The sequence below is a fragment of the Rhipicephalus microplus genome, chromosome 8, assembly GCF_043290135.1.
Source record: "Rhipicephalus microplus isolate Deutch F79 chromosome 8, USDA_Rmic, whole genome shotgun sequence".
NCBI classification, from domain to species: Eukaryota; Metazoa; Arthropoda; class Arachnida; order Ixodida; family Ixodidae; genus Rhipicephalus; species Rhipicephalus microplus.
Window position 1 is genome coordinate 102,943,018 of NC_134707.1, and position 144,179 is coordinate 103,087,196.

At 45.8% G+C, this 144,179-nt stretch overlaps 1 protein-coding gene and 3 non-coding genes across 6 annotated transcripts; all 4 read right to left on the bottom strand.

Moving 5' to 3' along the window:
• Nucleotides 1-19,718: 19,718 nt before the first annotated feature.
• Nucleotides 19,719-95,427, bottom strand: LOC119165114 (uncharacterized). 3 transcript variants are annotated; one of them, XM_075872434.1, is made up of 15 exons: nucleotides 95,248-95,427; nucleotides 88,809-88,940; nucleotides 80,715-80,823; nucleotides 71,102-71,161; nucleotides 69,069-69,087; nucleotides 61,731-61,834; nucleotides 60,557-60,724; nucleotides 57,450-57,848; nucleotides 50,036-50,243; nucleotides 49,539-49,686; nucleotides 47,264-47,379; nucleotides 32,530-32,650; nucleotides 29,432-29,602; nucleotides 26,863-26,994; nucleotides 19,719-19,889 (listed from the first exon to the last, which is right to left on the bottom strand). In XM_075872434.1, the coding sequence occupies exons 3-15, from the start codon at nucleotides 80,716-80,718 to the stop codon at nucleotides 19,719-19,721; spliced, it is 1,821 nt and encodes a 606-aa protein (XP_075728549.1). In that variant the 5' UTR covers nucleotides 80,719-80,823; nucleotides 88,809-88,940; nucleotides 95,248-95,427. The 3 variants fall into 3 exon arrangements, with proteins under 3 accessions (XP_075728549.1, XP_075728547.1, XP_075728548.1); XM_075872432.1 differs by having other exon boundaries at nucleotides 57,450-57,851; XM_075872433.1 differs by lacking the exons at nucleotides 88,809-88,940; nucleotides 95,248-95,427 and having other exon boundaries at nucleotides 57,450-57,851; nucleotides 80,715-80,887.
• A 6,474-nt stretch (nucleotides 95,428-101,901) lies between these two features.
• On the bottom strand, nucleotides 101,902-101,974 carry TRNAT-UGU (transfer RNA threonine (anticodon UGU)). Its single transcript has one exon. It is a non-coding gene; the product is annotated as a tRNA-Thr (tRNA).
• Nucleotides 101,975-102,356: 382 nt separating this feature from the next.
• Nucleotides 102,357-102,429, bottom strand: TRNAT-GGU (transfer RNA threonine (anticodon GGU)). Its single transcript has one exon. It is a non-coding gene; the product is annotated as a tRNA-Thr (tRNA).
• Nucleotides 102,430-102,811: 382 nt separating this feature from the next.
• Nucleotides 102,812-102,884, bottom strand: TRNAT-CGU (transfer RNA threonine (anticodon CGU)). Its single transcript has one exon. It is a non-coding gene; the product is annotated as a tRNA-Thr (tRNA).
• Nucleotides 102,885-144,179: the final 41,295 nt, after the last annotated feature.

Genomic DNA, 144,179 nt, shown 5'->3' on the forward strand with positions numbered 1-144,179 from the left:
TCGTCACCGAAGCGGCCACAAGTGTTTCAGAAACAATGGAAAGGAAATCAAACATTTGAAATTCATCTCAACTCAGTTGCACGAAATGAAGTATAACTAAATAGAGGAGATGGGACTCTTCTATTAGGGCTATACTGGAATTTTCGTTGTTTTGTTTGGAAGTTTATAAGCCATTTTTAAGTGGTTTGCTTGCAACATAAAGAAGAAGTAGGCATGCAACACTAAGATTTCGGATTTCGGCAGTAGAAGCCGGCAGCACTGCCTCCACGATTCTTTTCGCCAGTGCCATTCTACTACACCACGTGGGCCACTAATGATTGAGAAGTACAATCACCGCCCTCCACGTTTTCGCCGACCAGCGGAGCACCTTTTCTTTCCTGAAGCAAGAAAACATTTCGCATAGCTTTAAAAGTAAGCCTCAGCTGAATATCGACAAAAAAGTAGCCACGTTCTCATGTTAGCATGCATCACAAAAACAACCTGCCCCCATTGATGTACTTGAAAACCGAGAACGTAATACACTTTTGCAATGTATCTTGATAGAGGCTAGTAGAAACACAAAAGAATCTTTGAGATACCACCACTGTAGCCAGTGTAGAGGGGGAGGTGTAAGACGACGTCGCGAAGGCAGCCGATGTGACTGTGTCATTTTCGCGACACGACCAGCGCATCGACGCCATAATTAAGAAGGCTACAAAGCAAGCTTTCGACCTACCGGTAACCACCTTCAATGCCAAGTTGTCACCTCTAGGGGTGCTCAACTCTTATCAGGAATTGAAGGAGGCACCTCTCATCAACCAATATACGCGACTTTCGCAGACGGTATCTGGGCGCTGCCTGTTAGGCCGCCTGTGCATCAAACACTACTGCATTCTGAGGAAACATGCAGACTTTCTGAGCTGCGGCGCCACAAGCTCTGGGTTCGTCCCCTTCCTCGAAACATGCACTCGCAGACATACGAAGGCATACAAGGGGCGCGTGCTCTGGCCCTCACACACCAATACGGATCTAAGCGGGGTGTATACTACGTAGATGTGGCAGGGCCGTCGCTCACTGGATTTTACACGGCCGCTGTAGTTCACCAAGACCAACGTGTTAACGGGCTCTCCTATCGGGCTTCCAACTCCGTACGTGCTGAGGTAGTAGCAATAGCGCTTGCCGCCTCGCACACGGATTCTAGAGTAATCATTAGGACTCACGCAGAGCCTGTAAAAATTATATAAATCTGGCGGGCGAGGTATGCTTTAGCCTACGATATTTTAAAGAAAGGTGTTAGGAATTCTGATCCCTCTCTCAAACGTATTGCTTGGACTCCAAGCTACCAGGGCCTTAGGCATAACGAGGCAGCGGATGCGGCCACCCACGCGCTTAACAAACGGCCACCTCACCCAGGCTTTTCCGGCTCAGAGACTAGCCAACAACTTCTGCGATTCGAAGAAATTTTGATGTACTATTGCGATTGACATCGCCTTTTTCCGGTGCCTGCTAAGGACCTGAGTAAGGCCGATGAACGAACCCTAAGGCGCCTGCAGACCAACAACTTGTGTGTCGCAATAGTAAAGCATTTTGACCCGAAAGTCGATGGGCGGTGCCCTCACTGGGGAAAAGTCTCGAATAACTTTCACATGGTGTGGGCATGTCAGATGAATCCTTCCCTTCCCCTAACCCTTCCTCCACCAGAGAGGCATGGGAGGCATCTCTACTCAATTTCTCAGGGCTGAAGGTCCAAAGAGCTCTAGTCCAGTGGGCACGGGTAGCGGCGTTGTCCAGCGGGGTACCGGAATAAGGACTCCCCGTGTATAAAGCGCACGTGTGGGCGTGCAAACTCTCCATAAATTATTGTTTTTCACACACACGAAACGCTCGAAGGCGCCGACTCATGCGGTCATCTAAACATCAGCTTCTGCTTGTTCACTTTTTTTCTGAGGAAATATATCTGTGTGTTTAATCCAGTCGATGCCTCTAGTCTTGATGACCATGTGGAAACAATTTTGTCGTGGTGGGTGTACGTTTTGCCGACTTTTGAAGATTTTTTTGCTTGACCAAGCCGTGGATTGCTAGGCCTAAGGTTAGGCTTAGCGCGCTTCAGCTATCCAAGATGGCTATGCAAGTCACTGTGCAAGGGGAGGACATTTTTTGCCAATAATTCCAGTGTTCTGGATGGACAACGGCGCTTCCTAAGCGTAATTAAACTAAAGAACGGGTGGCATGCGCTGAACTTGGAGGCCAACCATATGACAAGAATGGTGGCACCGAATCTCCCGCCAACGTAAAGAAACGCCTCGCCAACGCGTCAAGGCTATCTCATCTACCAAGAGAGTATTTTGGAATCATTGTTAGGCCCCGGGGAGGCCTGAACGTTAAGAATAGCAGTGACGTCCGAAATTCTCAAGCCCTCACGACAGCGGCGCGTCTCTCCGCTGCAGATATCACACAAGACATCATTTTTCTTAACGCTATGCAGAACATTGTTGTAATTAGCACGTAATTGCAAGCCAACGCCAAAGCCTACGCGCAATTTGAGGCCATCACCATTATTCACGCAGGGTAGAAAGTTAGCTCATACATTGCTGCGCCCAACAACACATGCAAGTGTGTCATCAGAAACATCAATATGAAAATTGACGATGAAGAAGAGCTAAGAAGACCTCTTATTCAGCCGAGAAATCCCGCTGTTCTCGGATTGCGGGGAATGAAGAGTTCTACCACAGTCGTTATGCTTTTCGGAAGACTTCCAGTCCCAAAGTACGTCATGTGTGGTGCCACCCTAGTCAATTGCACCATCTGCAGACGACAAACGGACGTCTGCTATGCGTGTGGTAGACTCGGCCACAGAGCTCACGTGCGTCCCACTCCAGGAAATACCATCGGCCCGGGTGCTGAATGACCTCCCATGGCGACCAGCATGTTTGCTCGCCGAAATGCGCCTTCTGTGCAGGGCCTCACCCAAACGACCAACATAACCTGTAGAGAAAGATTGGAGATGCCTTACATCGTCAGACAGCGAAAAAGGGAGATATGCGACTTGACAAGGACTTCTCACTGATACATGAGCCGCCCGAACCAGCCAGCAAGTCCAGGTCCAAGTTCAGAAGCTCGAGGTGGAGCTCCTGATACAGGAGTGGTACCCGATCCACAAGTCGTTCCCACTCCAGGAGCTGTTCACTATCAAGGGGCCCGGCCGTCAGCATTCAGGTGCATGCTGCCACTGCGACTGAGGGAGCTGACCGCGTCAAAGCATCCCAGAAACAGCTAACGGGGGGAATTCCACCAGAGCAGAAGAAGGAAAGAACAATTCAGCTGGAAAGAAAGAACGCTGCACCAAATGAGTTCATTGCAAAACATAGGGTCAAGATGGTCCCGTTTATGAATGCTAATAACGCAAAGAGTGAAGCTTTACAACCTCCTCAGGTCACTAGAGTCAAAACGCCCGTTGAAAGGCCTATGAAAACGACCGTAGAAACGCCCGTAGAAAACCCAACGGAAACTTCCGTGGAAACGCCGATGAAAGTGGAGTGTACTGCTCGTCCAACCGAAACGAGGGCTTTGACGAGGCCCGCACATGATGAGAAACTATATAGTTTTGAAACGGAGATGACAGAAATGTTCCAGTCGCTTAGCTAAACAGTCCCATCGCTTCATGTTAAAGTTGAAACATTGGCGGAGAAGTTCAGCGCGGGATGCTAAGGTCAATGCGTTGGAAGTGAACGTCTGTGCATTACACTCTAAGGTCAACGCACTTGAACGCGGGTGCATATCCTTCAAGCCTAATCATGGCGCATCCGCCTGAAGAGTTCAGTAATAGAGACGATAGTCCTTCTTGGGGACATTCCACGGAAAACGTTTGGTCTGTCAATCTGTACATTCATCTGTGGGTCTGCCCTTACGATACTTCAAATGTCATCAAACGGCTGACCCCATCCGCAGCGCCCACAAATATTGCTCAAGATTCAGCGTTTATACTTGTGTGATTATCAATTAAAAATGGCCTTGTATCTGCATGTAATCTGCAAATGTCGTCAAAAACGATAGTCTTGCGTGTTGAGAGAGTGAACAAAACATTTATTTGATGTTCTGCGCAAGAAAACCGGTGAATGGTATTTCGGAGGCGCTGCGTTAGAGATCTTCGAGCGTGTAGCGGAGGCGAACGAGCGCATCGAGACACGTCACACGTGAGACATGAGCGCCATCTGGCAGTTTCTTTTGGAAAACAAAGCACGTGGCCGCGCGCGCCCGTCTCAGAGGTGATAAGGTGTAGAACGTGAGGCGACGGGTAGGTGCCACCACCTTATCGTCATGGCCAAGCGTTGGAAATGCTCCCCGTTCCGTGCAGGCATTGCATGGTAAGCGCAGCGTGATAAGCGCGACGGTCCTTAAAATTACCTATGTATGCCTTTTCTAGTAAGAAATGCATATGCAGAATATATGCGTGTTGTTATGGTGCCCCAGACACGCGCAATAATTGCTTTTTATTTGATAATATCACAAGTATGAACGCTCAACCTTGAGCAACATTGGTGGTCGCTGTGGATGGGGCTGGCCGTTTCCCATACCCGGTGCCGATGAGAGTGGACAAACAGACAAATACACAGACAGACAGACAGACAGACAGACAGACAGACAGACACAGACAGACCAAACGTTTTGCGTCGAAGGTCCCCAAGAAACACAATCGTCTATAAAAGCAATCATTGTGCATATCTGAGGCACCATAACAACACGCCGATGTTTTGTATGTGTGCCTTTATACAAGTGAGGGCATACACAAGTAGCTTTAAGGACCGTAGCGTTTATCACGTTGCGCTGACAGCAGAACGCGATGCTCAAAGAGTTGAGTGTTTCCAACGCTTTGCTAAGAAGACACGGTGGTGGCACCTGCCCGTCGCTTTGAGTTTTACACCTTGTCACCTCCGAGACAGGCGCGCAGCTTTCTGCGCGGGCGCGCTCGCCTTCGTTTTTAAAGATCACTGCGAAATGGCGTTCGAGTCTAACGTGCCTTGATGTACTCGTTCGCCTCTGCTACACACTCGAGGCACTCTAACGCAGCGCCTACGCAATACCATTCACCGATTTTCTAGTGCACAGCATCAAATAAACGTTTTGTTCCCTCTCTCCAGACGCGACACAAGATTATCGTATTTGGACGATATTTGCAGTGTAACATGCAAACTCGGGGACAGTTTTTTTTTGCAGTGGAACTGCTGGGGATTCACCCGCAAGAAGGCGGTTCTTCAGCAGTTAATTCGTTCACAGTCTGAGTAGCCACACGTCATTTTGATTCAGGGGGTGCTTTCGGAGGCTGTCATTCTGCCAGGTTACCAATCTCACGCTCGTTATGGAGACGGACGAAGAGGCATTTGCACGCTCGTCTCTAAGAAATACACCTTTATTTCGCACAATCTTCCTATGGACACTGCTAAGGTGGAACACTCATAGGTCGAAATTTTTCCAGGGTGTCATTTCAAGTAGAGTTTTCAGTCTTCATATTTATAGTTCGCCAATTACTCGAGACAAAGGTTTGCGGCGCTCTTGAGTAGGGCTGCCGCCAGGGTTGGTATTTCCCCACTTGTGGTTGCGGGTGATTTCAACGCTTCTCATCAGGCTTGGGGTTATCTGCGGTCATCACGTAAAGGCGAGAATTTTGGGCAAGCAGCGGCGAACTTGAACCTCACCCTAGACACGGAGCCAGAATTTCTGACCAGGATGTGTAACTCCTGCACGAGGGACATCACGCCAGATGTTACATTTGTTACAAATGTTAAATCTGCTACGTGGCATAATATGCACCTGGATCCGGGGAGTGACCATACTTTCCTAGCTACCCATATCAGTGTGTAAATGGCAAGCCCGAAAGAAAGTTTAGTTTGATGAATTGGGATTACGTCCGGTATATTTGAAATGAACGCGCTCAAGCTGAAGACTCAACCCCAAGCCTGGATCAATGGGCCAAACAGCTCAAAAAATGACGTTAACGAGGCGGCGAAAAGATACACACAGGTTTAGAAACAGATAGAATGTACAGCCGCTTTACGCAGCTCCTAGAGGCCAAGAAATTATTACTCAATAGGTGGAAGAGGCAGAGGCTCAATCGTCGGCTCCGCAAGAAAATCGCAGAACTTAACCGATCAATCGAGAACCACCGCCAAACCCTCTCTAGGCGGCAGTGCGATAAGGTGTGCATTTCTGGTGGTGGCCACATTAGAATCGGAAGGGATTGTAATTTGCTAATACACCTTTTGAACAAGTCGAATTCGAAGAGTAATCAAAGGCAAACCACATAACTCTACGTGCAGCCAGACAGTCTGAATTTGAAGACGCTATGCTGAATGATGTGGCTCACAGATGTCTACCCATCGACTTCTCGAGCTGTTCAGACAACCCGTCCTACACTGGAAACCCTTGCACTGAGCTCAGAGAGCCCTTTAGCGTCAGCGACGTCTGAGAAGTTATTTGAAATCTTAATAGACGACCGGCTCTGGGGCCGGACGGCATCTCTAACAGGGTCCTCAGAAATCTGGAAGACAAATACATTATTCTTCTTACCAATGAGATTAATCACATATGGCGAGAAGGTTCTGTCCCAAAGTATTACAAAATGGCATCGGTTATCTTAATCCTCATGCTGGGCTGACCTCGAGATTTAGCCAATATTAGGCCCGTATCGTTAACGTGGTGTGAAGGCAAGGTGGCGGAGCATGTCATTCACAACCGTATCTCCAAGTACATCGAGAAGAAGGGTCGCTTTCCTTATAACATAGTTGGGTTGCATCCGTCTTTGTCCGCACAAGACAAAATGAAGGTACTCAAACATCAAGCTATAGGCGAGGACACAAGGAACGTAAAAGGCATCCGGAGTCTTGACTTGGAAAAAGCATTTGACAACATCTTTGACGCGTACATCTTAAACTCCATTTCAGAGCTTGGACTGGGCGAAGCCTTTCGTAGATACGTCAGCTCCTTTCTCGAATCTAGGAAGGCCACGCTCAATATCGGGGACCTCAAGTCCTCTTGCATAGCACTGGGCCCTGAAGGCACGCATCAAGGAGCGGTGATATCCTCACGTCTGTTTAACATCGCTATGTGCAAGTTGACCATATTGCTATCTAATGTGAAGGGCATCGGGCACACGCTTTTCCCTGATGATATTACCATCTTGTGTCGTGGAGGTAGTGAAGGGGAAGTCGAGAGTTCACTCCAGGAAGCCGTCAATCAGACGGAGCTCCTCCTCGATGGCACAGGGCTGACGTGCTCCTCGAGTAAATCGGAGCTGCTTTTACACAGGCCCAGGTAAAAAGGAGCCAAGCGAAAAAATGGGAAGCCTTTATCCGAGGTGGACATTGTGCTTCACACCAGACGTGGCGCCCGCCTTTCCTGAGTGAACGCGATTAGAGTGCTAGGCACATTACATAGTCGGATGGGTACAACTGCCAAACCATTGCTAAGATTTCAACCAAGACCGAGAACATGATCAGTTTAATTGATGGGGTTTTGAACAGAAGGGGGGGGGGGACTCGCGGAGGACAATCTACTGCGGCTCTTTTTCATGCATTCTTCATGAGTTGTATAACGTACGTAGCTTCCATGCCCTTTTGGTACGGATTCAAAAAGAAGCTGGAAAATATGATCCTAAGGAGCATAAAGAGGGTAATGGTCTTCCCCGTGCGGACAAGCACTGAACGGATTATACCACTAGAAGTTCATAACACCCTAGGTAAGATCATTGAAGCGCAAGAGACTGCACATCTGGTTCGCCTGTCGTCTATGCCAGCTGGTAGCCAGATTCTGTTCATCCTAGGTCCCACCCCTGCGCTCGTAGAGGATCACCGTCTTCTACTGCCAGGTGAACACCGTACTGCCATCCAGATCTCTCCCTTTCCGCGAAACGTCCATCCTCAGCGCAATGTAGGCAGGCACCGGGTCAGGCCATCACGGTTCTGAAGAACATCAATAACGATCCTGAGTCAAGGTGTTTTGTCGATGCCGCTCTGTACGGTTGCTCAGCTTGGTTTTTAGTTATTGCCGTTATTCATGAGGGTTCTATTATCGATTCTGCGTCAGTAAGAGACTTCACTTCATCAAGAGCTGAACAGTTGGTTGTAGTTCTTGCCCCTTTGGATGACAGTAGATCGCAAATCTTCGCTGACTCAAAGTCAACAATCAGGGCTTTTGCCTCTGGTTCCGTCTGTGCTGAAATATTTAAACTTCAAAATAAGACACTTTCCTCACATACCATTACATGGTTTCCTGCACATTTCGTACCCTGACTGGACTCTCTAATAAACCTGAACGACACTGCTCACTCCCGGTCACGCGCACTAACCCTCCGCGCTGGGAAGGACGTAGGTCAGCAGGTTGACAGTGATGTGTTTAGGGACGCCTTACTTACATTCAGTGAAGTAGCTAAACACTACCAGTTGAGTAGGCGGTCATTTGCTCCTCCGTACAGCAAGCTGTCTAGACGTCAGGCCATCACGTTTAGAATGTTCCTGACCAGATGCTATCCAAGTCTATCTTTCCTCAGCTTGGCCTCCTCCGAGGCTTTTGACTCTACTTGTCTCGATTGTGGTGACGTTGGTGACTTCGAGCATATGTCTGGTGATGCCCCTCGTTACGGGGCCCATGTCGGCTCACAGAAGACGATTGGGACTCTGCCTTACGAAGTTCAGTGCTACTACCACAACTACAGGTTGTCCAGATAGCCCACGGTTTGGCGGTGAGGCTAGGCCTTCCGTTCGTACGTGGGAGCGGCCCGCAATGTTCTGTCTGTGTGTCTGTCTGTCTGTGCGTCTGTCTGTTTGTTTGTCTGTGTGTCTGTATGTCTTTCTGTATGTCTGTCTGTTAGTCTGTCTGTCGGTCTGTCAACTCCATTGGCGTAGTGTCATGGGTGTAGACATGCAGTAGTATTTGGCATCGTCGCTGTTGTGACCGACGAGCCTGCGTTGTGGCCATGAGTCTGGTGGTTGCCGGCCTGTGACCAAGGCACCTGGGATGGTGGTTGTAAAACCCAGTAAGCGTCGGCTCTGCAAGAAAATCGAGTAGCACACCTATGCTTGTGAAACAACCTTTGGTTGTCCGCGCATGAGGATAGGTCTGTATAATGGATGGTTGTCTCCGTAGCAGGCGTGAGATGTGTAGTCAGCACTGAATTATGTGTATCAGGGATGTCGTCCTGTTTTAACTTCGGCTGCGCAAGACTTCGAGGGTAGAAGCAGTCGCTGCTGGCACGATGCGCTGAGCGTTAAGGTTGGTAGAGACACTCCTTCAGCAACGTCGACAGTGATGCCTTCATGATAGGGGGTGAGTAGCGTGCGTGACGATTTGTATGGTCGTGACAGGCTCCAGGGCGTGCGGTGAGGTATTCGTCGTAGAGTCTTGTGGCGCTGAGGTATCAGATGCCATCGATATAGTGGAGGACGGGAGGACGTGAAGATGGCAGGCATGTGCAATAAATCTTCGTACGTGGGTCTTAGGAGACGGACATCTCGGAGGGGAGATAAGTCGAAGTGGGAGCGTCTTCTACCTGGCCGTCGTAGTCAGGTGCAGGATACGATGTCCCTGTGAGTGAATCTGAGGTAGAAGGAGTCGTAGCCAGGCTAGTGAGGTTGTCTTCAATAAAGGGCTGTGGGCTGGTTGGTAGCACCTGCTGCGACGCGGTGGCAACCCCAAAGACGTGGGACCCCGGAAGCGGGCGTTACGTGAGTCCGTAGCAGGTGACCACCGCAGTGCAGAAGGTGTAATATAGCTGCGGGCTTATGTTTAATTTGGCAGCAAGGTGGCGAAACTCAAGTGGCAGCGTGTCGAAGAAAGTGGCATGCACGGGCGGCTGGTCCGCGACGCCATTCACAGGGAGAACAGCATCGAGCAGTATGAGCCATGCCTGGTGTTAGCTCAGCTGGAACGGCGGCACTGGCGGGCAGAGTGGCGGAAGCATGGCAGATGGTGGTTCATCGAAGGGCGTGTCCTTCAGGTCGCCAGTGTAGCGAGTTGGCGGGAGGAGAGAACTGAAACGACATAGGGAAGGCGGCGGATGTGGCCGTAGCAATCTCGCCAGTTTATTTCAGGGCTGAAGTGGAATGGAGGGGGCTGCCAGCATACAACACGCCAGGCACGTGAAGTCGTTTTAGTGCTCGCACAGCTCGAGCTATGCATGACTGCGTGGGAGGCATACTGCTGTTGCTAATAAATGATGAAGATAATGATGACGAACGACGATAATGATGACGCTACAACGATATACTCTTGTATTACGATAGTGCGCAGCCCGGTAGGCAGATGCTGTCTTGAAGAACAAGAATGATTAATTCGGTATTCACTGGAGGTATACTCCCTGTTCAATGAAATCATCCGTCAATTAGGGCTGTGAACGTATACGTTTTGACAAGTGGACTAGTCGAAACGTATAAAGACTAGAATTGATTACTCTAGTGTTAGTGTGTATATCGTCATGTATCTAAGAGAAACGGAAGGTCCTTTTGTTGAATGAAATTCATTACAGCAAACTTACGCTATCCGAATGAAAGAAGAATGACAAAAATTAAGCGGCAAAGAAGCAGTCGACAGAGGGGCGTGTGGGTGTGGGCGTTGGCAAAGAAGAGACGACTGCCTGGTTTGGAGGCGGCTTCTCGTCCGATAACACAGTTCTAGTGAAAAAACATCGAAGCTCTGTATCAAATCGGATAGCTTGGGTGGCTACAAAAAAAAGAATAGATGAACAGAAGCACTTTGCTTTCAACGTTGATTAGGCAAAGAGAAATGCCGTGAGGTGGCTGGAATTTCACAACTCAAAGAACACATTACAAAGCATTGCTCACGGCTGTACGCATCGTACCCGGAGCTAGATGTAAACGGAAAAAGTGCCTTCTTGTAGCAGGGATAGTATGGCCAACAATCGTGTTCCTCTGCATGCGAAAGTCTGCGAAACAAGTTCCCCTCTGTTTACGTCTACCCACTCCACGCTCGGGAAGCGGGTCATCCCGGTATCAGCGTTGAGGAGCACATTGTAGGGATCTTACCACCGTAAGGTACAGGACAGCTTTGTAAACCAAACGGAGAGAATAAATGAAGCAGAGTTTCTCTCTCACATGCTATACAAACTGGCGACAATGTTTCTGTGTAAGAAACGCACCAAAGCTGCAGAGAAAGACAAAGTACAGATGTGAACCACAGAGATTGCGGTTATCACTTATCTTTACGGCATCTCGCATCGCATAAAAGAAAAAATTGTGGGACATGTCGATGTTCTCATTGCTTTCAGCGCGCCGAACAAGCTCAGAGTCATGTTCCACTAAGTGAACTATCGTGAACACAAAACTCTGACGTGCACCAAGAAGCATATCGTGTTCTTCGTTGGGTGCCGAAAGAACGTCGTGCACGTGATCCCTCTGACGTGCAGACTGGTGTACGTTGGCCAAACGGGGCGGTGCCTCAACGATCGTCTAAGAAAACACAAAAGCACGTTGAAGTGTGGCACGGTAAGTAACTTCGCCCTCCATTGCAACAAGCAGTGCGCGTCAGGCCACTGCGCACCTGAACTTGAGAAGACGCGAGTACTAAAAAGGTGTAGAAGCAAGTGATAGAGGGAATTGTTTGAGGCGCATGTGATAAAAAAATTGGGCAGCAAACGCACTAGTAAATCATTCTGTAGCAAGATTTTATTGCGTAAGAATAATAAACGAATTTGACTTGGTTGACCTCTTTTCTTGTGAAGTGGACTATCTAGACAGTTAGAGCGGATGTTGTATTTATTTGGTTTTATCTTGTTTGACATTGTAACAGTGCTACAGGTATCACGTGATTTCTTGGCTTTAAATGTACCAATAACACAAAATAAAGCTTAGTTGCGAGTGCGCGTCTTTCCTGTCAAATACTACTTACAATTTTGTACGCAACGTGTGTTCCCATTATTGCAATGAAATACCAAATAGCCTGCATAGACACCCTTGTTAAGAGATAACATAAATATTTGAAAATATGTGCACAGCCTACTCTGGTGGCCCATGACAGGAACCACCAGCGGAGCTAGAGCTCGACGTCACTAAGTTTTGCTAGTAATGCCTAGGTATTGCTCGGGATCCCAAGAGTTTAATAGTAATACTGAGTATGACTAGCTATGGTTGCGTATTTCCCGTGAAAAGTTGCTACGCAGTGTTGGGATGTTAGTCACGTCTCTAGCTGTGGCGTGGCGCCATTGTTGTACGACTAGCGAAGTTCTGTGTTTTTGTCACGCTACTGAATTCCACGCGAATCATAGTCCCATTACGTGATTTCACGTGCTTTTTGGCAAAATTACTAGATATGACATGAAATACGGTATTTTAAGTGCCGTGACATTTGTTACGTGATGTTGCGTGATTTTAAATGAATGACTTGTTCTTGCGTGATGCAACTGGATATTAACGCGATGGCGTAGAAGAGCTTGTTTCGCAGAAAGGGTGGGATCAATGATTGATTTGTGGGGTTTAACGTCCCAAAACCACCATATGATTATGAGAGACGCCAGGGTGGGATCAATGTTGAAGTTGTTGGAACAGTAAAAAAGTAATTTTGTGCGTCACCAAAAATAAGGAAAATATGAAGCTAAAATAAGTAAAAAAGACTTTAGTACGGGGTAAGACTGAACATAGATCGTCTGCGTCACAAGCAAACGTACCACGGAGCCACATTGCCGAAAAATGTTTCGGAAAAATAATATATGAATTATCTAGCGGAATGACTCAATCAAAAACGACTAATTAAAAAAAAAACTTGTGTGATCATACAAGAACAGATACAATTGATATCTATTTATTCACAAATCTCCCCTATGTGGCACATATATTGTTAAAATTTTCCATATGGGAGTCTATCAGGGCCCCATTTCTTGAGTAAGGTTATAAAAAGTGGGCGTTCTAGGCTTCTGAGAACACGTGAGCATAATGTTATAGCGCATTGCGCGGCCTTAAAATAAGAATCATTTCTCAAAGTCACCTAAACATCGCCTTCTCTTATTTTGACAAATGACGCTATAGGCTCAAAATCATGGCGTCCTAGGCCAAGAGTAAGCCAATAGCCGATTAGAACTTGGCGCGCTCGGTCGTTACTGAGGCCGCCGCGTGATACCTGGGCTTGTCCACGCGTGCGCGCGCGATGCCATTGAAAGGCCGCGCATTTGAAAAATAAAATAAAACAGAGAGGAAGTACTCAAGATCACGAGGTGTGAGCGGAGTATTTTGTTCCCCTCTGTTTTCACTGCCTGCTTATCTTTAAGCGCTTACGCCAGGACGAGAGAAGAGAAAATGCAATTGCAGCGTGCAATAAATCTCCGTAACTCTGGTGGTACTTTGACGGGCTCCGAAAAAAAAACTAAGCGGCGGTGGTGGATTCGTAAAGCCAAAAGCTCCTTTAGTGAACACCTTCCAAGGATAGTTGAAAAACTGTTGCAGGGCCCCTACAACGCGCGTAATATTGCGCCGTAAAAAGCTTAAAATCTCTCCAGGCATCGAAAATTGTGAAGTGAGCCACGCTCTGGCGTTTTAAAGGCCATCAACTACAACGTGCTCGGACGTATTTTCTCAACATCATTAGCAGTGCAACAATCAAGAGAGTGAGCAGCTGCCTAGGTTACTGTATTGACTTATGGACGCACAGTAAGCAACTAGCTAATTTACAAAAGGAAAAGAAAAATATACTAGTTGGCAACGAAGTTTGCTTGCAGTAGGTATTTTCGGTTAGTTCAAAAAACGGCAAATCTTCCACGCAATGTCGATCATTCGCTTGCGGCGTGGTTACAGCTATGCCCTGAAAACCAAAACGACGCTAGCAATGCGAAGACTATGCGCAAGTGGCCCGATAACGCTGTTAGTCTTCCACTCTTGAAGGCGAAGCTCAAAGATCCTCCAAAATATTTGGTCATGTAACAAATACTCTTTCCACGCCACGCAATTCGGCTCAAGCTTCAAGCGAGTCAAGCATGGATGAAGAGGATGAAACGAGTATATACGGAATGGAGACGACGGTACTTGCTGCTCGTATCATCGGGCGTGACAAGCAGCCTAAAGAGCTCCACTAAGAAAACTACACGTTAATATACAGCGAATTTATTAGGCCTCACGCACAATAACAACAGAAAGAAACGGTGCTCATAAGGATTGAACTCTTAGGATAATGTTGCGTGGTGCATAGTTTCATATCCGCAATAGCGCTATCCGACTTTTATAGATATCATGATTAAAACAAGCAATCTAAAGCGTTTCGCATTTACTGCGCTCAGCACTAATTTAAATTAAGAATCGGCCGTCCACTGGAATGCTCATTTTTAATGTATCAGGCGCCGAGTGTGCGCCTGGACAATTATTTGCTAATATGTCTTCACCACACAAGACAATTACTTCCGAAAGATCTGTGCTTTTGCTCCAATTTTTACAGCTGGGACTTAGCGTGCTCATTCCGTATAGTATATTATTATTTTCGATAAGGCAAGTCCTGGTAGACGGGCGAATATTCTTTTTACCACAGCAAGTTGTGGTATACACCAAATAAAACACTGCTGTGACAGCACACACACTTAGCAGGACGGACGGACGGACAGACAGACAGACAGACAGACAGACAGACAGACAGACAGACAGACAGACAGACAGACAGACAGACAGACAGACAGACAGATAGATAGATAGATAGATAGATAGATAGATAGATAGATTGAGAGATAGATAGATCGACAGATAGACAGATAGATATGGATAGATAGATAGGTAGATAGATAGATATAAATAGATAGATAGATAGATAGATAGATAGATAGATAGATAGATAGATAGATAGATAGATAGATAGATAGATAGATAGATAGATAGATAGATAGATGTTTATTCCTTGGGACAGACGTCCGCAGCCTCCCAGTAGTCATGTGCTATAGAACTAGAAAAAGTAAAAAAACTTGGTGCTTCTCAACTACAAGACAAAGAACCCGCGAGCTAAATCCTGTGTGAAACTGGGAGAGATATAAGCAAAGACAAAGAAGGAATGAAAAAATAATTACAAAAATGGAGAAATAAATAATGTAAACGAAACAGAGAAGCAGAGCTGTAGTGAGGGAGCGACGTGTCACGCACGCACGGGTGGTGATATCATTCTGCTTTCTTTGGAATGCATTCCACAAATATATACAAGCACAGGAACACAATGTCGCCAGCCTAAACACTGAAACCAAAAATGCAGGAACTATGTCCAGGATACAACATTTCCTCGTGATCTTTTTTATTCCGTTAAGGTTTTAGTACGTTATTATAACCTAATCGCGTACCGTTTATATGTGCAAAAGGAAACACACAGCAGGAAATATACTTCAAAATATACACCAGATTATTTATATACATGCAAAAATATCATTAGTAGGACACACAGGTTTGCGTAGTATTCCATCCCCCCCCCCCCAAAAAAAAAGAGAACTGTGTTAAGTTATATTGCCTGGAACTGCGGTTTCCCCAAGAGCGTCCACATACCCTGGCAGTGGCGATATACCGCAGTGTGTCATTTTGTGACCAGAGAATTTAATCTCCTGAACTCCAAACGCACATTGAATGCTGACCTTCAAACCTGCGTCTTCAATACACTTCAATAATTCTTTAGGCGTTCCTCAGCCAATTTACCGAAAACAATGACATCATCATATAAAATTGTACGCCCACACAACTTCGGAGGATTCAATACACCATCTTGTAGTACGCAGCAGGTGCTCAGGCTGGCCCAAAACCAACGCGTTTGATCCGGTAGTGCCCTTCATGTCTAGTAAAAACTGTCAAGTCCCTACTCTGAAGATACCGGGGAACGTAACGGTAGGTGAAGGCTAAGTTCAGTTTTGAAAAGGGCGGGACAACTACTAAAGCAAGAAGCAATTCATCCACGTGAGGCAGCGGAAAGCTCTTCGTCCCGATGACTCTGTTAGGTTCGCGTAAATTTACACGAAGCCTGATACTTCCATATTTCTTTTCAATGATTACCACAGGGGACGTCAATTTTGACGTATGAAAATGCCCAACGATGTCCAAGTTTTCCAATCGCTGCAGTTCGGAAGAAACACGTGGTCATTCATACCTTCAAAAGAAGCCGGCGAAGCTTTGATGCTACTGGCTGAGCACGCGCACATGTCTCAATTCTGTGAACCAAACTGTCGCAAGGGCAAGCTCATTTGTGAATATTGAGCGAAAATGTTGATGAAGTGCTGATGGTAGCTGGATAAGTGGCTCTGTCGGATATTTCAAAGCTACTCCAGCAATCAGTACCATGCTCGTTTGAAAACACTGCAGCTGAGACCCTCTGATGCACAGCTTCAAGGTTTCCTGCCATATATCTTGGTCATATGCTTTGGCTGGCTCTGGCGCTGCTTCGCGTTACGTAGTTACAACGAAAATACTGAAGAACGATGGGACGCAGCTTTGCGCAGTACTACATTAGAGGAACAATACTGAACAGTCCAACGGGGTGGTGAAGCGTTTCAAAGGCTAGGTCTTTTGATGCCAACGTGGGAGCGGCCCGCTTCGGGCTAGCACACTAGCGAGACCTATTGGATCTTAATAAGATTTTTTTATCCATCCATCTACCCAGACAAATGGGAAAAGTGCCCTGTTCCACGACGTAAAAGAAGACTGGTGCGCGGTGATTCTCGAAAGTGACGTTGGAATAGAAGCAACTTCGAACTGAAATTGATCTCTTAGAAAACCTGCGGGCTTCCAGTGCTTTTGAGTTCTTTCCAGAGTTATGAGAGGCACTTATTTGCACTCTTTGGGACCCCAGGGTCCACGTGTCTTCAATACTCTGTCTTGTCTGCAGGCGCCCGAAAAGACCAAAGGAGTAGAAGAGACCATAGCTGCGCCCAACGTATACATCTCAACGGTGGCGACTCTGGTCAAGCACATCAATGCCACCTGCAACCTGGTCGTCAAACGACACTCACTTCACCCTCACATTCACTTCACCATCGCATACCAGGCCAGTCTATTAAAAAACACGTGACAACACTTACCGTGCTCTTCACGAAATGCGCATTTACTTCGCAAGTACGTCACCAGTAAGTTACTGCTGTGCCCTCGCATCGTATTCAGGAGCGTCTTCATTTAGAAGGGTCTTCACTTTTGTTCAACAGCCCCGCCGCGGTGGTCTAGTGGCTAAGGTACTCGGCTGCTGACCCTCAGGTCGCGGGTTCGAATCCCGGCTGCGGCGGCTGCATTTCCGATGGAGGCGGAAATGTTGTAGGCCCGTGTGCTCAGATTTGGGTGCACGTTAAAGAACCCCAGGTGGTCGAAATTTCCGGAGCCCTCCACTACGGCGTCTCTCATAATCATATGGTGGTTTTGGGGCGTTAAACCCCACATATCAATCACTTTTTTTCAACAAGGCAGTTGCTCTCGCGAGCGAAATTGAGCGTGCAGCAGAGGAAATGAAAGAATTTTTCCATTTCTTCGCAGCCAGCATCTGCGTAGTCTTGCGCAACAGGCAGTTCTTCGTTGCAGTCACTGCATTTGCGGCAGCATGCTCGCACTTTCAGTCAACGCAGTCATTAACCGTGTTGGAACCGCTCCTTATCTCGAGTGCACTGTTCGCTGAACCTGCATCTACGCGCAAGTTCTTCGCCTGCTTTATATATGATGATAAGTGGCATCGCACATCACGAAATTCTGTCCAGCTAAAGAAAAAAAAATCCAGGCCAGCGCCGAAGGTTCAGCAGAGTCACAGCGAGAGCTAGATGAGCCTTTCAGAGCTTTTTAAAAACACTCGTTGGGTAACTGCTGCAAGCACACTTGCCGGGTACCAACTATGGAAATAATAATAATAACAATTTCTGGGTAGTATGACGACATTTTCTATGCTATCCTTCGTCATTCTTCTCAGAAGTGCGGTATCCGCTAAACACTTGCAAAAAATTTTGTGCGAATAGTTCATGCAGTGGCTGACGACGATGAGGAATCATGCCTGAAATGGGCATGCGCCACAGTAAATAGGTAATCAAAGACAAGATTTTGTAATGGGTTGGAGCATTGGACGACCCACTCGTTACGCTAATCGCATTGTGTGATTCCTGGTTGTTCTTTTGCTGTTCTAAAACATTATTTACTAACATTAACGCAATTCCATTCCCAACATCAAGCTTGCTTAAGGCAAGTTTGCGAACAAGTCGCAAGCACTGGTGTGGCTCCGTGGTGGAATACTGAGCTAGCACGGAGCGGACCCAGGTTCGAGTCCCACTGTGATTGATTGATTGATATGTAGGGTTTAACGTCCCAAAACCCCTATATGATTATGAGAGACGCTGTAGTGAAGGGCTCCGGAAATTTCGACCACCTGGGGTTCTTTAACGTGCACCCAAATCTGAGCACACGGGCCTACAACATTTACGCCTACATCGGAAATGCAGCCGCCGCAGCCGGGATTCGAACCCGCGACCTACGGGTCGGCAGCCGAGTACCTTAGCCACTAGACCACCACAGCGGGGCAAGAGTCCCACTGTGTCCTTGGCACATTTGATTTCGTGCGAAGTGGTTACGGACACCGGCGGCGGACAACTACGACGCCACGCCTGACCCGAGTTTTGATCTCATAACAGCTTTCGCTGAATACGTTTGCAACCAGAAGCAGTTGCTAGCCGCTGTCTTTCGAGGTTTCAGTAGATATTGCCACATAGTTCCATGTGGGTGAACTACGTGTGAAAGAGGACGAAGAAGTTCGGCCTGAGCCACTTCTTGGCGTAGCTCAACGAGCAGTACAACGCAACGTTGACTGGAGCGTGACAATAACCCATCTTCGTCGCCATTGTAATGAGGGAGTGGCGTGAGACGCACGCACGAGTATCAAATTCATATTTATTTCTTGATTCGACCTTCCACAAAGATATATACAAGCACAAAGGCACGGTTTTACCAGCCTAAGCAATGAAACCGAAAGAGCAGGAACTATGTACAGCATACAAGAACGAGAAAAAACAAAGAAAAAGAGAAATGAATCAAGAAAAAAGCACAACGAGACATTGATGAACTGATCGGTTTTAAGAGCATGATGCAAATAGTCATGGCCAGCTTTCTACCGATGCAGACTATGCTTCGCAATGCGATGCTACCAGCACGACTGTCTAACAAGAAAAAAAGAAAGAAAGAAAGAAAGAAGGAAAAGAAAGAGAGAAGAAACAGTGCTCTTCGTGCACTAACCTGCAACATGGCTGCAAAGCGCGAGCCACCTGCTTTATATTCTTCCGAACTAGAGCAATCAGCGTCCTTCTCCCGTCCGAGACATTTTCGACACCTAATCTCGTTTTCTAGAAGCCTCCGCGATGAGGCATTGAAAGTTTTCCGCACCTGTACATCGCTCATTCCCGGCTCCGTGATCGGCCTACCTTCGAAAAAGTGGTGACTTTACGAGATGACGCACCAACATGACGTCACTGCGACGTCAGTGTGACGTCACGAATTCTGGTGATTCGTGGCGCCAGACGGTGAAGTCATCACAAGATGGCAAGTTTTCCATCGCTCGTGTTGACGCCACCGGCGCATATGGTCATTTTGCGCGTGATGAAAAGGCATCTAAGGTTCTCGCTTTAAAAACACTCGGGCAGGTTTTCTTACACAAAGATTCGCGGAGCCCACTCCCAAGAAATGGGAAGAACTAGCTAATTGCTCGCTAGTTCGTTTGCATGCAGGACACATTCAGTCAATGTGAAGCTCAACATGTTTAATTGACTAAAAGGCGGCTCAGTCTTGACACGTTTCATGTGAGATGCCTTTCAGGGAGTAACAAAACTGCCTGATGACTTCGAATGAATGATCGCCGCATTGGTTGCCGATGCCCACATTGTGCACGTTGTACAGGAGCCACGCCGTGCGTGCACGCAATTCTCCGAAGGTATGTGTCGCGTAGACGAGCTGCGAGTGACAGAATATGAGAGTTTGTGTTAGTCAGCTATTTTAACTAACAGAATATCTCGCAGGTTGATGGTTAAAAACAGACTCACATATTACGCATGGTTTTGAGCTACCTGGTTTGCTTTTCCTATGACTCAATGATTGTGCACCAATTTAGTGAAATCAAGACAAACACTGACCGCTGTATATGCAGTAACAAACCTCGTCTCTAAACGCTTGATCATAAAGATACTGCGCCAGTTGAACAAGACATCTAACTGGGCTATGCGGTTAACGTAAAAGGAATGCATGTGAGTGCGATCAAGGGAACAGTAAAATTATGATGAATCCATTTTTTAGATTTTTACGAACTCCTTCTCAACTCTTGCTTTCTTTAGTTGGCACCAGTGTATATCACTCTGCGCCGGTTTTAGCATGGAACCTTGCAGCGGCGACGTTTGTTTCAAAATAGTGCCAAAAAAGACATCTATGCGCTCGGTTTTTTACTTCACAATATGTGATGCATCTATGTTACATTTGTAAATCTGCAATTGGCATTGTACATGATCAATGTATTTTCGCAGTCAAGTTCGCAACTATGCTAACGCCACACTCTATGCGGTGAAGGTACGCCTGATATGCTCCGAAAAAATCCTAAGCAGTTTTGGAAAACAGTTAATCTTAATTATACGTCAATTGCCATTTTTTTGAACATTACACTACGAGACGAACAAAATGTTTCAATTCCTGAACACTTTACTGCGCAAGTATTGTATGAAACCTTCTGTTTTGTATTCACCATAGACCCGGACGGTGACCTTCATAAAGCTCACTTCATTAATGGGTGTAGATCACATTAAAACAAAAAAATTGAAGAACACTAAACTTGTAATAAGTGTGATTTTATCACACATTTTCAGCAATCACTCTCATCTAGAGTGGTGTCCCAAGAGTGGAAGGTAGGCAAGGTCATTCCAATCCGGAAGAAAGGTAACTCTCACTCACACAAAATTCATCACCTCAATTCGCTCACAAATGTATGCTCTAAAATAATGAAACACGTAATATATTCTCGCATAGTCAATCTCGAAGAAAGGTTACTCGTACTCACGCAAAAGTTATCATCCCATTTCGCTCACAAGTGTATATATGCTCTAAAATAATGGAACGCGTAATATATTCCCACAGAGTCACCTTCCTCGCAACTCTTCATTTTTTTCATTAAAACTAACATGGCTTTCAGAAAAGTGTTTATGTGACACTCAACTAGCTCTGTTTACTAACAATGTTACCCCTAGCATTGATGCAAAGATACCCGTACACGCACTCTTTTTAGGCTTTGAGAAAGCTTTTGACAAAGTTTCTCATAAACGCATATTCTTAAAAACTTTCTGTCTGAAACATGACCCATTAGTTTGACAGTGTATTTGCGACTTTTAAACTAATTAGCAGCAGTTAGTTTATGCTAATTATCTTTCTTCGTCTTTACACCCCATTATTTCAGGCGTGCTTCAAGGAACGGTTCTAGGACCTTCGCTTTTTCTCATATATATTAGCGACTTGCCGAGTAATATTTCCTCTAACATCTGACTTTTTGCCGATCATTCTGTCATTTATCGCCCAGTCAACAACACATGGGATGTTCATGAACATTAAACTGACCTTCATAAAATTGAAATCTGGTGCAAAACATGCTTGATGTTCTTTAATGCAAACAAAACGTCCTTAGCCTCTTTTCATCGCCGCCAGTACTACCTATCTCCCGCATATTTCATCAACAACACTCGAATTTTATGTGTAACTAAATACAAGTATCTAGGTGTCCATTTTCATTCTGATTTAACATGGTCTCTTCACATGACGCACATTACTAACGAAGCAAGTCGTGATCTTGGCTGCCTGCGCCGAAACCTTCCTCTAGCTCCTACTTCTGTCAAACTACTCGCTTATCTGACACTAATCACACCAAAGCTTGAATACACATGCGCTGTTTGGGACCCTCATCAGAGTAACAATACTTGAACACTTGAAACAGTGCAAAGCCGGGTGGCAAGATTCATCTTTTCAGATTATTCATATCAGTCAAGTGTAACCGAACCTAAATCTCGCGCTAACCTCGTCACCCTTTCGACACGCAGCTGTGTTGCTCGTTTGTGCCTGTTTTTGAAGTTCTATCATGAATCACTACGCACTCCCATCATCAAGTCAGCCCATTGTCATTCAGATCGCATAAATCACGGGAAAGCTGTTTACTCGCCAAGTGCTCACATCACTGCGCACCTTTAATCCTTTTTTTGTCAAGAGCGCACAAGCTTCGGATAGCCTTCCTCCTCACGTTGTGTTTAAAAAAACTGGTAAACTATTTAGAGTACCTGGTAATGCACTATTGGAGAGCACTAGGCCGTCTCGCTGCTGGTCACAGTAAACTTGAGACCTGAGAAGTTCACTATTTTTTACGCTACGTTGTACATTACTCTAGTATCATCAACTTCATAGCAGCGATGGAACATCTACTCCATTATTCCCAGCCCACCCCCTCATGTAAAACATCATCATTGGGGCCTTTGAGGTATTGCAAATAAAAAATAAATAAATAAAGAAATAGATAAAAAAGAGGTACACCGGCGCCTTCAACAACCTACTTTCTTTTTCTTGTTAGTAGAACGGCACGGTAAACGTTACGAATACTGACTTAAAATTATATGCGATAGTGATTGTAACGTGGATTCATTTGGTAACTCTACTTCTGACTTTTCTCCAATCAATCATCTCAATGGCCAGGAGCCGGTCACTCCAGTTCACGCCGCTCTTTCTGTGACAGTCATTTTAATGCGGCTGTTGCCATCATAGAGTTTTCTAAAATTAACTACAGGAGGCTCTGGCACCACGATCGTTCAGCGACGGTGGCAATGATGGGTAGCACCCGGATTTGCCTAGTCTTCGTAATTGCGGGCAGTGAATGGCGCTTGTGGCTTCGTTTATTACTGGTTTCAATTTCGCTTCGGAGGAAAAAACGGGCCCTTTTGAACTTCATGACTCGATTTCAAATAGTAAGCCTAAATAAATAAGGTGGTGAAGGGCAACCATTGAACATTTGTTGATTTTTGTTTTGTGAGAAAACAGCTCCAAGCCACAAGAACACACAGGGAGCCAGGAGTATAAAAATAGACGAATCAATGTACTACCCATCATTCCCAAGCTCACTGAAGCGCCATGCGTTGCAGTTTCTATAGACACTAGCACCCAAGTTCCCTCTAGTGTATATTTGGGAAACTCAATAATATGCCATCATCTGCTATTAATATATCACGTAATTGTTGGAATTGTACGTATCAAGACAATCATAATAAGATTACGCTCCCTGTGCCCGAGGGGTCCTGAACTTTCGCCCACCTGTGGCTGTTTGACATGCACGCATATTCAAGTACACGGCCTTCAAGTATATTCGCCTCCACCAAAAATCCGGCTGACATATTCCCTCTAGCGAACCATTAAGGCCAGCTTGTGTGTACTGAACTTGTGTTTACGAAGCTGATAGCCTCGCCAAAAAAAAAACACATTGTGGAACGCCGCCAGCGTGCGTCGACTGAACGCAAGGTAAACTTGGCTGCCAACAGCGTCTCTTGCGGTTGTGGTACCAAATACTCTTCTGGAATGAGCGTACGTTTCCGCTAATCATCAATAATAAACGAATCTTGATTTGAAGTTCTTACTAGTACGTCAAAATAGGCAATACTGGTTAGGCCCATAGTCACTGACTAATACAGTGTTCAAATAAATATGCATACAAACAATAGGGTTATTTTAACGAAGCGCATGTAAAAAGTACACTTTTTTGTATCTACAAAACTAATGTTTCAATGCTAAATTTATATTGCAATTGCTTTTGGTACGATTGAAATAAAATCATCAATGAAGGCGCTTTTCGTGTTTTACCGGAATGTGTTGAACTATCCGTCTAAAAAGGGCAGCGTTCTTTGGTGCGAACGCTATGACATTTTTTAACTTATCAAGCCACCGCGTATGTCACACGTTCCGTGTCTCGCAAAAAAGCTTTCACGACTTCCGCTTGTGGCGCACCACTGGAACCATCAAGCACGGCTGGAACCATTACGTGACTAGTTGTGATATGCTTCTGGCGGGACATGTTACGTGGTTAGCGTGAGAACAAGTCGAGTGATTTTAAGTGATCGTGATCACGTTTTTAGTTGTTACTTCATCATGTGACTGGTTGCCAAGCTTGGCAAGGATAGTGGAGTTCTGCCGGGTAGTTGATAGGCAAGGTCAAGTGACTTCACAGCAAGACTATTTCTTGTCAAGGCGACACGAGGGTTCACCTAGACGAAACAGCGCTGCTGTTAAAAACGGACATCTGTCTGGTGAGGCAAGACTTCAGGTAAGAGCTTCATTTTCCTACCTTATTCTTGGAAATGTCATTGCCAGAAGAGAGAAAACATTTATTCCGTAAAGCTTGTGAGTGAAGGTGGGAGGGTCCCTTAATGAAAGAACCCTCTGGCCTGAACTACCCGCCCGGCTGAATCGACAAGTTGACGATGGTCGACCTGATCCAGCTGAAAAATCGCAGCCTCCTTCTCTTCACTGAGGAGGTTTGAGTCTCCATCTGTTGGTGCAGCTTGTAGCTTTAAGGCACTTACTGTGCACTGCAGAAGGAGGGGCGCCAAAATGTCTGCCACATTGCTGTGTAGGCAGATGTAGCTGTCATCAAAGTTCGTTTTGAGCTTCTTTGCACTCACTCCCCTATTGATATTCATTCCTTTCCCGTGCGTTGCCTGATCATCTAGTATGGCGGCAGACGCGACAATAGAAAGGAGTCGCGTGTCTCAAGGGAGCATGGGCCTCAAGTCACAATCCGAACACTCTGGCTCTTGGTCTTCTTGGGCGAGGGAGTTGCAACCACTTCAGTCTCTTCCAGATAGCCTACAATTTTTCCGATGCTGACTCGAACACCTAAAAGGACAACCTGCGAATTGTCGCTGGTATTTCATATCAGTCTTCCTCTGCTTTCTTTTCGTACACATACTTCTAGTTGCGCAACGCGGAAAGCGGGAGAAGACGATTTAGCGCAGCTCAGGTCTGAGACCTCTGACAGCGCAAAGAAAGAAGAGAACTTCAGGTTGCGCATGCGCATGCTCCGAAGTAGACAATGCCCTGGCTCTTCACCATGCTCTTCTTTTAAGCTGCAATCGCTTCAGTCTATCACTTCAGCCATGCCGCCATATTGAAGTGGCCACAGCACGACGTCGTCATACGCCACTATGTCCAACTTCCTTCACTCACATTAGTACGGGTAAGTATTCTCTAGACAAAAAAAACGGAACCAACGATGTTAGTGGTAGCACTAGTGCAAAGCTTTGTTATATACATAAACCAGACAGGCTATAACTCCAGTGGCCTTCAGGAAATATAAAAGGTGAAGAGCGTAGTCTCTCATTGAGGGTGGTGCCCCTATTTCAGGGCCACACTGTTAAGAGTAATGCGTTTACATCTTTGAAAGAGTCGATGTTGATCTACCAGGGCTGGCTTAGACCACTGCGCCTCGAATTCGTTCTATGTGCCATTGGTGTCGTGCTCTTCGCGTGCTTTGCACTCTCCCACGTGACGTGAAAGAGTTTTGGATTGCCTGTACACCACGAGTATACGTCTTTACACGCTGTGGGATAGATCAGGTAAAGAGTGTACTGATTTATATGAGCGTCTGTCTGTAATCTTAGCGCGGTCAACTCCGCAACGGTGAGCTTGCCATGTGGAAGCAGACATAGCTGCGTAGTTGCCCTGTACTACCTAAAGATTGTTGCGTAACAAGCGTCCAGGGGCGTGGGATATTATAGTGCAGAGTGTGGAGTGGCTCAACGTTATTTAAAGCCTCGAGCCCTTCACTCGCACGCAGGTTCTCTCTAAATAAATCGACCCTCGACAAGAGAAGCAAAAGACGTTGCCATAGCACTCGCAATCGAAAAGGAATGGACGCGAAACGCTCCATTACCAATGAATAAAGATTCGCAAAAATCTTACAGAAACTCTTTAAAGGGCAACAATGCAGCAAAGCCTCTCCGGATAATGTTTGGGACAGAATGGGACCCCACAGTAAACTAAGTACAGAATATGACGTAGGCACCCGAGCAATGGTGTTGCTAATTCAGAAAATAAAGGGTACATCGTTAACACACCGCTGGTATTAAACTGCTTGCAATACGTATTTCATCATGTGCACACTTATATAAGGTATCGCTTTGTCTAATAAGTTGAATGCATCAAAACAACGAGGCTAATATCTCTGTATAGTCGGACAAGAATGGTATAGATAACAAGCGCCATCGGAGATAAGTGGCAGATTACTGTAGAAAATCTGTATAGCTGTATGGCACGAATGCAATTTGAAGGGCTCGTTTCTCCATTGATAGAAGTTTACTTAAACGAAAGTCAATGAAGCGAGGGAAGATATGAAAGATGATTGTTCCACAGCGTGTTCCACACACACCATTAAAAACGCGCACGGCTTTAAATACACTTTCAGGTTTGTATGCACAAGTATACACTACAAACTTGTACGAGCGGATGGTCACCGCCTTAGATCAAATTATCGAGCAACGATGCGTTACTTTACGGTCGCAGGTTCAGTTACATTAAACGACAACTGGTCCTTACCGCGACCTCCGTTCCTCCCCATATTTCTCATAGTTACTATAACACATCTATGTCACACTTGGAAAACTTTCAAGTCTCCTATATACTCCTCAGCTTAGTTATCAATTTGCCTTGATTATGGTTGTATTAACAACAACAAAACTGAAAAATAAGCCCTAAAATTCTTTGTTTTTGCTCAATTAAAGCGAGGCTCATCACATATGAGTTGATACGCACAACATCGTGCCGCACGATTCAACGAAACCTCATTTCGTAATTTTTTTGAAGTAGATTGCTTAGTTAAGTTCACACATGGAATGCTTACAGAAACATTGGACAAAGTACTTACCTTTATAGCCAATGTATCGTTCAGTTCTCCCATTGTAAGAACAATCGACGAATTCGATATAATCCCGTACGTAAACAGCGGATGGCCGATGTATTGCGCAATGCTCCCGGTGACATTCGTTGGCTCACATAGCTAGAAGAGATGCAAAATCAAATGCATCTTCACTACTATGACACCTACGCAGTAAACGTTTTTACATTCATAAGGGTTTAAAACAGCTGTTTCTCTGATTTACACCCTTCTCTAATTGTTTTAACACCTCTTTTTCTGCTTGTACACCCTAAAAGAAAGATGTAAGTGAAAAAAGGGTGTTAGGCTATACGAGAGGGTGTTAGTGGGAGAGCTCAAGGGTGTACAAGTATATTTGGAATAATAATTGTTCAGGTTAACGTCCGAAATTTGTCACATGATTATGAAAGACGCCGTACTGAAGGGCTCTGGAAATTTAGACCACCTGGGGTTTTTCAAGATGCACCTAAGTTTAACTACACAGGTCTCGAATAATTTCACCTCCACCAAAAATGCGGCAGCCCTGAACGGCTGGTATTTGATCCGGTGATTTGTGGGTCAAAAGTTGAGCACTAAAAGTACCAGACCACTGGAGCGGCTGGTACACGTGCAAGAATCGAGCTGCATCCATGCTTGCATATTAAAATCTCACGCATAGCGTAACGTGCCTCTTGTACTGCCTTTTCTAAGAATACAATGCCATAGGGGTCAGAAACCTCCAAGAAAGTGTCAGAAAACTTTAATGATGAAACAATTTTGAGGTACCATCAGTTGAAGTTTATTTTCAAACGAATAATGCACGCTATAAACCCCGTATTCAGAAACGCTTCTTGCATTGAACTTGACTTGCCGCCCCCTCAAATGGAGCCCAAACGTGCTTCAAACACGCTGCACTGAAGACCGTGGCAAGTCAAATACACGCAATGCAACGTTTGTGAATAAATGGTCAAGTGGTCCTCAGAATGATAAGCAGTAGTGCTGCTGAAATTATTTCCCACCGATTTCCTTACAACACCTCGGCCAGAGCTAATCACCGAAGCCACGTTTGTAACCATCATGGTCGGCCTGTACATTTAAAAGTTCCAGTAGCTCTGTCACCACAAGCTCTTTTCATTTCCTTATTCATCGCGTACTTACTTCCCCACACTTGCGCCCTGCTGATAATTGATTGGCTGGGTAGTATACGAAGCTATATAAGTCAAGACAAGCTATACTAACCCCCGTATTCACAAGTGCTCTTTGACTCAAATTTCATTTGCGCTTGACTGTATGGAGTACTGGGCCACTACTAGACTGAAAATGACGCTGCACTTCTGAGCTTCTCTGCTGATTGACGATAATATTTAGTGATTTCCTCTGCCGAGAAACGGCGCTTTCATGTACTTTCTCAAGTCAAGATGAAGAGTTGAGTGAAGGGTTGGTCTGGTATATTGGGGTAAGATAAATAAGTCACGTTATGTTAATACTAAGGTAATTAGGCCGTACCTCCCTGAGTCCAATCAGAGAAAGCCACGTAAAGCTAATAACAAGGTACTTAGGGCCATATAAAGCATAAGTGTTTAACAGTGTAGAAATTAGAGCCAAAATATTTTGAACCTCGCTCGCAAATATCAAGCTAATTTTAGCTGAATTGCAATAAAACATTGGTAAGTAAACCTGAAAAAATAATTCTGTGTGAATCAGAACAGTCCCATTTAAGATAAATCTACGCGATGTTTTGTTGAGGTTGCGGTAATTACACCGTCATAGTAGACGGCGTGATTAAGTAATTACGCCACCACTGCAGCGGCCGTGTCGCTGCGACGCGGACCGTGTGACGTTCATTTGCAGAAGAAATAGTGCAGCACTCAGGCTGGAGTTGTTGCGCTGTTGACGTGTTTGATAAGCGGAGGTACTGAATAGTTTGCGCGTGGTGTTCTTCACTCAAACATCTGCAAATGCCGCTCATGCAAACGGGACACCATGTGCGCATTCGTAGCAACTTTACGCAAACCTTCTTTCTCGCTCTCCACTTTCTTGTCAGGACAACGTGAGATAAACTCAGAGGAAACTAGGGCGATCTCGGATAGCACCCTCGTTTTGATAGACTACATGCATTTAGATAGTATGTGAGGAATAATTTATTGGTTACCAGTTCGCAATATAATCACATGCTCCGTGACATCAGCAGGAAGGAGCATTTAAAACTCACCGTCACGGATACTAGCGGCGACGGGTAACACTCCCAGGTTCAAATGGGCCTATTTAGCCCATAGAGTGGACGAGGAGACGGCGCTGCAGTTGCTCAGTTGGTGAAGTACCGAAGGCGTTATATCAAGGTCACTGGTTCTGTACCTGGCAGTGGCGAGTTATTTTCTCGCCCCATTACTTTGTTCACATATGCATTATATTTACTGCAAATATGATTCCCAATACTTTCACTTCTTTTATTCTCTCCAAGTTATGAATATGCTTCGTCGAACAAAGAAAATACAACACCTCAAATTCTCTTTCTCTCAGTTGAGTTCAGATGTAAACGTACTGTAAAACTGCAACACAATTGAATTGGAAAGACCCTTACCGCTTCTCGTTGTCTTTTCATGGACACGCAGGGCTGGTAAAGGCTTCTGGGGAGGGAAATTACGTGATCCTTCATGACATACTGAAGCGCGGACATTTCGAAGGAGAGTCCGGTAATTGTCGATGGTATCTTGTATGTGTTTCCCTGTGACACCGCGTACCAAGCATAGCCCTGAAAAGAGCTGCGAAATTGTACTCAAAAAACGATTGCGAATAAACGCGGCGGGAACACCACCGTATCAAAAATTTTATACTCGTACATTTGTACTGGACATTTCCAGCTAAACATGCTTCGCCTTAAGTTTCTTTTCCTTCTTCTTAATGACAGCATGAAGATCAATGCAAACAACTATTACTACACTCGGATACAACTAGTTCCCGAACTAAACATACCAAGCACTTAGCTGAATACAGGTTTCACAACGACATTTCCAGGCATGCTTTTTTCGCGCAAGCAATTCGAGATTGGAAAGGCCTAACAAACGATGCTTTCAATTGTACATCACTCGAAGCTTTTATCTCCAAGATATCAGGCGATGCTTTACAGTTATTATCTCCAAGCAAGATTTCTGCGTTACACAATAATATGTTTCACTTCTCAGTATATTTTTACTGCCGGGAAATTGCGCTACTCATGAATTCCGCAATTGCGCTACCATACACCAAAACAAACGCACTGAATTGTGAGCGTAAAACAAAGCCTTTCGGTTGATCTTCAACTCCTATTCCAGAACTTTGTTTATTAGTGAGCTTAGAGACAGAGCCGGTTTAATGACGGTGAAACTAAAAATGTAACATAATCGACTGATATTCTTTTTTTTTACATACTCAATGGACACTACAAGGTTCACCTAAAGGAACACATCGCACAACAGCCATTTACCACATCCAGAAAAAAACACTCGAAACATATAACACCACTTAGCTATACAACACATTTATTAAAGTATTCGTTTTTGGTTCGGAGCATCGATGACTGGAATCAATTACCTCAATACATAGTGGAACATTGCAATTTACAAAGGTTCGAAAAGGCTTTGTAACCGAATTGCTTTTGCCTTGTTGGCTGAATATGTTCAATGTACTATATCAATATGTTCAATATGTACTATATCACTTTAAATCTTTTTTCTCTTTTGGGTAACGTGTACGAGATGTATTAGAACATGCTTCGTTTATCCGTGACCTATGCGGGACGTATTCTGATATAGTTTGGCGTTTTTGTTTTCTTATTTCCATATAGTGTGCGTCTTGAGCGTACAGTGTGAAACTTGTTTCTATATATGTTCTTTGTACATGCCAGATATGTCACCCCAACTCCTGTCTTCGCACTAGGGCTGACAGTATGAATAAATAAAAATAAATAAAAATTATGTTGTACTTGTCGCGCCTTACACTGAGTGTGTTGGATGTCATATTGTCACTTTTGTAGCGATTGTATAATTTGTTGCCTAGTGCTTATGTACTGTCTAGTCGAACCTAACTTATATTAGTGCCTAGTTAAACTGTGTTCTTTTGATTATGTATCTCCATTGTAATATGCTGTTTATTACTGCCATCATTTAGTAGCCCTTGTATAGTTAATGTAGAGAACATATGCATTGTCTGATTCAACCTTACTTACGTAGAGGCCTACTTGAAGATACCCCCTTTCCTGTAACAGCCTCAGATTGAGGCTAGCAGTATCTTCAAATAAAATAAATAAATAAATAAACATCTTGCCATTTTAGCAACTTTTCATATCTTAGGCGTATTTGTCCAGTGCGTACTTGCGTCACCACTTTCCTTCGCGAACTATTGGGCAAAACTTGAGAAAAACAGGATTTGAGCTGGAATAATATACGTGAAATAGGGCTGTAAGTTGAGAATTATAGCGCTTAGACACGCGTGTGCTTCAGACCTCTTCGAAAACGCACCTTACATAGACACTATGTCAGGTAAGGAACCATATAAGAGGCCTAATTTTGTCGAGCGAAAGAGTACAATTATGTTTGTATTCGTGTGAATGGTTTAGTACTTCGAAATATTTCGAGGCATATCACAACTGTAATTGCACAACAAATGGCGAGTTGAAACTTCCTACGACTTACAAAGAGCTGGGCTGAAATTCTTAATCGTAATCCGCCGTAGTACTATAGACGAGAATTACCATGTGTATTTCGTGGATAACAAGGTTAAAGGTGTTAGATGTCTCCAGAAGAAGACCCCGTGGGCGAAGGGGAAGTCACCGAAAAAAACATGCGATGTACTTCAGCTTCTTGACCTGCTCCAGTATCTGCGAGGGTTTTTTTCAATCTCTGCTCACAAACAGTGCAATGCTTATGTCGCGACTTGGCACGGTCATAGAGGAAGAGAACTGCCGTCGGCCCTGTTTTTTCCTATGGCCTCGTAGACCCTATCTTGAAAGCAGTCTGCGAAGTGACAAGCTTCCATACACGTCCTTGCAGCGTTACTATTGCACCCGTGTTACAATAAAGGTTGCGTTGAATCTTTTGTTAGTTTCCACACACGCACTTACAGTGTTACTTGGCCGTGAATATGATGAACTTATGCAAACTAATTTACGGTGCGACGCTACTACGCCTGTTACGCAAAGTTCAAGCCATCTTATGCTTCAAGGATTATTGTCATCAGTGCATGAGAGCCGCTTATTGTCAGCATTTACAGTTATACAAGCGACGTGTTGTGGTTGCCGAATGACCCTCACTTCGAGACGGTCTGTTCCCGCCGCTACAGTATTGCATACTTTGAAGCTCATTTTCACTGCACTTAACTACAACCTAAGGTCCTCAATCAGAGACGCAGGGAGTAATGATTATTTTGCATGAAATATGGGGCCAGCGCAATGGTGAATAACGGCAACAGCACCAGCATCTCATAAACATTAAGATTTTATGGCGTATTTGGCAAACTAGACCCATTCTTCTATCACAGAGGTCATACATTGAGATCAACTTCTCTGATTGCTGGGTCTCTCAACCTGACACCTTACCGGATTTCTTAATGTACTGCAACACACAGCACAGACAGTGGTTTCACTCAACATAAAAATTAGGTGCGCGGAAAAGGCACACTCTTGTTTGTCACAAGACAACTCACCAAGTCGAAATAGCGTTGGTTAGCGGTGCTGACTGGGTTGGGTGGTGCGGCGATGCAGGCCCCCTGGGGGCTGATCCATCCCGCCGAAGATATTAACACGACGATGTTTGCACTCAAATCGCTGTGGCGAGAGAACAACGACCGCAAGTTGTAGCATCTTTCGTGGAAGTATCCTGTTCGCTTCAAATGAGTTTCGATTTTTATACCCTATGGGATGCATTTTCGTACCTGATGTCATTCCTCGTAAACAAAATGTCATTTATCTAGTTCCTTGTTCGGGTTATTTGTCTGAAATCGACGCAGGAGATTGCCTAAAGATCGACAAGCTGTCGCAATGTGTATGCTGCCAACAAGTCTTCCTTTCAGAGGCAGGGCGGCTGTGAGTACCATTTAAGCATGTTGTGCACTATCGTACTTTCTGACTGCAAATATGTGAGTAGAGGCCATGCACCCGCGCTTTTTTTTCCTTGAAGAAAGTTGTTTTTCTTAGTGCACTATCGCCCCGGGAAATCGAATGCCGTGGACGTGAATGCGGTTTTATTTGTGTTGGACCTGTTTCTGCACGACGTAGTAAAGAGCCTAATCACTACCGTAAATAGTCTGGTATGGGTCTTACAAACACACGCCAACCGTAAATATATGCTAGAGGCAGGTCTGTACTATGTAACAACTGAACTTATAAAATTTTCTTTAGAAGGACCCGCTTGTGGAAGGTTCTGACTAGTTGAAGAGTCACCTTGAGAGTTCATTATTTTCAGAATAACAATCATCCCAAACAAAATTTTTGAAACGGGAGGAGAAGGGGGGCGGTGCTACGGCTACTGACCTGACTGAAGTCATGGATAGATTTCTCTACAGTAGTACGGTTATTTCGAAGCATGGGAGAAAGTCGAAACGTCTGCATTTGTGTTCAAGAGAAAGTAAGAGCTATCTATGGCTACCATGTTGTGATTCCATCCTTAATCAACAAGGTGCGATGAGGTGCATTTACTGAATTTTTTTGTCACAATGATATGCAAAATTTAAGGCTGTTCACGCAAGAGCGCGTGCAAATTCATGCTTTAACCCAAGAAAATAACAAGAATTCGCTTAAAATCCACCCCTTGAAGCACGATAACTGAAGTTTTGTCTCAGGTGGGTGCTCTGCACTGCAGAGAAAAAAAAACTGGCTGACTGCCGCCATCATCTGCTGTAAATTAGATTTGCCGGCGCAAGGTTCAAAACTTTAGGCTGTATATTTTAGAATAGTTTGGTATGTTTTTCTCTCAGCAAACTCATCATGCAATTGTTCTGCAAGGGTATAATTATTTAACAATAAAACTATCTGACTTATTGTTCAAGCGAAATTCTTTACATGAGCTGCCATCAAGTTGATGCAGCCGGCATTTTGTGAGGTCTGGTAAATCTTGCGCCTGTGAATGCGGACCGCTATCATCTGTTTACGGCAGTGGGCTTTAAAGGCCGGTAATACTTGAATAGTGCAGTGGATAATGGCGTGATATCAGTGCAATGTGGAAGTAAATTAGTTGCGATTAAGGATCGCTAGTTATATTTTATTTTTGAAAGAGGCGGTTCAACGTCCATCCGTGAGATTATTTTAACCATTGCATTGATCATTCATCTAAAGATCAAAAAGTTTTTAAATTTTATTCTACTTTTTTCCGGCTTTCCAAATAATTGTTTGTGTAGTCGCTTCAATTAGAGCCACTGAATAACAACCATGAAGCAGTGGTCAGGGTTTTCTACAGGTGTTCTCAGCAGAAGATACCTGCCAAACCATTGAAGTAAGCTCAACACCTAGAAATGTAGAACAGTAAGTAAGATTATTCCCCAAGCCACGCTGCTGGGTGCATAGCTCAAACGGGACTTTCTGTAGACTGATTCGCATGATAGAGCATCTGGAACAAAGCTACGGGTTAACCATTTATTCGCTCCGGTTAACTTGCATGTCTTTTTTTATCAGTAAGATATGCTTTCAAATCTAACTACTGGAATGAGAAAAGAGCACTAGAGGCAAGTTGCAAAAAAAGAATGGTTGCAACGCCATATGTGCGTAATTATAGAAAGCAGCCAACGGCCGCCATTGTGTACGAGTAGCGTCGCACGTTTTGTGGACATGCACATCACTTGGGTCACGCAAAATGCTTAAATCAATACATGCTCATACTCCCTTCCACTACCTCGACCACCATGGTATTGCATGTTATTATCGATGTTTTCATGCTCAATATTGGCTCACCTATGCGTTGCTTAAACATGTCGGGGCTTTTAACTGTGCTGCTGGCATTTATGCAACTCGTCAATTTAATTGAGAGTTATGCTCAGCATCTCCTTGTGTGCCTGCCACCTTGTACAACACTCTCATTTTAGCTGCCATGCACTCACTACAGTATCTTACTGAATGGCGGTTCCTCCTAATTGCAATGAATGCTTTTTTCCAATAAGAATATCTTATTAGCAGTCGTTGTGCTAACAATGGATATGTGTGTATGTGTTTCGTTTGTAGGAACTCAAGAATACATGTGCTTATAAACAATAAAAAGTGTCATTACTGAACTGTGCCGCCTGCTTCTTAAAACAAGCAGGGTTAATTCAGCAACTTTTCTGTGTTTGCTGGAGGAGTAGCTGACTGTACTTTGCGCAGGTCAACATCTTAATGATATATCATTGTAATGACAATACCATTGTCATGGTATTGACAATGGTATTGTCGTTAATATGGTACAATACAATTCCAGTCTGCTGATAATACCATTGCCATTGTATTGTCAGCAGACTGCAGGTTCAAGGATAAACTGTTTTATTAGGCTGTCCTTGTGACCAGTGAATAGAAGGTGAGAATACAGCGACACACACTGGCAATAATAGTGGTGGAGAGAGCGTCGGAACTCGAATATTTGAGTGCTATGTTTTTCATTTCATACAGCATAACGACCCGAAGAGATATTTGACGTGAAAGGTCGTATTAAAAGTTAAGGCCAGGATTTGGACTTTAGGTGTTGAGTTCCATTTATTTCGCCAAAGGATTTCGAATATTTTGCTGGTATCATGCAACATTTAAATTATGGGGGTCAGCTGAGCCTATTTACAACTCTTCTTTAATGGAATTTGGTTGTATGAACTCTGACAACGCCGGTACCAATCTGTCTATATTTCAAGTACATTGACCAAAACGACAGCGACCCTGGCTCTGGAATTAGGCGTACAATATTGACACTCTGGTGTACTTGTTCATCGATTGGGTGAATTTATGCCTTATTCTATTGCCTTATTCTTCCTTATTCTATTATTCTAGTCAAGTGCTTGACTAGAAGTTCTTGTGGTACGTCCTACCAGACATGCTACGAGGATTCGTTTTAATGCCAATTCCGACTTGTAGGTTATCTATATTATTAACATTTCTTGCAGCGTCAATTCATTCATTCAAACAAGGCTTTTCTCAAAACACTGTTGTGTATACGATGGTATTGTCATGGTATTGTCAGCAGACTGCAGGTTCAAGGATAAACTGTTTTATTAGGCTGGCCTTGTGACCAGTAAATGGAAGGTGAGATTACAGCGACACACACTGGCAATAATAGTGGCGGAGAGAGCGTCGGCAGTCGAATACTAAAGTGCTATCCCCAGCGGCCACGTGAGTTCCAGAATAATCTGCAATGTCCACGTTGAGCGGGTAATTCACACAAAATAATCTACCACAGCCCCGAAGCTTCTCGAACACAGCAGGCATGACTTCTGCAGAAAATAACTTACTGTGTAATGGGGCGATAAGAATACTTGAGAGAAGATTGTGGCATGGCCTTCATAACAAAAAAGACGTCGTCTGAATCAGTCTTCAAAAAATGAAAGCACAATCAACAAGAGGCACTTGCAAGCAAATACAATAATAAATAAAAAGATACAGTCCTCATGTTCGCTAATGCGCATTGTGCGAATTGAGGTGCACTACATGGACAACTTCTAACCGTTGACGGCCCGTGAAGAGTTAGTCAAGCCATTGGGGACAACCTCCTAGTAGAGTGGGCTGAGACGTTGAATTACTCTGTTTGGTCCGAGGTATCATAGCAGAAGTTTTTCACTGAGTCTACGTCGGCGTAACAGTGTCCATACCAAAACACTGTCACTGGGTTGGTATACCACGAAGCTTTGCAGAAGATTGTAGTCGGGGCTATCGATTATCCGCTGATTCATGATGCGCAGGCAGGCGAGTTGATGAGTTTCTTCAGCGCGTTGAAGGTAGACAGTAACATCAACGTATTCTTCACTATCTGCGTTAAGTATCATGCCGTCCAGCGTCATGGCCGGGTTCTTTCTGTAGACGAACTTGTATGGCGATATCTGCGTTGTCTCCTGTGCGACCACGTTGTATGCGGAGGTCACGTACAGAAGGATGGTGTCGCATGTCTTGCGTTCGACGTCGACGTACATGGCCGGCAGGTCGGCGATGGTCTTATTCAGATGCTTGGTCAGGTCATTGGTGTGCGGGTGGTGTGTTGTTGTACGAGGGTCGCTTGGCTGGCTGTGTCTCAGGGTTGCCCGAGTCAGGTCAGCAGCGAATGCCGTACTTCACTCGGGCATTAGAGCCTTTTGGACGCCATGTCGAAGGACGATGTTTTGAACGAAAAGCTTGCTAACCTCCGTGGCACTGCCTTTCAGGTGGGCTCCTGTTTTGGCGTAGCTGGTGAGGTAGTCAGTGGCTACGACGACCTACATCTTCGCGCAAGTCAACATAGAAAATGGCCTCAGGAGGGCCATCCCGATCTGCTCGAATGATCGCCTGAGAAGGCAGGTTGGCTGGAAGAAGCTTTCTGTTCTTGTGGGCAGTGTCTTCACTCTCTGATAGTCTCGACATGTCCTCACGTAACGATTGACGTCGGTGGTAAGCCATGATCAGGAGTACCTGTCTTGTATCCTCGCCAGCGTTCGGGATACCACAAGGTGTCCCGCCATCGGATTGTCGTTCAGAGGCTGGAGAAGTTCTCGTCGTAGAGCTGAAGACACTACAAGAAGGTACTTGGCTCGAAGCGATGATGGTATGTGGGGTTTTACGTCCCAAAACCACCATATGATTATGACAGACGCCGTAGTGGGGGGCTCCGGAAATTTCGACCACTTGAGATTGTTTAACGTGCTAGCTTGAAGTGGCGAGAAAATATTTTGGTGAAGGCCGTTTCGCAGAAAAGACAATATAAGTACCCTCTTGTAGGTCCTGACCGGAAGGTATTTGATCCCACCGCTAAAATGGGGATCAGCTCGCTGTCATTCAGTGAAGTCGTTGGCCGTTATTGTTACCAAGAAGCAGTCATCATTTGGGTTGTCGGGCAGTGGTTGGTCAAAGGGGGCACGAGACAAGTAGTTGGCATTCGAGTGTTTTAAGCTGGATTGGTCAACATTGGTTATGTCATATTGCTACTGTGTGCCACAAATGAACATTATAGGAAAGAGGACAATGTTGAGGGCGAGCTTGTGAAGACTGGGCTTCATATTGTATGCGTGCCGGTTTACCTAAAGTAAAGGTTTTTTTTCAGATGCCTTCTCCTGTAACATTTTGGTGGAGAGTGCGTGTTTTCCCACAGTCAACAACCATGACGATTCTACGCAGCGGACGTTCCTTGGCTGCCTGTGCAATGCCTGATCAAAACGAGAACGAGGATTCGTCTGAAACTATCTCAACCGTGCTTCGACCAACTACGCAGCAACCAACAGCACCGCATCCAGCCGCTACTAACCACACCGTCGTCCTGACCTAACCGCGTGACCCAGGCACTTTTTCGGGCAGTGACAGTACTGATGTACTGATGTAGAGGAATGGCTTCAGCTGTACGAACGGATGAGCACTCTGTACAACTGGGATGTGACGCTCATGTTGGCCAATATTATTTTCTACCTTGATGGCACAGCTCAAGTTTGGTTTTCCAACGACGAGGAAGATATCACGAGTTGGGATATCTGTAAACAATACTCATCCATCTCTTCGGCAAGCCCATTGGGTGTCGTCGTGCAGCGCAGAAAGAACTAGGGTGCGGACTCCAGTCCTGCACTTTGTCATACGTTACATACATACAACATGTGCTCACCCTCTGCCGGAAGGTTGACGACGACAAGATGCCGGAATCTGAAAAGGTCGCGCACATCCTCAAAGGAATCGCCGATGACGCCTTCAATCTCCTTGTGTTTCGAAACTCGTCGACTGTAGACGACGTTATTAATGAATGCCGACGCTTCGAAGACGCGAAAAGTCGCCGTATCACTCCACACTTCACGCGTCTTCCTAACACGGCTGCAACATATACGTGCGAGGACGCCCGTTTGCCACCAGCACCTGCTGCTTTCAACAATATCGTGCGCATTGTGCGCCACGAATTGGAGGCACTGTCTCCCCTGTCCGACCAAGTCCGGGCCCCCGACGACTTTCGCGCCACGATTTCTTTGATCAGGAGTGTCGTTTGCCAGAAACTGGCCAACACCGGACTTCAGACGATATGCCCCGTTAACCGACCTGACTACCGGCTGCCCAGTACACCTAATTTGTACCGTGTACCAAACAACCGCCCACGTTACCGGAACTCGGCAGAATGGTGAACTTCCAATGACAGGCTGATCTGTTTCAATTGTGGACGAGTCGGCTATATTTCACGTCATTGCCGCATTTCCTGGGTTTGGCAGCCATGGTCGCATTATGCCAACACCCGATGCCCACCTGCTGGTTCTCGGATGCCGATCCACGCGGAACAAGACGATGCTTCGCCATCCAAGACCGCCCAACCGAACCACTCACCGTCGCCCTCTGGACGCATGTCCCGCTCAACTAACCGACGTTGCTCCCCCTCACCCTCCTACCGCCAGTCCTCGGAAAAATGACGGGCGCAGCTCCTAGAGGGGATCCGACCCGAAATTCCTCTACACACGATACCCGGACACAACAACTTGACGGTACTTCTGTGGCAGCACTCATTGACACCGGCGCTCACATATCAGTCATGAACTCCGGTCTTTAAGCTCGACTCAAGAAAGTGCTCACTCCTGCTCCGATCACTGTTGTCCGAGTAGCCGATGGTGTAACACCAGCGGCCACTGGGATGTGTACCGCCCGCGTTACTGTTGCTGGATGTTACTGTTGCTGGATGTTCTGTTTTACGTACTGGACCACTGCCCACATGACATCATTTTGGGACTCGAGTTTCTGTCAGAGCATTCCGCCCTAATTGACTGTTCTGCTGGTGTTGTTCAGCTCATCCTACCGCACGCCGTTGAGCCTCCTGATCCTGCACCGCCAAAGCTATGTTCCGCCAACTTTGTTCGCCTATCTTGTCGAGCTGTGACTTATATCGACATCTCTTCTTATCCACCTGTGGCTGAGGGCGACTATGTCATTTCACCTCGACAGAAACCTAAAATACTCTGATCATGTTATTCATTTGCGCAAAAAACTAGCATTTGGTGCCAGGATTCTAATCAGAGCACGTTACTACTTTAACATTTCAACTCTAATCAAGTTGTATTATGCTTTTATTCACAGCCATATAATTATTGCATCACCACTTGGGGAAATACATACCTCACCCACTTATCTCCCATTCAGCACATTCAAAACCAAGCCATCAGACTAATGACTTTCAGTTCATATCGTTCTAGTGCATCATCATTGCTTCGTAACTTCGAAATACTTTCTACTGTTAGTCTATTTAAATATCATCTCATTATCATGCTGTTCAAATCCTTGCACCATCTTGTCCCATCAAGCGTCTTTTATCCTAATGCTTTGTCTAACTTAAACCGTACTAGATTCGCTTCAAATGGAAATTTTCTACTTCCTACTATCCGCACTAATCTTGGTCGCCACACTGCATATTTCTCAGCATTATCATTATGGAATTCATTGCCATCTCACATCAAGCAATGCTCGACTATTGGCACATTTAAAAAACAATTGTATTCGTACTTAATAAACTACTAGATGTTTTTATCTTGTTATATTGTTTATTCCACTCTTCTTTTTACTTGTTTCTTAGTTAGTGTTGGTTTTATCAATTTACTCATCTCTCTGTGTTCATTGCTACTGCTAATTGAGTAAATTTTTTAATCCCATTTCGAACAGGAGGTCCCCCGGCAGCCTTGTGCTTTCGGACCTCCTCCTGTATATATACTTTGTATACTGTTCCTTTTTCTGTACTAATAACTGAAATAAACTGAAATAAATAAACCTAATCCTACCGTCCTGTGTTCGCTCAATGTTGCGTTCCCACATACCATCATCACAATGAAGGACAACGTGGCATGTCTCCCTATTTGAACTTTGGACTTTGCTCTGAAGTGCTGCCACGGGGGATATCCCTTGCAACACTTGCCCCGGCCGGCGACTATCACATATCCGCCTTAACAGAGGATACACCGTAGTCTGCCAGTATTCAGTCGGACAGTACACTATACTGCATAACTAAAATTATTGCCTGTGATCTCCCGGCCCAGCATAAGTCTGCGCTTCGGGGCCTGCTTGCGTCGTATCAAGAAGTCTTTGATCTCCACGACCGACCCCTAGGTCAAACGACCGTCGTAAAGCATCCGATCAACACCGGCGGTGCAAATCCAGTACACTGGCGACCCTATCGGGTTTCCTCACCCGAGCGCCACGTGATCCAGCAAGAAGTCGACAAGATGCTTGCCAGAGACATCATTGAACCTTCTTCAAGTCATTGGGCTTCGCCCGTTGTGCACGTGACAAAGAAGGATAACAGCTGGCGCTTCTGTGTCGACTACAGAAATCTTAACAAAGTTACAATAAAAAAGACGTGTATCCTCTACCACGGATACATGACGCTCTTGACTGCCTTAGTGGAGCAAATTTCTCTTCCATCGACCTTCGTTCCGGGTACTGGCAGATATCAGTTGATGATCTGGACCGTGAAAATACAGCATTTATAACTCCCGACAGGCAATATCAGTTCAAAGTAATGCCATTCGGTTTATGCAATGCCCCGGCTACATTCGAACGAATGATGAACGCTCTTCTCCAGAGTTTCAAGTGGTCAATCTGCCTATGCTACCTTGATGACGTCATTGTTTTTTCGCCAACTTTCGAAACTCACCTCGAGCTTCTCTCAACATTTCTTTCGGTTTTATGCAATGCAAGGCTTCAGCTAAACTCGTCAAGATGTCACATCGGCCGCCGGCAGCTGTCTTTGGACACCTTGTTGATTCTTCTGGTGTTCGTTTCGATCCTGAGAAGGTTCGCACCGTCAAAAATTTTTCTGTGCCAACCTCTGCGAATGACGTTCAAAGCTTTGTGGGCCTCTGTTCTTACTTTCGTAGATTTGTGAGGATTTTTGCTGACGTCGCACGCCCACTCACGGAACTACTAAAAAATGTGACTTTTGTGTGGGGACCTGGACAAGCCAGAGCATTCGTTGAACTGACCCTTAGACTTATGACGCCACCGATTCTCGGTCGTTGTGATATATGCGCTCCAACGGAAGTGCGTACCGACGCCAGTGGCCTCGGAATCAGAGCCGTTTTAGCACAACGACAGCATGACTGCGAGCGCGTTATTGCATACGCTAGCCGTCTTTTATCGCCAGCAGAGCAAACTTACTCTATCACAGATCGCGAATGCCTCGCGCTCGTCTGGGCAGTGGCTAATTTTCGGCCGTATTCGTATGGACGCCCGTTTACGATTGTCACTGATCACCACGCCTTCTGCTGGTTGTCGTCCTTAAATTATTCTAGTGGACGTCTCGGCCGGTGGGCTCTACGGCTACAGGAATATTCCTACATGGTTGTCTACAAATCAGGCCGCCACCATGAGGATGTTGATTGCTTGTCGCGTCATCCAGTAGACCCAGTAGACCTTTCGGAGAGCGATGAGTTTACTTGCGTTTCGGCACTTTCCGCGTTCAGCAACATCGCATGTCAGCAAAGCCGTGATCCTCACCTCAGAGATATAATCTTTAGGCTCGGTGGTCCCACAACTCCTCCGTCTCTCCGTATGTTACTATGGCGCTTCTCGGCAACTGCTTACTGATCAGGGTCGCTACTTTTTATCACAAGTTACCCAAGACATATTACACTACTGCGCTACAAAGCACAAGTTCACAACGGCGTATCATCCCAAAACCAATGGACTCACGGAAAGGCTAATTAGAACCATCATGGACATGCTCGCCATGGACGTTTCTTCCGACCATCGTGAGTGGGACTACGCGCTCCTATTTGTGACATTTGCCTCTAATACGTCCCGGCATAATACTGCAGGTTTTTCGCCATTTTTCCTTCTTTACGGACGATAACCTTCGTTGCCTTTTGACACGGTCCCTCTTGCCGTTAGCCATACATCAGAATACGCCCACGATGTGATCTCTAGAGCTCTACAAGCACGTGAGATTGCTCGCCTGCGTCTGAGCGATTCGCAAAAACGACAACGACTGGTCTGCAACGCGTGTCACCAAGATGTCTACTTCACTCAAGGTGACACAGAGCTTCTCTGGACGCCGTCACGGCGAGTTGGCCTGTGCGAAAAACTGACTTCGCTGTACTCGGGTTCGTACCATGTGGTGCGCCAAGTCACTGACGTGACATGTGAAATTAAACCTCTTAACGCCGCCAGCGCGCGATCGCGTTCTGACGTTCACGTCACCCGTGCTGAAGCGTTATTGCTCGGACCAACCAAGCACCGAGATAGTGCCTTTGCCGCCAGGGGTGATGCTATGGGGTGTCACAAATGAACGATATAGGAAAGAGAAGGATGTATAGGGCGAGCTAGTGCAAACGGCTCCATACTGTATGCCTGCCTGTTTACCTAAAGTTAAGGTAGTTTTCAGACGCCTTCTCCCCGTAACCATATTCTTGAAGTCTCAGGCTCTATCTTGGAAGATGACCGGACGGGTCTTTCAAGGTAGCTAGCTATCACAAGGTGTGGTATGCGCTTACAACTTTGACGCGCCTGCCATAGATGCCGAAGCGATACTTCGACATAGCCCAGATGATAACAGGGCACTCTTTTTCTGTTGTGGAATGATTCTCTTCAGCGTTGGATAGCGGCCAGCTAGCGTAACTACTAAAGATTTACAGCCCGTTAGTCTTCTGCACAAGAGTTGCGCGAGTCCTACACTGCTTGCGTCGGTGTGTTTTCTGTCTCGGTAATTGATTGATTGATATGTGGGGTTTAACGTCCCAAAACCACAATATGATTATGAGAGACGCCGTAGTGGAGGGCTCCAGAAATTTAGACCACCTGGGGTTCTTTAACGCGCACCCAAATCTGAGCACACGGGCCTACAACATTTCCGCCTCCATCGGAAATGCAGCCGCCGCAGCCGGGATGCGAACCCGCGCCCTGCGGGTCAGCAGCCGAGTACCATAGCCACTAGACCACCGCGGCGGGGCATCCTTCTGTCTCGGTAAATTCGTCAAAATGCGCAAGTAACAGATTAGTCGGTAGGAGCCGTTTCAGTTAAAGTTAAAGTTGAACTTGAACTTTATTCACCATTGAAGCATACATCTTTATCCAATAGTTTAATGGGAAGGGAGGGACGAAAAGGCAACTAAATGTATTGCGCCTTAAATTTGTGCAAGCCAGCCAGGGTCCTATGCACTTCGTGACCTGTCACTTGTTAATAACTGGTCAAAACTACGACTGTATTATTAAGGTTTCTTTTTAATGTGTAAAAAGTGCCTGTATAAGCGTCGTGAATTATCTTATCTCTTCTCCCTCTGCACTCTCTTTATTTTCGCTGCATCTTCTTTTCTTTCTTTTCTTCATCTTTTTTTCTTCGCTGTATTGAATTTGTGTTCATGCTCTAAAGATATACTGGGTGTTGTGCATTATTTTGGTCGGGGCGGGGATTGGCGCATTGTCTGGCATTTAGTTGCCTTTTCGCCCCTCCCTTCCCATTAAACCATTCAATAAAGATGTACGCTTCAATGATGAATAAACTTCAACTTCAACTTCACCTTCAACTTCCTGAAATGCCTCCTCTTGTTGCGTTTCTCTCTTGAACTCCTCGTAAGTCCTGGTAAGGTTAGTGAAGTGAGTGGCTCGGAAATGTGGGTGAAGTTTTTAACGAACTGCCCGTGATAGGCGCACAGGCGAAGAAATCGTCGTACTGCCTTCTTGTCGATGTGTGGCGAGAAGGTGGCAATGGCGGCTGTTTTCCATGGGTCGGTATGGAGTCAAGACTTATCAATCGCTTGTCCAATGATTAAGAGCTCGTCGTGCCCGAATAAGCACATTTCTGGCTTCAGAGTTAGCCCGCAGGTCTTGGTGGCTTGAAGTACTGTTTCAAGGCACCCGAGATGTTCATCGAAGCTTGAGGAAAAGAGGACAATATTTTATATGCACACAAGGCCAATATGCCACCTCAATCCTGCCAGTACATTATGCATAATACGTTGTAAGGTCGCAGGCATGGAGGAAAGCCAAAAAAGCACGACCTTGAACTCGAAGAGGCCGCCTATAGCTAGAAACGCGGTCTTCTCTCGGTTTCTCTCGTCGACTTAGATTTCGAAACTCTAAGCCACTCCTCAAGAACCAACCACAATAAGCATATACGGCTGCTAGAAATACCCAACAAAATTAATAACAACTATGTTTTTTCATCGTAAATAGCATGCTGAATTAATGTAGCATCTTGTGCGGTGAAGTGTGAAGCGTACAAACTTTTGATGGTAAAATTAATATTTTTTTCTAAAATACAAAATGTTCTCCCAGTACAATAGTATATTTTTGTGTAAGGTTTGTGTGCGCTCGAATGTGCTTTAGGACCGTATTGTTTAAACTCTTTTAACACGTCATCCAGTAGTGAAAGGTTTCCTTGAAAAGTGTTTGTCACTTTTGGCCACTATTGTAACCCTTTTGTGTTGTATGATCTCTCCTTCTTGTAGAGACAGTCTGCAGTATATTGAAATAACCATAAAATAACAAAAACAGCAATGTCCCACGTTTTTGTGTCACGAAAGCAAGCCATGAGTGATTTCCTCCTAGCATTCACATAAACATTCCCGACTACAGCTTAACTTTGCATAACACATATTCATATAGCGAGCTATTAGTTAGAGAGGAGAAATACGAACTTTTTTCTACACCTCATTTCCAAAATATTTATTACTCTTGCAAAAACAACTAAAATTGCAGTGCCACTACAATATCAGCTATAACAAGAAATACTTGGCTTGCATGAGGCCTAACACTTAAAAGGTAACGTAAAATTAAGTACTGAAAGACAACTCATAACAATATTTTCGTGTTCATATTTTTAAATATAATTCCAAAATTTTAAACTTTCATGAAAATCTGGCTGCACACTGCTTGAAATTTAAGTGAATGCACGCCTTTTTTGTCAAGCGAGCTTTGTTCGATTCGGCCCTCCACGTCTCCGTGTTCGGTCTAATTAGTTTGAAACGCGCCAAAGCGAAGGTTGTTGACGTAGGTTTGAATAGCTAAATAATTCGTTTTTCGATGTAGAACTTCGCGCGAGCCAGACTGCAAATTTATTATATAATTTTCTAACCTCTCAAGCTCCAACATATATTCGATAATTATCACGATCATTATAATCATCAATATTAGCCTGTTCTTTTGGACAAAGTCACCTTCCGATGATCTCCAGGTTATGGTATTCCGTGGAAGTGGATTCTTTTTTCATTCCTTCAAGATTCTTGATTTACCCAAGGCATTATTATGCGTTTGTCTTCTCTTCGTAACCATTCTGTGTCTCTTTCTCTCCTACCGTTGTCTGTACTACGCAATACGTAACAATCCTAGGACTGTTTCTTTCAATTTATGTCAAGTGACATATCTGCTACACTCCGGGTTGTTTTCTTATTCATTCTGCTGTCCTCTGATCTCTAACAGTTACTGCCTTCTTTTCTTGTTTCACATATTCTACGTGGTCCACAGCCTCTCTGGTCACTTTATGATGCTCTTTGTTTCAGCTTTATATCCTCTTTCGGTATTCAACGATTTGGTACTATTCATTTTATTAAAGTTGTCGATTTCTTGGCATTGCTTGGGAGTGTATCCTGATAGAGCTACAACCAATCGCAGCCTTCATTGAAATTTCTTTTCGCGACTAGCCAATCTTGTTAGTATTTACCTTAGGTATACATATTCTTGTAAACTCCTAAAGTAAAAGTGTCCGTGCAGCCACGTTCGATTGTACTTCCGTTCAAAGCGCGTGTCAGGAAAAAAAAACCATTTCATTCAATTTTCAAATAATTCATAATAGGCACACTCCAGCCTACCGGAAACTGGACGTTAATACATTTGCCCCTGCAAATCAAATGTTTTCCACTCTTCAAACATAGCGAACAGGGGACGCCTCAATTTTACACTGCCATGCCCTATATATATATCGAAATAACAGATCCAGTTTGTGCCCCTCTATTTGGAAGCGATAGATAAGGGGATACGTGAGCGCCCTACTGAGCCCCATGAATCTACTTTCGTGCAGTTAGCTTCTTAGCCCGCGTGATCTAGGATGTGCCTACCAATCTTCTTCTACCCCAAAATCCTCCTCAATGTCTTCCTTCCTTCTTTTTTCTAATACAATAAATATTTGGCTGTCTAGCACATTTTGACAAATTTTATGTACAAGAACCGCTGAACGTCTGTGAAGGTACTAACGCCATCACAATTACAAGCAAGTAGGCCTCCCCACGATCTCACCAAAATTTCACTTCGTCAAGGTGTGAAGCCTTCAATCAAGGCAAAGGAGAAAGGATGTACACTCGAATTACTTACTTTACCGCGTCACGGAAGACGTCTCTCATGTTTTTTTTATAAGTACCACCGAAATCATAGGAGCCAATAGCGAGGACAATCTTCGATGTCTCCTCGCGCTGTATCTCTTTCATTTTCTGGAACACCATAAAATGTAGAATTTATTAATTGTTATACATCCCCAAACCACGATGTGAGACACGCCATAGTGTAATGCTCAGTGAATTTCGACCACCTATGGACCTCTAACGCGCACCTAAATCTAAGCACACGTCTGGTAGCATGTTGAATCCTTCGAACAGCCGTCGGCGTGACATACAGTTTTGCGTTCGAGCAGTGTTCCCCAACGAAAACCACGGCAGATGCAAAATGATGGTAAGTAGGCCAGTATTTTCTTAGTTAATGGTGCCCATTTAAACATATAAATTTGGGCTTTTAGAAAGTATAAGAAGATTTATAAAAAATTGCGCAGAGACCACTGCGCTGTTATACAAGGGGCCATCGTAGTGCAATAAATTACATGCCATCATTCCTTTGTACGTTCCTCGGAAATTTTTTATTTGGCTGGTAATACCCCTTTATGCCAGCATTCTTTCACAGGTAAAGCAAATTGTACCAGTCTCATCGCAGCCCTGACGAAAGTTTTTTTTCTTTTTTGAGAGAGTAGTTTAACATTGTTGGCCCAGTAGTCATACAAAAAATTTTAAAAGCAACAACGACAATTCTAACTTTATCATCACGGGCTGCTCGTAGGGCTTAATATAGGTTTTTTCGATGTTGAAATCCACTTGCATAAGCTAATACGAGACCTCCTCCCCGCGGTGCCAATAAGTGATTTTAGGTGGCTTTAGGGTCTCCTGTGAGTGCATGCCAGTTTAGAGGCCCGCATTGTTCATTTATGAATCTCATCTCGCAGTGCCAGGCCACAAGTAAAGCGCTCAAAAATAAATAATATTGAGGCTATCATTGTTCGAAACCAGGCAAAAATGAACCAGAAAAGTATAACGTATACAACATATCTGACCCAGAAGTAGTTGCAATATTTTACTCAAGGTTCTTAAAAAAACATTCCGTAAACATGCGGGACTCTCCGGCACACCTCATGAGAGGTTACCACGACCAGTCTCAACAGATTTTTTCTCTCACCGGGTTTTTACGACAGTGCACTTGAAAAGGCAAACAATCTCACGAAAATCCCTCCACACGACACGTATCTCAGTTGCTGTAATGAGCAGAAAGTTGGTATTAAAGTTCAGCAAAAAAAGAAATGTAGCTGACATGTTCTGCACTGCACTTGTGAATCTCGCCAACAAGGTTCTACTCACGCTGGACAAAAGCAATAGGCTTGCTTGAGATCTTTTCGTCGACAGTTTACACGAAAGTGCATTGACTTTGCCAACTTCTCTTCCTGCCCTTGCTACGCTATTCCTTATGTCGCATGGCAGTGGAGCTGCATTTTTTCGTGTGTAGGAAGAATAAGCGGCGACGATGATTTGATATTTAGTGACGCCCAGCGCAAATAGTTGCTCAGTGGACGTTACATTTTTTTACCTTTATTACCCACAAATTATGACACGCACTTCGTCGCCGCCGTCCTGTACAAACAGTCTAACATAACAACATATACCGCATTTTACATTAAGTGACATGGCCCGCGTTCGTAATACCGAAGGAGCGCTGCGTCACTGATGTCGACGGGTAGAAATAGTATACGCGGTAGCAGCAACAATTATATGGGAACTCGTGGTTCACTTAGCAGTGGCCATAATGTGCTTTAAAAAATCCTAATTAAATCACCCCGCGCGCCCTAGAATTCACGTGGGAGAGAACGCTTGCAAAGGTTGCAGGGTTCTGTAGCTCAAGCAAACATAAAATGCACCAGCCGGCTCCGAGAGCAAAGAGCGAGTAAGGGGTGCCAGTGGAGAAGGAGCTGCGTTGCTCAGGCGACAATTGCAAATTTCGATCAAAATAGTGCCGTCGGGTCCATTTCTTCCACGAACTTCAGTGAACGTCTCGCACCATCGCCCGTTCTGTGCTCGCGCCGCACGCTTCGCGTAGAGGCGACAGAACACCCGAAATTCAGCTCACTCTACTATGTTTATTACGGATGGCATTTTAATAGACCTTACTCTATTTAACGCACACATTTCTGTCTGCCGCTCGCACTGCTTAACACTTGCGGAGAAGCTGTGACTTATTTTTTCTGATGTCTTGAAAAACGGAACACAATGAGCAGTACAACTACTGTACGTAACAATTCAAAAGTTTTGGGCACTCAAGTGCCGCAAACACGCACCTCAAGTACGTCCTTCGTGCTCCAAACGGTTTCCCGGAAGTTCATTTGAAACGAAAGCACAGTGAGGAGTCCATAGTGCCGCATGCCTTCCCTACGTAGTGCATCGAGGTCGCTGGAGGCATCGTCCAAACCATTTGGAGTTACATTTCTGCATTAAAAGTTCAAATTTTATTGCGTTGATTTTACAAGCCACCTCAACACAGCGGGTTTTTTACATCAAGATAAATGCTTGATTACTTGGTAATCATGAATCGGCTCATCTAAAGGATATGTATTATCACTAAAGAGCACTGCAGAAATTATGTAAGAGCAATATAGTCACCTTAACGAACATCGATTACTGTGTGTGTCCCTCTATAAAGAACGATAACTGCCTTTGACAAAAACACAAAGAGGTAATTTCCTGTTTCCAAGTGTTATCCTCTTCTTTACCAGAAAGGTGTCTCTTGTAACAGCATAAATACATATAAGTGGTACCTACAACGTATCTCACTTACTGAAAATCGAACGAAATTCCCAGCTGCACACGCCTGTACTTTGGGCCCCTCCTCTGGAAGACATTCCAACTGACGGGGTCCTTTTCCGCTTGAATGTGGCCGTTTGATGTGATCACGTTGGTATAGAAGACGTAGTCACAGTACTCGGCATCCGGGTACATGTCTTCTGAGGTGGCTGTCTCGCTTACGGTGCAGATTATCAGTTTCGCTGGGAATAGACAGCAACGAAACACAGCATGACTCTTCGGTGTCTACTAATTATATTCAAAATCAGGAGGAAAGCCATAGGTATGCGTCATCAAACACAAACTGAGCGTCGGCGTTGGAGGAGTCAACACTAGTATTGTGAAGGATACTCATCGCGTAAAAAAATTTGTCTTACGACACCATCATAACGCAAGATCACCGACACTTAGGACGTCATTATCACTTCAAATATTGAACATATTTGTGATGTTTTACCGATGCTAGCGTGATTACACCACCTCACATTTTCACTTGGCAAAAAAAGCGCGCCGTTCCCGAAGGTGCATCATTTGCCGAAAGCTGACAGTATGCCTATCTAGGAGACACAAAAGCCACAATAAGCGCTGAAAAACTTTCGATAGGAAAATTCACTTCCACTCCAGCAACAATTTTCCCTCCAGCAGCTTTGTAGCTGTGGCACTAAAACCCTATACACACGCAGTACGGTCGATGGGCTCAGCCACAACAAAGTGGCCCGTAATCTCAACTTTCTGGCTACTGAACCTATCATAGTACAGGCTATCAGTTTGACAACCACACGTTTATCATATCGAAACCCCAATATGCCTGTTTAAATATGGCATTGTAGTGGAAAGCTCCTGGAATTCCAACCATCTCATAATTTGATATGTGGGGTTTAGCGTCCGAAAACCTTCATATGATTTCGAGAGACGCATATAGAGGGCTCCAGAAAATTCGACCACCTGGGGTTCATTAACGTGCACCCGAATCAGAGCACACGGGCCTACAACATTTCCGCCTCCACCAGAAATGCAGCCGCCGCCACCAGGATTTGATTCCACAACCTGCGGGTCAGCAGCCGAGTACCTTAGCCACTAGACCACCACGGCGGGGCTTCAAACATATTGAGTTGTTAGCGTGCATCTAAGCGATAAAGCTAAACACATGAGCCTCAAGCATGTTAGATTTCACTAAATATAAGTTGTTTCAGTCTTCAAAAATGAAATCTTTTTAGCTTCGCGTGTGCGCATTCACTGCCTAATGCATGAGTGCCGAGAAAGCCAGAGAGTCCCCACACGCACCTCTACTATTCTCCGAGCTTTCTACATGCGATGCTAGCGAGATTACACCACGTCACATTTTCACTTGGCAAACAAAGCGCGCCGTTCCCGAAGGTGCATCATTTGCCGAAAGCTGACAGTATTCAGCACGAGAAAGTGGCCAGGAAAACTGATTTGCAATGCAACGAGCATGCGGCATTAAACATTGCCAACGTTGGCAACGGTTAACGCTAGAACCTTATCTAGTGAGGGAAGTCTTGTTGTACTATTCGAGGAGCTAGGGGGTGTTAAATGGGATATAATAGAGCTCAGTGAGGTTAGGAGGACTGATGAGTCCTATACGGTGCTACAGAATGGGCACGTCTTTTGCTATCGGGGCTTGACAGACAGAAGAGAACTGGAAGTGGGGTTCATAATTCACAGAAACATAGCTGGCAACATAGAGGAATACTATAGCATTAATGAAAGGGTGGTAGGTATTGTAATTAAACTGAATAAAAGATACAAGATGAAGGTAGTACAGGCTTAAGCACTTACATCCAGCCATGATGACGCTTCAGTTGAAAGCTTCTATGAAGACCTCGAATCGGCAATAAGTAAGGTGAAAATACAGTATACTAAAGTGATGGGCGACTTTAATGCAAAAGTAGGGAAGAAGCAGGCTGGAGACGAGGCAGTAGGAGATAATGGCATCGGTACTAGAAACGCCAGAGGAGAGCTACTAGTAGAATTCGCAGAACAAAATAATTTACGGATTTTGAATACCTTCTACCGAAAACGAAAAAAGCGCAAGTGGGCATGGAGGAGCCCTAATGGCGAAAATAAGAACGAAATAGACTTTATAAGAAGTGCACACCCAGGAATCGTGCAGGATGTGGATGTGGTTGGCAAGGTACGAACGATGCAGTGACCATAGAATGGTACGGTCTCGAATTCGCCTAGACTTGAAAGAGGAACGACAGGAACTGATACGCATGAAGCCAATCAATGAGCTAGCACTGAGAGAAAAAGTACAGGAATTCAGAGTGTCGCTGCAGAACAAGTACTCGGCTCTTAGTGAGGAAACCACACTTAGCGTAGATACAATGAATGATAATCTGACGAGTATCATTACGGAGTGTGCAGTGGAAGTTGGAGGCAGGGTAGTTGGTCAGGACACTGACAAGCTTTCCCAGCAAACAAAGAACCTAATTAAGAAGCGTCAAATCATGAAAGTGTCAAGTACAACAGACAAATTATAACTGGCAGAGCTTTCGAAGTTGATTAATAGGCGTAAGGTATCCGACGTAAGAAGGTATAACATGGAGAGAATTGAACACGCTCTGAAAAACGGAGGAAGCGTCAAAGAAGTGAAGAGGAAACTTGGAATAGGCAAAAGTCGAATGTATGCACTAAGGGACACAGAAGGCAAAATAACTACCAATATGAATAAGATAGTTAAAATAGCGGAGGAGTTTTACAGAGACATGTACAGTAGCCGTGAAAACCACGACCTTAATACTATAAGAACTAGCAGTAACCCAGATGACACCCCATCCTTAATGATGTAAGAAGTCGAAAAAGCTTTGGAGAGCATGCAAAGAGGCAAAGCTGCTGGTAAGGATCAGGTAACATCAGATCTGCTATACATATATGAAGGCTATGAAGGCTATGCTACTATACATAGCCTTCATAGATTACGAGAAGGCGTTTGATTCAGTCGAAATATCAGCCGTCATGCAGACACTGCGGAATGAGGGCGCAGATGAAGTATATATAAACATTCTGGAAGAAATCTACAGGGGATCAACTGCTACCATAGTGCTTCATAAAGAAAGCAACAGAATACCAATCAAGAAGGGTGTAAGGCAGGGGGACACAATCTCCCCAATGCTAATTACCGCGTGCTTGCAGGAGGTTTTCAGAAGCCTAGAATGGGGACAGTTAGGGATAAGAGTTAATGGAGAATACCTTAGTAACCTGCGCTTTGCCGAAGACAATGCATTGCTGAGTAACTCAGGGGACGAATTGGAACTCATCATTACAGAGTTTGACAAAGAGAGAAGAAAGGTGGGTCTAAAAATTAATCTGCCGAAAACGAAAGTAATGTACAACAACCTCGGAAAGGAGCAGCGCTTCGAGATAGGTAATAGTGCACCTGAAGTTGTAAAAGACTATGTCTACTTAGGGCAGATAATAACCGCAGAGCCGAACCACGAGATTGAAGTAACTAGAAGAATAATAATGGGGTGGAGCAGATTCGGCAAGCACTCTCAAATAATGACAGGTAGATTGCCACTATACCCCAAGCGGAAGGTATATAACAGCTGTATCTGCCGGTACTTAGCTACGGAGCAGAAACCTAGAGACACACAAAGGGGGTTCAGCTTAAATTGAGGACGACGCAGGGAGCAATCGAAAGGAAAATGGTAGGTGTAACCTTAAGAGACAAGAAGAGAGCAGAGTGTATTATTGAACAAACGGGGGTTAAGGATATCATAGCTGAAATAAAGAAGAAAAAATGGACATGGGCCGGCCATGTAGCGCGTAGACAGGATAACCGCTGGTCATTAAGGGTAACTAACTGCATTCCCAGGGAAGGGTAGCGGGTTAGAGGGAGACTGATGGTTAGGTGGGCAGATGAGATTAAGAAGTTTGCGGGTATAAATTGGCAGCAGCAAGCACAGGACCGGGTTAACTGGCGGAACATGGTAGAGGCCTATGTCCTGCCGTGGACGTAGTCAGGCTGATGATGAGGATGATGAACATGCGGCCAAACTCGCTTTGCCAGTTTGGCTCGCGATGCCCTCACGCGGATAGCACCGTGGTCACTGTAAAAAAAACAGCTTGAATGTACTCGCGACGGCTGCTTAGGCTGTAAAAAGAGAGAGCGAGGGCGTGACTCCATACCGGCCGTGATCGCACTCCTGCTTCGGGAAAAGCGTCGAATGGGACGGACGATTAGAAACGACGTGTTGAAGGAACCAATCGCATAGGTGATGGTCATGATGAATCACTGCACTTTACCAAGAAGGCTGAAACATTTCAGTGGTAGATATAAAGGACGTATCGTTCATTGCTTACAAAGTAAGTAACCATGGCGCAGTGGTTAGCGTACCCGGCTTCACGGGTTCGAATCTCTTGAAGCAAACTTCTTCTGTATTCGTTCTGATTGTGCGTATTTGTGACATTATTTCAGTGACTGAAATATGTCACCGAAGTATTGATGGATGCCAGCCTAAAACACTTTGGTGTTAAAAAAATCAACGCGAAAATAGTCACAGTTTCAGAGCGAAGCAATGAATTTGACAGCAAGAAATTTGAATGTTACATGAACAACTGCAAGCAGCTGCACACCTTTGACGAGCAGCTGAAGCACATATACGGAAGCTCAACAAGAACGCTCCAGCGCAAACAGAACAAGTGTAATCTAAGAACTTTCACTATGCTTGTGTCTTTCAATTAGTGCCAAGAAATAAAACTAGTTGCTCTGACATATTGTTAGGTGTGAAGCACCAAGCCGTGGGTGCTCCATCCGCGATGTACGTATGTATAGTAGTAACAGTCGTCGTCGTTGGCATCCTTGTAGTAGGTAGCCACCCACCTCTAGATTAGTCTTTAGAATGTCCGCTGAATGGCGGTACCTATATGATGAACACATGAAAAATTGCGAGATGGCGGTACTTGGAGTGTTCGCTAGATAAATGTACGCATGGTCGAACGCGCGGACGAACGGACACACATAAATATGCACGGATGAATGAATGAACGCACAAACGCATGGACGAATGAAGAGACGCACCGACAGAGGGACGGGTGGTCGGACGGACGCACGCAAGGACGTATACTGGGATCGACGCACAGACGAATACAGAGATGGACGTATGGACAGACGCACGGATTCATGGACGGACGCACGAATGTACAGAAGGATGCACAGACGGACGCATGGACGGTCTCACGGACTTACGCACGCAAAAACGGAAGCAATAACGAACGAACGGACAGAAGCGCGGATGGACTGACGGACGCTTCGCCCCACTCATCATCAGTCACTCCGCGGATATGCTGTGATTTTTTTGTTTGTTCAACAACACGAGCGTTCACAGAAAGGGGCCAGTTATGGGTGTCCGTCTCAAGGACAGCTTTAGAAGCGTAAGAAACTCTAGGAAGGATGCGTGCTAGCAAATGCGCTCAAGCTTGTCTGAGATATGGAAGCCATCAGAGGTAAATATCTCACCCCTATTGCATCTAAACATGAATAACGCGTGGCTCAGTACTCTAAAGCAGCACGCTGCGGAGCGTCACTGCTTAAAATCCCGGTTAGATTGTTTGAATCGCCGGTGGAGTGCATCGAAATTGTTTTATTTGTGTTTTATCTACACGTCTATATTCATATTCATGACATGAAGGTGACGGGAAAGTTTGCCGAGATTGTTCATTCAACTGCTATCGCAATAAAGACGTCGTGGTTCCCCTCATGGAGCCTTGCTTGGCGGGAGCTTTGTTGACTCAATTTCCGACAAAGTTATCATGAGGGTATCAATTTTAACCTTTTTTAAGGTGGCTGCACTTCTGTTAAAATCATGATGTTACTTACCAAGCAGAGGTGCTTCCATCAGAAACGCCAGCGTCATCAAGTGCGGAAATTCAACAGTACTGCCAGACTTTCAGTGGTTTTGTTGATTGATTGATTGATATGTTGGGTTTAGCCTCCCAAAACCACCATATGAATATGAGATACGCCGTAGTGAAGGGCTCCGGAAATTTCGACCACCTGAGGCTCTTTCATGTGCACTCAAATCGGAGCATACGGGCCTACATTTCCGTTTCACATAGAAACAGCGCCATAACGAATCATGTCGTACCAACTCGCCCAAGCAACCAGGTTGCCTTCGTTTTCGCCTCCGTCGGAAATGCAGCCGCCGCAGCCGGGATTCGATCCCGCGCAGTGGTTGTGCTGCTCCATTGGACTGCCAGCAAAGTACAAATAGATGTTGTATTCAATTGGTGTGGTGATCGCTGAGTCTAATGTTGCATTGAACAATGTCTTTCCTTAAATGAAGTTGCCGATAATATATCGCCTGTGGAGCAACGAGTCGCACATGAGTCGCACAGTCCCCACTATAGGAGCTGCGGCTGGGTAGAATCCGCATAGTTTGTGTACGGCCAGTCATCGAGGGTTTACCAGCAGCGAAAGTGCTACTAGCCCCGACGTCCCTCACATCTTCATTTTGCCACTCTAAGAATGATAGCTTCATTTTTATGCTTCGTTTAATTGTTACTCGTATAAGTACGACGCAAATATAAAGGAGTAATAAAAGCACTGACTCTTAGCGCAGATTGCTACGAAGTTCTGCGACGAGTGTGGTGAGGATGAAGTTGAGAGTCGGTGTAAGAGGAAAAACAGTGGCAAGTTGCCAGAGTTTGGACCCGACGAAGACGTGGTGACCCAGTGTTCCGGGCTCTGGAGGCCAAGGCTAAGCAACAGCGAATAGCTTAAGACATTGCGTTTTGAGTGAGGGTGGTGGCGTAACTGGAGCGCCACAACAAGGCTCGAAGGGAACAAATATGCTCGAATACCCACCAACAAAAGGTACGCGACACTCGCTTAGGACTTTTGAAAAACTTCCATCTGCAATTTACAGAGGCTACATCCTCAGCTGAGGAATGTAACTCTGGGCAAACGGAGGGAAGCAACTCAGCCAAGTAAAGATTTCGTGTTAAGTTCGTAAGCTCTACTGAAGTGCGCTCTCCAACACACTTCCGCAATCACAGAAGTGATGTAAATACAGGCTACTCTTGCCAGTTTCAGCATTGCATTCGCTAATCTTGGCTATTCCTTATGATAACGATGTAATGATTCTTTATTAGCGTCTTGAATTGGGCTGGTTGGTACATACTATGAAAGAAGAAACCACGCAGGAGCAGGATGGAGACTATAAGACTCGACAGCGTCAAGTTTGTGTCTTCTCGTCTCCATCCTGTTCCAGCACTGCTTCTTCATTTCATGTTGATAAATTTTAGCACGCGTCCTGCCATGAATACCACTCACTCTTTTAAATGTACCAATCTATAAGACATTTCACTTTAAACATATATATATATATAAATATATAGCTGACATGGAGGTTATGTGCAGGAGTGTATGAAAAACAGGTGCTTACCTGGGCTCAGTGTAGTCGTTGTCGTCGTGGTAGTAGTAGTTGTAGTAGCGATCGTGGTAGTACTGGTCACGGTTGATGTGGCTGTAGTCGTGGTGGTTGTTCCTTTGGTGATTCTTGTGGTGGTTGTCATTGCACTCGTCGTGGTTATTTTTCTTGTGGAAGTAGTAGTCGTGGCTGCAGTCGTAGTGGTAGGCACAATCGTGTTTACTGCCGTCGTGATCGGTGTAGTCGAGGTTGTTGTAGCCGGTACAGCCATGGTCGTTGCAGTGGTAGTCGTGGTTTTTGTAGTTAAAGTCGTTAAGGTAGCCGCAGCTGTGGTCACTGCTGTCGTGCTCGGCATTATCCAGCTTGCTGTAGTCATAGTCACGATATTTGCTGTTGTAGCCATTGCCGTAGTTGCTGCTGAAAGTTTTATGTTAAGCAGTATTCATTGATCTTACAGCTCAACAAAAAAAACATGAAGAAGCCACTACATAAAACGTGCAGCTCTTATGTCATATTATTCAGTACTTTACACCTACCTACACTTCATAGCTGCACGTTCATACGCATCGAATCAGGTACAGCTGCAGTGTTGATAATAAAATGTCTGGATTTTTTTGTACTTTTCTTGAAGTTACAGAGGAACTTTGTGTTGTTTGTTCCAGAGTACCATAAGCTTTTTAGGTCGTAGTAGTCGTGAAAATTCAATATCTGAGACGTTGCGTGCTCTTGTCATAACCATCTGGGTTGGAAGGACCTTCCTTCGTGTGCCAGGACCTTCCTTCTCACCTACGAATATGCATGTGCGCAGTACCAGAAAGAACCTCGCGCTCAGAGGCGAGGAAAAGTGGCAACTCACATGGTGCGTGGAATGTGGTTTTCAACTTGCGGAGCGGGTGTTCAAGATGGTAGCGCGGGTGAGGGCTCAACAGGCCTCCTCCGAGTCCATAAAATTATTGTTATATTAAACTCACCCTTCACAAATTTTTAAAGTCCTTCGTTATATATTTTATATATCGACATCTGGTACAATACAACAGCAAAAAGCAGGTTCGGCGATGGATAGCCGTCTTTCGCTCCGGATATTCTGCAAATACAGCGCTTATAACACTTACCGAATACCTCAAAAAGGCAATTCATAGAGGTGAATTTGCAGCATCACTATTTGAACACCTATGTAAGGCCTTTCATTTTATTATTTAACGCATTTTTCTTCTTAAATTAGAAGCTATAGAAATAACCAGTCTACCCTTGCTTTTAATGAAAAGTTATCTACATGACAGAAAACAAATAGATGAAATTCTGGATCTTATTCTAAAGAAGCAACTACGAATACAGGTGTACTGCAGCGGCCCATCTTGGGTCCCCTACTTTCTTAAATGTTTATCAATACTTGCCGACTAGCCTTTCCTCATCTAAGTGTATTCTATACGAGAAAGACAGGACAATATTTCGCTTATTTATTTATTTATTTCCAACACAAAACAGTTGGGGGTTCTCCAGGCAAAAAAGCTGTTAAAATCTAACGGCTGCCTATCCAATTTAAGTAGTATGCTAAATGAAGATCTGAAAATTTTCTCGTGGTTCACACAGGACAAGCTGCAAATCAACCATAATAAGTCCAATTTGGTCATCTTCACCCCACGCCAACGACGTCCGTCCGATCTTTGTCAATCCATTTCCATCAACAGTCACAATATTTCTCCAGTTGATTACTGTACAATTTAGGTGTGTAACTCGGCTGCCCCCTTAAATTTAATGTACGCCTGTCTACTGTAAAAAAAAAACTGGCTCATGGTATACGCATTCTTGTCAAAGCGCAATTGCATTTCTCCTTTATTACTTTCTTATCCCTTTATTATGTTTTCACGCATTCTCACCTCAATTACAACATTGAACCATGGGGTGACACATGCAGCAGTCACCTGTCATCATTGCATACCATTCAAAACCAGGCTATTCGTCTAATGAATTTTTCATCGCATTCTGTTAACGCGAATGAGTAATCGCACTCCTACAATATTCTAAGTGTGTCCGATCTTAATATATTTAATCTCAACATATTTCTATTTGGGCTCCTACAGAATGGTATCCCGGTGTCCTTAATACCAAGAGCATCCCTCATTATTACTGGCAATTGTACATTCGCTGGAAACAATAATTTTTTTGCCCATCGGTTCGCACAAACTACGGCAAGCAGTATTTGCATTTATCAGCACTTGCTTTTAGGAATTCGCTACCGTTTATTCTAAAATTAGTATATGCTCACAGGTTCCGATCTGAACTTGGGCATTTTCTGTTTGATTTGTCTGATTCCGGTTCTTCACTGCTTCAGGTGTTCTCATTCGGTAGTTTCTCTCTGTCTTCTCATCTCTCCTGATTCTTTTGACCTCTTTCTGTGATTTGGTATATTTGTTTTTATATACTGTTTATTGATTTGGACTTTACTATGTTTTATACTGCATTACTGTTTATTCCTTTTGAATTGTGTCCCACACTGTTCTTACTCTCTTCAATTATGGCACATTACTTGTTCACTGTTTTTGTTAAAGCTGTTTATAAGATAATTCCTTACTCAATTTGAATCAGTCATTAATACTATAATATTATTCCTATTATTATTAAGACCCATATTTGCCAGTTTACTTGTGTGATTCACTATGTTATCATGCACAGGAGGTCCAAATTCAGTTTGTAACTATGATACGCTCTTCTGTATATACAAATCATGTATTCTCTCCTTTGGTTGACACGAAAAATGAAATGATTCAGAAAATGATCCTGAGTTTGATCTGATCCCGTCATTCGTGACTAAGCACAAGCTTTTCGCTCAAGAAAACATGTGCGGTATTCTTATTATGAGCAATTTCTCAGGTTTTGTCTTCGCTGCACATTATTTCTATTTCATACTTGGCGCAATAAAGAAAACAAAATTGGCAGCAGGTCACTATGAAGCAGTAGACGAGTAGTGGGACTTAAGAAAAGTGCCAGTCTTGCACAGTAGATTGCCACGCTCAGGTACACGTTGGCATTGCTGGGAACACGTATATTCATATAGGCTGTATCACTTTGTCCCCGAAGCCACTTTAAAACATCGCACGTGAAATAGCAGAATGTACACGTACCTTTGTGTGCTGAGGTTGACATCCTCCATGACGTGACCCTTGGGCTGCCTTCAGTGTGCCGATTCGTTGAAACCGTTTCTAGGACTAATATATTCTCGGGTAGAGAGGAGGAGGCTCCACTAGCGTAAACGAGGTCTTCCGTGGGGGTGTCAGTAGATTCGTCCAAAGCTACAGGGCAATGCGCAGTTTGTGACATAAGGGGCAGCGCGTCTCATGCAGAACACACACACACAAAATTGAAACACACACTCAGCGCCAAGAGTGCGTCTCTGTCGTGTTTTATTTGCGTCTGCCATGTTAGGATACACTTTTGTCCACAAGATACTATACCGACAAGTCCAGATGTAACACTGCACAACAGCACGGATCACTAATGTGCTGATTTGGTATATTGAGCTCTCTTCGTTGCTTCCAACTACGTGGCACATTGGCAACATGAGCGAAATTTTGATGCGACGTCGTATGCAGTGTTATCATCTATTCCCGCAATTTTTTTTTCATTGCTTCTACTTTTCCATCTTTATCTAAAGTAATGACATTCTTTTGTTTTACGGCCAAGTAATTCGACATTTTGCGAATGACACCGAAAACCTACCGCTCTCCAGTCACCATTATTGCAAGGAACGAATGAAAACCAACAGAAACACTGCTGAAACTTCTGCTTTGGTATTCGTCAGTGACTAACATTGCTAAATACGCACGCAGTACGAAGCCGAGTACAAGTGAGCAGACCCTTGTTCATCCTCAAGGATTTACGCTGACCTCCTAACTTCGCACTATGCTGTGGTGGAGCTGCATAAAAAATAATTGCCGTGTTTGCTTTTCTGCTAGTGTAACTTGAAGTGGTAAGTAATACTGGCAATAATGTTTTTTCACAGAGAATTTTCTGATAAATCTAAATACATAATTACACAATTGAGCGTAGGACAAATGAAGAGTTCATTTTTCTGACAGCAAAGAAATGAAAAGTGCTTGGTAAGAGCGAAAAACTACTCCGCCTTATAGACACACATATGAAACACCAGCTGTATCAGCACAGTATGAAAAATAAGCTGCAGCTCAGTAATGCTAGCTTACTAATGCCAAGAAAAATTCAACGTAACATGATCTTTTTTTATGTCTGTCTATTCGACACGTGTATTTCGGTCAAGTAGAGTGTGAAGGGTGCCCTTACCTGCATTGGCTGTAGTTAAGCCGAGTAAAACTAAAAGGCAGAACAAGACCCCAAGGCATACGCACGTGGCAACTGCCAACAAGTTTTCTCCTGCTTGAGGGACTCTGCAAATAAGTTCATTTTTTTCAGTTATTTAGAAATATTACTAAACCACGTATTCAAGAACTTCCCTTCATTTGGCATTCCACCTCGACTCGAGAGTGTCCAAGGCTAGAATGCTCGCTACATTTGGGCGATAATCGGCATCAATTCACCAGAACCACTCAGGAACTTTCAGTCGAGTGGTAGCGCTGTGCTCAGTTCGGTCAAGTGCAGGGTGAAAGCGGAGTCAACGCTTGTTTCAGAATACGTGGGTAAATACTGTTACAAAGTTGGTGGCATTTATACACGATGTGCTTACTGTGATAAAGGAAACGAACAGGCGAGAGTCCTTATGACTGGGTAAAAAACGCACGCCCCTGTAAGCTTCTTTTTTTCTTGGTCTTCCTTCACATTATATACGTAACTATATGTTCACTACTTTAAAATGAATGTGTGTAGGTTTCTCAGCAGATAAGAAGACAAAAATGCACTCAACAATCAATAGTTTATTACACATTAAAAGTTCATTGCCATTTGGTAATGCGATAGCTTGATTAGTTTATTATACACTACGTAAGCCTGATATGATAATTACTCGCACATCTAAAAATGACGTGGTGTGGCCGCTACGCACAATTGCCATTTGTAGTCTCATGAAGAGTAAAGACTCGCTATGATCAAAGAACCGTTAACGAAGGTTGCAGGTTCGACCTCTGCCGGCGGCAAGTTGCCTTTTGGTCCACTTTAGTTTATTCAGATCTCAATCGTATTTACAACAGTGCACTTATATTAGTGCAATTAGCGTCCCCTATAAGTGCCTTGCCTTCCTCTTCTGGTTCTTTTATTTAAATTATATTGTAATCACCAAGGTCACGTAATATATAAATTATAGTGCCTTTATCCGCAAATTATATGAGTAGGCTGATTGGTTCTTTTTTCGCCTAATGAACGTGACTTGCACGTCGGTGGATGTGGATGATTAGCTAAGAAATACCGATCAAAATGCAAGCTATATCATATCGGCGTCGTTGTCAATATGATATAGCTTGCAAAAGGAAATTAAGCCAGCACATCTTATGAGCCGCGTCAGTGCGCACATGAATTCGTAGCCTTACTGTATGCCAGTTCTAACAAAGAAAGTAGTACCTGATGGAAATTTTCAAGGTCATTCCAGTGAAAAAGCATGCCGATGTTTCATAAAGATAAGAGCATGTATGTACAGAAATGCCTTACGCTGACATTTGTTAGAGAATATTTCAGCTAATCAGATTGTGGGAGACATCATGAGCATTCGATGCCCGCTGTCCAATGGGCAAAAATACATATGATACAGAAGTGCGTTTCGATCAAGGATACGAGGAGAAGAAAACCTTATTACATAATCGCGTTTTACTCTTGAAGGCTATGCTCAAGCGTCTTCCAATAATTGTGTTTCGCCGCGGCGCTTCATCATATGGCAGTGTGATGTGTGGTGCGCGTTCAAAGTGCGCGCCTTCGAAAAGTGCGCGTCACGGAAAAAAAAAAAAACAAAAGGAGAAATACCAGAGTGCACGTGCGGTGCTGCTTAAACAAGAATGACGACGTTAAAGAGCGTCAAGCACGAGGATGCGTGGCAGGACGTGAAGTAAACAAAAGGTAAAACATCCAATGGGCAGCGAACACGGAGATTTCAAGGCCCAATGGCTTGACACCACGAAACAGTAGTATCTCCAATGAGAACGAGACAAGTGGGCCAGAGCTGAAGCAGGAGCCTGGGGAGACCAGAGCAAGGGGAATTCGAGGCAGGCAGTGCAAGCGGAAGGTCGTCACCGGACCGGGCGCTGAAGATGGGCCGTTGGGTTCCGGACCCGAGCCTACAGGACTTCCACCGGCCGGGGCCTCCTGCTGTCGGGTTCCCGCTCCAAAGGACCGTGGCCATCCGGTCCTGAACTCCTTTCCAGAGCCTGCGGACTTCGGTTCCGGCAGGCGAGCTACAGCCGTCGGGCTCCGGGCCCGAGCTGTGCGCCCAGCTGCTTGACTAGGTCGACCCTAGTTCCCGGACGCGTCGCCACCAGCCTGCGTTCTCCCGTCTCCGACGTGTCCACGCTCCTCAAGCCGAAACCATCACGATTTGGTAGGGCTTTTCGACGTGTCGCCAGCAGCCAGCGTTCCCTCGTCCTCGTCCAGCCCACGCAGTGACGCAGGAGTCACGGCGTTCCGGTTTCTCATCACCGCCGAAAACCAACTTGTGGGTGAGACTGCACCGATACTCTTGCGCTACTCCCATCACTCAGCCCCTTTCGAACGTTAGGTTTAGTTACTGACTTTGAACGTTTTTGTTGGGTGTTTACAGATGTGTTTCGTCATGTCCAGTCAACTGTTTATTAAGTGTTTTGTTTTGTGAGGAATCTTTGCCTTTTTTCTTTTCAATTAAACTTTTTGTGTGTTTCTTGGAAACCGAACGGCTTTGTCCTTATTAACAAAACTCTCTGAGGCTCAGCCCGGGAGAAACAAATCAGCAACAAGAACCCGCATCACAAATTGGCGTCCGCGACAGGACAAAGTCGTTTGTTTTTCCAGTAGATTTTTTGACGCGGTTAACACGATGACGAACACGTGGGAGTTAATTGAGTTGGCGGATAAAATGGGACTGACGGGAGCGGAGTTTAGAGTATGGTACGAGGAGCGGATGGAGAGGGAGCGTGAGCAACGGGCTGCAGAACGAAAGGCGGCGAAGGAAAAGCTTGAATTGGTGCTTAGAGCTAAGAAGGAGGAGCTAGAGCGCGTAACGCGTGAAAATAAAGTGTTGCTAGAGCGTCAGACACGCATACTGAAGCAGCAGCTCCAATTAGAGAGGGTGGACTTCGAGCGGCGACTCGAGCTTGCGATGGCGAAAAGGGGGCAGCTGGCGATGCAGAAGGTCGAGCAAGCGGTGAATGTTTGCTCCGATAGCAGCGTTTGCTGGAGGGAAGTCGATTCCTGCAAGGTTGGCCTCGAATCTCGCGACAGCCTTACTTCGGAGCGAGAAGCTCAGATAGAGGAAGGCAGAGAGGTGGACAGCCAAGAAGGCAGGAGTCATGAGGAGTTTGTTGAAGCGACGGAAAGCTTCTCTGGCGGGGAACATATTACTTCCGTTAGCTGCTTGGGGACCTCTGAGAGGCCAAGCACCTATGAAGAAGAGCGCCTGGATATGGGCGACCTAGAAGCTGTGGAAAATGTTGTGGAGCAAAGCTTCGATAGCAGGGAACGAAGAAGCTCCATTCAGAATGAGGTGTGTATCAGAACGTCTCAGAGGCCGAGCACATTTCGGGAAGGGGTAGGGCTACCTCTCAATAGCTCCATGGAAGGAGCGCTAGAACGTCATTGGGAAGATGGCAGCGAATGCCATGAAGGCTCTGATATAGTGGCCACTGATTGTTTTGTACCGACAGAGGTAGCAGCAGGCACCACGTCAATGGTCCTAGACCATACATATATCTCACTCAGAGAGAGAGGGGATTCTAGTTCACAGGATAGCGTAACTGCTATTTGTCCGAGAAAACACGATGGGAGTGCTGAAGCACTCTTCAAAATAAACAGTATCGAATCGGAGGTGGGCTCGATAGTAGGTATGGAGAATGCCAGACAGGGTCTTGAACCTGAGAACGTGATTGGTTTTGAACCTATAATTAAGTCCACTCAAGATGAGCTGTATAATGACCGAGCACAACGGCATCCCTTCTCAAGAATCCAGGAACCTCACACGCTTGTCGGAGCGTTTGGGCTTGCTGAGGGCACCCCGAGCTTGTGTTCATTAGATGGTGAATTAAAAGAAAGCATTTGTGTGAGAGATTGTGGCATTTGGACATTCGTGTCTCAGTGCGTTTCGTGTCGACGCCGACGGCTCGAGACCGCGCCCTGTTCCTCTGTGACCGGTAAGCGTTCATGTGGCCGGCGGGGGCGCAGACACGCGTTTCAGCGAAAGTGCATAAAAGCATGTTTGCCACAGTTACTTTCGAAACGCGCGAGAAGGGCAGTGCGTCTGGTTTGGGACGCGATAACCTGAGTGTAGGGTTAGAAAACCGGTAGCTCTTTCTGGACTTCGACTTTTAGATGCGGACACAAGTAGCTTTGTCCATAGTCGATTTTGTAGTAAAAAGGTTTATTCCGGGTTTCAGAACTTTTAAATGCAATTGGGTGAATCTAAAGTTTAAGTGTGGACATTTGGACGATGTAGCGAACTGTAGCCCGGTGATGTGTTGAACTGCGTGGTGCAAATATGTGGTTTAATTGTGACGTAGTGCAGAACGCGCACTCATCGGCAGTTTTTTTTTCTAAAAAAAAAAAACTTGAATAAAAGGGGGGCGTATGTGATGTGTGGTGCGCGTTCAAAGTGCGCGCCTTCGAAAAGTGCGCGTCACGGAAAAAAAAAAACAAAAGGAGAAATACCAGAGTGCACGTGCGGTGCTGCTTAAACAAGAATGACGACGTTAAAGAGCGTCAAGCACGAGGATGCGTGGCAGGACGTGAAGTAAACAAAAGGTAAAACATCCAATGGGCAGCGAACACGGAGATTTCAAGGCCCAATGGCTTGACACCACGAAACAGTAGTATCTCCAATGAGAACGAGACAAGTGGGCCAGAGCTGAAGCAGGAGCCTGGGGAGACCAGAGCAAGGGGAATTCGAGGCAGGCAGTGCAAGCGGAAGGTCGTCACCGGACCGGGCGCTGAAGATGGGCCGTTGGGTTCCGGACCCGAGCCTACAGGACTTCCACCGGCCGGGGCCTCCTGCTGTCGGGTTCCCGCTCCAAAGGACCGTGGCCATCCGGTCCTGAACTCCTTTCCAGAGCCTGCGGACTTCGGTTCCGGCAGGCGAGCTACAGCCGTCGGGCTCCGGGCCCGAGCTGTGCGCCCAGCTGCTTGACTAGGTCGACCCTAGTTCCCGGACGCGTCGCCACCAGCCTGCGTTCTCCCGTCTCCGACGTGTCCACGCTCCTCAAGCCGAAACCATCACGATTTGGTAGGGCTTTTCGACGTGTCGCCAGCAGCCAGCGTTCCCTCGTCCTCGTCCAGCCCACGCAGTGACGCAGGAGTCACGGCGTTCCGGTTTCTCATCACCGCCGAAAACCAACTTGTGGGTGAGACTGCACCGATACTCTTGCGCTACTCCCATCACTCAGCCCCTTTCGAACGTTAGGTTTAGTTACTGACTTTGAACGTTTTTGTTGGGTGTTTACAGATGTGTTTCGTCATGTCCAGTCAACTGTTTATTAAGTGTTTTGTTTTGTGAGGAATCTTTGCCTTTTTTCTTTTCAATTAAACTTTTTGTGTGTTTCTTGGAAACCGAACGGCTTTGTCCTTATTAACAAAACTCTCTGAGGCTCAGCCCGGGAGAAACAAATCAGCAACAAGAACCCGCATCACAGGCAGTTATTATCTGGGCGGTTGACGCTTGCGAGTTCATTTATTTTATCCTAGAAAATTTTGGTGGTTCTACTCGTACACAACAGGAAAAGTTCAGGTATCAAAAACTCTGGCTATACATTTGCTTCGGTGAAGTCAAGGGGCTCGCATAATATCATGTTAATAGCATAGTTTTGAAGTCATCTCTTTGGTATACAGGGTTGTCGTGTCAAAAGAAAACAAAAACAAAATATGACCAAACATTGCACGTATCTATAACATTACCGAAATCCAACAAAATGTCATAAAATTAGAAAATTTCGCACTTCGCAAAACTGAAGTAAAATAATCACACACGTGCAACAAAAACTGAACTGTTTTTATTTATACTAAAACATAAGTAGTCTAGATACTAAAACGAGCAGGCCACAAAACGATTTGGATGGAGATTGCACGATATGGGCAATATTTTTTTAAAGAGTGACAAAGACTTGGGCATCTTGCAAAAACCCCTCTTCAATCATTTAGCAAGACGTTTGGTAAAAAAGACCAAAACTAAAACTTTTGTTATGAAACGGAATACAAGCATGATATAAATGTGCTGAAAATCAATGATTCTGTTAAAATTATTACATTGTTGACGCTTTTGCAATTATTTTGGCGTGATAACGATGTTCGAAGAGGACATTTCAAGAGCCATCTACTACGGCATTCTGCGTAATCATGATATAATATTCTCACGCAAAACTTATAATAATGATATTGAAGTCCGAACACTCTAATTTACTGAATATTCATCAAGGCCTAATGCAAGAGAATCGCAGAAGCGTATCGACGAAAATGTTTTTCTAACGCCAATGAGTGCTAAACGCCAGTCGCTGCCAGGATAATATGTATTGATAATATGGCTAAAGTGAAAGCAACTAGAAAGTACTTAGATCGAAGTAAATACCTAAACACACCTTTTTTGTTATTACATGTCTCAAAAATCAGTCAAATTTGCGTAATGCAGCCAAACCCGAAAACCCTGCAAGAACATTTATCCCTAGGGGACAACCATTTACTCGGTTCTAGATGAATTTGTGGAATTGTTATGCGCCAATAATCTTAGCATAGATTAAGTCTGCGACTCCTTCTCAAGGCGGAGCTGTTCCACGGAGAAGGCTGATGACTGAGGAGTGTCCATCGTGTCACGCTTCGGTTCCCAGATACATCCACAGATGGTGCTGAGGACGAAGTGGTATTTATTTGTGGCGTTGGCCGTAAAGGTTAGCTCGACAAATACCATATGTTGGTTGAACATGCGAACACCAAAGCGAGGGCATGAAGTGCGCGATGAGGATATGCGCAGTGACGAGGAGGAGACTCGCTTTAGGCGTAAGAGAAGGCCTCATTGTACGCCACGCCTTTTCCGAAGGCCAAAGAGATTTTTTATACGCCCAAGGAAGAGGGTGCTCATCGTGAGTGGTAGCGAGAGCTGGCGTGACAGCGCGTAATTGTCTTGACAAGTTTAATTGCTTTAAAAAGGCTTTACCCTTACTTATTTCGTTACCTCAAACTGCTGTATTAAAAAGGAATAATGACGAATGCCAGCCTTCGTGGTTTCAATTGTAATCATTGCATGTCCAATTTTACGGTTACTGGGATTTAAAGTTTTTAACTATACTAAACCGAAGGTGCAGCGTACGGTTGTAACCTTTATTACAGGCAGTTATAACAGGTACTGCGAGGCAGTTACGATAAGTGCGACAACTTTTGTGACTAAATATGAAAATGTTAGAGCGAGTAAAACTGCTAATACTCCAATAGCGATGTTGTTTCATTGAACTCTTGACTTGTCCTGCACCTCTCGAATATGAAAAGAAAGAAAAGAGCGTGGCAAAACAAAAAACTTACGGCTCCTGGATGTCTGAAGCTGCAGAGAAAAAGCAGGGATGGCAATGTGAAAAAATATAGGAATTTATTTCGAGAATTTTATGGGCTATTTTGACATTGATTATGCGTGATTGCTTGAAAGATGTGTAGTGATTACAGTTTCATACATCAAGGCCTATGCAGCACACAATACATCGTTATCTGTAACTTGGCCCTTGAGCTGGTTGTTTCTTCTTCTAAGGCTCGCACAGTAGACAGCTTCCCGAGAAAGAACTTATTTCCGACATAATTCATGAACGAATCTCGCTAGAATGTTTTCAAACAATATTCATCATAAATTATAAAAAAACGAGGCATTGACGCATGTGCATGTACGACAGAGGTCGGTTGAGCTTCAGAGAAAGCGGTCGACAGCTTGCAAATGGTCGAGAAAAAAAAGCGATCCTTTTAGAGGAATTGTGTGGTTCATAAAAAGAAAACGTTGCCATTCTGAAATTAAAAGGTCCATCTTTTTAGAGGCGTGTGAGAATTTTGCGCATTTGGCTGACGCTGACCACAACTTCATGAACCTCATGGTTTTATTGGGAAATCTGTGAGAAATGATTACAGCAATAATCTTGTGTGCTGATTTCAGTCGTGCCCAATAATATCTTCGTGCAAGTTCAACAAGTCTCTACGATGGTTACTACAACAAAAAGTCGTTATTTTGACATCCAGGGAGACAATAAAATTGTTCGAATTAAGCAGAGTTGGTAATAGCGGGTGGGAGTTAGAATGAACGAGTATCACCCCACTTTGCGCGGACAGAACCTAAAGAAGCCTCTTCTTGATTCGTTACAGCGAACTATGTACTGCTACTCAATCTTCGCAAGCGATTTTGCAAATTGAGGTAATGGAGCGCTAACAGCGAAGAAAATAATTGACCAGTAAAGTAGTAGACGTTTATTTAGATGCAAGTATTCACGCCATCAGAATTGAGTGTAATCAGTGAATTGTTTTTGGAAGAAAAAAGTACCTCGATTCTTATACGGCTTGTTAGTAAACTAGACTCCCACCCAAGTGTTGACTAGAAGGTTCTGCCTCATAGCGGCTTCCTCGGCCCACTGGATTGCCCATTGCTGATCGTCCATGGCTGAACTGAGCAGCACGGCCTCGCAAAACATGCGGAGGGGGTCGGGAAAGCCAGCGTTCTCAATCCGTGTTTTAATTTGAAGGATGCTCAAAGGATACGTTCTAAGGAAGCTCTTCCCTGAAAGTATTTGCTTTGATCGGTCATACAAATATTTGGATATATGACGTGTATTATTGTTAAATTTTTTAGAATCTGGTTTAAAATTGTTGCCATTGGACAGACTGTGCCCTGTAGAGTTTGCTTCCGTTCCTTCTATCGGGACTCCATATGTGCATCGTATGCAGCTTGCCCAAGAGTTTTAGCGCTGCGGCCAAACGTTTTCCTTTATAGAAATGCTGTTTTCGTTGTTTCGCGTCTCTAGTATATTTGGTTTGGTTTGGTTTACAAAAGATTGTATTTACTATAAAGAACTTCTGCAAAGAGTGACTACAACGATGACCTCCCAGTTTAAGTTTCCGCAAATACGGACGCGTTGTAATTATTGGGGGTTTCGCCTCGTAGGCAAAGACAGTGTTGTGCCGGGACCTGGGTGTCAGTTCTGACTGTCGGCTCGAAATAACTGTGCTTGTATTTAAGGAGGTAGTTCTGTACCACAACGTCACTTGCATTACTGCACAGAGTCCTGGAGTGCTACGCCTTCATCGTGTGTACATAATTGCTGAATAATTATGCTTCGTTTGTGTGGTCGGAATACGCTTACTTGAAGTTATGGCACTATTTGTGAGTTCCTAATTTTTTTATTGTATTTACACCACACAGCGCTACCTAGTTTTGAGTGTAAAGCAACCCTAATAACTGACTTGAATTCCAGCAGAATGTATTGCTCAATTGCTCAACACTTGCAATGACCCAAATCTTTTCTCGAAATTCTCTTGTGGTATATCCTCCAATACATATCAAGCATAAATAGGGAAGCACTTACACTGTAAGAAGAAGTCTGGCTGGGGAGTCGGTGGGGAGCCAGCCACCAATGACATCTCTTCTGAAAGTGAAGCGAAAAATTATGCAGAAGCCCGTCATTCTGCGTGGCAAGCAAGACCGTTGAAAAGTATATGCCATGATACTGTTACGAGTAACTTGTTTAATGAGCTATTTACAGCGCAGAGAACCCGACAAGCAAGATGGCGTCAGACCAGCATCTAACGGACAAAACCCACTTCGTCCTCTTCTTTCATGCAGCCGTGTTTAGCGGCTGTTTTGTATCATAACCCCCGGCGGTAGAAGCACCGTCCCAGTGCTAAACTTACGCAGATGATGTCGAAGGGGGGTAATAGGACTTTAGCCGAGCCACGTGAACGGTGTCGCTCGGAGCTGACGATGACTTTGTTGGATCGGTTGGAACAATCTCGTACGTGACGTCTGTCACTGGGCGAACGATACAGAATGGTCCAGTGTAGGGCGACAACAGTTTTTTCGACAGTCCCACACGCCGAGTAGGTGACCAGAGGAGCACGGGAGAACCCGGAGAAAAGTGCACGTCCCTATTGTGAGAATTTTAGAGCTGTTTTTGGCGCGCCTGTGAAGCCTGTAGGCGGTTACGGGCGACTTGGCGCGCATGGTCGGCGCGGGCAATGGCTTCACCAGCATATTCAGTGGCCGCAGGTAGTAACGTGTCTAAAGGTAGAGTTGGGTCCCGGCCATATAGTAGATAGAAGGGCGAATATCCGGCAGTGTTGTGACGAGATGAGTTGTAGGCGAACGTCACATACGGCAAATGAATGTCCTAATCATGGTGGTCTGGCGCAACGTATTTGGCAATCATATCGGTTAGGGTCCTCTTAAGGCGCTCCGTGAGGCCATTTGACTGGGGATGGTACGAAGTAGTAAATTTGTGCTTGGTATGGCAAGACCTCAGGATTTCATGAACGACAGCTGATAAGAACGTGCGGCCACGGTCGGTGAGAAGTTTACGGGAAGCACCGTGCACTAATATCATGTCGTACAGCAGAAAGTCCGCAACGTCGGTAGCGCAGCTTGTCGGGAGTGCTCGTGTGATTGCGTACCGCGTCGCGTAGTCCGTGGCAATAGCAATCCATTTATTTCCGGCTGTGGAGAGTGGAAAAGGGCACAACAGGTCGAGACCACCTCGAAAGAAAGGCTCGTTGGGAACGTCGATCGGTTGAAGGTAGCCGGCTGGGAGGGCAGATGGCGTATTGCGACGCTGACAGGGCTCACAAGCGGCGACATAGCGTCCAACAGAGCGGGCAAGTCCAGGCCAAACAAACCGACGTCGTAACCAATCGTAGGTGCGAGAAACGCCCAAATGGCCCGTCATGGGAGCGTCATGAAGTTGATGCAGGACAGTGCAACGCAGGTGCGCTGGGATGACAGCAAGTAAGTCTGATCCGAAGGAATCAAGGTTGCGGCGATATAGGATCCCATCTTTCATCAAAAACATTCGTAGGGACGTGTCGCGAGGCGTTGACTCCAGTTTGTCAATGATGGCTCGTAAAGAAGCATCCCGACGTTGCTCTTCGCCAATGTTTAACAGCTGTGACACGGAAAATACGTCCGTGATAACGTCAGTATCGGTTGCTTCGTCAACAGGGTAGCGGGATAAACAATCCGCATCCTGATGTAATCGTCCTGTTTTGTACATTACAGAGAATGTGTACTCTTGAAGGCGTAGAGCCCAATGAGCGAGACGTCCCGTGGGGTCCTTCAGGGAGGCTAGCCAGCAGAGCGCGTGATGATCCGTGACAACACGGAATGAGCGCCCGTACAGGTATGGGCGAAACTTGGCGACTGCCCATACAAGGGCGAGGCACTCGTGCTCCGTGATGGAATAGTTGCGCTCGGCTGGAGATAGCAGTCGACTTGCGTAGGCTATAACACGGTCGTGTCCGCGTTGTTGCTGCAATAGCACAGCTCTTATGCCGTGTCCACTGGCGTCCGTGTGAACCTCGGTTGGGGTAATGGATCAAAGTGAGCCAAGATTGGTGGCGTTGTAATCAATGTCGTAAGTTGAGAAAACGATGACGCTTGGTCATGGCCCCAGGTAAACGAGGCGTCTTCAAGAGGTCTGTGGGTGGGCGTGCAATGGTCGCAAAGTCCTTAACAAAGCGTCTGAAATATGAGCACAACCCCACAATCTGCGGACATCCTTTGTGGTCTTCGGAACGGGAAAGTTCGTGACTGCGCGAATTTTCTCTGGGTCTGGACGCACGCCTTGAGCATCGACAAGGTGACCGAGCACGGAAATTTGACGACGAGCGAAGCGGCACTTGGAGGCGTTAAGCTGGAGTCCGGCTCGACGAAAAACGTCCAGAATAGCTGACAAACGATCAAGATGTGAGTCGAATGTGGGCAAAAAGACAATAACATCGTCAAGGTAACACAAGCAGGTGGACCATTTAAGCCTTTAGAGCAATGAGTCCATCATTCTTTCAAATGTGGCTGGTGCATTGCAGAGTCCAAAGGGCATCACCTTAAACTGATAAAGACCATCAGGAGTGATGAATGCGGTCTTCTCGCGGTCCATGTCGTCGACGGCTATCTGCCAGTACCCTAATCGAAGGTCAATACTTGAAAAATAAGTGGCACCGTACAGGCAGTCGAGGGCGTCGTCGATGCGAGGTAAAGGATAAACATCTTTTTTAGTAATTTTGTTAACGTGACGGTAATCGACACAAAAGCGCCATGTTCCATCTTTCTTTTTAACAAGGACGACTGGAGAAGCCCAGGGGCTGCATGAAGGCTCAATAATGTTTTTCGCAAGCATTTTGCCGACTTAATGTTGTAATAATGCACGCTCCGACGCCGACACACGGTAGGGGCGTCGGTGAAGGGGGGTTGCATGGCCAGTATTTATGCGATGGGTGACAATGGTCGTTTGGCCCAAAGAGTTGCTGGCAAAGTCGAAAATGCTACGATAGCCCTTAAGAACGTGGCAAAGCGCTGCAGCTTGCTCAGACGTGAGGTTCGATGACACCATTCGCTCGATGTCGGCGCCCCAAGAACGTGATGGAGTGGAACCACTGAGTGAGCTGCAGCAATCGTCAACTCTGAAGGGCTCGACATGGCCATCTTAGAGAGCAGTAATTTTGGCCAGGGAGATACCCTGTGGCAAAACTTGGGTGGTGAGTGAAAAGTTGACCAGTGGAAGGAAGGTGCGGTTTCTCTTAATCGTCAGAATCATATGCGGCACAGCAACTCCATGCGTAAGCATCACTGCAGGAATCGGGGCCACTATGTAATCACCATCAGGTACTGGCGGCGTGGCGGATAAGTCGACATGTGTGACAGAGTTAGGAGGGAGGCGCGTGAAATCAATACAGCATAGGCTGGTTTGCGGTGGGCTGGTCGGGTCGGAAAAGAGGGGTAAATCGAGATGGAGAGAGCCAGCTGAACAGTCTATGAGGGCAGAGTGCGTGGCTTGAAAATCCATACCGAGCATGAGTTCATGAGGGCAATATTCGATAACGGCGAAAAGAACGACAGTGCTTCTCTCCCCAATAGACACTCGCGCAGAGCACATGCCAAGAATTGCGGCAGTTCCTCCATCGGCGACTCGTAGAGCTCGGTTGAGGGCGGGCGTGACAACTTTTCTAAGTCGGCGGCGAAGGTTAGCACTCATAATGGACACATGCGCACCAGTACCTATCAATGCACTGACACGAACATTGTCGACAGTAACGTCCAAAAGGTTCCAGTTCGTTGTTAATGTTAATCGAGGATTTCTTACGAAGGTCGTCAACGCAGCTCCACCTCCAGAAGCTTCACGGCCTAGTTTTCCGGTCGGAGATGCTGCGAATAGGTCGGGGAGGCAGCACGGCGTTGTGGGGGCGACTGGGACTGACGACGAGCAGGGGACGGTGACCGGTCGTAGCGCGGTCTGCTCAGAGGTGCTGTAGGAGCGAAAAATGTGGTCGGCGTTGATGGAGAAAGTGGTGGGGACACCTGGCGAGCAGAAGTGGTGTGATATTGAGGTGCATAATGGGACGGTGGAGCCCAGCGGCTGCGGCAGTGGCGAGTGGTATGACCAACGCGTCGACAGTTAAAACATATGGGCCTGTCATCAAGAGTACGCCATTCGGACGGATTGCGTTGTATGCGAGGTGCAGAAGGGGTACGATAAGAAGGCTCAGCAGAGTATGCGGTAGGAACAGGATGTAGGCCGACATTCGATAGCTCTTGACGAACGACCGCTTGTATTAAAGAGATCGTGGTCGGGAAAGGCACAGGCGTCGGTAATGGCGTGGCTACCGGTTGTGCTACCTCGACCTCTCGACGAATGATGCGTGTAACGTCGTCACATCGAGGGGCCTGGTGGAAGGCGTCGTCACACGAAGAAGTGGCCGCTGTGTTCGGAAGGTGCACGATGCTTTGGGCTACGCGGCGGGCTTTAGCTTGTTCGAGACGTCGGCATTCTTTAAGGATTGTGTCGATGCTCGAGACGTTGTTAAAAACCAGCAGGTTGAAAGCATCGTCAGCAATGCTTTTCAAGACGTGGTTAACCTTTTCGTCTTCCGACATGGATTGGTCGGCCTTGGAACAAAGGGCCAAGACGCCAAGAATGTAAGAGACATACGATTCGGTAGAAGACTGGGCCCGTGTGGCAAGAGTCTTCTTCGCAGCGAGCTGACGACCAGATGAATCGCCAAACAGGTCACGTATCTTTTTTTTGAAGAGATCCCAGCTCGTTATGTCGGCTTCGTGGCTTTCAAACTATGTTCGGGGAGTGCCGACCAGGTAGAAAAGCACGTTGGCGAGCATGAGCTTGAGATCCCATCGGTGAGTAGCACTGACGCACTCGTACCGCTTCAGCCAAGTGTCGAAATCGATCGTACCATCACCGGAGAAAGTGCCGGGATCCCGTAGGTGCGGTAGTGTGACGTAGGTGGTGGCTTGGACTGATGAGGGCGGCGTAGAGGAGGACCAGCAGTCGAAGCAGTCGAAAGGTCGCCGATGGTGCGACCACTGCGCGTCTCCATCGGTACGGGGGTCGTCCACCTCCACCAATAATGTTACGAGTAACTTGTTTAATGAGCTATTTACAGCGCAGAGAACCCGACAAGCAAGATGGCGTCAGACCAGCATCCAACGGACAAAACCCACTTCGTCGTCCTCTTTCATGCAGCCGTATTTAGCGGCTCTTTTGTATCAATATTTATTGTTTCGCGTGAAGCGTTGCGAGGTAAACCAACCCATTCGTGCGTCTTGAGCACTTCCTGGTATATCGTGGAAAGGACCGTAGCGAGTACCTTTTTTTCGCAGGAGAGAGGGTATCACTGGGTTCAAGGGGAACTCTGGTGAATTTTCGACCGTATTGAGGCAATGCCGTTTTGAAATAATATTACCAGTCCTGTTAGCGCCAGAAGCCTAAAAGCGGCTAAGGCAAGCTTGTTCATAGGCAAAAGTACGACGTATGCGTCGAGGAACAAGGAAGGCAGTTCTATAAGCAATAGGGGTAGGATAGTTGAAGTGGCGGAGGAGTTTCATTGAGAGCTGTACAGAAGCCGGAACAACCAGGATAATATCGTAAGAAGCAATAACAGCCCAGCGTAAGTTGACATCCTACCTGTAGCGTTAGGGGAAATGAGGAAAGCTCTAGAAGAAATGCAACGATGCAAAGGCGCTGGTGAGGATAATATAACAACGCCCCTGCTCAAAGATGGCAGAAAATTTGTGTTAGAAATACTAGTCACCTTATACACAAAGTGTCGCTGGACGGGATGGGTACCAGAATCTTGGAAGAACGCCAACATATTTTTAATGTCTAAGAAACGAGACAGCAAGAATTTGAAAAATTACAGGCCGATCAGATTACTGACCGTTCTCTACAAACTGTTTACGAAAGTAATACCTCATAGAATTAGGACCACATTAAAGCTCAATACACCAAATGACCAAGCAGAATTTCATACAGGCTACTCCACAATAGGCCATATTCAAACAACCATTCAGGTAACAGAGAAATGCGTGTAATACAAGTAACCGCTATACATAGCTTTCATACATTACGAGAAAGCATTCAACTTAGTCGAGACACCAGCATTAATGCAGGCACTACAAGATCGCAGCCTCGGTGAACCCTACAATAAAATGGTGGGAAAAAATCTACAGTATATCCCCAGCCGTCATAGTTCTTGAAGAAAGCGACATAATCTCAAAGATGAAGGGTGTTAGGCAAGCAGACACAGTCTCTGCAAGACTATTCGCCGCGGGTTGGCAGGAGGTTTTCAGGACCCTAGATTGAGAAGAGTTAGGAATAAGATTTAATGGAGAGTATCTTAGTAACAGGCAATTCGCAGATGACATTGGCTTGATGAGTAAGTCAGAGGATGAATTACAGCTCATCATTTCTGAGCTGGACACGGAAAGCAGAAGAGTAGGTGTCGAAAGTGATATGCATAAAACAAAAGTAATGTTCCGGTAGAAACGAGCACTTTGCGATAGGTGGAGAGATGCTGGAAGTTGTAGAGAAATATGTCAGCTTAGAACAGGTAGTTACCGCGGAGTCGGAGCATGAGAGTGAAATAACTAGAAGAATAAGGATTGCGTTGATAAGATTCTGCAAGCGTTCTCAAATCATAAATGGTAATCCGCTACTAACCCTCAAGACGACGGTATACAAGGGTTGCATGTTGCGTGTACTTACCTACGAAGCAGAAACCTGAAGCCTTACAAAGATGCCCGAACTTAAATTGAAAATGATGCAGTGAGCAATGGAAAAGAGAAGGATAGGTGTAACCTTAAGAACCAAAAAGAGAGCAGAGCGGGTTAGGGAACAAACCGGAGTGTGGGATATTACAGTTAGAATCAAGAAGAAGAAACAGAGATGGGCTTGGCACTTAGCACGCAGGCAGGATAACAGCTGGTCATCAAGGTAACTGACCGGGTTTTCAGATAAGGCAAATGCACGACGAGGAGACAGAACGTTAGGTGGACCGATGAGAGAAAAAGTTAGCAAGTATTACGGGGCGGGGCAGCAGAAAGCACAAGACCAGGATGAATGGCGCATCAAAGAAGAGACCTTTGCCCAGCAGCCGGCGTAGTCAGGCTGATGACGAATACCGATCCTGTAGCAGCAAGGGTGCTTTATTTCACCTAGAAACTTGTCAGTGATTTTAAATGAGAAAAAAACAATGAGTATAGACGGAAACCGATGTAGGTAGCTGCTCCGGCCTGCTTTACGGTGACGTCACGACATGCCACCACCGCTGGCCGAGGTGTGCACATGGCACTCGTGTTTTTTCAATCGTGCGAAAAGCAACCTGGCGATGTCTTTCGGCGCGGAATCACGCTGTGCGAGCTCGTCTTAACCTACCTGTGACACGTTTAGCGATGCCTTTAGGTAATATCTTAGCGCGGAAGCATCACCAATTTATTTGATTCGCCCGTGCTTGAAGCATGTGACGTGCCGCGAATTGATCTCCTCGTTGCTCGATATTGCCCATACGATATGCAGCTGAGAAAACAGACCTGTTCTTGCGTCTTCGTCACCTCATAAAAGAAAGTGCGTGCTGCATGCACTAGCTGGGCAAGTCGAAGTTTCGAAAAAGAGTGGCCACTTACGTCCAATGCACAAAGTGGCCCACGTTTGCATGTGCGAGTCCAGAATAAGCTACTAATTTCAAAAATTTCATTCTCTAGAAAACTAAATCACTTGCGGTTCTGCAATGTGGGACGTACAAGCATGGAAACAACAAGAAGTATTTTCCCGAATTTGTATAGAAATTCATAAATATCGAAAAATCGCCGAAATTTGCCTAGGTGTGAATTATTCAGAAAAAACCTATTTTTATGAAAAAGAAGAACCTATATGAGAAAGAAGCAACTTGACATGAGAGGAAACGGAGAGATGCTAGGCCTTTTCACCTACCACTGACTAAGGAATTGATTGTGGGTCTACGAAAATCGCTTAGCGGGGTGATTCCCAAAGGCTATCAATGGTATGCGAATTTGCGTCAGCACTCACGATATGGCAAAGAAGTCAGTCTTACCTGAATGAACCACACATCCTACATATCATTATCATAAGCGGTTTGTGCCACATTCCTCACGCTAATTCACTCGTTGAGCATAGCTTCCCGTTTAAGAGTAGTTGATATGTAATGTTCGTTTTTATAAAGCTGATAGCAAATCCCATGAACACATTTTAAGTTTTCCAATATGATGCCATTTCAGAGAATTTTTCGTAGCGCTTTGAAAACCTGTCGTAGGCCGAGTTGCTCTGTGGTACTTGACTTTCTCACAAAATGCATGGGTTTGATTCTTCTTCAACTGTGGTCTTCCCCTCACTCCAATTTTTCTCTGCCTGACAACGCTGTCGATGCCTGCCCCGAATTCTTTGAGACGCAAGTTTCATCGCGCCTTTGCGCAAATCTTTTTGAGAGTCGGTGCTACCATTTATAGTTTCATAGATACACTCTGCGGATCGCCTGCGGCTCATACGCGCTTTTTTGGGTTGTGGTATAGGAATGTGTGCCCCAAGCGACTGAAAGAAAAAGTTTTACAACTCACACGACGAGCTCCTAACGCTGTTTATGTCATAACCTGTTCATCGAGTTCGTTACACACTAATGCCCTCCCACGCAAATGATGGCGTCTAAAGTAAAGGAGGCGACCACAGACGTGCCCAGATGTACGCGGCTAAATATAAAAAAGCTTAGATACGAACAAAATAATCAATTTGGTTCGCCAATAAACGCACGTCATTCAGTGTACAGGTGTAACAAAACGGGAATACGAAATTTATTCGGAAAACTTAGAGTTCGGAGTTTCACTAGATCAGCCGAATTCGGCTACGATACTTTCCTACATAGTTGAGTATAATCAGCGTAAATTTAGCGCTAAGGTCTAATAAAATTAGCCACCACTGCGTTGCTTGATGGGGTGGCGCCGAAGAGCAACAGGGAAACTTTAAATTATAGGAAGTTCTTCCAATGACGGTGGTACACTCGCTTCGCAAACGGTGCCGTTACGAAATGAAGCATCGGTGTTCTGAAAACGTGCGAAGCCTTTTAACGCTCTCACTTGGACAAGCTAGGGAGTAAGCTGGCCCCGTGAGAAAATATTTGTGTTCTTACGGGAAAGATAGGCACAGACAGGTCAATATATGCAGTATTTACTACCGAACCTACACCGGACACTTCCCAGCAGTGCGCTGAAATACCAGCTCACGCCAGATTTTTCTGAACGCTTTCATTGTTTTTATCATTTCAAGAGTGGTAATACTGCTTCTATCACATAGTGGTATCGCCTGAAAGCGTTTTAGTGCTCGCCATGCACCCTATAACGTTACATGTGCCCCCTAACAAGGAATGCAGCTGTGGCCGAGTTGTCGTCGGGCATCGGCGCTACTTACCCGGAGTTCGCACTGTTATAGAAAGGTATTACAAGTGTTGCTACTTGAATATTTTCTTCAGAAACTCAGGTGTTCGCGGACAACGTTTGTCATGTGTCATCATCACAACTCTTTTACGATCTCAAGCGTGGCGGCGCTCAAGCCACTGGTGTATGCTCGGCTTCAGGGATGATTTTGAGAAGCTCACACGTTGCCCTCCCAATTAATTAAACAAATTCTAGCTTACCCATCTTGAGGTTTCCCAGCGGCACTCTTTGCAATCAGTGGGCGGCTCAGTGCATTCGCCGTTGCTCCGGCTGTTCACACCAGGACGCGTACGTGGTAGAACTCCTCTGCTGTTCGACAAAAATGAGAGCTTGAATCAAGCGGCCAAGTTTGTTTTCAAAATTTTTCATTCACATGGTTTCTCCAAGTGCAATATAGAACAAACAATGTCAGCGCGCTCAGTCAAAGCTAGCACAAATATTGATAGTCAACCGCATTCACCTGAAGCCTACGCCCACAGATGAATATACCTACAAAGACGCCGCCGCGTCTTGTGAACGTTTCGGTCCGTTCACCCCCGACCAATATCCTAGCTACTAGCCCTTCCCAAAAGCTCGCTCACCGCTTATAAAAAATCTACCAAGCCAGTTACGTAATTCACCTGTAAATTGCTACAAAGAGCCAGCTTCTTGTATTGTTGTTCACCTATTGTTAGTGGCGCATACCCACTATGGGAGATTGGCCAAGAATCAAGTGGTTTTAAAAATTATTGTTCAGATTTAGAATAATTGAGATATAATAAAAAAATTACCGATAACTTAGGAAAGTGCGGTGCTCATAAGAGCCGAGACCACGCGAAAGAACAGGAAATGTTGATGATACCTGAACAATGGTTGATGCCCACTCAAAGGGGTTAGTCAGGAATCAGTTATGTGAATTCCTGGCCTTTTAAGTAAAAAAATGTCCCTTACAAATGGGGAAGAACTTAAATGAACTGAACGCTGGGCGAGTTGGCAATCCACAACTACAAAAACTGCACACAGAAAAAGGACAAGAAAGATTGTTCGCTTGGAGGTGCGCCTTCTGTGTTCTTGTGTTTTTTTTCGCGCAGTTATTGCAGCTAAGGAAAAACATACATAAAAACAGAAAGATTGCAATAATCACTTTTTAGAATTTCCACCGGTCAGTGAAAGTGTAAATCTTGAATATAAATTGCAGTGATGTCGAACAAATTTAATGCTTATGTTTTGAATTGGCCGTTGCAGACGCAGCTCAAGTTTCCTCCGATTTTTTGTTATGTAACTGATTTGTTTATTAGAGTTATTGTGTTTCAAGATGAACAATTTGGTCAATGCATCAAGGAAGATAACCACAAGTTGATAAGGACAAAGCGAGCACGTACGGAAGCGTGATGATGATACCTCCTCCTCGCACAATCCAGTCAGAAAAAAGTTTGATGAGCTCTGTTTAAAAAACTGCAAACTTATAAGTGTTCAGTGTAATAAGCTTCGCGCACAGTAGCAAAAGAACAGAATGATGGATGCCTGACTACTGAACTTTGCTGATTGCCTTACCCTGACACCAACCTTAAACCGCATATTTGAACGAGAGAAAAAAGGCAATCGAAGGCGTTTCGCACCTACGGTGCTTTGTACTAATTTACGTAAACAAACAGTCAACGGACAAACCACCCGTCATTATTCGGTATCTGGTGCCGACTGCCATCGTGGAATATTAGCTGGTGGAATCGCCGAAGAAATTATTCCGAAAAGTAACAGAGCTTTTCATCCAAACCCGCAGATTGAAATTCCGTATATCATGCCGTACACTTTATTTTTATTGTCATTATTTAATAAATTCAGTAAAAGACTTGTGAGATGCGTGAAGAGATAATTTAGCAAGAGCGCAGGACGCTTGTAGTCAGTCAGTCAGTCAGTCAAGAACTTTAATATATGGTCCTGAGGAGTTTAAGCCACCAGGGTGCCCACGTGGGACATCCTAGCAGCCGCTACCGTAGGCGACGCCCGAGTCGGGGCGGGAACGTGGTGGCGTTCCGCCAGTTCTTGGGCCCTCTGGACTGCCTTAAGTTGGTTTCGGAGATTGGGGCTCCTGAGTGCCTCCTCCCAGTCGGACTCACTGGTGAGAGGTCCCTGAGGTAACGCGGGACATTGCCAGAGCATGTGCGCGAGTGAACAGTACACTTCTGTGCAATCTGGGCACTGTGAATTTATGTCTGAGTTATAATGGCTGAGTCGGCCCCGTGATGGGTACGATCTCGTTTGTAACATTCTAAAGGCTACTTCTTGCGCGCGTTCTAGTTTTGAATGGGGTAAAGGGTATCGGCTTCTGTTGTGTCGGTAGTGGGAGGTAATTTCATGGAAGGTGAGTAGTGGGTCATTAAACTGCACGTCTGGGCCCAGCTCTTCGGTGGCTGATTGATCGTCACGGCGGGTCAGTTCTCGTGCTCGATCATGAGCCATTTCGTTGAGGTTGGGTTGTTGTGGGTGAACGTCTTTGCCCATGTGGGCAGGGAACCAAGAGAGGTAGTGCGAGCCCGTATATTTCCGTGTTTGTAAAATGCGGGCTGCTTCTGGAGCGATGTTGCCGGTTTCGTAAGCCCGAATGGCGGCGCGAGAGTCTGTGAAGACATTAGTGAGTGAGGGGTCGGTCATCGCTAAAGCTATAGCAACTTGTTCGGCTATGGCGCTTGTTGATAGCCTAACCGAGGCGGCTGAGCGTAGGGCTCCGTCGCCATCTACTACCGCGAGTGCGAAAGAGGAGGAGTTACCGTATTGCGCTGCGTCGACGAATGCGGTAGAGTTGCGATTCGCGGCGGTACGGTTTAGGATCGCGCGAGCGCGGGCCAGCCGTCTGCCTTCGTTGTGTTGTGGGTGGACATTTCGCGGAAATGGGGTTACCATGTAAGTAGCTCGGACAACTCTGGGGAGGGTTACTGCGCGTTCAAGGCAGGGGTGTGGGGACATGCCGGCCTCGCTTAGAAGTCGGCGGCCTGCCTTGGAGGAGGAGAGGCGGATCACTTGGGCCGTGGTCTGGGCCTCGATCACTTCATCGATGCCGTTGTGCATGCCTAGTTGGTCGAGACGGGAAGTGCTCGTGTTTTGAGGCAAACCAAGGACTTGTTTAATGCTTTTGCGCATGAGTGTGTTTAGTTTCGTCTTTTCTACCTTCGTCCAGTTGTGGGCAGAGGCGACGTAATTGATGTGACTCATTAGGAACGCGTGGTATATGCGCAGAAGGTTGGCCTCTCCAAGGCCTCGTCTACGACCCGAGACTCGCTGAATGAGTCGGAGCATGTTCTCTGTTTTTGCTGTGATATGTTTAATTGTTCTTGCATGACAGCCAGTGGCCTCGACGAGGAGGCCGAGAATGCGTATGGAGTCCACTCGGGGTATTCGCTGCCCATCTTTGGCGTGTAGCGCTATGGGTAGATCACCTAAGGGTGTTAAGTTACGAACGCCTTGGCGAGATTGCCGGTACAGTAGCAACTCTGATTTTGTGGGCGACAAACGAAGTCCAGTGTTTTTTAAGTAGGCTTCTGTGGTATCGAGAGCAGTTTGAAGGGCTTGCTCCAACTCCGCCAATGAGCCTCCTGGGCACCAGATGGTGATGTCATCTGCGTATATAGCATGGTTTATGTTTGGGATGTCGCGGAGTTTGTCAGATAGTCCCTTCATTACTATGTTAAAAAGGAGTGGAGAAATGACTGCCCCTTGTGGTGTCCCGTTGGAACCTAATGTGTAAGTATCGGATGTAAGTTGCGATAAATGCAGCTGAGCTGTTCGATTTTGCAGAAAAGAACGAATGTACGCCTGGAATCTTTTACCGAGACCAAGGCTGGCAATGGATTCCAGTATAAAGCGGTGTGAGACGCTGTCGAATGCTTTAGTGAGGTCTAGGGCGAGAATGCCACGAACATCTCTCGTTTTTGAGTCGAAGATCTGTTTCTTTAGTAATAGCATGACGTCTTGTGTTGAAAGGTGCGGACGGAACCCGACCATGTTGAACGGAAAGAGTTCGTGATCCTCTATGTAGCGCGATACACGATTTAGGATGACATGTTCAGCTGCTTTTCCTATGCATGAGGTTAGGGAAATCGGGCGTAGATTGTCGAAGTTGAGTGGTTTACCTGGCTTTGAGAGAAGGATTACCGTGGCCGTGCGCCATTGTTCAGGTACCTGGCCAGTTTCCCACATGTAATTAATGTCTTTTGTGAGTAGTGTGATGGCTTGGTCGTCTAAATTTCGCAACAGGCGGTTGGTTACCTTGTCAGGACCGGGGGCTGATCTGCTGTTGAGGTTGTGTAATGCCTCCCGAATTTCTGACTCCGTGAAGGGTTCGTCGAGTTCGGGTATCGTTTCGCATTCTATTTCTGGGTAGTCGGTGGGTTGTGCTGTGTTTAAGGGGAGGTGACGTTTGGAGATTTCTTCAAGAAAGGATGAGTTTGTTCCTCCCATCTTTTTGTGCGAGTGTAGGAGCCGGTCTATGGCATGACTCTGGTTGTTTTTTGTTTCGCAGTCGTCCAGCATGTATTTTAGGAGGTTCCATTTACCCCCAGTTCGCATGCGGCCGTCGACCGCCGAGCAGAGTTCATGCCATTGGAGTCGTGTGAGCTCCGTGCAATATTTGGCAATGTCTTGGTTCAGTATTGATAGACGTTTTCGTAAGCGTCTGTTTAGTCGTTGTGTTTTCCAGCGCGCGAGTATTGACGCTTTTGCCTCGAGCAAATGTGCGAGGTGTGGGTCCATTCTCGGGACCTCGAGTTCTGTTTGTATTGTTTTCGTTGTTTTGGCTATGTCTTCCTGAAGTGAGGTGAGTAGTTCGATGAATGTGTTGTATTCCTTTGTGTTGTTTTTGCGGAGGGTGCGGAAGGCATCCCAGTCCGTCAGCGTGAATGTACGGGGTGGGGCTGATGCGTTGGGTAGTTCGGTTCGTATGATGAAGTGATCGCTGCCCAGATTTTCCTGCGTATTGGTCCAGGTGTGGCCTGTGACGTTACGGGTAAATACCAAGTCCGGCGTAGTGTCGCGTTGTACCGATGTTCCAAGTCTCGTAGGGAATCGGTGATCTGTGATGAGTGTGAGGGACAAGTCGTCAATTGCTCGCGTGAGGTTAGTGCCTTTAGCCGTTGCCTGGGGGTAACCCCATGACGGGTGGGGGGCATTGAAGTCGCCTGCTTGTAGTACAAAAAATAATTAGGCGGCTGTGGAAGCACACACACGTAGAAGGTTAGTTAGATAAATAGATAGATAGATAGATAGATAGATAAATATATAGAAAGATAGATAGATAGATAGATAGATAGATAGATAGATAGATAGATAGATAGATAGATAGATAGATAGATAGATAGATAGATAGATAGATAGAGAAGGGATAGAATTTCAGGGAGCTAGTTCACAGTCTCTGCGCGTTTGTCCATGGAATCCGGATTGGTATCAGAACTCAACAAAGGGTTAACTAAAACTTCAGTCCGCTAGCTAAAGTTTATGAGCTACTGGGAGAGAAAAAAAAGGAGATGAAACATAAAAAAGAAAACAGCAGAGAATGAAGCAGGGTGGAAAAACTAGAGAAAGAAAAAAGAAAGCGAGAGAGAATGATACAAAGAGGCAGAAAAGAGAGAAAATGTCAAAGAAGGTACGGAGCTTATGTCGAACAGGTTTGGTTGCCAGAGCAGGTCGAAAGCTGCAATCAGCTTGTTTGTACCGATGCGGACAAAGACGAGCAAGGCAAGGCTACCATTGCCACTCTTTAAGCTGCTAGATAGAAAGTAAAAAAAAACAGTGTTCCTTATTGTATAGTGTTCCCTGCAATTAGGTGAAGAGCACCTTGGCGCTGCGGTCATTCAGCGGCCATGGGAATGGTGGGTTGTATACGGATTTGCCTAGTATTCGCTGTTTGCGGCCTACAAACAAATCTGTGTCCTCGTTTATGGCTGCATTTTGGCTTTGCTCTGAATGAATGAACGGTCGGTTATAAACGTCATAAACCAACTCAATATGGTGAGCCTGAAAGTTTAATATAGTGAAGAGAAAGTACTGAATATTTGCTCCCTCTCATTGCATGACGAAGTTGAAGCCAGGCGAAGCAAAGATGAACCGAAAGTACTAAAGTTAGACAAATCAGTGTACTGCCCATCATTTCCACGCTTGCTGATGCGCTGTGCATTGCAGCTCTCATGGACACTAGCGCCAGAGTTCTCATTAGTGTACTTATAAAAAAACCCCGTGCCTCAATAACGTAATACGGCTGGAAAGAGAAAAATATCTGCTTTATTTTCATCCAAATGAAAATAATCAGCATACCTGCCCCATGCGAGAAGGTTCAGTACCTACTCTGAGTTTCTCACAGCCCCCGCGAGTTTCCTTCACCTCCACTTTGCCAGCCTCCATGATTTGTCAACACTATGACATTGATGACGTCGCAAACTTAGGTGGTTGGTGATGCCAGGTGGCGTAGTGTCTACGTGATGGCAAGTTTTTCTGTGGCTCATGTTCACGCTGCGAATGTCTACGGTGATGTCGCGTAAGTGATGAGGCAATCAAGGGTCTCGTTCTGAAGAAACAGGATAGGTATTCGTACGAAAAGCTTCGCCCATTTCCTACATATGGTAAGGGCTACCGATCTTGCTTGCTTGTTTGTGTGTTTGTTTAAAGATACACATTCAACCAACGGGAAGCTCGGAGTGTTTATTTGACAAGGCGGCTCAATCTTGGCACCTTTCATCCGAGGCGCCCCCCAGCGAGTAAAAAAACTGTCTGATGACGTCAAACGGGCGGTCACCACATTGATTACCGATGCCAACATTGTGCACGTTGTAAAGGAGCCACGCGGTACGGGCACGCAACTCTCCGAAGGTCCTTGTCGCGTAGGCAAACTGTGAGGGACGAAATATGTTAACGTAAGTCGGTCATCAAGGTATTAGAGTGTGTAAAGCATAGCAGAAGGTGACGGTGAAAGAAACAATGACATATACAATGCACGATTTTCATCAATATTTTTCGAATTTCTTATGAACCAACATTATCGCACTCATCCAGTGGAATCATAGCGTGCATAATGAGCAGTGATTGCAGCACATGCAGATATGAACGCGTCTCATAGGACTTAAAGTACGCCAGTTGAGCAAGATTTGTAGCCAGGTTATTCAATTGACGCAAAAGGGATCAATATTAGTGCAAGACAACTAACAAAGACTTTATAAATAACCAATTTTTCAGCTTCCTCCAAACTATTTCTGAAGTCTTCCTTGCCTATTCAGCACCAGTGTACCCCTTTGCGCTAATTGCTGCCATAAACCATTCAGCTGCATCTACTTCTTAAATAGCGACACATGAGACCCTCATGCACTCCTTTCCCGTACTAAACAATTTTCAAAGCATCTATGATTTTTCAAACTTGCCGTATGGGTCACACAAGGGCGATATATTTTTAAACGTGAGCATGCATGCATAATTTTGCTCACTAAATCCCAAATAATGAGCAAGAACAGTGGTAACTTCACAGTTATCTCAGTATCTCAGTATGCGGTTATTGCTATCACTCCCTTGAACAAAATGCGTTGCTTTAATTTAAATTACAATGCCACGAACAACGTTACGAATGCTGGTTAAATATTGTTTGTGATGTTCAGTGTAATATTTTCTGCAACAAGTATCGTAGCAGATAAGTCATGGGAGATTACAGAAGCAAATCTTGAATGACATGCAGCCATATGGCACGAAGGCAATTTGAAGGGCTCGTATTTTGTTGATGCTGCTTATACAGGATAACCACTGGTCAGTAAGAGTAGGTCTGTGTTGTCCTCTTCTAATGTCTTTGTTCTGTACTGCGCCCCACTTTTTGCATTTAGAATGAATCGTCACCAGCTACCACTAATAGCCGTTTTCTGATGCAGTAATTGTAATTGACTGGATTCCAAGAGAAGGCAAACTGTTATGAGAGAGAGACTGAAAATTAGGTGGGCAGATAAGGTTATGTTTGGGGTTTATACGTGGTAGGAGAAGGCACAGAACTAGGTCAATAGGGTTGATTGGCGAAACGTAGGAGAGGCTCCCTGCAGTAGACTTAGTAAGGCTGAAGATGATGAGGATGATGATAACATATTTATCAACAAGAACAAAAAACAAGCCTTCAGAATTCTCTTGCATTTACAATTAAAAGTGAGGATGATTACATAGGACATGATACTCACAACACCAGAGACGCATGGCAGAGAAACCTTCTGCTGTATCTTTTTTTTAATATACGCTGCCCAACTGGGTTGGCATAAAGATTGCCTACAAAATGGCTGGAGAGAATGAGTTCTGCTAGTGACCTTTAGAGCCAAGGTATCGTTCAGCTCGCCCATCGTAAGAACTTTCGACGAATTTGATATAATCCCGTACGTGAACATCGGACTGCCGAGATATTCCATGGAGCTCCCAGTGACATTCCTTGGCTCACAAATCTGAAAGAAAGTGAGATGAACTGATAATCGAATGCAACTCCACTGCTACGAAACCTATGGAAGTGCGCAACACGGTCGTGTACCGATTTCCATTCGCAGAGCTGCCACTGCTCTGTTTGATAGACCGATGATGAAGTTAGAGCTTCAGCTAACCAAACCAAATTTTCCGGCAGTGATAGATTCTTGAGTACACACGAACTTGGTGGGCAATATGGGCGCTACTTTTAAATGCGAAGCATTTCTTAGCGAACTTCGGCGACTTTGAGCGTATTCATCTATCTATAACCACCTAAGACTTTTAGCTCCCCAAGCCGTTTCGGTAATTGTATCGGTTCCAAACTTGGTATAGTATAACATTATTGTATAAAGAACATATTTGACTAGTCAAAACATGAAAATTATGACGTATATGTCATGAATGTCCTGATTTACATCTCATGTTCCCGCAGCTCTTGCGGTGGTTTCATTCACGTGGCATGTTGCAAAACTGGTATGGTATGGCATGATCGCATGGCGAACACTAGTGACAGACCCTAACATGGCCCCATGACCCCGCCGCGGTGGTCTGGAGGCTAAGGTACTCGGCTGCTGATCCGCAGGTCTCGTGATGGAATCCTGGCTGTGGCGGCTGCATTTCCAATGGAGGCGGAGATGTTGTAGCCCCGTGTGCTCAGATTTGGGTGCACATTAAAAAACCCCAGGTGGTTGAAAGTTCAGGAGCCCTCCACTACGCGCCTTTCATAATCATATGGTGAATTTGGGACATTAAACCCCGCAAATCAATCAATCAATCAATCAAGACCTTAACATGAAAATCATGACATGCGTGTCATGTAACAACATGACCACACGCAACGCCCATGATGCGCTTGCGGTCATTTCGAAAGCGTCACATATACCAAATTTGGTATTGCAGAATGTGAATGATTTACAAAGGTATGTGACTGGAGCAAGCACGATAATCATGAGATGCGCGTCATGTAATAACATGACTACACGCCAGGCTCATTATGTGCTGCCAGCCGTTCCGTTAGCTTCACTTATACCAAATTTCGTATTATGGGACGTAAATGAATGACGAAAATATGATACTAGTGCGAATATGATAAACATGAGATGAGTGTCATGTAACAACATGACTACATTTTACGCTCATGGTGCGCTCGCTGTTGTTTTGCTAGCATCACATGTACCAATCTTGGTATTACGTGACGTGAACGGACGACATATGTAAATGACACATCCAAACATGATAATCACGACATGCGTGTCATGCAACAACATGACAACATGCCGCGCTAGTGATGCGCTCGCAGCCGTTTCGCTAGCTTTACATATGCCAAATTTGATATTACGTGACGTCAATGGATGACGAAAGTATTTGACTGGCGCAAAATATATAATCATGAGAAGTGTGTCATGTGAGAACATGACTGCATGCCACAGTCAAGGTGCCAACACATCTCGACGTGATGCTGTACGCGATCTCGCCGGCGTTCATTTCACCGCGTAACGCTGGCGTTGCCACGCCAGGCGCCGGTCCTACCATATACTCACAGGCGTGCACCACGCTGCGTTGTTTCGACGCGTGCGCGTTTCAGTGCGTCCGGCGTCTTTCGTTCAAAAAAAGAGGGAGACGCAGTGTCGTCTGGGTGATGCATCGGCGTGAAATGCAGCATGTCGAATTTCGCGCCGGTTGCCATCGGGCCGCACCGATGGACGCTGTTCGCGCCTGGCGTCAGACTATAGAGTGTTCGCACTTTGCTAACGAAGCGTCGCTGCGCCCAGCGTGCGCGCACGTCAACAATACATTGGAGTATGTTGGGCCCTTCATGGTGCGCTCGCGGCCGTTCTGTTAGCTTCGCATATACCGAATTTGGTGTGACGTGACGTCAATGAATGACGAAAGATATGAACAGTGCAAACATGAGAATACTGACAAGCCTGTTATGTAAGAACGTGACAATATACCACGCTCACAGCGTCCTCCAGGCCATTTCGCTAGCACCAAATATACTAAATCGTGAATCAATATCGAAGGTAATACACACATGAAGACATGTAAATAATCACATGGAAGTCATGTACGACATCATTTATCTCCACCTCGTAACGTTGTGCTGATTTTAACGTGACATATCAAGTTTTCTCATTCGTGCTTCACATATCATCGATTTCCAATGTACGTGTGATCTGCGAATTTTTAGTTTTTAGCGTTGTTGTCTTCCCTTGTTTTGAAGGAGTTGATATACGTGTAATCTGCAGCGAGTTACAGCAGACTACTGTCTACTTCAGATGTAGCAACCAAGCACCGGCGAATTGCACGTGGGTGATGCCATCATGTGTAGACAGATGGAAGCGTGGTGGTGGTGCTAAATATTGTGCTTCCCGGAAGTCAGCTGAATGTTTTTTTCGAAATGTTTTTAGAAATTTTAGGTTATTATTATTGCTCAACTACCTCTGGTGTTACCGTATTCAAGTTATTATTCGTAATTTTTACTGCATTTCGAACTTTGCTAGCCACTTTATAGTCCGTATTCATCGTTTTGCTGTGAAGGTGGTCATGCCACATTAGACGCCTGGATGGTCGACAAGCCTGGATCCTACCTAAAACTCGTTGACAATGAGACATTTACCAATTTGAAGTACAAAAAATAATAATAGAATACGAAAGCTACAATTTTTATTGGCACAGTAGCCTTGAAAAGGAGACGCGGGTAAAGAACGCATTGAATGTGGCTACCAATTGTCTTTTTATAAAGTGACGATAACAATAGCACCGGTATGTTAAACAGAAAACCACATGTTTTAGCTTTTGGGTTGTGTTACACATTTTAATCAACCACGTGATAACACACGATGTTCTGTGTGACAAATAACCCCTTCAAGAAAACTGTTTAAAGTATTTTAGATGCGAAGCAGCCCTTTTAATATCCGGTGTAATGCAATCCCTCCGTCCGCACCGCTCCCCTCGCCTAGTTGTTGGAGTGGTGCGAAGTAGCTCACTGCCCTCCTAGTAGTGCGTGGTGACGTCTCTCTCCCTCACCTGTCGCGCGCTTGCCGCGTGTCAGCTCTCTCTTCACTCTCCCCAACACTCGCAACGTTCGAGCCCCTCTCCTAACGTGCGTATGATCTCACGCGCGGCGCCTCTCTTCGTCTGTCGGCGAGAATAAGCTGCGAGCCGGCGGGTGCACGCGCTGCGGGTGCCTCGAGAATCTCGAGGCGCTGACAGTGTAGACAGCGAGCCGCTGCTTGCCGCGTAATCACGCCGATGGGTGGCACACCTTCGCGGCATGGTTCCCGCTATTCTGCACATACCTTTCTTGGCCACCGCTGGCGTTCCGACGGTTAGCGAAGTTGATCGCGTTCGCGAATGACGACGTTAACACCGACGATGCGCGAGCCAAACGCAAGCGGCGGCAGTGGAAGACCAGTGACACCGATGAGGCGCTAGTCAAGAACAGCAATCGCATTAGAGAATACAGAGAGTGCGAGGGTAACACCGACGACACGCAAGCCAAGAAAGCCGAGCGCAAGCTTCTTCAACGTGGCCCACCTCCTGTGTCTGCGTTTCATACAAACGTTTACACGCGTAAGCGCTATACACCAAGTTTTGCTTCGAACCGTTTTTCCAGCACCCACGCCTACACCAGTTCCAGCCGGGTCAACGCCATGCGCACCACTGCTGCTTCGCATCCCATCAGGGTTCCTTTTGGGGAGATGGTGCATATAATGTTTTTTTACAAACTGCCGTTGTTCACTCTTGTCTTTTTGTATTCCTGTGGGGGAACATCGTAAAGAGTGATTAAGGGCCAATTCTCATAAGCGCGAAAATGCACGCGACAGCGACGAGCGACGCGACGTAGATCGTCTTCGCGCGATCAGCCGTTAGCGCAGGCAAACCTCATTCATGCGACGGCTTCGGCGAGCGAATTCCACTGTTGCTGGCATGAGGCCGCCTATTCGCACCAAGAAAACCGCGTAGCGAGTGGTATGCAACTTAAAAATAAGATGTATTGTTGTGTAATGAAACGGAAAGTGTTTATTATTGCCTTGCAGCACTTTTTATATGCACATGCGTAATAAACATTGCGTTATTTCGGTTGCGCATACGTGACTCGGGCAGGGTCACGTGCACCTATGTAGTCTTTGTCTTTTCCGGTTTTTCGCTATTGGCTGCTTGAGCCCAGCACTTCCGGGCGATGAGCGGCGGTTTCCAAATCTGGAGAACCAAGCGATCGCGCAAAAATGAGCACGCGACACGTCGCGTGAACGCCCTGTTTCGTCGCTCGTCGCTGTCGCGTGCATTTTCGCGCTTACGAGGTTTGGCCTTAACACCAATGGCCTTGCACTGTTCTATTTTTCGCGTTTCATCTTCATTTTCGTTATTACATTAACAAGCAGAAAAGTCAGCTTCGACTACAACTTAAGCTGCCCTTACTCTCACAGGTGAATATTAAAGCTAAATTAGTTCTGCACTCTTCTTTTTCATGAAAATCATTTTAAGCACCATAATTTTTTTTTGTTCCTACCAAAATGAAGTAGGTAAGTCGCGCACTCAACGATGGTTCAATGATGGTTTAGTTTGTGCTTGAGCATGACAGATGCAGTACCGAAATGGGATGAGGACAAGGAGAGAGATGACAAGACGCTAGATTCATTCGAAACTTTGTATAGTTAGGAAACAATACTTCATATATATATGGCCACCCACGCACGTCCGCCCGGCACAGATAGGAAGCATGCCGAATGCATCCTCTATAAAGACAGTATGCGCGGCACATCTTCGAGCGATAGCGCGGTAAATCTTGTCCCGTCGAATGGTTCTGGTCTATGTATACATTCTTTGATGAAAGCGTATCTCACCGGTTAGTTCATTTCAATTTTTATCGGGAAACGTGGCTGCGTATGTGTATAAACTGCTTCAGAAATATAATTAGGTATATAGGTAGCAAAACTTTTGTGGGTTTCATTTCCCTGTCATGCTATTTTTAGTCTAAACGCGCTATACATATCAACTCTATACGGTAAGGCATGCACACAAGGCGTTTGGTATCACTGCCTTAAGTTCAATGGGAAATTGCAGAAAATAATGCCAACAAAAGTATGGCGTACGCTACAGGTGTTCGATTCCTGCCAGCGCAGAGTTATCTTTCATATACTTCGCTTTATTTTCATTTATATTTCAAATGCTGCTACTGACATCCTCTATAGATTTCACGTCACTTCTGTGTTAGTTATCTTTAATATGGTGAATAAGAAGGAAACGTGAGCCCTTAAACTCCCTGTCTTGAGTCACAGCAAAAGTTTCAAGGTACTGTGCAAGTTGGTACGACAATGGCGAAACTTTCGATCTGCCAGATGTCTGGCGACACTTCGTTTTGCATGACCTAAGACTACAACAATGTGAAATCCATCCCTCATCGTTAGTTGCGTGTGGTTCTTACAAAAAAGTGTGCTTTAAGTAGTAGACGTTGGCGCTAGGGACAGGACGTCGCTATCGCTTTCAACTCTCGAAGGGGAAGCTTAGAGCCCCCAATATTTTGTCGCTCCACTATAGGTACAAGTGCACCCATGCGAGAAATGTGTCAAAATTGTTCCAACAAGATTTCTGCAGACGCTCGGACTGTTTTAGTTCATTTTGAAGTATCTAATGTCTGCACTAAGAATCATTTGCTATAATCAGCACCACAACTCCTCAAATTCGTTCCGGCCAAATAACTTACGATACTGTGGGTGGAGCCAATCACTGAGGCTACTTGTATCTTTATAATGGTTGGCCTGTCTATTCCAGAGCATTGCCCGGCCAGCGCGTGCTGTCTACGTTGCCTTCGTCATTGTGCGATCCCTCGTGGAGGGCTTGCGATCGGCTGATTAGCTGACAAACTCAAAGCATGCTATGATCAAGCTAATGAGCTATGTCCTTCTAAGACAATGGGAAACAATGTAAACGAATACCGATATTATTACGACGTTTATAACTTGCACAAGTCTAAGAGAGGGCGTGCTAATTAGGAGACAGTAATTATGCCCTTACTCACGCTGCAGCTCTATTTGTAGAGGAACAGATGCGCTGCATGAAGGTAGCAGGTTTCATAGCTACCAGCGGCAAGTGATCTTCGGGTTCATATTATTTGTTTACATTTACCATTTAATTACTAAACATGGAATAGGCTATACTTTCCTTCATTTTCTGATTAGGTTGCATCGAACAAAGAAGAAGACTTAAGACTTTCAGTCTTTGGGTTCAGTTTAGAATAGCACTGGCTCCAAAGAGTGAATACAGATGAATTTGGACTACACCTACTGTTTGTCGTTGTCTCTTCACAGACACGCAGGGCTCGTAAAGGCTGTTGTTTAGGGATTTAATTCTATTCTTCATCACGTACTGAAGCACGGACATTTCAAACGACAGTCCAGTAATTATCAACGGTTTGTTGTAAGTGCTTCCCTGTTTCACCGCGAACCAGGCGTACTCCAGAAAAGAGCAGTAGAAATGTATGCGAATAAGAATCCCAAATAAACATTGTGGAAACATCACTGCATAAAGATTTATATTTGACCTTTAACATTTCCACGTAAACAATGGCGTGCTTAGCATCGTCCATAAAATTAGGTAATCAGGTTAGCTGAAGGAGCAAGGTTCTACATCTAAAGCTGTTACGAGCTCATTAATAGCCAAGTTTGTTTTTTTGTTGTTGTCTGCAGGCATACCGACGTTGCCACTTTCTGCTGCAAACTACTGGGAACAAGATGAAGCAAAAATAATTTGAGCCGGAGTAGAACACGGGTACTCGGGCTGTCAGTCGAGCATGTATCAGAGAGCCCCGTCTGTGCATGAAACATGTTCATGAAAAACCTTGTACAGATCCCATGTGAAGTCAGGAACCATTTAAAAAACCTTGTGCTGTGGAGCAAAAGAATAATCCAGTTTGTATTCAATACGATAGTTTATTATATACTAGCCAGCGTAGGATCGAACTAAATCCGCTGTGCGGCGTGAGAAACCTTACTGCGCATGCGCACCGCTTCACTTCTCCTCTCCTACGCTCACTCTTTCTCTCCTCGGAACGCTACTAAACCTACAATCGCTCCCTCCTCTCCAACACCATGCCTCTCTCTCTCTCTCCACCAGGCCTTAATCCGAGCGGCGTTTACACACCCGCTGCAGATACGCGTCTCCTCTCATTCTCTCTTGCCTTATGACACCGATGAAGGCAGTGTCGGCTAGTGAGTTCCTTGATTGAAAATGTCGACAGATCGCGCTGCACAAACGTTCCATGGGCACCCAGCATATATAGGCACTCGATTATGACCTCCAAGATAATGTTGATGGGAGATTTATCTGGTGCACGGTTAAAAAAATGGCAACATATCCACGGAGTGAATGATGGGGAGTGGGGCGAAGCATTCGTCCGTCCATTCGTTCTTGCTTCCGTCCGTTCCTGCGTACGTCTGTGTAACCGTCCATGCATCCATCCACACGTCCGTGCGTGCGTCTGTTCGTGCGTCCGTCCCTGCGTTCGTCCATGCATCCGCGCCTGCGTTCGTTCATGCGTCCATCCATGCATCTGTCTGTGTGTCCATTCGTCCATCTATTCAGCACTCCAAGTACCACCATCTCGCATCTTTACATCATATATTCTTCATATAGAAGCACCGTGGACATTTCAAGGACATCGGACATTTCAAGAAGTAAACGGGAGGTGGCACACGCACACTTTCTTACGGCTTGCACTTCGGGTTTACTTCCCACCTTTAACCACCTCGAGTTCATGGTATATACTAGTTCACTGTATTCATGGCTATGCGGCCCAACGCTCGCTAAACCTTTCTAAAACCAAGGACGTTACACCCAGCGAGTATAACGTAGCAACCCTTTCTTGTCAGATCGTGTTCAATGTACATGCCAATAGCTGCTAATGGGGATCGCAGCGTGCGCGTTACCTAAAGGACGAATGCTCCTGTCTCTCATTCCCCCTTAGCAGCCATTAACATGTGCATTGAGCACTATATTTTATTTTTCAACAACGCACAGAAGAAATCTCTCACCGGAACCACCTTGGAGGTCAAAATCGTAAGGACCGCTATTTCGCGTATGTGCCACTGGTGGTTACGTACTACGAGGGATGCACAAGCCACGCCATAAGGAGCTTCGCCCCTAAAATACAAATTAGCAGCGTGTGCGTTAACTAAAACTGGACAGCAAGTATCTGCGTCCAATCTGATTCTTCTGTATCTCATTGTTCATTAGCAGCGATTCACACATTTCGGTAGGAAAGATCAGTCAATAAGTGCGTGCTTTGCACCTCCCAGATTTCTCGCTTGCGCAACGCCGCGATGAGTGGCACCGTCAACGTCACTGGCAGTAAGCGTGGTAGCGCATTTTGCTTCGCATCTACCCATGCTATTCTCTATCGGGAGATGGTGTAAATTTATATCTTTAGAATTGTCGCAAGCATCTGAGAATTTGAATTGCGCAACGAATGAATGAGTTGGTACTTCCCACAAAGTAGGAAGGAGTCGGCCAAAACTGTTCGTTAACGTGTCTCACAGCAGCAGCAACCAATTTTTAATATTTGCAAGACAACCCAGGCGAAATGTCTCAGCAATGTCCAGAAAAAGACCCCGTGGGCGAAGGGCAAGCAACCAAAATTTCATGCAGTGTAACCAGGCTTCTTCAGCTGCTCCAGTGCCCGTGACTTGGTGCAAAAAGTCTAGGTCTCCGCTTGGCGTAGTCATGGAGGAAGGGAACAACTGTCGGGACCATTTCTTGATGACACGACTTCGTGGGCTTCTCTTTGACAGCAGTCTATGAAGTGGCAAGCTATAGTACACTAATGCCGTCATTACACACCCAGTACACGCCGCAGCGGCATTTCTGTTGCACCTCGGTGAAAACCGAAACTCACAGTGACTCTGGTGTGAATGTCTGCTCACGAAGTGTCAGCGTTTTTTAGTTTTTTTTACAGTGAATAAATACACTGATGCCACCTCATAGCCAGCTTATTGGGGCAGTGCTACGGTGCGACGCAGCGTGTGTTAGGTCAAGTAAAAGTCACCTTCTTTATATATCTACGCAGAAGAGCCGATGGTCGTCAACCTAACAGTTCTACACGAGCGGCATGTAGTGGTCCCCAAGTCTTCCTGACTTCAAATCATTCTATTGAGGTGGCTTTGATTTCGCTTAGTTGTGAGGTCATTTTCACTACATTTCACAACAACCTAATGTCCTGAATTGATTAGGAATAGGGTGATGATGACAATGGACGAAAGTTGTGGCTAGGACAAGGTATTAGTGCATGACGGCCACAGTACAACAGGGATTTCTAGTTTAGTAAACTTGCCGATTCTGCTTAATTACTAAGTGCTACCTCGCGTGCCGACACTGGTTTCTTGTTACAGAACATTATTAGTTACGCGGAAAAGGCGCACTATGCGTTGCGCGAGACTACTAACCAGACTAAAGTAGCGTTGGTTCGGGGTGATGACTGGGTTAGGCGGTGCAACGACGCAGGTTCCCTAAGGCCCAATCCATCCCACTGAAGTTATTATCACGACGATGTTTGCACTCAAATCACTGTGACGAAATAACGACAACCATAAATTGAATCATCCTCCATCGTACTACAAATTAAAATAGTCCAGATTTGAATACAATATGGTTTGCAGTGCCGAATCTGAAGTCGTACTTCACAAACAATGTGCCTCCTATTTAGTCCTATTTACGTGCTTCATCGGCGTTCTCGCCTCACAAGGACTCAACAGGTCACGTTAAGATCAACCGATGTGGCAATGTGTACGCTCTCAGCCAGTTTTCCCGGCGAAGGCCAATTTTCGAATCTTGTATATTGCTATTTCTGTATGCGCTACCAATACGAGTAATTGAAGGTTATGATTCTGAAATTAGTTTTATTGGTTTTAAACGTGTTTGAGCATGATGTTTGCAAAGAATTTAATTTTTACTCTTTATAAGTACTGGTATGGGCAGAATGGCTACACACCAACCATGAATGTTTACTTAAAGCAGGCATACAGCTATTGAGATTCATATTAAGGGCCCACTCTGTGAAGATTGGAACTGTTTGAAAAAATCACTCATTCACTTTTATTATATTCGGTGAAACACACCCTCCAACCGAATTTAAGAAACCGGTGGAATGGGGTGGGAGAGTTAGAGAAGGAAGTGGCTACGGGTCTGACTAAATATTGATGAAATTTTCTCGGAAAAATTGCTTACTATAGGCATTTATCTGTAAGGATATGATGAAGTCGAAGTTTCTACAATTCTGTTGAACACATAGTAAAAATATTACTTATACAGCTATAATGTCACGGTGTGACTGTATATCGGCGAGGTGCAATGAAGCGCATATGCGGAGTTTTCTGTGAGGAAAAGATGCAACACTCAACACTGGTTACGCCAGCATTCAAATTGCACTAACATAAAAGCACTGCTTCCGCTAGAATTCAAAGTAGTAACAAGTAGCGAAAGCTATGGGTCAATAGTTTGTCTTCTCCGGTTAACTTTTACGCCTTTTCTAATCAGGAATATACAATTTGAAATTTAACTGCAAGAGTGTGAAGAGAAGACTACCTATTAAACAGTTATGCCCGGCATTTCCTTACCTGCCAATATTTGTGCAACTCTCTCTGTAGAGCTACCATTCCCTAACGACATTATTTAGTTTTAACGCTGGATAGTGATTCTGGCAATTACCAGAACATGCCTTCTTTCATAAAGGCTATCTTATTTGCAGTAGATATGCTGAAAAAAAATCTGGCTGACAGTATTTCTTGCACGCAGACTTCTGAAAGACATCCCCCCATATTCAGCACAAGGATCCCTTAAGGTGTTCGCATTTCACGTCAAAAGCCGTAGCAGTATTTCAGGCCGATATTTTGATGGTGGATGTTGACCTACACTTATTTCATCATAGGCTCTCGAGTGAACTGCTGCCGTCATGCAACATTTAGGTTATAGACACCATATACGCTAAGATGCTAATATTACTTTTAGGTAATTTGCTGATATAAACTGTGATAGCGCAGGTAGACATGTTTCGCCATTTTAGGGTGAATTTAAATAAATAGGTAGCGACTCTGATCTTTTGCTTTGGTGTGCACTTCTGGCCCCATCTGACGCACTCTTGCTTTGACCTAAAGTTGACATTGTGTTTTGTCACCCTCTTAAAAGATGTGAGAGCCCATGTTCCCAAAATACCATGGTCGATATCTGCCCATCATAATGATCCTAAGTACTTACATTATGACACACTGTCGAATGAGCACTGGTTTAATCGTAGTCATTCTTAAAATTCCTTCTTGTGATTACACTTTCTTGTTAGCACTTGTCCGCTTACCACGCCACTTACCAAAGTTTAGACTTGTTCATAAATAAGAGACACCTGTTGATAGGAAGGTTACTCACATCTATGCCGCTTGCCTATGTATTCTTTGTCACTTTTCATTGATAGCCAACATGAAACACCTAGGTTCAGTGTGTCGTGTCATACAACCTTATTGACACAATATCACCAATTTTCGGCATCTATGTCTGGTAGTGGTACGAAAGGACATACACAAGTGTCCTTGTAGGTGACTTTATCCTACTTGGCAGATGTTAGCGGTTTGGCAAGCGGTATCTAGTGCACGCCTACCAAAATTTCTCTACCCCAATCTTCTTATCAGTGGCCTTCAGTACTTCCTTTTCGTCATTAAAATTATCTACAGACTATTGAGCATATATTGATATGGTTTGAGTGCAAGAAAGATTAATGTTCGTAAAGGTGCTAACGCAGTACCTGTTACGTGCAAGTTAGCCTTGCCATACTCTCGCACAATTCAGTTGGATCGAATGTCAAGAATGCAATCTCGAGGACAAAGGCAAAAAATATATAATGAACGCTTTGACTACTTACTTTACCGCTTCACGAAATCCGTGTCTCAGATTGATTCTATAAATATTAGCGTAGCCATAGGATCCGATAGCGAGGACGATCTTCGCTGTCTCCTCACGCTGCATCTCTTTCATTCTCTGAAACAGCACAATAATGAGTTTCTTTGTGGTTACACGTCCCAATACTAGTACATCATTCTGAGAAATGACGTATAGCAAAAAGTCACAGCTTTGCCCCAAAGGCGAAGCAATGAACGCAATAGTAACAAATGGGATGGTTATGCGCAGGATGGCAAGCAGATTGAAATATGCCCGGTTTTCTCACGCACAAATAAAGCACGAACCGAACTCAGGGATATGATGAACGCGAATAAGTGTCTCAATTGTTACTTTGCTGTGTCTGAAAAAGTGCGCTTTTTTTTGCAAACTAAGACTGCTAAACGATCGCAGTGACCTTTTTGCGCACGGTAACTATTGCAGAATTGCTTTGGTGAAAGCTAAAGGCCAGCCAAGATGTCAATATTTCTCACCGCGAGATAGGGGCGCGTCAGCGAGCGTCCACCGTCTCTTCTCTGAGAGGCAAAGTATGCGTGGGAGATGAGAGCTCGCGCCATCACACACTCAATGCGCTTTATTGATGGTAATGCTGAAAACACCATAGTTCCCGCCGAGATGCACATCGCCAGCGTAAAGAGGTAGATATAAATAGCCTGCCGTTCGAACTTTGAAGGACGTGCTTCTCAATGGCATAGTGGTTGACGCCACGCAATCACGACTCAGAGGTTCTACGTTCCATTCCGTGCGCTGGAGCCTTTTTCAGGACATTTTCCTGTATTGTGTTTTCACACACACACACACACAAACACACACACACACACACACACACACATATATATATATATATATATAAGGGAAAGAAGTGTATACCTAAGGGCTCGTTTTTCCGTGTTTTAACACAATATTAATGAGATATAACAGACAGTAATGCCAAGGAATGTACAGGGGAAGTTATTAGAACCAATGGAATGTAAATAAGAAAGAAAAGTGGATGAAAAAATTACCAACTGTGAGCAGGAATCGAACCTACGACCTTCGAATTACACGTTCGATGCTCTAACCACTGAGCTATCACAGCGGCCCTCCCTCCATCCACTTTTTTGGGTTTATCTGTGAATTTAGAAGTAGGAGCGACAGTCAGCGCCATCTATAAGCCAAACAACGAGTGTGAAAACACTCTTATGCGCATGTTTGGCGTCACGTAGCACGTGAACTTATTATGAGCGGGCAGCTGATTAATTGTCCCTCTTATACAACCTAAACACACCAAGTCTGCCAGTACGAGACCCTCGTTCAATGAAATAAGGGAAAGAAGTGTATACCTAAGGGTTCGTTTTTCCGTGTTTTAACACAATATTAATGAGATATAACAGACAGTAATGCCAAGGAATGTACAGGAGAAGTTATTAGAACCAATGGAATGTAAATAAGAAGAAAGAAAAGTGGATGAAAAAATTACCAACTGTGAGCAGGAATCGAACCTACGACCTTCGAATTACCCGTTTGATGCTCTAACCACTGAGCTATCACAGCGGCCCTCCCTCCATCCACTTTTTTGGGTTTATCTGTGAATTTAGAAGTAGGAGCGACAGTCAGCGCCATCTATAAGCCAAACAACGAGTGTGAAAACACTCTTATGCGCATGTTTGGCGTCACGTAGCACGTGAACTTATTATGAGTGGGCAGCTGATTAATTGTCCCTCTTATACAACCTAAACACACCAAGTCTGCCAGTACGAGACCCTCGTTCAATGAAATAAGGGAAAGAAGTGTATACCTAAGGGCTCGTTTTTCCGTGTTTTAACACAATATTAATGAGATATAACAGAAAGTAATGCCAAGGAATGTACAGGGGAAGTTATTAGAACCAATGGAATGTAAATAAGAAGAAAGAAAAGTGGATGAAAAAATTACCAACTGTGAGCAGGAATCGAACCTACGACCTTCGAATTACGCGTTCGATGCTCTAACCACTGAGCTATCACAGCGGCCCTCCCTCCATCCACTTTTTTGGGTTTATCTGTGAATTTAGAAGTAGGAGCGACAGTCAGCGCCATCTATAAGCCAAACAACGAGTGTGAAAACACTTTTATGCGCATGTTTGGCGTCACGTAGCACGTGAACTTATTATGAGCGGGCAGCTGATTAATTGTCCCTCTTATACAACCTAAACACACCAAGTCTGCCAGTACGAGACTCCCGTTCAATGAAATAAGGGAAAGAAGTGTATACCTAAGGGCTCGTTTTTCCGTGTTTTCCTTGGCATTACTGTCTGTTCCTTGGCATTACTTGGCATTACTGTCTGTTATATCTCATTAATATTGTGTTAAAACACGGAAAAACGAGCCCTTAGGTATACACTTCTTTCCCTTATTTCATTGAACGATGGTCTCGTACTGGCAGACTTGGTGTGTTTAGGTTGTATAAGAGGGACAATTAATCAGCTGCCCGCTCATAATAAGTTCACGTGCTACGTGACGCCAAACATGCGCGTAAGAGTGTTTTCACACTCGTTGTTTGGCTTATAGATGGCGCTGACTGTCGCTCCTACTTCTAAATTCACAGATAAACCCAAAAAAGTGGATGGAGGGAGGGCCGCTGTGATAGCTCAGTGGTTAGAGCATCGAACGCGTAATTCGAAGGTCGTAGGTTCGATTCCTGCTCAAAGTTGGTAATTTTTTCATCCACTTTTCTTTCTTCTTATTTACATTCCATTGGTTCTAATAACTTCCCCTGTACATTCCTTGGCATTACTGTCTGTTACATCTCATATATATATATATATATATATATATATATATACATATATATATATATATATATATATATATATTGAATTAACTTGAAGATAGCACATAAGAAAAGGATCGTATTTACTAACGTTTCGGCCGTGGCACGGCCTTCGTCAGAGTAAGTAGGTATGATACAATGCAGCCGCTTTTATAGGCTCACGTGATGAACTCTCGGTATAGCAGCTAGGACAATCAAAGTAAAAAATGGTAATCTGTCAGAACCTTGTCGAAGCACGTCAGTATGCCTGGCCATGGTTTCGACAAAATTAGGGCCACGATTATTCAGTCCGGTTTTAAGACAAATCACGATAGGGAAGTGAGGGAATCCTTCTTGATCCACAAATTTAACACCATTCGTTCAGGTATCAATGAAAACGTAGGAAAGCTCACCTGTCTCGCACTATAACAACGCGACTTCTTAGATTAGTAAAATATTTTAGTGTATATTAAATTGTATATTAGTCAACCGTGGTTTCTTTACTTCTGAGCTCTTTTACATGTCCTGCCAACCATACTGTGCCCCACGTGTCGACGCGCAAGGAAATTTGAAACTTTTATATCCATGCACCCGTCACATGTCAGTCATGTCAACACAAGGTTCTGACAGATTACCATTTTTTACTTTGATTGTCCTAGCTGCTATACCGAGAGTTCATCACGTGAGCCTATAAAAGCGGCTGCATTGTATCATACCTACTTACTCTGACGAAGGCCGTGCCACGGCCGAAACGTTAGTAAATACGATCCTTTTCTTATGTGCTATCTTCAAGTTAATTCAATATAGAAAATACCCGGACCTGTCGTGCCTTCCCTTCAAGTTCTTCTTCAACCATGGGTCCTGGGACAGCACTGAAGAAAAGGATGATTTCGAAATACCCTGTGCACACTCCTACCACAGCAGTTGTGGGAGATTCACAAACAAAGTATATACATCAAGACTTCGACCCCCTCAGCAATGGCGCACCAGCCTTCATTTCGCAGTGTGGTGCTACAATCGGTGATGTGCGTGACTTACTGGGTCTAGTGCCCCGCTCAGCATCCTGTCTTATTCTTCATGTTGGGACGGTCGATGTGGCTTCGTGTTCGGGACACGAGGCGTTTGCAAAGTACCGCGATCTACTTTAAAGCATTGCAAAATACCGCCCAGAAATTTGGCGAATTTACGCCACGCTGATACTGCCTAGAAGTGGAAACCGTCGACAATGGAACTCTAACCTGACATTCGTCCGACGCCGCAACAGAGAAGCATCAGTGTTCAACAACATGCTTCGGAATTTTTGCCGCTATTCCCGGCTAGTTTGCTACCTCGATCATGAAATCGAATGGTTACCACCCACACGCGTCCTCGCAGCAGACGGCCTTCATATGAGCTTCGAGGGTGTGTCGTTGCTTGCAAGCCACATCCGCCGCCTGTGCTTCAGGAGACCGGTGGATGCGACATCAGCTGCCTGGTGCGATTCATCAACGAATGACGACTCTCCGCATCGAGTGGATCGAGCTGGGCGACCTTCAGCACCCAGTCATCCTACAGCACAGCCGAACTCAAGAAACAACACCGCGCCGACAGCAACCTTCACCATGACGAGCAAGCCTTCCGTAGCAGAGAACGTCACCTCGAAAGCATCGCGCGCCCACATGAACAAGTCTCAATCTACACAGCCTACGTCTTGCCTACCGCCACCTGCGGTCGTTGCATCACTTTCGCCGTCTCAACCACGCTACGGACTCCGGAACAGGGGCACAACCACGAGAGGAACCAACTGACTAACACAACGCCAGCTAAGTGAGAGTACTTTATCTGTTGGCTCAATGAATTTTTTAAGGACCAGGAAGGTTATAGAAAAACGGACTCGTTGTGAATCGCACATTTCTATGCTTAGAATGTATGTCGCGGCAACAAGTGCTCCTAAAGGTTTACAACTAAAACTGCAGCCGGCCACATCAGAGATGTCAAAGAAAAACCTGTCAAGGTGGCACAACACCTTAAATCGGGCGTCTGTTGAACTAACCAGCATACTTATTAGCCATTATGAATTATCAGAAAAAAGTCTGCGGAATCAGGAAAAACAGCTTGTGCAATCCTCTCAGTTTACGACTGAAGAATTAAAAACTCTCGAATTATATCGGTCACAGAAGTTAGCCGAGCTGGATGCTAAAAAGACAAAGAAGGTCGCGCGTGACAACTTAGAAAAAAAGGAATGCTCCCGACGAGGAAACATTCTAACTACAGCTGAAATGCGCGAGCCCGAGCTGGAAAGTAAATCTTCTGGACAGGATAACATTATAAATTTGTCATGTTACGATCTATCAATTGAGGAACGTAGTGTGTTATCTCGAGGACTTAATTTTTGCCCTGCTACAGGAGGCTATAGTGAATTTCAGTTGGTGAAGGATCTTCACGATTTCGAACGTAACATGCGCCTCCGTGAGTACTTTTATGATCGGTCCTCGGCTCACAATACCGATAGCTCATCATTGCCATCTTACAAGCATTGGACACCCCCCTCCCAAAGAGACAAATGTCTGGACCTTTATATCAGAGCTGTGCAACGCGATGTCATGCAGGCATATAAAGAACGTACACCATTGCACCGCAACCTTACTGACAGAGAGCAACAAGCAATTGATTCCCTCGCTGGTCGTAATGACATAATTATAAAACCTGCAGATAAAGGAGGCGCCATTGTTGTAATGGACAGAAGCAAATATATCAGCGAAGGCCATAGGCAGCTCAGTGATGCATCATATTACAAGCGGAAAGATCATGACCCAACAAACGAGTTCAAAGATATTGTTCGTGATACCTTGACTGAGCTCTTTAATGATAAAGAAATAAGCTATGGCACTCTGAAATCCCTCATACCGTTGAGCCCAGTAGCTGGCAGGTTTTACCTTCTTCCCAAAATTAATAAGAGAGATAATCCCGGTAGACCGATAATTTCTGGAATTGGAACAGTGACTGAGAACCTTTCCCGTTATGTAGATGGCCTCATCAACACCATTCCGTCCAGCTTTTCTTCTTACATTAAAGATACCAATCACTTTCTATCAGATATTGTTGACCTACAGGTTCCTCAAAATTCGTTTCTCGTTACGTTAGATGTCACGTCACTGTATACTAATATCCCTCACTCAGATGGCATCGAGGCAGTTATCTGCGCGTACAACGATTGCCACGCCAACAAACCAGTTTCCGCATCTACGTTAGCTACGTTGCTTAAGCTCATTCTTGAACTTAACAATTTCGAATTTGATGGGACACATTATGTTCAAGTTAGCGGTACAACTATGGGCACAAGAATCGGACCAAACTACGCAAACATATTTATGGGGCTCCTTGAAAACAAATTTCTTGCAAATTGTGAATATAAGCCATTTTACTATAAGCGGTTCATCGACGACATTTTCCTAATCTGGCACCATAGTGAATCGCAACTTCTTTCTTTCATAGCAGATCTTAACAACGCTCATCCGGCGATTTCTTTTTCGCACTCATATTCACCTGTGAACATAAGCTTCCTTGATGTCATGGTCACTCTACGTAACGGGAAGCTGATAACTAATCTTTATAGGAAACCCACGGATAGGCAGCAATATCTTCACTTTAGTAGTAGTCACGTGAAACACAACAAAACTAGTATTCCCTACAGCCAAGCAGTCCGTTTTAAAAGAATATGCTCTGATAGCAGCGAATTTTCCCGCCACTGCGAACAACTTCGGAACGCGCTCGAAAAACAGAGCTATCCGGCCAGCATAATCACAGACGCCATCAAACGTGCAGAAGAGCTTGACCGTTCAGACCTGCTGAGTACTAACAAAAGACCCAAAGATTGTTCGCGGACTAATCTAATTTTGACACATGCGGCCTCAGCTCGAAATGTGAACCATATCTTAAAGAAACATTTTAACATTTTAATACAGAGCGAGCGGCTCAAAGGAATCTTTGCAGAACAACCACGCGTGGTCTACCGACGATCGCGGAACCTTCGTGATTTACTAACCTCATCTAAAACCACGTGTTCACATCATGAAGGCTGTCATCCCTGCAACAAACCACGTTGCAAAGTGTGCGCGCACATGACGACATCTAAAACAGTTTCAAGTACAACGTCCAGTTTTTCTTTAAAGATAAATGGGAACTACACGTGTGATAGTATCAACGTCATCTATCTTCTCGAGTGTTCAACTTGCGGTGCTCAGTACATAGGTCAAACAGAGACAAGTTTCAGAATTCGTTTTAATAATCACCGTGCACATGCCGTAAGCCTCCCTAATCTACCGCTGTCGAAGCACGTCAGTATGCCTGGCCATGGTTTCGACAAAATTAGGGCCACGATTATTCAGTCCGGTTTTAAGACAAATCACGATAGGGAAGTGAGGGAATCCTTCTTGATCCACAAATTTAACACCATTCGTTCAGGTATCAATGAAAACGTAGGAAAGCTCACCTGCCTCGCACTATAACAACGCGACTTCTTAGATTAGTAAAATATTTTAGTGTATATTAAATTGTATATTAGTCAACCGTGGTTTCTTTACTTCTGAGCTCTTTTACATGTCCTGCCAACCATACTGTGCCCCACGTGTCGATGCGCAAGGAAATTTGAAACTTTTATATCCATGCACCCGTCACATGTCAGTCATGTCAACACAAGGTTCTGACAGATTACCATTTTTTACTTTTATTGTCCTAGCTGCTATACCGAGAGTTCATCACGTGAGCCTATAAAAGCGGCTGCATTGTATCATACCTACTTACTCTGACGAAGGCCGTGCCACGGCCGAAACGTTAGTAAATACGATCCTTTTCTTATGTGCTATCTTCAAGTTAATTCAATATAGAAAATACCCGGACCTGTCGTGCCTTCCCTTCAAGTTCTATATATATATATATATATATATATATATATATATATATATATATATATATATATATATATATATATATATATATTGTAGTGACAAAATTTCGGGCTTGCTAGAGATGACGAAGAAGACGTTTGTTGTGGCAGAGGCTCGTGCTGCTGCAGCTGCTGCTGAAACCACTGGCTGCTGTCTCGCTGCTGTTCGGCCCATTAAACGGTTGCATCACCCCGGCGTGGCGTCTAACAGTATTCTTACATTTGGTGGAGGTAGCTGGTTGTCTCAAACTGGAACTCCGTTCCCGGACTCTACCTCAACCCCCCGCTTCTCCAATGCCTGACGACATGACCCAGCCACCTGGAGTCATAATCCCATCCTTCACCTGTTCCGAAATGCCACGACAGCGAGATCTAGTAATTTTCAACGCAACCGACGACCAAGACACCGAAGACTGGCTCTCCCAGTAAGAAGGGGTAAGCGCCCACAATAAGTGGGATGACACCGACAAGCTCGTTTGCCTTCATTTCTATCTGGCGGGTGCGGCAGAACTGTGGTTTAACAACCACAAAGCGGAAATACCCTCTTGGTCATCCTTCAAGACGCGCTTTGCAGAAGTCTTTGGCCGATCCGCTGTTCGCAAGCTCCGCGCCGAACAGTGCTTGCGCGGCAGCGCACAGCGCTCTGGCGAGACCTTTACCTCGTATATTGAGGATATTCTGGACCTCTGCCGTCGTATCGATTCCCACATGTCTGACACTGACAAAATACGGCACATCATGAAAGGTATTGAGGACGACGCCTTCCACATGCTCGTTGCAAAACACCCGCAAACCATCGCCTAGCTTATTCAACACTGTCCGAGTTTCGACGAGCTGCGGAAAGAGCGCATTTCTACTCGACGTCCAAACCTCGACACGAGCTCTACATCTGCGTTAACCATTGGCGCTGTTTCATCAGAACAAAGGACCTTAATGAAGCAAACTCAGCAGTTCGTCCGAAAAGAAGTGGCGCGCCAATTGTCTCTTGTGCCGCACGTTCAGGCCAGTGCGCACACACTGACCCCAACGCTCCTCAAGACAATCGAAGAGCAAGTTTCTGATCCCCTGTCTCCTACATACCATCCTTCGCCTATCTCCGCCCCTCTCACTTACGCTGAGGCCCCCAGACGATCGCCGCCATCGCTACCAAACGCCACGGATCTTGATAGACAGCCCCGTCCCATCTACGCTGCAAGTCCCCCTGTCCGTCTTCACCCACCCCCTCTTCGTCGCGCCGCGCTACCATCAACTAACCCTAGGCGCATTCCGGACAACAGGCCAATTTGCTACTTCTGCCATCTTCCCGGTCATGTAGCACGCTACTGCTGCCGTCGGAGTTATAACCTAACTGCTGGTGAGGCGACTTACGGCTATCGTCCAGAGCCACCACAGTCGTCTTCGTTCCACCCCACGTCGGAACAGTCGCCGCCACGTCGTCGCGGCTTCGACAGGGATCGGTCGCCCTCACCACGGTGCCGTTTGATTTCTCCTATGCTTCCTCGATCAGTCCTCACCCAAACGGAAAACTGACCATCGCAGTTCCCGAAGCAAGAGCTGCGCATATATTGAAACTTTCAAGGCCTCCGTTTCTACCTGCTAATGAAATAACTGTGCATATTGATGGTGTACCGGTGCAAGCGCTCGTTGATACTGGCGCTGCCGTGTCTGTGCTAAGGGGTGAACTGTGCCGCAAGTTGAAAAAGCCCACACTGCCACTTTCCGATGTGTCTCTCCGCATGGCCACTGCGCATCACATCCAACCTTCTGCGGCATGCACAGCTCGACTAGTCATCCAAAATATTTTGTACTTAGTCGAACTCGTTGTGTTTTCTCCATGTTTTCATGATATCATCTTAGGCTGGGACTTCCTCTGTGCTCATCATGCCGTCGTTCACTGTGCGCGTGCCGAACTAGAGTTGTCGACGATGTCTGAACTGCCCCTGTGTGAAGCGCCGACGTCTGAAAGACCTTTCCAGTCGCTATCTTCCCGAGTCATCGTGGCCGCAGACACTCACATCCCTCCTCTATGCTGTGTTCTTGTGCCACTCATCTGCGACGACGCGCCCTCTGTCACCGCCCTCTTTTACCCCTTCGACGCCTTTGGCTCTCGCAAAAGCTTCCTTCTCCCGTTCGCAGTTGTCACCGTAGAAAACTCCCGTGGCTCCATTTATATAACGAACTCGCTTCCTTTCCCAGCCATATTATTCCGTGGCGAAGTGCTCGGTCACCTTGAGGAAATTGATTCTGTTTCGTCCAGTCACCTACCTGACGACTTGCCAGTATCTCACTTAAACACGATTACCTCTGATACCACTCCCACTTCATCTCCGGAGGCTTTTTTCCCATCGATTGACCATCAATTTCCCGCTGCTCAGCACACCCAACTCCTGGCTCTGCTAGATCGCTTCAAGATGTCATTTGACCATAGCCAACCTTCTTTGGGTCGCACATCTGCAATCGTTCACCAAATCAACACCGTTAGCCATGCACCTTTGCACCAGCGCCCATATCGAGTTTCTCACGCTGAACGCCGTGCCATTTATGATCAGGTGAATGATATGCTTCGACGTGGCGTAATACAACCTTCAAACAGCCCTTGGGCCTCTCCGGTTGTACTGATGAAAAAGAAGGATGGTAGCATAAGATTTTGCGTAAATTACAGGCGTCCTAATAAGATCACGAGAAAAGATGTTTATCCGCTGCCAAGAATCGATGACGCCCTCGATTGCCTACAAGGAGCAGAGTTCTTTTCTTCTTTAGACCTTCGATCGGGCTACTAGCAGGTTTCTATGAATGAAGCCGACCGCCTGAGGATTGCGTTTGTAACGCCTGACGGATTGTATGAATTTAACGTGATGCCATTCGGCCTCTGTAATGCGCCTGACACCTTCGAGTGTCTCATGGACAACAACCTTAGAGGCTTTATTTGAAACACATGCCTGTGCTATTTGTATGACGTCGTCATTTTCTCGAAGGACTTCGACTCCCACCTCAGCCGCCTCGCAAGCGTGCTGATTTGTCTTTCGGACGCTGGACTGCAGCTGAATTTGAAGAAATGCCACTTCGCTGCCCGCCAGCTAACCATATTAGGGCATGTTGTTAGCAAGCATGGTGTTCGTCTTGATCCAGCCAAGCTTAGCGCTGTCGCTGACTTTCCCAGGCCATCTACACTAAGAGAACTCCGAAGCTTCATCGGCCTCTGCTCATACTTTCGCCGTTTCATGCGCAATTTCGCCACTATATTCGCACCCTGACGCAGCTACTTGCCGACAACCAAGACATCACGGCGTGGTCCCAAGCATGCGATGAAGCATTCGCCTCGTTACGGCATCTTCTGACATCACCACCTATCCTACGCCACTTTGATCCAGACGCTCCAACCGAAATCCATATGGACGCTAGTGGAGTAGGCCTCGGCGCTACTCTTCCTCAGCCTAAATCTGGCTTTGATGAGTATGTTGTATCTTACGCTAGTCGCACCCTTACTAAAGCGGAAAAGAACTATTCAGTCACCGAGAAATAATGCCTTGCCATTGTTTGGGCAATCACGAAATTCTGACCTTACGTATATGGCCGCCCATTTGACGTCGTGACTGATCACCATGCATTGTGTTGGTCGTCTTCATTAAAAGACCCATCTGGTCGCTTAGCTCGCTGGGCACTACGTCTCGAAGATTATGACATTCGTGTAATTTATCGGTCAGGCCGCAAACATTCGGACGCCGACGCTCTTTCTCGCTCACCACTTCCCCACGATTATGTTACAGCGTCTGTTTCCCGCTACGAATGTTCTTCACTTGAACATGTCGACATGTCCTCTGAGCAACACCAGGATCCATGGATAGCGTCTCTCTTAGAGTACCTGTCTCAGACGTCTCCAAGTACCGACAATCGTTTACTTCGACGAACTGCTCGCCATTTTATCATCCGTGACGGTCTTCTGTACCGGCGAAATCACCCATCTGATGGCCGTAAATAGTTGCTGGTGATACCTTGCCACTTACGTTCAGACGTCTGTGCCTCCTTCCACGCGGATCCGCAATGCGCCCACGCAGGTGTAGTGAAGACGTATGCTCACCTACGAATTTTATATTACTGGCGCGGAATGTACCGCTTTGTTAGGCAGCACGTCCGTTCATGTACCTTGTGCCAACGCCGGAAGAGCTCCCCTAGCACAACCACATGTAGGACCACTCCAGCCACTGCCGTGTCCTTCTCGGCCTTTCGGCCGCATCGGAATTGACTTGTATGGTCCCCTACCATACACACCAAATGAAAACCGCTGGGTCATCGTAGCCGTGGACCATCTTACGCGTTACGCCGAAACTTCGGCGCTTCCCGAGGCCACTGCGCGTGAAGTCGGCTTGTTCTTTCTGCACAACCTCGTCCTCCGGCATGGTGCGCCCAGTGAGCTTCTTAGTGACCGTGGGCGTTCCTTCTTGTCGGAAGCTGTAGAAGCCCTCCTACGCGAATGCAACATCGTGCATCGAACAACCACCGCATATCACCCCCAAACTAACGGGGTGACCGAGCGATTTCATCGCACGCTGGGTGACATGCTCTCCAGGTATGTTTCCGATGACTATACGAACTGGGACCGCATACTGCCATTTGTTACGTACGCTTACAACAGCGCAATTCAATGTACAACTGGATTCTCCCCGTTCTTTCTTCTTTATGGTCGGGAAACTTCATCGTTCTTGGACACTATCCTTCTGTACCACCCAGACCCTTCAGAATCAACGACTTTGGCAGAAGCGCCACATATGCCAAAGAATGTCGGCAGCTAGCACGTGCGCTTACTACGCACGATCAGGCTCGCCAGAGGAACTCCCATGACCAACGCTCATCTCCATCGTCATACGTGCCTGGAACAATCGTGTGGCTCCGCGTGCCATCGTTTGCCCCAGGCCTTTTCTCAAAGTTCACACCCAAGTATGATGGTCCGTACAGGATCTTGCGTCAGACATCACCAGTCAACTACATGGTTGAACCTATTCAGCCACCTACAGATAAATGGCGCCGCGGGCGTGAACCTGTGCACGTCGACCGTCTATAACTTCACTACAACCCACCAGTGGTGTCTGTGCCATAGGTTGCCAGGATGGCTCCTTTTGCACCGGGGAGTCAATGTAGTGACAAAAATACGGGCTTGCTAGAGACGACGAAGAAGACGTTTGTTGTGGCAGAGGCTCGTGAAACCGCGTTTGTTGTGGCAGCTGCTGCTGAAACCGCTGGCTGCTGTCTCGCTGCTGTTCAGCCCATTAAACAGTTGCATCACCCCAGCGTGGCGTCTAACAGTATTCTTACAATATATATATATATATATATATATATATATATATATATATATATATACAGTGATTGACGGCAAATGACGACGGTGACGCTGGCGGCAATATACAGCCGAGAGTGTCCATATTTTTATTTATTTTTTTATTTATTTATTCAATACTGCAGAGTCGAGGCCCAAGCTGGGTGGTAGTACACATACAAATGAAATAATTGCGAAACGAAACAATAAAGGGCATATAATTACTATCGCAATAAAATAGTGAGATTTGGACCACCTGGAGTTTTTTGACGTGAACCTAAATTCAAGCAAACGGCTGCTGGCCTGCGGAGTGCTTCCGATTGTGGTCTCCGTGACAGTATTTGCACCCGTGGCCAGCAGTTCAGCTCTCGAGCACCATTACCATAGGACCACTACTTTGGACGCAAAACAATAGAAAGCATGACAGGGTTTTCATACTAAATGCTGGCACTTCAACGCACAACTTCTTTCTAGAAAAAGCTACACACTGCATTTTTATACTTCGCTATGAGGACACGGGCACTGCTATTGCAACACACATAGTGCACATTCTGACGAATGAACGGGAAAAAGTCACAGCTTTGCTTCCAAGGTGAGGCAATGAATGCTACCGCAACAAATTGGAAGGTCACAAGCAGATAGGCAAGAATAGAAACGTGCTCCACGTTGCTCACACGAAAAGGACGCATGAAACGAACACACAGGTGCAGATGAACGTGAATAAGCGTCTCAGTTGTTACTTCGCTGTGTATAAAAAGCGCACCCTTTTCGCAAATGGAGTGTGCGCAACTATTGCAGTGACCTTTCTGCGCCAGGTAACTACAACAGAATCGTTCCGACGCAACTCAAAGGCTAGCCAAGAAGTACGATTTTCCCCACTGCAAGATAAAGGCATGCGATCGAGCATACACCCCCTTATTCTCTACGCGGGCAAAGCACATGGGAGAGCTGAGAGCCACCGTCTGCTCACTGCGCCATCTTGCTGATAATGCTGAAAACACTATAGTGCCCCCACCCCCCCGATATTCCTGCCAAAAGCGCCGTAAGTGGTAGTTATGAATAGTTTACCGTTTCACCGTTGAAGGAAGTACCTCTCGGTGGCTCCGTGGTTAACGCCTCGCATTCACGAAGTGGAGATTCCGCGTGCTGGAGTCTTTTTTTCCTGGAATTTTTTTCTATCCGCGTTTTCGTATATATTGATACGCATATATTTACGCTGCAAGACGTCTACGCCGACGTCGAAACCTACGTCAATGCCGCCAGAGAAGTCAAGTCCAGAGTGTTCATATAATTGCTATCGCAATAAAAGAGGTTCATATCTCTCCTAATGAAGCTGAAAAATGCTTTTAAAATGGTCCAGAGACACCTGTGAGCTTTTTCAGAATATACATTCGGAATGCGACGAAACCAGATGCCTTCTACCCACTCCCGGGTCTTCAGAAATTTATCAGTGGTTGCCGGAATGGTCTTCATGCTAGCGTTCCTTCGTACTTGAGTATAAAGGCCTTGCTTTACAGCGGCCTTGACTAAAGCTTTTTTTTCTTTTATTTTTTAAATCAGCAGTGTAATGTAACACTCATTGCGTAGTAACCATTTAAACATCTTCAAATTCTATAAAGAGAATTCTAGGTAAAACATAAAGCCCCGCTGCGGTGGTCTAGTGGCTAAGGTACTCAGCTGCTAACCTGCAGGTCACGGGATCGAGTCCCGGCTGCGGTGCCTGCATTTACGATGGAGGCGGAAATGTCTTAGGCCCTTGTGTTCAAATTTGGGTGCATGCTAAAGAACCCCAGGTGGTCGGAACCTCCGGAGCCCTCCACTACGGCGTCTCTCATAATCATATGGTGGTTTTGGCACGTTAAGTCTCACACATCCATCAAGTAAAACATCATGAGCTGCTAGTAGGATTTACAAAGACTTGTTGCGGTTTTTAAGTAAACGTGCATAAAATAATATGAGATCGGTTATTCACGGCGCCAATTGGTTGTCCCAGATACCAACATTCATGCCCATTTTGAATGAGTGGTACTTATACGCCTAGTTAATTCACTTATGAACCTCATCCGGCGTCGCCCCACCTCCAGCAAAACAGTCAGCACAGCCCATACTAACGCAAGCATTTGTCCAAAATGGGCTAAAGGAAACAAAGTATCAAAATAATAAACAAGTATAATCGAACAGAAAAGTGATAACTGGCATAAATCACTAAAACGTTTTAAACTTGGGTGGCTCACTCTGGCACCGGCAATGAGGCCATCACTGAGAACTACCGTCAAATTGGCGCGGTCGGGCACACTCTCTTCATAGACTTCAGTAAATGGCTCGAACTATCGCCCACGCTGTGCTCACGCCGCACGGACGGCACGAAAACTATTGAGCTCCCATGATCGGTGGTGTGTTCTTACAATAGCACTTCGCATGGTTCCTCTACATTGGATCTCTAAGAACTTCGCTTCCAGGCATATCAGGGATGGGAAGAGATTCTCAAAAAAGTATTGCAGAATACACATATAGAAATACACGAGTTGTAAGCTTAATATAGATACATCCTAAACGTTTGTTTTTCAGCATTCGGGATATTTAAGTGATTTGCTTTTTTCGAAAAAGGAAAAAAAATATCCCAGAATATAGAATCAGGCGCGTACATGCTGAAATGAGATTTTTGTTCTAGGGGCGTTCACACCTCACAAAAACTTTTGTAATGGGCAGTGTAATATTGCAACACATAGACTTGCCACTTATATATCATGGCACTGCAATTCCCGGACTGATGTGTGGGGCTTTACGTGCGAAAATCACCATTGGTTATGAGAGACGCCGTAGTGGAGTTATTCTAAAATTTTGAGCATCTGAGATATCAATTCCCGCGCCTCCTAAAGCAGTTCTCAGATTCTTATGCACCATTTGCACTTACGCTCTTGGAATAAATAAAAAGTGTTTGAGCTCAAGAGAAAGTATGACAACTATAAATACACAACTACGCCAACAGGGTAAAAAACAGGTTTTTCACCTTTGGATGCACTTTGAGGTTTGATGTCAATGTCCACGAACCAAAATTTACCTTTTCTGAACATTTTGCTTTAAGCACTGAAGCACTCGATCCGTCCTCTATGGGTTTATAGATGGTGTTATCATGCATAGGTGTACGCATGAGGGAAGAGGGGGGTGCAGGGAGGCCAATCGCTCCTTCTAATCACCTAACGCCGGTTGTAAAATGAGCCGCACCCAATAATAAACAGGAAGGGAGGGCTCTGCAGTGATCCCTCGCCACATCTGAAAGAAATCCTGGTGAATTTCTATTCTATCCAAGGAACTTTGCCTGTCGCCAACGGACAGAAAGAAATTAGTGCCTTTTCCCTTACCTTTGACAATTACCATATACACTATCAAGTATCGCCAGTGCTGCACGGCCATCACCGTTCGTCATTGCCTGGTTTTCTGACGTGGGCTTCATTGGTGCCTTGCCGGTCATCGCCGTACCCAAGATGGCAGCTCGTGCGACTTTTACCAAGACTCCAGGGCTAAATCGTCCTACTGTACAAAGAGACGCCATTTCGGTACAGCGGAGACGAGTCGGCTGCATTCTGCCAGACGAAGACTATCTAGTCTCGGCTGCTGACCCACCGGTCGCAAGATGGCCCATGTTCTCAGATTTGCGTGCACGTTAAAGAACCCCAGGTGCTAAAAATTTACGGAGCCCTTCACCATGGCTATCTCATATTCATACGTGGCATTAGGACGTCAAACCTCACTTATTGATCAATCTATCAGGTCTGTCTTGTTGGCAAAGAGCACAAACATTTTATGACAACCGCAGCAGCGATAATAGGTCATTGAGTGGTCATTGTGCGTAAGGGCCCCGCGACTGCCAGTCATACGCACAGACATCTGCCTATCACCAGTTATTGGAGGGACACCGGCTAATAAATAGAGCGTTCAAAAGGGCAAAACAGTGTGGAGGTCACACACCATAATCTGTAGGAAACCTGTTAGGACAAAAAGTGAAAAAGCTCCCTTGTTTGCCTTCTTCCATCGCGCATGGACACGATGCGTGTTTTGAAGGTGCAATAATGCCACCAAAACTAATTTCGATGAGCAATGTTATGAAGATCAGTGAGCTGCCGGGTCAGCATCCACAATCTTGCGCCTGCTCGCTCTTCTGGCAGCGCAACTCACGCCTTTCGTGCATGGGCACAAGTCAAGGTATGCCTGGCCTGGGAGAAAGAAGACGCATTCGCCGAGAAACAGTTCTTGCTTGGAACGCGCTAGCAAAATTATTCATTTTGCACCTACTTATTAGCGTGCAAGGGCCCTTACAATTAACTATTTTTTGTGTTTCCTCTCTTGGATTTCTTACAATAGGTTTCAGCTACTCGCAATAAATTTGTCTTTGCGCCAGGCTGTGAAACACACACCATACGCCTGAAACACGTTTTGACGTGCCGGAGAAATGCTCAAATCCAACGTAAAATCAAGAAGTGCCTCTTCGCTGCCCGGTAACTTGAGAGAGAGAGAAGAAAGTTTATTGAAGTGTCTCTGCTGGGGTCAAAGGTGGCGGGGGTCGGGAGACGGGCCCCTCTGTAACCGCCTTCCTCAGGCGGCGGCCAGGCCTTGAATCCTCGCGGCGTCTTCGGCCAGCCAAAACGCCCAGAGCTCGTCTTCCGGGCACGTGCTGAGCAGCAAAGCCTCCCACTGCTCGGCCGTGGTGATTGTGATTGTAGGGTTCATGCTGTGTTTAACTGAGTGAGTAGCTGCAGGGAAGGCCCACAGCATATGGTCGAGCTCGGCGTTTGGCGCACCGTACGCTTTTCATTGTGGCGTGGGAACAGCGTGGTAAATACGGCTGTACAGTGACGGACAGGAGAACGTGCGTGTCTGTAATAGACGCCAGGTAGTGTTCTGCTGCTTACTAAGGCACTTGTCTGGTGGTGAGTGTTTAGGTCTGGCCTCGCGGTAATACATTAGGATTTCTCCAAATGTAACCATTCTGTCCTTCGCATTGTCGCGAAACGAGGAGACCATCATCTCTCACTCAGACACGTCAGGTCACGAGGGGTGGTGCTCTGTTGCATGACGCGCCCGATGGACGAGAGCTCGTGCAGCGTCATGAGCGTGTTCGTTTCCCACTAACCCCGAGTGGCCCGGAGTCCAGATGATCTTAATGCGGTGGCGACGTAACAGAGGTGTACTTGTAAGAATTCGGAGCACCGGTTGGGAGGTCAAACCTTTGATAAAGTTGCGGATGGCAGTCTCGGAGTTGCTGTAGATTCAGCATACTTGGGTTGAACCGCAGGCGAGAGCGATGGCTGCTTCTTCGCCTTCTTCCGGTTTGTTTGCGCGAATGGTGCCAGTGGCGGTAATTATGTACAGCGGCCCCGTGGCGACCGCGATGCTCACGGCCCGATGCGTAGGATATTCCGCTGCGTATACATACGCCACGTGCATGGCTTTCGTGTAGTGCTTAACTAGTTGCTTGGCACGGTCTACTCGTCTTTGCGGGTTATATTCAGGATGCATATTGCGTGGTATGGGGGGAATCACGAAAGTGTCGCTAATGTCTGAAGGAGTTGGGAGTTTCTGGCAAAACTTGGAGACGTAAGGTATGCCGAGTGCGCACATGAGATGAAGTCCTGTAGGAGTTGACCTAATCGTTCGTAGTGCGATATACGTTGGGCTTCAATTATTTCATTTATAATATTGTGAAGTCCTAAGTTATTGAGTTTCGCTTTGGGCGTAGACATGAGGAGATGCAGCATGCACTTGTAGCAGTGCCTGATCATTATGTTTAGTTTTTTTGTCATTGAGTGTGAGTTTCATAAATGGAACAACGTAAAGGATTCTGCTATGGAAAAGGCGGTCACAGGTCTTATGAGAATGGCCTCTTTCATGCCGTGCTGTTTATTGGCGATGCGGGAGAGGAGCCTAGTAGTCCGATAGACAAGATGATGTAGTATTTGCATTGTTTCCGAATTGCCGCCGTTCTGCTGAATGTGGAAGCCCAATACGCGAATGAAAGGGACTGTTCGTATAGGGTGATGTTGCACATGCAGATTTATCGTGGTTAGGTCTCTGTTGTAGGGAGATCTAGGTCGATAGAAGATTAACTCTGACTTTTGGGGCGAGCAGGACAATCCTCGTTGTTCAGCGTAAGTTGTGATTCTATCAATAGCAAACTGCAATGTATCCTGTGTCTCTGCATTGCTACTTTTGGCAATCCACAAGGTGATATCGTCCGCGTATATGCTATGGTGGAGGTCAGGAATATGTTCTAGAAGTGGCGTAAGGTGAAGCATGGCCGGTTTGAAAAGAAATGGAGAGAGGACCGACCCCTGTGATGTCCCTTTCCGACCTAGTGTGATGGAAGATGCAGGCAAATCGGTAACAAAGAATGTGACTGCCATGTTCGTTTAAAAGTTGTGAATGTAGCGGTAGGTACGGGCGCGTACGTTGAGCGTGGCAAGGGCGTCAAGAATGAATGGATGAAGCATATTGTCAAATGCCTTGGTAAGGTCTAGCCCCGGAATTATACGTGTCCCATACAGAGAGCCGTCTTCACCATCGATAATGTGACTCATCAGTTGCAGCATTACGTCTTGTGTCGAAAGTTTATGGCGGAAATAGAAAATTGTATGCGGGTAGAGGGCATGCTCTTCCATGTACCTTTGTAGTCGAGTGTGAATAACGCGCTCGAGTACCCTGCCGACACAAGATATGAGAGATATCAGCCGAAGGTTCCCGATAGTGAGGGATTTTCATGGTTTAGGTATCAGAATGACTGCGGCGGTTTTCCGTATTGTTGGTGTTTCTCGCGACTCCCAAACCATTTGCAGATAAGATGTGAGCATTTCAAGTGATTATTCGTCAAGGTTCGTAAGATTTTATTCGTAAATTTGTCCGAGCCAAGCGCTGATTGGAGTCTCAGTAGTGAAACTGTGGACCCTACTTCCGCTTTTGTAATCTGGCAATCGAGGGCTGGATTATCCACCCCAGTTTAGCATGGGAGATCAACCGAAGTAGCACTGACAATGTACTGACTAGATAGGATGTGGATAAGGTATTCATTGGTACCTGGATAATTGTGCAGAGCAGTGATTAAGGAGTGGCGCTGAGCAGTTTTTGTCGGTGTTTGTTCTATTATACGACAAAGAATATTCCAGGTTTTGGGCACATTAGGTAAGCGTTCCTTAACGTTAAAAAGCTGATGCCAGTTCTGTCCGGGGAGTTGAAGAGCGTAATCTGCAATTCGACACGTTAGTACAGCAATGCGTTTGTGTAATGAGCGGTTCAATTTGTTTGAGTTAGAGCGCTTGAGCAGACCAGCGAAGGCCTCCCACATGTGCAGCAGCTTGCTGTCTACCGTGTCGCCTACGGCGTCTTCTGGGGGAGTCTAGGTAGCACGCTTAACGTCTCGTAGTAAGGAAGCTGTCCATTGTTCGATCGAGGCAGCAGATTCTGGAGATGCCATTGCCCGCAATTCGCGGAAGACATCCCAGTCAACCAGGGCAGGCTGTTTGGATTTACTGCGCTGCGGGCCAGCCTTGACGATCGTTTGTATTTTATAGAGGTTGCTGCCGGACCACTCTGCATGTGTAATGTTCGCAGTGAAAGTGAGGTCAGTAGTGGTGTCTCTGGCAGTGCTGTTGCCCAACCGCGTAGGGTATGCCGGGTCTGTGATAAAGATGTAGTCTAAATTGTGGGGGTCTTGACACAGCATTCTTCCTTTTCTGGTATCGTGGATGTAGCCCCAAGTGGGTGAGGGAGCATCAAAATCCCGTAACACGAAGAGGGGGAAATTCTTGCCAACTTCTTGACATAAAAAAGGAGCTTGTGGAAGCGATGTGGTTGTCGTGGGCTGCTGAAAATATGGACCAAGAACATACTGGTGGGTGTCCTGGGAGATGAAGAGAGGATTTCCAATATAGCGTGTGGCACTGTATCAGAGAGAGAGGGTTGTTGAATGACAGGGATATTTCTTTTCACGAGGGTGGTATGGACATCGCAACTGTCAGGGGCTTGAGCAGCCGTAAAGGAACTGTATCCGACCAGCTTTGCCTGTCCACCCAATTCCTGTAAAGCAATATTATCTGGTGTATCTGTTTCTTTGAGTGTTGTTAGAAATTGTTGTAGCACGCTCCTCTTACGGCGGTAGCCACAGCAGTTCCACTGCCAGCTGCTGTACTGAGTGTGTGGATTACTCTTGGTCATCTTATTCAATGCGGCCATAAGGCTTCTGATGCGAGTGTGAGTGAGAGCGATGTGTATACCGCTCAAGGTCTGCGACTCTGCTATTGTATCTGGCGAGAAGACTCGAAAGTGTGGCTTCAAGGTTGTGCTGGATAGTTGTTGCTCGGGCTGCAAGCTTTCCGTCGAGCATTAAGGTGAGGTGGTGCTCTAACTTTGCTGTGTTGATTGAATCGAGGGATCGCTCTAGCGGTTGCGCAATCGTTTGTTCAAGCATTAGCGGTAACTGCCGTTCAAGTACGGTTTGAATCGTCTAATGGAGTTGCTGCTGCTGTACTGGTTTTACAGGTAGAATGGGTGCTGAAGTGGCAGGCAGTTGCAATTATGGTGTGGCTGGTTCTTGTGTGTCTCGAGCCTTTTGTTTGGGGGTTGCGGGGTGGGGGCGGAATGGGCGTGGAGGTTAGCAGAGTGAAGCAGAGAAGAGGACGGAGGTTGCTGGGCAAGTTGTTTCCGAAGCGCAGCGTTTTCTATGCGAAGTTCTTGTACTAACGTACGCAGTGAACGCAGCTTTAGTGTGATAGTACTTGACATGGTTTCCTTATTAGGCGTGGTCGTGTATGTAGTTGATGATGATGTTTGATGTATTGTGGCGCAAGGGCCATTTCACGGCCAAAGAGCGCCAGTTCATCTTACTGAAAATATGGACAATCATTGTGACAAGCGGCTGTATAAGGGCCATAAAATTCCTCGCGGTAAGGCGGGTAAAACATACAAGTAATAAAATCATTACCATGCCGTGAAAGGTGTGTGTGGTGTGAATAGGTGACAGAAGTTGCTGAAAATGAAAAACGATGGTGGACATGTATGGCATTAGCACAGGTACCTCACTCGTTCATACCCTTGCGTCCAAGGGCCGTGAGGCAAGTGCTTTCTTGTGTAGCTAACGCAGCGAAAACCTCTCTGGAAAGGTTGTGCTACCCAATGCACGGGTATATGATATGAAAATTATGAATTTCTTTCAAAAACGCTAACAATGATTTATGACTAAAAAGTGGTTCCCTACCGACGAACATTGCAGGGTGTGAAGGGATATGTTGTCGATAGGGTAATGGAGAATGTTGTTTTCTTAAGTTTCTAAGTGTTTGAACTGGATTAACATATGAAGGACTGTTAATGCTTCACCACGTCTGTCACACAATGGTGGATCGCCACCGGACAAAAGATGTGTGTGTCGTGTATGTGTGTCCTATCCTGAGTCTCGTTAGTATTACCTCTGTATGACGCGATTTTGACACGGGCAGCCAATGACCAAGGTGTGGCTTAATTATGTGTAGTTTGTTTTGTGTGTGTGTATCCCACTTGCTCTGCCAGTAGTCCCTGAGGTTTCGTTTGAGAGACGGCTTAAGATCAAGGGCCGAGATTGATATGGGTGTAGGGGCAGTGCTTTTGTGGACGGATGCAGCGAGCTTGATCCACCCTCACGTTGCCTTGAATCTCACGGGGCCCTGGCACCCAGCACACTACAACATGTTGTTTGAGTGTGTATAATGTGCACAAAATTGAGTAAAGTGAGACAAGGACTGGTTTTTTTTTTCTTTTTAAGGAGTGTGCAGAGTCGTTACCACACTGAGGGAGTCCGTATAAATTACTGCTTTTTGTATTTGTAATTGCTTGATGCGTTTAGCCGCCACAAGTATCGCGTAAGCTTCCGCTGTGAAGATACTTGTGCCTGGATGTAGAAAGCCAGCATCCGAAAAGGATGGGCTGACAGCAGCGTAGGACACAGACGACTTAGACTTGGAGGCATCTGTAATGAACTCAGGACGTGTGTATTTGTGTTGAAGTTCCAGAAAGTAGTTTCGGATATGGGCAATGGGTGCATGTTTTGTAACTTCTAGGAAAGACACATCGCAGTCTATAATCTGCCACTGCCATGGTAGCGGGTATACTACAGGAGCCATTAAACTGTGTTCAAGTGACACTCAAGTTTCCTCAGCTAGACCCTTCAGGCGAACTGAGAAGGGCTGCCTCAACGAAGACCTGTTTTGAAACAGAATAGAGCTCGACAAATCAATAATAGTGGAGTAGGCGGGGTGTTTCTTGTCATCTTTCACCCTAAGTATATAAACAAAGGACATGTAAGTTCTCTGCAGGTGAAGCGACCATTCGTTTGACTCAACATAAAGGCTTTCTACGGGGCTGGTGCGAAAAGCACCCGTAGAAAGGCGGATGCCCAAATGGTGCACGGGGTCCAGCATCTTCGAAGCACTTTGAGTCGCAGACTGATAAACAACGGCCGCATAATCTAAGCGGGTGCGAATGAGGCTTCTATAAAAGTTCATGAGACATCGCCTGTCACTACCCCACGTGGTACGTGAGAACACTTTTAAAACATTCATGGATTTTAAACATTTTGTTTTTAAATACTTGATGTGCGGTACGAAGGTCAACTTGTTGTCCAAGATTAATCCTAAGAATTTATGCTCCGCATTAAGATACAGACGTTGACCGTTCAGTTCAATGTCGGGTTCTGAGTGCATGCCGCTCTTTTGGCAGAATAAGACAAACGTGCTTTTTTGTGGGTTCAGTCAAAATCCGTTTTCTTCTGCCCATTTTGAGACCTTGTTTGAACCTAACTGAACCTGCCACTCACACATTGCCAGATTGCAAGATCTGAAGCCAAGCTGGACGTCATCGACATATGTACAATAAAACATATTGTGAGGGATGGACAAGCGCAAGGAATTTATTTTGATGAGAAGAAGTGTGCAGCTAAGTAGACCACCTTGTGGCACGCCTGTTTCCTGGACAAATGTTTGGGAGAGAACCGTGCCCACTCGGACACGGAATGTCCGGTTTTACAGGTAACTTTCGATTATGTGAAACAGTCTTCCGCGCACGCCAAGGTGGGACAGGTCTCTTAAAATTCCAAAACGCCATGTTGTATCATAAGCCTTTTCGATATCGAGGATTACAGAGAGAAAATATGGTTTATGGACAAAGGCGTCCCTGATCTGTGCCTCGATACGAACAAGGTGGTCTGTGGTGGATCTACTTTCTCGAAACCCGCACTGAAATGGGTCGAGCAAATTGTTTGCTTCAAGGATATGTACAAGTCGGCAGTTTATCATTTTTTCGAAGACTTTGCACAAGCAGCTTGTAAGTGCAATAGGCCTATAACTCGAAGGTAAAGAAGGGTCCTTTATGGGAATAATAATAACCTCTTTCCAGGAAGTAGGGATAGTGCCAGAAAACCAGACAGCATTGTACAAAGTAAGGTTTTTCGTGTTTCGATTGGTAGGTTTTTTAACATTTCATACACCACATGATCAGAACCTGGGGCAGAAGTACTGTAGGAGTTTAGAGACGTTCGCAGCTCAGCTAGACTGAAAGCTTGGTTATATGCCTCGTATCTAGTGCATTTGTGTTCAACTTTCTGCTTTTCTATTCTTGTTCTGTATTTTTGGAAAGTGTCAGTATAGTGGAAAGAGCTGGACACCTGTTCAAAGTGTGCACCGAGGAAGTTTGCCTGATCTTCCAAGGTATCACCCATAGTGTTTACGAGTGGAAGTGTGTGTACTTGTTTTCCTGCTATCCTACCGACCATGTTCCAGACTTTAGCCTCCTGTGTGTACGAATTGATTCCTGACAAAAAAGCTTCTGCCAGCTTTCTCTTCTGGCCTGCCGACGCGTTCTCCTGCCTTGAGACTTTATTTTCTTGAAGGTGTCAAGATTTTCGGCGGTCGGTGAGTTCCGAAGCAGCCTCCAAGCTCTGTTTTGCTGTTTGGGAGCGTTTCGGCATTCAGAGTTCCACCATGGCACACGCCGTTTTCCAGGGTGTCCATTTGTTTGTGGGATGCATTTTGTTGCAGCATCAATCAAAAACGCTGTGAAGTAGTTGATGGCAACATCAATGTTCAAAGTACATATGTCATTCCAACTAGACGAGCAATGGTATAAAACTGTTGCCAGTCGGCTCTATTTATGAGCCGCTTGGGAACACGTGGTGGGCACTCAGTTACTGTAGTTGTGCTCAAAACTACGGAGAAGTGGTCATTTCCGTACACATTACTGACAACTTTCCACTGGAGTAGAGGCACAAGAGATGAAGATACTATGCTTAGGTCTATGGAGGAGTAGGTGTTATTAGCGAGATTATAATAGGTCGGTTCTTTTCGATTCAGAAGACACGCGCTCGACGAGAAAAGGAACTGTTCAATCAGTCGACCTCGCGCGTCATACCGAGAGTCACCCCATAGCCTGCTATGCGCATTAAAGTCTCCAAGGAGAACATAAGGCTCCGGAAGTTCATCAATTAGAGAGTGTAAATCACGTTTTTGCAGCTGATAGCTAGGAGGAATGTAAATAGTGCAGATTGTGATCAGTTTGTCAAAAAAAACTGCTCGAACAGCCACTGCCTCAAGGCATGTTTGGAGTTGTAAGTGTGTGCATGTAATTTTTTGATTCACTATGATGGCAATACCTCAGGATGATGTTGTAGTGCCAACATCACCATCATCATTTCTCAATCACCGCGCCGCGCTTCTCGCGCAGCTGATGCTAGCTCGAGCTGCGCGAGGATTAGAACGAGCTCACCCACCTGGCGCGTCGGACGGGGACAGCTACCGCGGCTCGGCTTAGGGCGTGGAATAAAGTGGCGCGATCGGCACGGCCCCGTCGGCTGCCTACGACGCCATCTCACGTCTCTCTTCTCTCGCCGCTACATTGTTGTGCCGGAGAACACGCCCTTCGCCGAGCGGCCCGCGGCCATGTTCCCGCAACTCTGCCTGCCAGTGCCGCCGTTCCAATCGACCTGCCCCAAGGTATGGTTCATGCAGCTCGATGCCGTTCTTGCGCTGAATGGCGTCACGGACCAGCCGCTGTTGCACGCCATTCTTCATGACGCCCTTCCGGTAGAGTTGCGTCATCTCTCTGCCGCTTCAACCTCCAGCCAGGAGCCTTACGATGACCTCTGCTCGGCGGTGCTTGCCAGCTATGGCCTCACCTACCACCCGCTGCCGTTCACCCGCGACTTACAGGTTTCGTCTGCGTCGCAGCGTGCGGTACCCTCTGGCCCGAAAGTCTTCACTGACCGGGACCTAACTTCCCCGACTACGTCTCCTACAACATCTCGTCCAGCCACTATCAACGCGAGTCCCGCGTACGAATGCCCATCCGACGAGGTTCAGAATATTCGTGCTGCACACGACCAGTCAGCCATGAAATCCGACGAGCTTCTTCAATACGTTCCTGTAGCCAACGATCGGGTCGCCACGAGGTGCATTTTTTCGAAGTCCTCGGCCGATTGTCCCTCGGGCACTCTCGCCACCCGCATGTCCTCTCCGGCCTACACAGACCACAATTTCTCAGACATGTCAGACTCCACGACGGCTTCATCGCCGCATGCCCCGGAGTCTGCCAAGACTACGGATATCCTCACACTCACTATTCGCCCCTTGGTCGCGGAGACTTCAGCGTCGACGATGTCCGAAGGCGCCTCCCCACCCACCTCGACGCTTTCTGCGTCCTGCCAGCAGCGACCATCTTCAGCCCCGCAGTCTCCCACAGCCGAAGTTAAAGTCATAAGCCGTCAACCACAGCCAAACTTCCTAGAGGCTGCGACTATGACTGATGCAGCTGAGGACGACGTACCTGGCGCGCCTCTGGCACTGCAGACTACATATGCCACACATGCTGTAGAGGTTGTCATCGATCATGCAGACCTGCACACAAACCTTCATGCGCGGAGAACCGATGGTGTTTCAGGTGTGCCACCCGATCCTCCATCAAAGCTCACGTCTTCTGAGCTTAACAACTATTCCGCAGAGCATTTGGCGCCGGATGCAGTCCGCCACACAGGCTCGTTGGTAACAACAGTGACGACGTGCGGTCCAACTGCATATCTGCCGCCCTTGAGAGTATGCCAACAAAATCATCACGTTCGGCATAATACAGAGAGGCCCTTTTTCAAGCCTCTTGCTAAACAGTCATGTGTTGCAGCCTTGGCCTTCAAGATGGCGCAAACACCTACGAGGTTTTCCCGACGCAAGGGCCAACCACTTGCCGTGCACATGACTAGCCGCAATGCACGGCGTTTCCGCATCCGTCGACTCGGCCACACGCCCCGGCAGGCCAGTCGCAGTGCTACGCGGAGGCCGGTGTTTCATCGACAGAGACGTCCGCACCAGCACGACCGCGACGCTGCTCCTTGTCGACAGCATGCTCAGCACCCTGTGCGCTGTCCGAGACCCCCTTGTGGCTGTGAAACTTCAGTGCTCGGTCATAATGGGTGCGTTCCGATCCTTCACACTATTTCGCCCACATTGCCGGCACGAGCTCTTCAGCGCCTGTCCACAGTTCCAGCTGTGGGCACGTTTGTCAGCCGCGTCTACTCGAAACGGCGGGTGCGCGTTCGAATGGTCCCGCCGCGTAATTGTGGAATGGACGTGTCTATGAACACAGCGACCCGGCACTTCCTTCTTCGTCGCTTGCGCTTCTCCCAGAGTCGCCCACCGGAGACACACTGCCTACTGATGGCCCAGAAACGTTGACAACCTGGACTTGCCAAATGAACACTTTATGAATTGCCGTTCATGTATATAGCATTTGTCGCTCTCTTTCTTTTTCATACGCCTTCAAATCGCCCAAAGCGCTAGGGGGGGGAGCCCTGTAGTGCCATCATCACCATCATCATTTCTCAATCACCGCGCCGCGCCTCTCGCGCAGCTGATGCTAGCTCGAGCTGCGCGAGTATTAGAACGAGCTCACGCACCTGGCGCGTCGGACGGGGACAGCTACCGCGGCTCGGCTTCAGGCGTGGAATAAAGTGGCGCGATCGGCACGGCCCCGTCGGCTGCCTACGACGCCGTCTCACGTCTCTCTTCTCTCGCTGCTACAATGTCATGGCATCAACACGGTTCTTTCGGAAAATATCGTATTTACGAAGAAAATGTGTGTGTTTTGAATTAAGGTGTGTTTCTTGTACACACAGCACTTTCGGTGAGTGTTCATGTAAGCGTTCTTGGATGTCGTCAAGGTTTCTGAGAAGGCCCCTGACGTTCCATTGTATAATTTGAGTGTTCATGGTGAATGTAAAATAGTGCTTTGTGTACGAAAAGCGAGTGGCTGTTTAGACTGTGAGTTTGAGTTCACTGAACAGGGCCGTCACCAGGCCCTGTTATCTGCTTATTTTGTTTTCTTGGCGCGCTCCAAGGAGCCACGCTGCTGTCACAGAACGAGCGCTAAAAATGGGCGCGCCGCCAAATCGTCGCGACGAAACGCCGGAGTGGCGCCGTGAGGTCAAAAGAAAAAGAAAACAAACATCTAAAGGCTCCCCGGGGCGCGCGCTCTCCCCTCGGAAGCGTGGCTTCGCCGACGAACCTCCTCGCCCCACATCGGCGGCCGAGATAGCCCGCGAAAGTTCCAGAACGAAAGGGGTGTGGTCATACCGAGTTGAGTCATCGGCCGCGGAGGGCATTCCAACCGTCTCGCCCTCTTCCCAGCCTTCGCTGCGTATCGCGCCGACGAAATGACGAGAACCGTCTGGAATGTCGCGCGCAAGGTATTTAAACGAGCAGCCGAGATGAGAGATCAGGAGAAGACGGAATTTAGCGCCAGAGTGCGTAGGGATCCCGCCGTGTAGTCGGCGAAGGTTTGTCCGTAGGGACGAAGCAGGAGATGAAGAGGATTTCCACCTGTTGGGTGAAGGCTCGAGCTACAGGCAAGAGCGTGTGTCTACCGCTATCGAGCGAGGACGCGTGGCAACAGCTGCGTGTGTGAAGCTGACGTGTTCGGGCGAAGAAGTTTGGAGCTTGGAGAGTGGCCAATTGAAGACGCGAGGTTTCCTGGAAGAGAAACTTCGAGGGCGCGGAACGACAACAACGCTGGACTTTGAGTGAGTGATTCTCGGAAGAGTATCATTCAGACTTTTGTTCCAAGGACTTTGGACTGAATAGGTTTTATATCTCTTTAGTCTTTAAGTGTCTTGGTTGTTCAATGCATGCGACTGCATTGTAGTGCGTATCGTTGTCTGTGTCCGTTGTTTTGAGTGTGGCTGATTGTACTGTGTAGTACGTTGTTTGATTGGTGACGTATTGTATGTAACTATTGTGGAGTGTGCATTCTTGAGTGTTGTTTTCGATCTGCCATATTTGAGAATATAATATTTGTTCTGTTTATCAACTCTCGGCTCTGACTCGTTCTTTGGGCTACAGCCGGCGTCCGCTGGTGCGCCAAAAAAGGACCACTTCTAAATTGTCCACGCTTTCGTGGTGCGGTTCGGGGGGCCAATACTTCGGCCCTTGGAATTAGGCCGGCGATCGCCTCCGTAATAGACGGGACAGGTGTGAGAATTAATCTGGCGTCCGCGACAGGACCTTTTGGTGCACAGTGTGTTCAAAGTAGTGAGAAAGAGCCTCGAGTTGGGATAGTGCTATCGGAACGATTTTGTGTGTTGTTCGGTGTTCTCGTGACCCAGTGCAGGGAAGTGTTCCGATATACTGATTTAGGCAGATATTTTTTGCACGTGGCAAGGTTTTAGTTGCGAGACACAATGGATCTCGAAAGGCTAGTAGCTCTTGGCGAGAAGATGGGTCTTTCTGGCGCCGAACTACGGAAGTGGGTCACCCAGAAGGAAAAAAGAAGAAAAAGAGAGGGCCAAAGAAGAAAAGGCAGCTGAGCTGGAAAAAGAAAGGCTGGCGGTCGAAAGAGCCAAAGCGGAAAAAGAAGCTGAGTTGGAATGAGAGAGGTTGGCAGCTGAGAGAGCCAAGGAAGAAAAAGCAGCTGAGTTGGAGCGAGAGAGGTTGGCAGCTGAGAGAACGAAAGAAGAAAGAGAGCAGCAATTGAAATTGGAGCTGGAGAGAGAGAAGTTGGCAGCCGAAAGGACGAGAGAAGAAAGAGAAGCGAGGGAGCGACAGCTGAAAGAAGAAAGAGAAGCGGAGATGGCTGAAAGGGAACGGCAGCGGCAGCACGAGATGGAACTCGAGCGGCTCCGGTTGCAACAGCGAAGTGAAACTCCCGTCCAACCTAGAGTTGAAAGCAGCGAACGGGAAGATCATGGCTTCCGCTTGAACCCAAGCAAGCTGCTCGTGGCGTTTGATGAAAGGAAGGACGACCTTGACGCGTACCTTCACCGATTTGAGACGATTGCGAAGAGCCAGAATTGGCCGGAACATTAATGGGCAACTGCTTTGAGTACTTGCTTGAGTGGTGAAGCGCTCAGTGTGTACGGTAGGCTGACGCCGACCGATGCAGCCAACTATGCAAAGGTGAAAGCTGCTTTGCTAAAGCGATTTAGATTTACTGTAGAAGGTTTCCGGGACAGATTTCGGACAGGAAAGCCAGCTGATGGTGAGACGGCTACGCAGTATGCCGCCAGACTTTGCCATTATTTCGACAGATAAATAAAACTTTCAGGGACAGCGCAGGAGTACGATGAACTTAGAGAGCTCCTAATTAGAGAACAATTTCTTACTAGTAGCCACCCAAGCCTGTCGCTGTATTTGAAAGAGAGGAAGGCTGAGTCACTTGAAGGAATGCTTGAATTGGCTGATCAAATCTTGGAAGCGCAAGGTGGAACTGATTTGGCCAAGGTCAGGAAGGATTGTCCCGATGATTCGAAGAAATTGGCTCCCGAAGAAAAGAAGCGTGCACCAGAGAGCATTCCGCGATGTTTTCTGTGCAACCGAGTGGGTCATCGCGCGAAAAACGGTCGAACGATCTTTACGAGCCCTACGGCAGTAAAATGTTTCAAGTGTGGTCAGACTGGGCACAAAGCAGACGCTTGTCGGAACGGAGTGAGTCAAACTCACCAGGTATCTTGTGTGCAAGCGGCACCCAAATCTGATAATAATGCCGTCACCGATGGATTCGTAGAGTTGAAGAATGGGGAGAAAATTGCTATTGTGGGTGCTGTAATGTCAAAACAGCCAACCGGTGTTACGAAAGGAATGCCGACGCTGCCAGGAAAAGTTGTGGGCAAAAAGATTACGGTGTTAAGAGATACCGGCAGCTCCACTGTTATCGTGCGGAGAAACTTGGTAGGGGAAAGCGAGTTAACCGGCAAAACGAAACCGGTTTGCTTAATTGACCGTACAGTTCGGATGCTTCCCGAAGCAGAGATTGAGGTTGAAACCCCATACTTCAGCGGGAAGGTTACGGCTCTATGTATGACGACCCCCCTTTACGACCTTGTCATCGGAAACATCGACGGGGCGCGAGGACCGAATGATCCGGAATGTTTGGGAGAAGACCCAAAGATAGAGCCCTCGCCAACCCAGCGACCGCGAGATACAGTGAAGGAGCATCCCGTGACGGATCTCACTAGAGCCCAAGGTGAAGCCGCGGCGCAAGAGACAGCGAATGAGAAGACGATCGTGTTGAATGAGTTCACGCGCTGGGCAGCTGGACGTACGTCGGCATGACCCTAACCGACCGACAGTGTAAAGGAGACGGAGTCGGCCAGCCAGACAAAATGTAGAGACATGATCAAGCTGGTAAATAAACAGACAGAACCCGTCGAACGTCATGACCCGTTAGCATGGTCGGAAGTGACAACGATGGCTGAGACGCCGCCTCAGATGTCGTTGGAAAAGGCTCGCCGAAAAACCTTGTATCCTGTACCAAGAGTTTCGGTAAGACATCTAGAAAATAGGAAAGGAGAGACGGTGCTGGCTTGCTTTTCAGTTTCTTCACAGTCGATAACATAAAGGTGAGGATATGTTTCTTTTGGCTGGTTGAAAAAAAATTATATCATCGGTGCGTACCCGCTTTAAGCCGGTATGATCAGACAGTAGGGAGAATGCTCTATGCATGCCTATCTTGTTTTTGTTCATAGCGTTGTCGGCCACCCACCACAGAGCCCAACGAGGGGACGCTACAAGTTTGCGGATGCTGAAACCTGCAGATGCCAGCCGTACAACGCCACTATAACCCAATGCACCTAGACCAAGGTAAGCTATTTGCACAGGGTTAACCCTAGCCGCCAGGAAGTTAGGAAGTAAACGGAAGAGAGTAGAAGACAGGACAGATAAATAGTAAAAGATAAAGACGAAGATGTAGGGAGAGAGAGATAGGAAAAGGCGACTGCCGATTTCCCCTGGGTTGGTCAGCCCAGGGGTGCCGTCTACGTGAAGCCGCGGCCAAAGGGGTGTGTTGCCTCTGCTGGGGGGCTTTAATGATCCAATCACCCAGTGTCGGCTCAACCCCCAGGATCCCCTTTTCCCCGGACACGGCAGATCCACGCACGGCTAGGCATGGGAGGGACTAGAAAGTCCCCCGTTAGCTCGGGTCCGTCGTGTCGCTACACACCAAAGGCCTTCTTGCACAGGTGCTTCTGCGGGATGGTGTATGTAGTTGTAGGCGCTGCTGTATTATGTATAAGAGCAGGTTGGGAGGCAATGCTAGCCCAGCTTATCGTAGGGGTGGCGAAAGTGAGACCGTGTTGTAACTACTGAAGGGAGGGGGGGACCATCCGAAGCTTCGGGTGCCGCAGATTCTAATAGGAGCTCCCGGGTTTTTGCGCCGCTGCTTTGATCGGCTGCGTGAGCCACGATGCTTCGAGGTTAGACTGGGACAGCGGGAGCGGGTGTCAACAAGCTTGACCTCCTGGCGTTCCGGATGAGCATCTTGCGTGGAAATCGCGGTTAAGAGAAACTGTTGTTGTTGGAGCTTAGCTTTTTCTTGGCGACAATAAATGAGAAGGCCAGGTGCCTGGTAGCATTGAGGACAGGTTTTGTCACCTGTCTGGTGGGCTTGGCCACACAGAAGATGCTTAAAGGTGCATGGATGAGCAGTAGCATGGTTGGCTGTGTCACACAGCATACAGATTACGGCATTTGGTTTGGGGGAGACATCCGAACGGTGGCCGACTGCCCCGCATTTGTCGCAGACTTCATCATAATCATCATCATCATCATCATCATCATCATCAGCCTGACTACGTCCACTGCAGGACAAAGGCCTCTCCCATGTTCTGCCAGTTAACCTGGTCCTGTGCTTGCTGCTGCCAATTTATACCCGCAAACTTCCTAGTCTCATTTGGCCACCTAACCTTCGTTCTCCCCTTAACTGCTTGCCTTCTCTGAGAATCCAGCTAGTTACCCTCAATGACTAGCGGTTATCCTGTCTACGTGCTACATGCCCGGCTCATGTCCATTTATTCTTCTTGACTTCAACTATGATATCCTTAACCTCCGTTTGTTCCCTAATCCACTCGGCTCTATTCCTGTATTTTAAAGTTACACCTACCATTTTTCTTTCCATTGCTCGCTGCGTCTTCCTCAATGTAAGCTGAACTCTCTTTGTAAGTCTCCAGGTTTCTACTCCGTAGCTAAGTACCGGTAACATACAGCTGTTATATACCTTCCTCTCGAGGGATAGTGGCAATCTACCTGTCATAATTTGAGAATGCTTGCCAAATGTGCTCCACCCCATTCTTATTCTTCTAGTTACTTCAGTCTCTTGTTTCGGCTCCGCGGTTATTACCTGCTCTAAGTAGACATAGTATTTCACAACTTGAAGTGCACTATTACCTACCTCGAAGCGCTGCTCCTTTCCGAAGTTGTTGAACATTACTTTTGTTTTCTGCAGATTAATTTTAAGACTCACCTTTCTGTTCTCCTTGTCTAACTCCGTAATCATGAGTTGCAATTCGTCCCCTGAGTTACTCAGCAATGCAATGTCATCGGCGAAGCGCAGGTTACTAAGGTACTCTCCAATAACTCTTATCCCTAACTGTTCCCACTCTAGGCTTCTGAAAACCTCCTGTAAGCACGCGGTAAATAGCATTGGGGAGATTGTGTCCCCCTGCCTTACACCCTTCTTGATTGGTATTCTGTTGCTTTTTTTATGAAGCATTATGGTAGCAGTTGATGATCCCTTGTAGATTTCTTCCAGGATGTTTATATATACTTCATCAACGCCCTGATTCCGCATTGTCTGAATGACGGCTGATATTTCTACTGATTCAAACACTTTGTCGTAATCTATGACAAAGAAGGCAAAACAACAACCAATATGGATAGGATAGTTAAAATAGCAGAGGAATTTTACAGAGATCTGTACAGTAGCCGGGACAACCACGACTTTATTACTATAAGAAATAGCGGTGACTGAGATGACACCCCACCAGTAATGGTAGAAGAAGTCAGAAAAGCTTTTGAGAGCATGCAAAGAGGCAAATCTGCTGGTGAGAATCAGTTAACATCAGGTATGCTGATAGATGGATGACAGATTGTGTTAGAAAAACTAGCCACCCTGTTTACGAGGAGTCTCTTGACGGGAAGAGTACCAGAATCTTGGAAGAACGCTAACATAATCCTAATACATAAGAAAAGAAATGGCAAGGACTTGAATAATTACAGGCCGATCAGCTTGCTCTATGAAGTATACAAGCTATTTACAAAGGTAATAGCCAACAGAGTAAAGAAAACATTAGAATTCAATCAACCAAAGAAACAAGCAGGATTTCGAACAGGCTACCCAACAATCGATCACAATTATAGTATCAATCAGGTAATAGAGAAATGCTCAAAATATAACCAACCACTATACATAGCCATCACAGATTACGAGAAGGCATTTCATTCAGTCGTAGACTTTGGTGCGCTTCTAATGTAGGTAACATTTGTATCTGGCTCCTCGAAAGTAGACATGGAAAGGGACTTGGTCGCCATCGAATACAATGAGTACCGTGGTTGTCTTTCCCCTTCAGCGAGCTTGTAGTATCGTGGGGTTGCGGTCATTAACAAGACTTGCTGAGACGTCTTCAGGAGAGTCGTAGGGGAGAGTATTGTGGATCACTCCCTTTGCTGTTTTCTCAGGGGAAGTAACGTAGGCTCGAACGTCATAAGTTTCAGTTTCCACGTGTAGTTTGAAGACCTCACTGTAGATTTCTGCATTGGAAAGATGAGGTGTGCTTACTTCGATGTGATAAGCTTCAACGCATGTGCGGTAAATGTCCTTTTTGAGTAGCGTTGCTTGCAGATCCTCTTCGCGTAGAATAGCATCACGCAGTTGTGCTTCCCCCACTTTGGAGAGGTTGAGGCTGTCGCTCGAGTGAATCACAAGTTTGACGTGATCATCTGGCAGACGCGGTTGCCTGGGTTTGCGAGGGACACGCTGGGCAGATCCATGCAGCATTGGGTTATAGAAAGCACTTCCCTTAGTAACTTTAGGTTCTCAGTTAGGTCGTATCGGATGATGGTACACTTCTACACTCAGCTAATTTGCGTGCTGTCGCCAACTTCGCCAAACTGATGACTGCGAAGCAATAACAGACTTTGTTGGGTTACCCCCGTATTCATAAACACTGCTAGACTTGACTTTCACTTGCTACCAACTTCAATGCAGCACAAACGCGTTTTGACCGCGCTGTCTTTAGGCGGTGCCAAGGCAGCACAAACGCACAGACGCGTTTACAACACGCTGCATTAAAAGCTGTTTAGGTGAAGTTCAAATCAAGGAGCGTTTATGCATACTGGTGTAATTCTACTGCTTCAGTTGGTGTGTGCACAACTTCGCCTCAGCCGTTGTGCGTTTTACGTAACTTTTCAGCAGCGCCACCGATATTTCTACAAGGTCGTCCGAACGCGATCAAATGTTCCCTAATCTTCATCTTTTCCTCATTTCATCACCAATACTGCCCCACAACGACACTACAGTGGCAACTAAAGTACGAACTATTTGCCAGCGGTGTTCCAGCCATACATTTTTGGCTATACTATTGATGTAGTAATGAACCACAATGACTTATGCTTGTTCTTGTCGCTATAAAATTCATCCAATAATCTTGCTGGTTGGGCTCTTCGGCTGCAAGGAGATGGCAACCGCGTTATGTACCGTTAAGGCCACAAAAATTCTGATGCTGATGCACTGTTGCGGTACCCATTATTCATACGGAACTTATATATTTCTCCAGACCAAGCATTGTCAGCTCCTGATGGCGACGCTTTATATGCGCCACAGGGCAATTATACATAAAGAGTTCTGCTTGGCGATGTTCTATCCTAGGCAACCACACTTCCGACCACTCAAACAATGCGAATCAACGCATCGTACTTCAGCATTCAGGTTGGCCTTCTGTACTGGCACAAATACTTACCAACGTTTAAGATGTAGTCCCTAGTTACTCCCTGAACGCTACTCACCACAGTCTAATTTAGACGTGCAATGTGCTAATGCCGGTGTTTTCATAACCTACGAGCGCCTACGGAAAATGTAGTACTTACGCGGAATGTTTACCTTCGTCCGACAGCTCATTCGCGGTGTCCACCAGTGTCAGTGGTGAAAAAATAACATGACATCCTGCAGCAGGGTAATCCATTCCAGCTACTTTTATGCTCATACCACCCGTTCTAACGCGTTAGAATGGACGTCTAGCGACCATTGCATTGGTAATTGCAGGTCAACTGATGGGCTGTCGTTGCGGTGGACCATCTTACGCTGTACATAGAAACCACTGCTCTTCCCACAGCAACTTCACAATACCATACACATTTCTTCAACCGTTCTCCACTTTATCACGGAGCTCCTCGCGAACGCCTCAGTGACCATGGGCGTGCATTATACTCCGATATAATGTAAAACGTTTCCAACAATGTCACGTTGCACAGCTAAAGCCGACCACCAACAGACAAACAATTTGACTGAGTGGCGTAATCGAAATCTGGGCGATATGCTCGTGACTTCACTCTTCCATTGGTGGTGAACGGGTAACAGTTTCCTACATTTTCTCTTCTGTACTGTAACCAACCATTGCACACCATCAATGATTTGCCGCCATACCTGCCAGAACCTTCAGACTGCACACCCGTCACGAAAGCCACTTGCTACGCAGAATAGTGTCGAGAGCTAGCCAAGCACCTTACGAAGGCTCACCAGTGTCAAAAGGAGGTTCCCGACGTTGAGCATTCTCCTGTCACTACATCTGTTCCTAAACCACCTGTGTGGCTGCGTGTACCACATCGCGCTCATCGTTTATCACCCAAACTACTCTAAAATTGTTATAGTCCCAATAACATGGTCGAGCGTACTTCACCAGTAATTTAAGCCATAAAACCTCTTGTCCCGCCAAGTGACCATCGTCTGCATGGACGTGACATCGTTCAGGTAGATCACCTGAAGCCATACTTCGACCCGCTTATTGTTACTTCTTAGATCGCCAGAATGACTTCATCTTTCGTGACGGGGGCTATGATTATGAAGAAAAAAAGACATTGACACCAAGGGTTCAACTATGAACACTACGAGAAGAAAGCATGAGATCCGCGTTCTAGCACCATTGTCTTGTTTTGCCTGCGTACGTTTCGAGCTTCAAACCACCTGTCAGACTCGCTCAATATACCTCTGGCCGCATTTAACATTCCAAATTATTGCTGTCGTATGCATTTCTTCACCCTTGTGGAGAAGCTGTGACTTTTTTTGCGTGATGCATTGAAAAGTGGTACACTTTGGGTAGTAAATCAACTGTAGGCACCAGTACGAAAGATTTTTGCACTGCGTTGGCTCACACACGCACCTTAAGCACACCTTTCGTGCTCCTAACCGTTTTCTGGAAGTCTCTTTGGTACGAAAGCACGTTTAGGAGTCCGTAGTGCCTGATGCCTTCCCTACGCAGTGCGTTCAGGTCATTGAAAGCGTCGTCCAAACCGTTCGGCGTAACATTCCTGCATAGAATATTTGATCTCTAATACGGTGACTAAAAAAGCCACCTCCACATAGTGAATCGTTTACATGAAAAAACAATTTCATCATCTAGTAATTCTGAATATATGTTGCTTTATGATATGGACTCTGAAAAACGTTCTAATGGGAGAACTGATCCAAGAAACCGACGTCATCTAATGTCATCATTCGATATGTTATTAGCAGAGAAAACACACAAGCGGGAAATAGGATTGTGAGCAGTGCACTTTTTAAATCTATTGCCATGGCAAATATTCAGAAAGTAGCTAGTGCTGTAGCCATTTGTGAAAAAATATAGTTTCACCTAATGCTGGTGATTTGCATAATATTGGTAGAGGCAGCTGGATGATAGCGGAAAGAACCTACGAGCAGTGTCATTCCTGAATACATGAATGTATTCAGACACACTTGTAGAGAACGCTTGATCTGCAGCTTCGAGCAGTGAACGCGAAAACCTAATTGGGCCTTGTTAGCACTGCCTTCTCAATGGCTAGCCTTGCTGTGTTTTGCAATCAATAGCCGAATCATGCCACATCGAAAGATACATCTTTCAGTAAAACACGGCCGCTTTAAACTCTTATATCAAGTACATGCTTGATCTAATCTCCCTACTTCGGCACCCGTTATATTTGAAAAATATATCGGATAATTCAGACTTGTTTTCTGGTTCCAGAAAGCAAGTACATTGTTTAAAGGCACCAAACCTTCGTTAATTCATATTCAGTCAAACCGTGTTCATGCGGACAATCTTCGAAGCGTTGCATGTACGAATCGTGAAAATTGATTAACAGATTTACTGATATGTGGGGTTTATTGTCCCAAACAACGTTACAATAATGAGAGACGCCGTAGTGGAGGGCTGCGGAAATTTTGACCACATGGGGTTCTTTAACGGGCACCAATATCTGAGCACACAGGCCTACAACATATCCACCTCCATTGGAAATGCAGCCGCCACAGCGGGGATTTGATCCTGCGAACTGCGGGTCAACAGCCGAGTACGAAGTGTGAAAATTCGCGAAAAAAAGAAGGCGTAAATGGCATTCGCAAACAACCGATACGGCCACGGGTCAGTACCCTAATTTTTACTTGGCGCATTGACTTCTGGACATCGCTCGTGAAATATCAAACGTAAACATATTGGACACTGTTGGATATTAACACAACAACGTCGACAACTGGGCTGGTTAATAATGAATCGAACGCTAGTAGATTCAACGAAACCTTCTGAACTTCAGCCGCTGTCCGCACTGCTGCATTGTTCACTACCTACAATTTGATGTGTGAACGATAACTTAATAGCCGTACTTTCTAGCAAAAATATTTTGATGTTGGTTGTAACAATACGTAACAAGGTAGGCTTCAGAGCACGGTGCTAGCTCAAGGCACAGGGCCATGAGCTACGCTGTCATTGTGAACTACGCCACGAATGATGTAATTCACGGCATTTACAATTCTTTTAGGCATAACTTGTTCAAGATTTACACAATCACACAGAAAATGAACATGCCTTCAGAAACAGACACTCTCTCAGTGTTTTCTTGTTACTCTTGGTATATACTAAATGTGCTACTTGAGAAAGCTGAATTAGTAAGCTATGACGTGAGTTCAAGAAGTGCCCACCACGCCTTGTTCTTTTTTCTCAATGGGTGAACTATTCAGTGCTGTTCTGGAAGGCAACACGTGCAGGTCAAAACATTATCCGTGCTACTGCTTATGCAGTAAGGAGTTTTGTTGTATTGTATGACAGTGCTACAGACAATTTTGTGGAGGGGGGAGGGCAGAGTTTTCAGTACTGGCTGAATAAATTTCTAGAAGAATCGCTCGTAAATGAGCTCTTTATTCCCCCAAATTCGATGGTCTTCTAGAGATACTATCTGTAACAAAGCTTTTATGGAACCCATCGGCCTATCAGCTAACAATAATAACACCTTGCTGATACAATGGCCAGTGAAGGTGGCGTGGGTTCACAGAGGCGAACCATCACGCCCTAAAGAGCCAGTATATATTCATTGAATTTTCGATGCTTGAAAGACGCCCAAATAAAATATAAAATTGCATCCAGTGGTTTCGACATCTCGTCGCCATGTACTGTAGTTTCTTCTACGATGAAAGAGACAATGGTAAGGACTTGCGAGCCTAGCAGCCCGACACGTTACGTGCTAAGCATCCGCAAATGTGAAGCGTGATGTTAACACGTATCTTTTTTTGTTTCATTGGACTTCAAGCGCACATCTGACCACTTAAGGCACTAGTCACGTTTTAGAAAAATTCAGCGTGATTGCGGAGTCATATTACTCGGAAAATTAGAGATAAAACAAAAGTGCCTTATGAACCGCGTGTCTGTGATAAAACAAAATGAAGAAAAAATGTTATCTGCGAAAATCATCACCAAAATTGCTTACTAAATCAATTGCTGTTTGTGTTCCTTTAAGGAAAAACAATAACTTCCTTTGATAAAAACAACGTAAGATACTACTATGGTCTTGCTTCTCACTATTTTTATGCAATTTAACTCAAAGGTGTCTCTAGTATTAGCATAATGATCTTTGAGTAGTTTGAATCTTTTCAGGTATGTGCACTTGTTTTTCACTTACTGAAGGTGAAACGAAATTCCCAGCTGGACAAGCCTGTACTTCGGGCCCCTCTTCTGGAAGACATCCCAGCTGACGGGGTCCTTTTTTGCTTCAATGTGGCCATTGAATTTTATCACGTCGGTGTAGAAGAGATAGTCACAGTACTCCGCTTCCGGGTACATGTCTTCTGAGGTGGCTGTCTCGCTTACTGTGCAGATGATCAGCTTCACTAGGAGTACGGAATAATGAAACAGAGGGCGAATCGTTGTGTATCTATTACTCCGTCTCTTTATCAATGCGAGACATGCCAATCATTCAAGCATGAGATGATATAAACTTTTTTTATTTCAACCTGACATTGGTATTAATCTCACAGTGACGTCCCAAAGGGCCGCTTTTTTGTGTATATCAAGCGGTCACAACAATTGCGAGCTCACGGTGATCATGGCTCATATGTAGTCGAGCATATTACATGCATACGATGATTTTATGGCACCTCTTATTTCATGGTACCTGCCATGTTATGGTACCTGTCGTTTTACCACATAACAGAATACCGGTTGTGCTCTTTACCAATCCCAAAGATGTCAGCATGCGCAGACCAGGACTTATAAATCATACATTACATGATGTCCACAACATACTTGCACCTCAAGACTTGTTCATTAAATTCATCATACACTCTTGTCATGCCATACAAATTTTGGTATAGATGAAGCTTACAGAAAGGCTTTCAAAACACTGTGACCGCCAAAAGTAAAGCATACCCTTTAAGACATGCATGACAGCATTTTCATATTATGAACAGTCATTTACGACTTTCATATGGTAATGACATGCCCTGCCATTTTATGTATGTCTTCCATTAACCGTACAGCCAAGAGACCACGAAGTCGTAGATAGAGATGAATGGTTAGAGAGATATAGATACGCTCAAGTACACCAAATTTCGCTTAAGTGCTTCACATTAAAAAAAACACAATGTTCTTTTCTATCCTACTCAGAAATATTACATACAACCAAATAACGTGCGCAGAGTTCCCCTCAGGGGAGAAAGAGGGGGTGAAGGTTTGTCGCAGCCACCCCTTTCTAGCACGTCAAAGTATGGGGGGCTGGCTTTGGGCTCCCCTTACCACGCCTCCTTTGCCTCCCCCCCCCCCCAGGGCATATGTCTATGTATACAACCAAAGTAACTTACGGGCGTTACAAAAACATTAACACACGAGAGATGCCCTATTGAAAAAACGTCCACCATAAAAATGATGGTTTCCACCATCCACCATTTTAGTGGATACTAATGCTGGAAATCTTGGTGGCACATGGTGTATGGCGGCATATGGTGGAGCAGATGGTAGATGGCCCACTCCAGCCGGCAATGCTTCAGTGCGAAGGAGCATCAGAACAACCGTGGCGAGTTGCCACTAAAGAAATGGTAAAAATATTTGCAGAAAATGTAGAAAGCACTCGTGAAAAAACATGCGATAGTGCGGAATAGAACCTACCACCTTCAAATTTCTAACTGTGCACGCTAACCGCTGCGCCACGCCGCAGAAGGCAACCTGGATGTTAAAGAAGTAGTTGAGTCACAAAATCACTGTTTAACTTCAGCTATGTTTGTCGCTTACTCGGGAGGGACGAGATCTGCACCTGCTACTAAAATGAGCACATTTGATGAACACGAACAACTGCTGCCTGTAACGATTGCCACTGCGATAATGGCAACAGCGCTATGTGTTCGTTTACGATTCACAACTGCAAGAAAAAAAACTACTCAGTGGACTGAGGAGCAGGTAGAGTTTATCGGCGATTAATACCAAGTTTGATATCTGTTAGCCGCTCCTTCCGAAGGGCGGTATCAGTTCAGGCTTTATGACGCATCTATGCTCATTTGATAGATGCGCCCACACAATTGATTTTGATGTTTTTCGCGCAACGCACAGCGATGTCATGCCAGCGCACCGCTGTTGCTGAGTCGTTAGTAACAACTACAAAACGGCTTGGCCAAAGCGAATTCCGTGCGCCAAAAACGTTATGGGATCATATTGGTTCAGTAAGCATACAACTTGACGTGTCTATGTTCTCGCATAAGAGCCAGTGAAGTGCCGGCGAGTGCGACCGGCGGGTGTCGGTGAGGGGAGGCGTACATTTGGTAGAAGTGCTGCAAGCGCGTCGCATCAATATTTGTCGCTTCTTGCGTGGACACTGTACACAATAAAAAAAGGCTCAATTTAGGTTAAATGATGCCGCAGCTCTGCTGTATTGTCAATTTTACTCGTCAAAATTGTGTATTCTGAAACGCAGAAGAGCCGATAACACTTGTACGGGCTCGGTCGGTATGACTAACTTTTGGTGGAGATCATGACGGTAGAACAGAAAGGCGAAAGTCAAATTCACTGCGGCTCGTCTCGACGCATGTCGAAAGCAAATGTTTATGCATATTCACAGGCACTTTGTTAACCTAAAGGTACGGCTGAAATAATAGAGTGTTGAAGAATCGCCAGACCTTTGTTGCTAGCGTGGCGACATCAAGTGACCGCTGCGTTCTGCTCTAACATTGAAAGAGGCAATTGCGAACTGGAGCTCATTTATTCGTCGACAACTGCGCGCTAATGTAAAACATTGATTGTCACTCTTCACAATGACACCTTTAGTCTTCTAAACATCACAAGAAACAAACACATCGCGGATGTCAAACTGATGTAAATACGTGTGCGAAATGTAAACACATTTCCAGTCGCATATTCTATGCTCCACAAAAATCGAAGCGTTGTTGACACCACAGGAATAAAAAAAACGTGCTAGAAAGCGTAATGAGCAGCGTTGATTTCTTTTGACC

Bases quoted from the DNA above. Each gene is read 5' to 3' on its own strand.
- LOC119165114 (XM_075872432.1), bottom strand. The intron at 47,380-49,538 runs GTGCGTGTTTGC...ATGGTGTTCCAG, and splicing joins GCACGAAGGACGTACTTGAG to AAAATGAAAGAGATACAGCG. The intron at 26,995-29,431 runs GTAAGGGTCTTT...CATCTCTTCTAG, and splicing joins TGAAAAGACAACGAGAAGCG to CTATGTGAGCCAACGAATGT.